Consider the following 144,179-nt stretch of genomic DNA (forward strand, 5'->3'; position numbering starts at 1 on the left):
TGAATGAGCAGGAGCATTACCTGAAAAATTCAACCACTCTTATATTTAAATTAAATATTTCATGACATCATCATAATTCCTTTGTCTACTTTTATAATGGGAACTGTCCATGTAAACATCAAGGTTGTATTTGCTCCGTCCCACCAGCGGAAGCACTACAGTTTCATTCTGAACAAGTGAATGTGTTACAGCATTAGAAACTGCAAGGCAGCTCCCATTATTAGGGTGGAGAAATGAATAATGGAAATAAATATACATTTAAATAAATAAAAGATAGCTTAAACAAAAGGTAATACTTTAAGAAATGGGGACTGAAATAGATCTCAGTACTCTGATATTATTTTCCCTCCGCTGAATCCTTCTCTCTGGAAAATTACTCAGCTCATACTCCATGTTTGCATCCAATGGTTGGCTAATACTCAGTAAATGTACTTGGTCACTTAGAACTTTTAGGAAGTTAAGAAAGATATTTTTCTCAATTTTACAAAATTGCAAATGGTTTAGTATTACACTAATTCCCAAGAGCTACTCCTACATGGTGACTTGAGCAGAAAGCATAGGGAGCTCTCCTGTTTCCCTAAATCCCTCATACACAGGTTTATGTGCACACAGTGCCTTGCCCACTGACCGCCCTCCCACCTAGACCATTTACATACATGTACACACACACCATCACAAATGCACACACAATCCCTAGGACGCTCTCACATAATTACGTATAATCTCTCTGTCTCTCCCTCTCTCACATACACACTCACACACTCAGACACATATAATCCCTCTCTCTCTCTCTCTCTCCCTCTCTCTCTCTCTCACACACACACACACAATATTTAATCTCAGCACCTTTTCCAACTCCAATTTAACTCTAGTATATATTTCAAGCTGCTATGGCCCAGGAGAAGCTGCAATGAGTGTTAAAATATTTCTTTGCAGTTAATCGTCTGGTGGTGAGCTTTTTTCCTGATTGACAGTTCCTGACTGTACAGTCACCCTATTCCCTGTGGCAATGGTTCCTGATTGGACACCAGTCAACTCTCCTTTTTTGGGTTAATATTTTTCTCTGGTATAATTTAGTCCCTATTGTTGTATCCAGTACTTTGTGGATCCGTGCGATTCTAGCCTTTTTTTAAATGTTTTGAATGGCATTGACTGGACGTTGGGGAAAAGGAAACAGAGAAAAACATTAGCTCTATTGCAAAGAACCTATATTGAAACAATAAGGTTTAAATCACTGACTAGTTATGGAAATGCAGCTGCTTGGATATTACTTGGTTTTACTGAACATGAAGCAAGTCACGGCAAGTTATCCAGTTTGGTGGTAAGTGGGAAAAGTTTCTCAAAGCTTTGTTTTAAACAAACTTGCTTTTACTTTGACACGCACCTCGTACTAAATGTTTCGATGTAGATTTTCTGCAAGAAATGATAATGTAAAAGAAAACAGAGCTTGGTCTTTAACCCTCAGCATCCTCCAGTTGTTTTGGTTACAGGATACGGTATCAGGTGTTTGTGCTGCTCGCCTCACCTTTCAGCGCGCTGGAGAGGGGAGCGGGGGAAGTAGTAGAAGCTGACACCTCGGTGTTTGCAGCAACATTTTCTTGTGTGTATGCCTATATATGTAGATTTGTTTATGTGTACAGTGGTGTTTATATGTGAGTGAGCGTTCATTTGTGCGCATGCAAATGAATTTCTGCTTCTGTGCGCATCTGCATTTCTATGTATGTGTGGCTGCATTTGTATGTGTATGCTTATGCGCATGTTTGTACGTGAGCTTATGTCTACAGCTATGTTAACTTATGCCTGCATGTATAAGTTTGTATATATGTTGTTTATGATTATATATTTTCCACTGGTGTGTATGTGCGCGCATATATTTGTTCGTGTAACTGTGGCTGTGTGTGTGTGTGTGAATGTCTGCGTGTGCCTCTGTGTTTGTGAAGATGTATGCATGTGTCTGCTTATGCTGGTTTATCAGGTGTTGGAAATATTTGCTTGGAGCAAAATAAGCAGGTAAGTTGAGCTCTGACGCCCAGGTGAGCTGAGAGAAAAAAAAGGAAGAGAATTGTTAGAACAGCAACTCTTTATGACACCAATACCTTGAATTATATTGTAACGCCGGGGTGGCTTTCTCCGGATATCAATAGATGCTTAAATAAATCGATTGTACGTCGTTGTAAATACAGTAGGTCATGATTTAAAGCGAGAAGCTGATTCCAGAACCAACGAAGAATATCGCTCCTGTTATAAAGTGTACATTTTGCGATGGAGACTTTGCTAAACTGATCTTGAAAACTGTTTAGACGGGGTCGCGGGAATGAGCGGGTGTAAGAGCCGGGTTTATCTACTGCGGCATACAGGTGTCTGCATTTAAAGCGTTTTACATTGTTCTCGATGTGTGTGTGTGTGTATTTCCTTGTTTGATTCTACTGGTTTTCCCAAAAGCGAGAGGTGTCATTCAGCACCATAACTCCTTTCTCTCTGTGTCTGAGATGAGTCCGTCCCGTTTCCCCAAAATCCAGTTTGAAAACGGGGTGTAAAAGCCGGTTTGTGAACTGAAACGCGTTGCCACGGGCCAGCTTCTCCATCCACCTCCTGTCCCCTCTACTCGTCTTCCTCTGCTACGTGCACCTTTAGCCCACTCTCCCCTGCGTCTCTGCCCTTCTATTCTGCCGTTACTTCTCACTCTGCTTTTATTTATCTATTTATTTGAATGTCATTTTCTCTACCGATTACTCGCTCTGTGCGTTCGTGTAATGTTTTCCGGGATCTAATTCGACTCCTCCCTTTACAGTTTTCCAGCCGCCCAGTCTGTTTCAATTGCCAGTTTTACAAATCCCATCCCGATTTAGGGTGATGAATGTTCAATCCCTGGGATTCTCTAGATATCTGCTGTTTCTCGCTGTTCACCATTTAGAAAGCGATGAGCTAACAGCTGTGCACAGTGAAATCAACTTGTCGCAGTTTCCCCCATTTGTTTAAGCCAGTAATATCCCTGCGTGATTTAAAGCTTCTATATGTATTGCACACAACACCGCCTTTTCATTGTGTCATCAGTGCGAATGTGAAGCTGGAGCTAAGCTTCACTGGGCAGAGAAATGAGCTAGAATCCCTGTAGGAGGGGGAAAGAAAGACAGCGAGAGAATTGAGGAAAGAGGAAGGCCCAGAATGAGATCTGAAGAGCCACAGAGATAAAGGGGGGAGAGGGACTTAGACCCTGACCAGAGATAAGACCCCAGACAGAGAGAGGAGACACACAGAAGACACTGGAAGGGAATGAGAAATGAAGAGTGGAGAACAAACCTTTTGCTCCAGATTCCAGTATTTGCAATCTCTTGTGTCTCTAGAAATTAAGAAATGTGTGTGTCCCATATAAGTGCCAGACATCTTCTGACAGAGAAGCAGGCGGTCAACGTTTCAGGTCCTGACCCGAAACGTTGACCACCTGCTTTTCTCCATGGATGCTGCCTGGCCTGCTGAGTTCCTCCAGCATCATCGTGTTTTTCGCCTTGATTCCAGAATCTGCAGTCCTTTGTTTCTCTACTATCTTCTGACAGAGACAGATTAAAATACAGATACAACTTGCAAGTTTACCTAAAATGAGATAAGATAAGATAAGATACCTTTAAAGTTGCATCTAATAACCTGCCAAAATTCTATTTTATCCATTTCATCTAATATCTTGAAACCTTCAAAATTCTAGTGAATATGACACTGGGGTGTATAATCTATCTAACTTAACTTTAGGAATCCAGTTGTCATTCTGATAAGCGTATTTTACAATCGCTCCATTGCCAATATTTCTGGTCCCATAAGTGCCCCCAGTACTAGTCAGTGTTTTGAGTAGCTGTAGCTTAATTTTCACCACCTTATATTCCAATCATTAAGATACAAGGCCTGCCATACTATTAAATTTTTAAAAATAATTTCCTGTGTCTATCTATAAAACTTCAATGAGCTATGCACAGCATATGGGAAACCCTGTGTTTCTTTAGATATCTGCTGTTTCTCGCTTCTCGTTATTTAGAAAGTATACAAAAGTGGATGACCTCGCATCCGAACACAGTGAAATTAACTTCCTGCTGTTTTCCCATTTTTCCTATTTGCTTAAGTAAGTAATATCTCTTTGTGTATTTAATTCTCACATCTACAGAACATGCAATGCTGTCTTTTTTGTTCCTTGAATATGTGGTGTTTCACTTAAATAATTTATGGATATACAACTAAGGAGTTGTGGCCTCAGCGCAAATGCCTGTGGGTTTCTACAAGCCACATCCTGCCAACTTGAGTACCTGTCCACACTCTGTGGAGGAGCAGTGAATCATTAATGGACACTTGTGGAATTCTATGTTTAACTGTAGTTGTGTAAACTCCAGAAGTTGCTGTCAAACTTCCTCCAATACATAATAAGCTTATTGTTGATCTCACCAACTAGAGTACAATATTCAGTTTTGATCATCAGGAAAGGTGTGAAGATCCTAGATAGGGTGTGGAAAGGATTTACTAGCATTCTTTCAGTGATAAGGGATTTCAACAATAGTTTAGATTGAAGATGCTACAGTTGTTTTTCTTTGAGTAAGGAACTTTGACAGGAGTTTTGATAGAGGTGAACAAAACCATGAGACCAAGAGCCACATCTTACAGTCAGGGGCTAACTATATAAGGGGGATTTGTGAGGGGAAACTTTTTTACTCAGAACTGTAGTTTATTGCTCGTAAGATGATAGAAACAAAATCAATCATGGCCTTCAAAGGAGAAGTAGGCAAGCCCTTGAAAGAGAATAATTTTCAAACCAATGTGGAAAAATTGAGGAATTGGACAGATGGATTGCTTGACCAACAGGAGCTACACACTCAGGTTGAATGGCCTCCTTCTGTGTTGTAACCACTTTATGATTCCATGATAAATTCCAGACCTTTGTGATTGTTGTTAGATAAACATTCACACATCAGTAGGTGGTCAACCAAATTTGGCTCATTAATCATCATCATATTTAATATGTCCTGCCCCTTATGACTACAGGACATACTGATATAGAAAACTAACCTGAGTACACTTACCTTTCTAATATGAACTACTATGCTCCTCTCAATGTATATATAAGTTAAAATCCCATATTAAGATCACTCTGCCTTTGCTACAGGTTAGTTTAATCTCTGCATTTATATGTTATACCAAATCACAGGAGCTACCACACCCTACTGCAATCTTAAATTAATTTCTGTTTCTTAATTCTACCCATAAAGTCTCCACGACCTAGTTAAGTTGTACTATCTTGTTGATTTCATTTTTAATCAGTAAGGGTACTCTTTTACCATTTTCCCCATCTTATCTGTAAAACTTATAACCTAATATGCTTAGTTTCTAGCCCTGAATGTTTTGCTGTCACATCTCAGTAACTTATTATATCATTCTCTAAAAGTTGACTTTTCACCTTAAGTTAGTTCCATTTATTCCCTTTGTTCTGTGTTTTATTTATACCAGTCACATACTTTTTCATTTTAATGCTCCTGGATTAATTATTTTATTTATTTGAATTTTCCCATTAACAGCCTAGTGGGCCATGCATGTATATTTCTAACCTCAGACAGAGGTAGACATACATGCACAACCCCCCAGAGATACAAGTACGATGCCACAGGTGTATAGAATCCTTAAGTAAGACCACAAGGGTATGAAATCACTTTTGGCATCAAAATTGAGGAAGGTATCCTAACTTTCAATGTAGACTCACCAGACTACATTGTAAAAGATTGTATTTTATTCTCTTGGTTGAGGGATGATTTAACCTAGGTGCTTAAAATAATACTAACATTCACTGTGGTGAACATAAAGAAGTTATTTCCTCTATTGAGGGAATCCAGAACAAGAGGATATAATTTTTAAATTAGAAGCATATCATTAATGTCTGATCAGCAAACAATACATACACATATTTGAGTGGAAGTCTAGAACATGCTACCCTGAAAATTTATGGATACAGGGATAATTGGACTCTACAAGAGTGTGATCAATGGATGTTTATTAGGTATCAAAGGATATGGAATAAGGCAAATAAATATATCTGAAGCACAACCAATCAGGGGTTAAAGGAATATTGGCGTGGTCTCAAGAGGCTGAAGGGCCAAGTCTGTGTTACAGATATCAATGAAAATTGTAATGTGCATTAGTGTACATATTAGCTGATGTCTTACTGCGCTGCTCACTGTAAGCAAGAGGATGCACTCGCTATAATGCAGACAAGTGCCATTGATCATTTGTCTCCCAACATAACTATATCATGTAAGTGATGATGAAAAGAAATATATGTTCTCAGCCACTTATACCCTGATACCATTTCTCAAGAGTTAACAGGGCACACAATAAATAATCATGGGATACCTAGGAAGTGAATTAAGAAGCGGCAGATATTCTGGCCTTGGCTTTCTGTCTCTGCAAAGTTACTCTTCAATTATTTTTGAAACTTAACAATGAATTTTGGCCATGACAGGAAATTGTGACTGAGGGAAGGAATGTTTAAGGCCAATGGCATAATAGTACTTGTTGACATCCTTTAGCATGGCCTTTGAAAATTTTGAGTCATCATGTTTGGCATGGACCGAAAATGCTGGAAACACGCAGCAGGTCAGGCAGCATCTGTGGAAAGAAAATGTTAAGAAAGAGTTAACATTTCAGGTGAAACATTATTTGAGCAGTAATCTGGAAGCCAACACTGTGGCTGTACTAAAACTCTTGGAGTGCTAATTGGTCCCATAGCCTTTGTGGTATCCAGTACTTTCAGCTATTTCTTGATTTCACGTGGAATGATTTATATTGGCTGGTCCAATTTCTGTGAAGGTGGAGATTTCAAAAGGAGGCTGAGATAGATAATCCACTTAATATATCGTCCAGCTACCTGCAGATAGTTGCAAATACCCCAGCCTTGTATTTTGCATTCATTAATTACTTTCCATCCTCTTGAAAGAGAAATCAACTGCTCCTGTTGACATTTTAATTGCCCACCACCATTCGTTGCTGGATATGGCATGATCCAGTGAACAAAGATTCAATTCAATGGTTCTGATATTGTTTGGCTCTCTTTATTGCATGTTGCTTCTATTGTTTCACACACATGTATCTCTGTATGGTAACCTCACCAGGTTGTTATCCCATTTCTAAGTACACCTGATGTTGTTCCCAGTGTGTATTCTTCACTCCAAATCTACCTGATATCAAGGAAACACCAATTGAATGGTTAATATTTCCTAAAATGGAATATATGACTATAACACAGTCCAATGTAAGTTAACCTTATATCTCACAGTGTACATGGGACTTTTGCAGCTAGAGGAACAGGCTTAAGTGAACAATCAAAAATAATTGACATCAGCACAAGAAAAAACTATTTTTTAGAAAGAAAGAGAAGTAATTATGATGCTCTACTGTTTAAAACTGACATCTAAATACTTTTCCTCAGCATTCAGCTCAAGCTATGGTTACTTACTTCTGTTTCCATTAATTTCTTACACAAATAGTTGAGATACCACTTGAAATGAGATGAAGTTCCAGGCACAATAGTATAGCGGTTAGCATATCACTATTACAGTGCCAGCGACCCCGGTTCAATTCCAGCCACTGTCTGTTAGGAGTTTGTATGTTCTCCCCATGTCTGCGTGGGTTTCTTCTGAGTGCTCTGGTTTCCTCCCACATTCCAAAGAGATACAGGTTAGGAAGTTATGGGCATGCTATGTTGGCACTGGAAACATGTGACACTTGCAGGCTGCCCCCAGAACACTCTATGCAAAAGATGCATTTCACTGTGTGTTCCGATGTACATGTGACTAATAAAGATATCCTATCTTATCAGCAAGGGTCAGAGAAAACACCACAGTGCTGAGTGCATTACTTCCTAAATCAGCAGCTGTTCATTCCAATCAAAAGCATTGCAAGTCAAGCCTGCCAAGTTCCTTGATTAATCGATCAGTCAGGGTCAGCAACAATAGAGCTTGTCTTCAGCTAGGCCTTGGTCTTGGGTGTAACAAATTCAAATTCAACTGACCCATTTGTGACTGCAAATTTTCAACTGTTCTTAAGCATCCTTTTATTTTCTCCAAGTTCCTTGAAATAGCTGTCACTTCACAGATTTGTGCCCATCTTTACTACAAGATCATGCTTAAACCTTATGAAACAAGGTTAAGCCCCGTTGCACACTTTAAGAACCAAAATCAAATTCATAAACTATAACTTTTACAATTGTAATTGCACTGCAAAAGTATTTAACTGGCTTTACTGTGCTTTGAAATGTCCTTCAGACGCAAAAACTGTTGCATAAAGATTTACTTTTATACACTATCCCTCCTTATCCTTCTCGCCTGCCTGCAGCCTTTGACAACAACGTCATCTCCAGCGCTCATTTCTGTTATCCAACTAAGTGGGAATCCCCAACTGGTTCTATTCCAATTATTCCAGGCAAAGCTAAAGGAATAAAAATGGAAAATACCAGGAACACTCAGCAGGTCAGCAGCATTCTTGGAGAGAGAAACACACTTTATTTTTCAGGTCAATGACCTTTCATCATTTCGAGCATTTTTTTGATGCTTATACTTCAAATTTCCAACATCTGTAGATTACTTTTTGTTTTTTAGAAAATGAACATAACACCTGAAGTGGCTTTTGCCTTCATACCTTGCTGGCACTGAAGTCACACATGGATTGATCCTGTTGATCCTCTACCCAAATCAATTTATATACTGCTCCAAAAAAGAAAAAAAAGGCTTGCATTTATGTAGCATCTTTCATAATCCCAGGACATCCTAAAGTACTTTGCTGCCAATGAAGCAATTGCTGCTGTGTTTGCAATGTCATAATAGTCATTTTGCCTTGAGGTAGTTTTCTCAGTGAGCAATATTATATCTATTGTACAATCTACTTTATTCATCTTGATTGCAGGATGAATATTGATCAGAATTTAAGTAATTCCTCTGCTCTTCATTGAAATAACACCACTAAATCTGCTGCATCCAACTGAAAGAGCAGCCAGGATCTTGATTGGATAACTTATGCAGAAAGGGGCACCTTCGAGGCTGTACTGGATTGTCCAGGTTTTGTACTCAAATCCAGCTTCAATATGTTCACTGAATGAAAATGCATCATCACCATTTCTCTCCATGTTGCTTGGCTGCTTGCCTGCCATTCAGTAGCAGAGATGCAGAAAGTTACTCTATTTAAACACTGCGTAGAACATAACCAATGTCTTCAGTCTCAGATACAAACATTGTTCCTTAGCTACCATTTCCTTTCCCTTCTTTGGTGCCTGTCTCAGACTGAATCAGGCTCTTAATACCTTTAGCATTCTGTTTGCCCCTGACCTGAGATTCCAACCTCATAGCACTCTGCCATATAGGTGCCCACCTATATCTCCATTGGGGTAAAGGCTGTTGAGGTGCCCAAGCTTGCCAGTTACACACTATTGGAAACACACTGTTTCAAATGGTTTCTCCCTACAGGCAATAGGCTTCCAGTGGATTGACAATGCCCTATCCAGTGCAGGACCTTTCTGACCACTCCTTTCTGGTCCACTCCTGGAATTCACTGTCATCCCACCAGAGCTGGATGAGAAGTCTGTGGTGATGCTGGCTTGGAAATGCTGCAGATTGGGAGGGTTGATGGGAGACTAGAGTTCAGAAAGACTGGGCAAGCTATATCAGGGCGATCAATTAAGATTCCACACTGTGTACCATGTGAGTATCATGACAGTTCCTTATGCTACTGTGCAGTCACAGACCAAACCATGTTAGTACACCTAACTGAATCACTAATCTATCTTTCTCTGCACCTACAATTACACATGCGCTGCCTAGATCAGTGGTAATGGGAGCCATTCACAGATGTAAGGGTCAGGAGATTCTACTGAGCTACTGAGCTTTGCATAGAGCAAATCCCTTTGCATAACTTCTGATGTAAAAGTTCATTAAATGCCAGCAGTTATGGGAGTAACCTGAATCATGAAATCTGAAACCTGAAACCATCATTTCTGCTTTTACCACCTTGGCTATTTAGAACATAGAACATAGAACACTACAGCACAGTACAGGCCCTTTGGCCCACAATGTTGTGCCGACATTTTATCCTGCTCTAAGATCTATCTAACCCTTCCCTCCCACATAGCCCCCTATTTTTCTATCAGTCGTGTGTCTGTCTAAGAGTCTCTTAAGTATCCCTAATGTATCTGCCCACAACCTCTGCTGGCAGTGCGTTCCACGCACCCACCACTCTCTGTGTAAAAAAACTTACCCCTGACATCCTATCAGTCGTGTGTCTGTCTAAGAGTCTCTTAAGTATCCCTAATGTATCTGCCCACAACCTCTGCTGGCAGTGCGTTCCACGCACCCACCACTCTCTGTGTAAAAAAACTTACCCCTGACATCCTTCCTCTAACCACCTTAAAATTTTGTCCCATCGTGTTAGCCATTGTCGCCCTGGGAAAACGTGCTCTCCCAGTGCTCTCCCGGCTGGCCTTCCAACTCACACCCACCGTAGGTCTGAGCCAATCCAAAACCCAACTCACACCATTTCATTCATCTATACTTACATTATAAATATAACAATTCAATCTAAATATGAAAACTCTCTCACTATTTTTATAACTTCCTCCTGTTCTTCATCTCTTCCAAGAACTTACATTCCTGCAATATGGCTTCTTGTATTCTTCCATAGAGTCAGAGCCAGACAACCCCATCAGCCAACAGCTGCAGGGCAACCATCAAGCACCCACCTTCACTAATCCTGTACTAATTCCATGTATTTCTCTTCATAACTCCCCCCAGATTCTCCACTTTTGGGGCAATTTACAATGGCCAATTAGCTGAGCAACTGGCACATTTCCAACTTTAGTCTAGTGTTGAGGACTGTGCCATCAGCTGTTTAGCCCCTTAAATTTTTGAAAATCTTCCACCTTTCTTCACCTGTTTGTGATAATCCATAGAAACTAGATCATGGACAAAGCTTTTGGCCCTGAACTCATGCCTCCCAGTGTTTTTATCTGATTATCCTCTTGTGAAACACCAAGGGTCATCTTCCTATGATAAAGATGCTATATAAAATCAAGAGTTTTTCTCAGAGTAGGTGATGTGTTCGTCTCAAGTGGGGCTTGATTCCACTTCCTTCTAACTCAAGAGATGTCTTTAATGATCCAAACTCAATTTCCAACCTGCAGAGAAACTGATCCAATATGTCTAGCTTTGTTAAACAAAGTGCATTGCAATAGAACATGAGGTACGTGTCTGGTAACATAGTCTTTTGTCCTGCTTTTAATCCTTGGAGAACAGATATTCTGTTTTCAGATTGAGAACATTTATTGTAAAATTCCAAAAAATGTAGAAGGTGGAAGAAATCAATACATAAATATTAAGGAAACTGATTGCTGTTAAGATAATGATACAAATCGAGGCTGCAGAAGAAAAGTCGATTATATACACACAAATAATCAATCATCTTTTATTCTACTCTAAAGGGAATGGTCAGGGTTCACAGTGTGGTACAATATTAAAGCTGAGAAGATTGATAAAGGGAAATTAAGTTGCTAGGTAGATTTGTGCCTGGGTATCTAATTTTATAATGTAGATCAGTCAGGGAAATAAGCAATTCCATAGTAGTGGTCCTTACGTAGGATGATCCTGAGAAAGAATAAACTGGGACTGAAAATTCTCTGGTAAGCTGTAATATATGATACAAAAGCGTATGTGTTTTGAAATTTGCTACTGAAATTTTGTTCTTTGGAAGTCACCGGATGCAAATTTCAGAAATGCTCAACGTGCATTATCCTATGAAAGAGGATGACTTTAGAGTCTTTTACCTTGAATTTTTTTTTAATCTTAGTATTTTTATATGGACCCCCTTTTCAGTACTTTGTTTGAGGTGACAAAGTTAAAATGAAAACGTTACGGTAATTTTAATTAATTATAGATATTTGCAGTGTATGCATCTCCATTGATGGCTGCATTTCTAACTGTTTAGCCCAGAAGTTCTAGATACCTAGAAAACTTGGAAAATCATAAGGATTTCATAATGTAGGAAATTATTTTCTATTTATGCATTTTTCAACTGTATGTATTGCTGGCATTGTTGGCATTTGTTACCCATCCCTGGTCAGTCTTGAGAAGATGGTGAAGGTATTCCCACAATGCTATGGGGTAGGGAGATCCAGCAACATTGAAATATATATTTCAAGGTCAGGATGGTGTAAAACTTGGTAGAGACCATGGGTTTGGGAACTGATTTTGGAGTAAAATAATTACAACATTTTTTAGGTAGTACACACTGCAGCCATGACTCCCTGGTGGTGGAAGGAGTGAATGTTTAGGGTGATGAATGATGTGAAATCAAAGAGGCTGCTTTGGCCTGGATGTTGTTGAGTATTGTTGAAGCTACACTTGTCCCTGTAAGTGGAGAGTTTCAGAAGCACATAAGTAAAAGTTAGAATAGGCCACTTGTGCTCTCATGCATACTCTAACATCCAACAAATGTTAGAACATAGAACTTTACAGCACAGTACAGGCCTAAATGTTGTGCTGACATTTTATCCTGCTCTAAGATCTATCTAACCCCTCCCTCCTACATAGCCTTGCATTTCTCTATCATTCATGTGTCTAAGAGTCTCTTAAATGTCCTGAATGTATCTGCCCCCACAACCTCTGCCGGCAGTGCATTCTACACACCCACCATTCTCTGTGTAAAAAACTCACCCCTGACATCCCCGTTATATCTTCCTCCAATCACCTTAAAATTATGTCCCCTCGTGTTAGCCATTGTCACCCTGGGAAAAAGTCTCTGACTGTCCACTTGATCTATGCCTCTTATCATCTTGTACACCTCTATCAAATCACCTCTCATTCTCCTTCTCTCCAAAGAGAAAAGCCCAAGCTCACTCAACCTATCCTCATAAGACATGCTCTCCAAGCCAGGCAGCATCCTGGTATATCTCCTCTGTACCCTCTCTAAAGCTAGAATATGACAAATCATTCATCCCAGCACCACTTTCCTGCACTTACCCTATATTCCTTGATTTCCTTAGTATCTAAAAACTTATCAATTTCTGTAGGTAGTGGAAAGGTTTTGGGATGTTGGTAGATGAGACACTCAGTGCAGGACAGCTAACCTCTGACTTGCTCTTGTAGTGGAAGTATTCATGCAGTGAGCATAATTAAGTTTCTGGTCAGTGATGAACTTCAGGATGTCAATGATGAGGGACTCATTGATGGTAATGTCATTGAATATCAAGAGCAGGATTTGGACTTACTATGATTCAGAAAGAGACCATTTGCTCTATCCATTTCAGATTAACTACAGGGCCGCAGGTGTGGAGTCATGGGTGAGATTGACAGATTTCATCCCCCAAGGGACAGTTAGTGAATCACATGCGTTTTCATGATAATCTGATAGTTTTATGTAATTTTTGTCTTCAGTCAACATTATGAAGTAAATTAAGCCACTAAGAGGGGTTTTGAACTCATCTCTCTGGATTGATAGATCAGGGCTCTGGTTTAGTTGTCTAATAACTTAATTACTACACTTTCATTGTACCTAATGGAGCAGCTAATTTTCCCAGAGAAGGCCCACCTATAGCATTGAAATAATGATTGATAATCTATTCTTTATAGCATTGATTCAGGGATACTTCAGGAAAAGCTTGCTTCCTGATAGAAAGGTACCATGGGATCTGGTTTTGGTTTAACATCTCCTCTGAAAGATGGCACATCTTAGCGTTGGTATGCATTTGGCGTCAATGCTGGAGTGAAAATTGTGCCCACGCCTTTGGTTACAGAGACCACTGAGGCCACATTATTAAACAATTTAGCTAAGGAGATTCCAAAGAATATTTCTTAAAACTTGCGGCATAAAGTTGATACTTGCTGAAAGCAAAAAAAAGGAGATGGTGAATTAGTCACCTACTTCACATGAACATGATTTTCTTTTCTAGCAGTGTCACATAAAGTAGACTGCCAATTCACAATCATTTATTTATACACTCTTCTTTTCTCAGTATATCTTATAGTCTTCAGTTGCTGGATAAATGAACACTTACCATATGAAGCATGCAGGTTAGCACCAGCTCCCCCAGGCCAAGTGTGGCAAGTTTTTTCAAGCTCTTCATTTATTGACATTGGCTACAGAGTTCCCTCTGCTTTAAACAGCAGTTTCAACTTGGACAACCTCAGAAGACAGTCTGCCACCGTAGTGATCAGCGTAGGGGTTGGTGGTACTGGGATGTAGGTGGCAAGTCAGGGAATAGTCGAGGGGGATACCCTCCCATGATAGTTTAAAAAACACATGCAATTATTGATGTGCTTGCACACTTTTGCTACATAATGCTAAGGATAAGCATATGCATCCACATGCCAGTACATTTAAATGTGTGTTGCATCTCAAGTGGCAACATCACTGCCAGCCAGCCTAAGATTTCTCACAGTAACAATGCCATTTGCCGTATTTTTTCAATGAGGAATTAGGAACTGGACCAACATTACCCAAACCCACCTCACAGAGGATCTTAACAAGCAAACTGGTTTCTTCTATTAATGAGTTGGATGTGGTCCCAGGTTCCCAAGGTGAAAGAAAAACAGAACAATGCTGGAAGGACTCAGCAGGTCTGGCAGCTTCAGTGGAAAGAGAAACAAAGCTAAGGTTTTAGGTCATCAAAACTGGAAAAGTGAGAAAACAAGCTTGTTTTAAATTGTAAATGGGTGATGGAGCAATGGATAGGACAAAGGGATATCTTTGATAAACTGAGGCCAGAGTTACTAGGATAACACACTGTTACAACATAATCAAAGACCCCTCCCACCCCAGACATTCTCTCTTCTCCTCCCTCCTATCAGACAGAAGATTCAAAAGCCTGAAAACATGTGCCACCAGGCTCAAGGACAGCTTCTTTCCTGATGTAATAAGACTATTGAACAGACCTCTTATACGATAAGATGGACTCTTGACCTCACAATCTACCTTGTCATAGCCTTACACTTTATTGTCTGCCTGCACTGCACTTTCTCTGTAACTGTAACATTATGTTCTGCATTCTGTTATTGCTTTTCCCTTGTACTACCTCAATGTACTTATGTGATGAAATGATCTGTATCGATGGCATGCAAAACAAAGATTTTCACTGTTCCTTGGTACATGTGACAATAATAAACCAATTTACCAATTTAATAAAAGCAGAAAAAGAGGTGCTGGGGGAACTCGGTGGGTCAGGCAGCATTTGTCGAGGGAAATGCACAGTTAACATTTTGGGTCGAGACCCTTCATATGGACTGCTCCCACTGCCTGACCTGCTGAGTTCCTCCAGCAGCCCATTTTTTTGCTCCAGATACCAGCATCTGCCATCTCTTGTGTCTATGCTGTTAACAAAGCTAGATTAATGAGAGAAGTTGTAGAGATAGAAAACAAACTAAGGCATATGCAAAAGCTGTGAAACGCAGGTCAGAGTTGTTCTAGAGGACTAAGACAAAGGAGGGTGTTGGAAATGCCCAGCAGGCAGTATCTCTGGAGAAAGAAAAACCGAGCTAATATTACAAACTGATAAACTTACAGCAAATAATGATCTAACTGGTCATTTCTGGTACAGAGAAAGGGACATCCCTGAAATTATTAAAATGGGTATTGAATCCCAAAGTCTGCCACATGATCAGACAGAAATGAGTTGCTGTTCCTCAAACTTACATCAGCCCCATTGGAACCATGCAGGAGGCCACAGAAAGATAAATCAGAGTGAAGGCAGGATGGACAATTAAAGTGATTGATAAATGGAAGTTTGGGATCGCCACTTCCGACTGAATGAAGGTGCTCCACAAAAGGATCACCCAATTTGCATTTGGTTTCTTCAATGCAGAGATCATATCATGAGAACTGAATACAGTACACTGGATTGGAAAAAGTACAACTGAGTTGGAGTTGCAGTTTCACCTGGAAGAACTTTTTGGGTCACTGGATGTTGGGAAGGGATAAGGATAAGGAGCAGGTGTTGCATCTGTTATGGTTGCATGGGAAAGTGTCAAAGAAGGGGAATGTTTGGTTGAGATGCAAGAGTGGGCCAGAGAGTCATGGGAGAAGGGAGGACAAGATGGTGCTGTGGTGGTATATCTTTAAAGGTGGCAGAAATTGCAAAGGATGGTCTCTTGAATGTGGAGGCTAATGGGGAGGAAAATGAGGACCAGGAGAACTATCCTTGCTCTGACCAGAAGGAGAGAGGTTGAGAATGGAGGTGTGGGAAGTAGTTCAGATGTGGTCAATGGCTCTGTCAACTATGTTAGAGGGGAAGTATGGTTGAGGAGAAAGGAAGACATCTCAGAGGCACCCTTGTTGGAAGAGTAGATACAATAGACACACTGGAGCTGGGAGACTGGAATTATGCTCCTTACAGGACTATGGTCAAGATAACTGTGGGAGTCCATGAGCTTGTAATGCATATATATGGCTAACTTATGTGAAAGGACTATTCTGACTTCCTCTATTTTCCAGTCTGTCTGCCTGCCACTTTTATATTCACCATATCTTCAGTATAAACCATCTAAGTATTTTGATTAGATTTTAGCTCTAGCACCTGGTTAACCATTCTTCTGAAAATCTTTAGTGGCAGTTAATTAATGGAGTATGCTGGAGTGTTGATGTGACCTGTATTTGCCCAGTTGAGTCATTGTATTGAGTTTACATTCCAGCAAGCTAAGTGTGTGAGTGTTAAAGAGAATTAAGCAATTATTTCATCAGATATCCAGCCTAAATAAACAAGATACAGTTAAGCCTCAGGTACTGTCTTTCAGTGTGAAAAGAGAATTTTAAAAAGTCTGTATCCATCTCACATTAGAGATTAATCACACATTTACGGTATGTGTTCAGCATTATAGACATCCCTTTATTCATTATAGATGATGGAGGTATTTGAGGACAAAGCCAAGGATTTTATATTTGCTGGGTGACAGCAAAGGTGTGTCAAAAGAAGCTAACATCCTCCTCATGTTTTCATTGCATTGATTCAATTAAGTGGCTTACAAGGACAGTTCACGGTCCCATCAATGGGTAGCAAGCACTGAAGGAAAAGACATGAGAATGTTAGCACTCTCCACCACCACTGTGGCTGCGTCAGGCTAACGATTTGAAGGGCAAGAGATATAAATACTATTAAGTAATGGGCCTTCTGACTCTCAACCCAGTGAATTTATATAAATGTGTGAAGGACAGCTTAATTAGGATTAAGCATAGTATGCAGCATCAAATGGAAATGTCTGTGAAACATTAAAATACTGAATTTAGGACATTTCAAGGTGTTTTCCATCTAATTACTTATTGTTCAGATATAATTATTCTTGTGATATGGAGACATATGTCAGCCATTATGCAAGATTCCGCAAACAGCAAAGGGATAAGTGGCAGATTAGGTTTTCTTGTGTCATGTTAGTTGCATAATAAACACTGGGTAGAGCATAAATTCTTCCTCTTCCAAAAATTATGCCATGGGATCCTTAAATTCATTGAAGTGACCTCAGTGCAATGATTCATTCAGAAGACGGCAATCGTGGCATTGCAAGCTTCCCTCAGCAATGCATAGAAGCAATAGTCTAGATTATGTTGTCAAATCCTCTGATATAATTATATTTGAAAATGTCCAATAAAGTTGATTAAACACACCCCGTAAACCTCATTGGACTTACTTCAGTTTGGCTATCTAGCTTTATATGAAATGCAACAGAAACCTATTTATATGTGACGTGGAGGTTCTAACACATTCTCAAAGTTTTAGGATCACAGGGACAAAAGGCCAACAGCATTCAGATCATGGTGTGTAATGTGAGTATTGAAGTTCTATCAATTAACCATAATGGTTCTCCTGATCTCCTGCTGGAACTTCAATAGAACATTAGTGAAAAGGCTAAACAGATTACCATTTTTAGTATACTTCCAAGGTTTTTGCCAAATTAGAGTCATAGAGTTATACAACATGGAAGCATGCCCTTTGGCCCAACTCCTCCCTGCCAACCAGGGGCCTACCTGAGCGCGTCTTATTTGCCTGCATTTGGCCTACATCCCTCTAAACCTTTCCTATCAATGAACCTATCTAAATGACTGAAACATTCTAATTGTACCCACATTTACCACTTCCTCTGGCGGCTCATTCCACATACCCACCACTCTCCATGTGAAAAGGTTGTCTCTCAGGTCCCCTTTAAGTTGTTCCCCTCTCACCTTAAGTCGATGTACTTTAGCTTTAGACTCCCCTACCCTGGGAAAAAGACTGTAACCATTCAACTTATGTATGCCCTCATTGTTTTATATACTTTTATATAAGATTACTCCTCGGTCTCCCTCGCTCCAGGGGGAAAAAATAACAGCCTATCAAGTCTTTCCTTATAGCTCAAGCCCTCCACTCCTGGTAACATCCATGTGAATCTTTTCTGCACCCTTTCTAGCTTAATGACATCCTTCCTATAGCTCAGCAATCAGAACATCGAGCTATAGACTCCATAGTTTATAGCTCGACTTGTAACAGTGCGGTCTCACCAACGCCTTGTATAGTTGTAACATGACATCCCAACTCTTGTACTCAATGTCCTGACCAATGAAGGCAAGTGGGCCAAACGCCTTCTTCATCACCCCGTCCACCCATGTTGCCATTCTGGGAAGATTGGGAGAATCTCCATGAATTTTCAGGCAGGTACGAAATAATGGTCTTCGATGAATTTGAAAATAGGGATGCAATGAAAATTGTGAAAACTTATCAATGGGAATTGAACAAGGAATGTAATGTAGAAGGCCCATCGATGGTGAATGAATTTGTTTTATACTGCTTAGAAGGGATGTATCCCAATGGGGATTAAACATAGTGTGTGAAGTTGATGGATAATGCCTATTAATCATTGAGGCAGGTTTTAGTCAAGAATCTCCCAACTCAGTGGCAGGGGTGTTACCAAATTAACCTTTAAAATGCCAAATAAACACTTTAACTCCAGCTGAATTTTACTGATCATGTTCAATACTTACAAAGTGAAATAGTTAATATGGGTGGGACAAAGAAACGCAAGCCAAAAGGTGATTCTTCAATCCATAAACCCATGGAATATAGTATAAGGTAATTCGTGGGATTAATTTTTTATGCGCTATAAATGATCCACTCAGTCTTTGAAGATTAATGCTGCAAGTCATTGGACTCCAGCCAAACCACAATCAGGCCTTTTTGACTGTGAAATGCTTAAGCACCCTTGCAAAATGAAAGTGTCCATCAGTCAATTTACTTCAAAATTACTTGAGGTTCCATTGTTCAGATGATGACAATAGTCTGTAGCTGAGTCATGCAAACCAAGAAAGTTTCAATCTAACCCCAGGAATTTGTTGAAATGAATTTTAATAGACCCCAACAGCTGTGAACAAAAATTAACTTGCACTTCTCTAAAATGTGTGTTGAAGCAAAACATCCCATAGTGCTTTATATGACTGACACTGGATCAACACAGGAGATAAGAGAAGATATCTTTATTAGTGACATGTACATCAAAACACACATTGAAATGCATCTTTTGCATGGAGTGTTCTGGGGGCAGCCCGCAAGTGTCGCCACGCTTCTGACGCCAACAGAGCATGCCCACAACTTCCTAACCTGTACGTCTTTTGGAATGTGGGAGGAAACCGGAGCACCCAGAGGAAACCCACGCAGACATGAGGAGAACATACAAACTCCTTACAGACAGTGGCCGGAATTGAGCCCAGGTCGCTGGCGCTGTAAAGCATTATGCTAACCGCTACACTATTAAGACATTTAACAAAATCTTGGTCGGAGAGATAGATTTAAGGAGCCACTTAAAGGAGGAGAGATAGGTGGAGAGTTTATAGAGGAATTCTTGGTCGGTTAAAGACAGCAATGGTGATGTGAAGGAGGTGGGAGATGAACACATAATTGATAGACAAATCCATTATGTTACTGGGTCCTTGATGGTAGGCACTCAGTTAGAATATCAACTGTATTCTGCTTACTACAAGATTAACATGCAGACAAACTCATTCACTGTAAATTAATGATTTAGAAAACAGTGGTGCTAGGTCTTGCAGGGAACAGAGACGCACAGAGTTGGAAATTCCTCTGTCAAGGTAAGAAATTGCTTTAATGTGAGGAAGCATGACATTTTTATTGATTTGCACTTTTTAAGGAAGAACGAACCTAAATGGTTCGCCAGTATGTCCAACTGTGTTAAGTAAACCATTTTTTGTTCTGAATCTGAGCTCATCTTAGCAAATTGCCATGACTTGCCTTCAAAAATACCAGAGAAGGGAGCAAGTGCATTAGTTGTGAATATCTAATTAAATCACATGAGATTACTAGTAATTTCCCCATTTGTTATGCTTTTGTTTGAATATACATTTGACTGTAAAGACACACTTCTAAAGCTAAGACATTCACATCATTCATGGGACTGGCAGCCTTGGAGACGGTGCACAGGAGATTTATCAGAATAAGACAGTAGCTAAGACTCTTTAGTGAAGTGACAGGAAAAAACTAGGATTGTTCCCCTTAGAATAGAGTGAAAAGTTAACAGTAGAATAAATAGGGGTGTTAAACATTTTTGAAAGGGCATGTGAGAAATAAAGATAAGCTAATTCCACTCATGACTAGGTGTTAACCAAATGATATAAATTAAAGATTATTGAGATGGAACAAGAAGGGTGGTGTGGAGAATTATTCTGCAGGAAGTTGCTATGATTGAGATAGCATAGCCTAAAAATGGGAAGAAGATTTGGTGGTAATTTTCAAATTGATTTTGGACACAAACTTGAAAAGAAAAACCCGCACAGCTTCAAGTAAGTTGAGGAAATTGGATAAAAGATAGTCCAAGTGAAAGAACAGGCACCAGTGGGCAAGGGTTAAGAGGTTTCTAAGGGATCTGAGGATGTATTTACTTTCACCCAGAGGCTGGTTGGAACCTGGAACACTCTACCTGATTTACAACATTTAAGAAGTACCTGGATGAGCACTTGAATATCCAAGGTATAGAAATCTACGGACCAAATGCTGATGAGTGAGATTAGTGTAGATGGTCGACGTGGATGTGGTGGACTGAAGAGACTGTTTCTGTGCTGTTTGACTCTATGATTCGATGATCCTATGACCAAGGGCCAAATGGCTTTCCAGACGTTACTTGAATTTACTTTGTATTACTATAAGAATATCCCAGATAAAATCGAAACTGGGTACTTTTTATTACATTACTTATTTTTTTATATATACATTGTGTTAATGTTGTTGGTGCCCTGCTAGCATTTGCAATTGGAATAAAAACATAGTAGGTATGGTATTCACATGGTATTCACCGACAAAGCTATGACTGTGATTTCCTGACAGTAGCTTGTGAAGTTGGATTCCATTGCTAAGGCCTGCCCTAGATCACAAGTCACGCAAAATGCCACCTCGCTACATTACAACAATAGAAACAATGGAATAACACTCTCTATTTGTAATATATAATTGTTTGTACTGAAGTTGAATCAAGTGAGCAACGTAAAGTCTCGTGTTAGGCATGGAGCCTAGACTGAGTGCAGGACAAGTTATCTGATAATTTGATGTAAGGAAAAGAACAAGTAGAGAAGTGTAGAACAAAAGAAAAATTCGGCCAAAACCAAAAACAAGCCACCCACACTCACTTCTGATCTGCATGCTAAGCACAAATTCTGCTATTGTCAGCTACTCCCAAACCAGCTCAAAGTACAATAGTTAGGCCTTGTGTAATTTTTTTACTGTCACTGAGGGGAGGCAAGAGGTGAGACCAGACAAACTCCACGCTTGAAAAGACAGAACACAATCTTTGATGGCCTCCTGGCATTATACAACTAGCAATCTGTCAACAATCTTAAATAATTCTGAATGTACTTTTAATCAAACAATTAAAAGTTAGTATTTTAAACAATAAATGAAGCATGTAAAGACATTTAAAATACTTCTAAATAATTGAAAATACAATACTAAACAAATAATTCAAAAAATGTAAATTATCTGATTATTGGCTTGCTCCTTCATAATTATTCCTCTCCATTAAAGAAGAACGGAGCTGTGGATGCAGGTTTATCAAGCAGATTGCCAATGCTTTGCTGGGGAGCTGTCACAGCCTCATATTTTGTCACTGGGCTAATGAAGAGGCCAATATTGGAGCACAGTTGTGAAATTACAAGAGAGCAGCTGGCGATAAGTTCAAAACTTTGTGTTTGTGTGGAAATCTATTTTGTGGCGGGACCAGCCCCATAAGATTTTGACCAAAGTTGTTAATGTTTAAAATAACTGTAATCAACAATAGTCAGCCAGAATACAGCTGCAAATGGATGTTCAGAACAACAAAATGAAATTGAGGGAGGTTAATATGTGGTCTCAGAAACCATGCATTTGTTCTTTTGGGAGGCGGGGTGAAGAGCCATTTGGAAATCTTAGTGCAGAGAAAGTAAGCATTTATACATTTGAAATCAAAAACTAAATGATGAGGCTTGGACGTTGTTGAAGTAAGCAAATATTTTGATACAAAACCTAGAGGATGTTGAATGTTACAATAACACTAATGGGCAAAGAATGCAATCCTGGAATTACCTATAATAATTCTACAATTTCAAGCTATATATTGTAATATCTTTCAACCAATGACAAAGTCATATTCATGGCACATCAAAGGACTTTCACATACTACAGATGCATTGGTTTTGAATTAATAATATGCTGTTGGTACATTTTAATATTCCTGCATAGTTGTTGTAATTTAGGATTGATCTGTTGACAATCTGTTTTGTCGTATATTGGTGCTTCATTTCTTTCGTGTTACTGGTATATCTTAATATTTATGTATTGCTGATGTATTTTAATATCTGTATGTGACAGAAATATTTTTTATTACTGATGTGTGAATATTTATGTGCTGCTGCTATACCTGTTGGTGTTTTTTTTTAATATTGTTCCTTCCTAGTTCATGTAATTATCCACGTGTCTCTGACATATGTAGATATTCTCATTCCTAATATACTGTAGTGCACTAGTTCCATATAAATCAGGTCTAGGCTTCAAAAATATGGTTGTCTCACCACCACTGGGACAACCCCAGGTAACAGAACAGTACAAAGATATAATTTATAATATGTTGTATATAAATCTGTTGGCAATATATTGAACAATTAATCTTTTTTTTGGGGTATTTCAGTATTGTTGTGTAGCTAATATATCTCAGAATTAATGTGTTATAAGTTTCAGGTCTTCAAGTTTGGTTTAGTTTTATGTTCTGTGTAGTTTGGCGTTGGTCACTTCTATAAGCAGTTGGTATATCTCATGTTGGAGAGTGCCACCATGTCTAAATATACCATATTGCATACAATAATGGAATCCAAAAGCGTAGCATTAGGTAATTCACCAAAATCCTTTTCAAAAGAAATTCCGTCATCTTTCTCTTAACCTTAAGGAAAACATTTTCTGCAAGTTCAAAATAAATGAGGAACATACTGCATTAATGGACTGGGGATCCAATTGTTGACAAAGGTGATATCGTGCTGATATTAACAATCAGAAATGACTTTTCACAAACTGGCTTGTTTGGTTTTAGTATATATTAGACCATAAGACCATAAGACATAGGAGCAGAATTAGGCCATTCAGCCTATTGAGTCTGGTCCGCCATTCGATCACGGCTGATTTATTTTTCCCTCTCAACTCCATTCTTCTGCCTTCTCCCCGTAACCTTTGATGCCCTTACTAATCAAGAACCTATCAACCTCCTCTTTAAGTATACCAAATGACTTGGCCTCCACAGCCGTCTGTGGCAATTAATTCCACAAATTCACCGCCCTCTGGCTAAAGGAATTCCTCCTCATCTCTGTTCTAAAGGGATGCCCTTCTATTCAGAGGCTGTGCCATCTGGTCTGAGACTCTTCCACTACTGAAAACTTCCTCTCCACGTTCACTCTATCCAGGCCTTTTGATATTCAGTAGGTTTCAATGAGATCCCCCCCTCATCCTTCTAAACTCCAGCGAGAACAGGCCCAGAGCCATCAAACGCTCCTCATATGTTAACCCTTTCATTCCTGGGGTCATTCTTGTAAACCTCCTCTGGACTCTCTTCAATGCCAGCACATCCTTCCTTAGATATGGGGCCCAAAACTGCTCACGATACTTCAAATATGGTCTGACCAATGCCTTATAAAGCCTCAGCATTACATCCTTACCTTTATATTCTAGTCCACTTGAAATGAATGCTAACATTGCATTTTCCTTCCTTACTGCTGACTCAACCTGCAAGCTAACCTTTAGGGAATCCTGCACTAGAACTCCCAATTCCCCTTGCACCTCCGATTTCTGAATTCACTCCCCAGTTAGAAAATAGTCTACACCTTTATTCCTTCTACCAAAATGCATGATTGTACACTTCCTTATGCTGTATTCCATCGGCATATTCTCAATGCCTGCAATCTGCTGTCCTTCAACCTGTGTGAATTCAATAAAGTCACGACATTTAAACAGGGTGCGCCCCCAAATCCTTTTTTGAAGATGAAATGTATCATCAATTCTAACACTTTGTAGAACAGAGATAATTTTGATATTTACTTTTTGTACAATAATAGAGAAAATTGCCTATTCCTCTCATAGAATCATACAAATCAAAGAAAATGTACAAGACAGACAAGACAGAGTCATTCAAGTGAGAATGTACAAGGCATAGTTAGTAAGTTTGTAGATGATACTAAAATAAGTGGTGTCATAGACGATGAAGGTGGTTATCAGGAATCACAGAGGGATCTTGATCAGCTGAATAAGTGAACCGAGGAATAGCAAATGGAGTTTAATTCAGATAAGTGCGAGGTGTCGCATTTTAGGAAGACAAATCAGGGTAGGATTTTCACAGTGAATGGTAGGGCCCTGGGGAGTGTTGTAGAACAGAGGGGCCTAGGAGTACAAGTACATGGTTCCCCGAAAATGGAGTCACAGGTAGACAAGGTGGTGAAGAAGGTTTTTGGCACGCTGGCCTTTATCAGTCAGGGAATTGACTATAGACGTCGGGATGTTGTGTTGCAGTTGTAAAAGACATTGGTGCGTCTGCATTTGGAATATTGTGTTCAAGTTTTGTCACCCTGCTATAGGAAAGGTTCCATGAAGCTGGAAAGAACGTAGAGGAGATTTACAAGGCTGTTGCCGGGACTCCAGGTGTTGAGTTATAGAGAGGGGTTAAGCAGATTGGGACTTTATTCATTGGAGTGTAGAAGAATGAGAAGTTATATTATGGAGCTGTATAAAATCATGAGAGGCATAGATCGGGTGAATGCACACAGTCTTTTTCCCGGACTTGGGGAATAAAGAAAAAAATGGCATAGGTTTAAGGTGAGATGGGAGAGATTTAATAGGAAACGGAGGGGCAACTTTTTCACACAGAGGGTGGCCTGTGTATGGAACGAGCTGCCTAGGGAAGTGGTTGATGCAGGTAAATTAACAACATTTGAAAGGCACTTGGACAGGTACATGAATAGGAAAGGCTTAGTGGGATATGGGCCAAACATGGGCAAATGGGACTAGTTTAGATAGGAATCTTGGTCAGCATAGATGAGTTGGGCTGAAGAGTCTGTTTCTGTGCTTATAACTCTGTAACTCTATGACTCCATAAAACGGAGGGAAGCTGTTTAGCCCATTATCTCTGTGCTGATCAAAAAAGGATTATCCAGCCTAATCCCACCCATCAGCACCTGATCAGTTGCCCTGCAAGTTACAGCTCTTTAAGCACACATCCAATTCCAACATAAATGTGGTAACTGTTTCTGCACCTGTCACCCTTTCAGGCAGACAGTTCCTGAGCCCCACTATCTGCGGGGTGAAAATTTATTTCCTTATATATTTTCTAATCTTTCAACCAATTACTTTAAACCTATGCCCCCTCTGCTGAGGTAAATACTGTAGTTCTTCACATTTACTCAACTTTCACCCTTCATAATTTTATACATCTCAATTCTTTTCTCAGCCTTCCTTGTTCTAAATCTTTCCTGCAACTTTCTAGCCTTGTCACTATCTTAATAAATCTCCTCGGCATTCTTCATGGTAAAATTACATCCTTCTTATATTGTATTGACCAGAATTCTACATGGTCTAATTAGTGTCAGAGGCAGTTCTATCATAACCTCGTTGTCCTTGTATTCCTTGCAAGGTGTCTGTTTAACCACCTTACCAACATGCCCAGCAACTTTTAAGGATTTGTGCACATCAAGGTCCCTGTATTCCTATGTACCTCTAAATAATCTCCCATTTAATGCATACTCCCTTGCTTTGTTTGTCCTCCCCATATGCATTACCTTGCACTTCTCTGGATTAAATTCTATTTACCACTTTTCTAAACAAATAACCACATTATTTAAGTCTCAATCATTAACATATATTTATAAAAAGCAAGGAATTGAGTACTAAGCTCTGTGGAACCCCACTGGTAACATCCTTCTAGCCACAACGACTCTTATCAATAATTATCCTTTCCTTCCTGCCACTGAGCTAAATTTGGATTGAGTTTTCCACTCTCCCTTGGATTCTATGGGTGTTTATATTTTGGCCAGACTACCATGTAGGACTATATCAAAAGCTCTGCTAAACTACATTTAATTTGTGTTAATATGAACATATAAGGTTTAATTCTTGCATGAGTTTGCTGTTGTGGAAAAATCTGATGAAAGTTATTAATGTTTTTATAGTTAGCATATAGTCTTATAAGTCTGAGGCACTTCCTTAAGATCATGGATGACTTGCTTCCACTCTGGTTCTGTGGGTTCTGGGATGACTGAGGAAGCCAGTATGGCAACTACACATTCTTCTACAGATAGGTCTGGAGGTAGCTGATGAGGAAGGTATGTGGATACTTTGTGAGCTTGTGAACTCCTTCTGCACATTACTCAGGGCTTTCATTTGCTCCTAATGCATGGCCTCAAGGTTCTCAATATTATCCCAAATGCTCTTTCTCCACTTTTAGTAGTCATGGGCCTGAGGTTCCCACACTTTGAGAAAGATTTGAATACATCCTTGAATCTTTTCCTGTATCTACCTGGCAATCTTTTCCCATGACAGAGCTTGGAATAAGGTGGCTGTTTCAGGAGTCTGGTTGCATGTGACATAACCCACTGAGTATTACCAACTGAGTGCAACTGGGACCTTAATACTGGGGATGTATATTAAGCATATAATGGATGGAGAAGGCACAAGGCATAAGGTAACAGAATGATACAGAACTTCAAGGAGCAGAGAACCCTAACTTACTGAAACTGTATGGAGATATAGGGATTCTCAAGGAAGTTCAAGATAAGGATGATGTTGAGCACATTTTAGCACCCTGGATCATGGGACTTCTGAGCATGTGAGAAGGGAAATGGACTTCACGAATAGAAGTGTGGAACTATTGAGCCATTCTACAGTCAAAAGAATGGTTTAACCTTGCAATCATGACAACAGTATGTTGCATCATTGGTGCTAGAAAAGGAATTACTGGGCAAATCAAAAGCTCTTGGGAGGAGAACATGGGTGAACAAAAGTTATCGTATATGTTTGAACCAATCCTGTAGAAAAAAATGTTTGCGATCTTGCAAAGGAAATCTGAAGAGTTCTGCAACAGATTGAAATAGAAGTTCTTAAGGGCAGATATCCTAGACTACATCTGGGGAAATTGGGGAAAGAACTGTAGTGTTGGTGTAGCTTTCTTAGAGCATTTGAATAATTTACCTAAAGGTTTGTCATGAAAGTCATCTTAGCCTTTATGAAGTAGGTAATTAGAATCTGAAGGCAATTTAAACTAATGAAGAGGGAGGAGAATTAAAATTATTACTGAGTATAAGTGTATACAATTGTTTCAGATCAAAATAATGAGATCAATAGTCATAAAAAAAGATTTGCAATACAACGGAAAGTAAAAATGTCTGGCAGAGAAACCAAATCAGAACTTGCTGGCTTACACACGAGAGTATGAAAGGAGGATGGAGAATTGCAGATACATTAGTCAGAATTTTAAAAAGTTGTTTAGATTCAGGAATTATGCCTTTGGATTTTAAATTTGTATTAGATGATATAAAAGAGGAAAAGAAAACAAGTAAATGTAGTCCTGCCAGCTCAGCATCAGCAATGGAAAAAATAGTGGAATCTGTCATTAGAAACAATTTGGCTGCATAAATACACAAGTATGATCTGATCACAGGCATTGGTATGGATTTATGATGAATTGGCTATTCCTAACTAGCTTAGTTGAAGTTTTTTGTGAAAGTCTCATGTGGAAACTTGTTTATGTGGGCAAACAGAGAGTATTTGATAAGATTCTGCACAAGAGATTATTAGCACAGATTTGAAAATTAACTTTCATGGGTTGACAAATGATTGGAAAAGAGGGAAAAAAGCAAACTTCTCTCACTGACAGGTGATACTCCCACAGATTTATACTTGATGCCTCAACCTGAGCAGCACAGTGGTGTAGCAAGTAGAACCGTTGTCTCGTAGTGCAAGAGATTTAGGTTCAATCCTGTCTTCAAGTGCTGTCTACATGGAGTTTGCATATTCTCCTTGCGATCCTGTGGGTTTCCTCCGAGTGCACCAGTTTCCTCCCATATCCCAAAGGTGTGCAGGTCAGTGAGTTGATTAGCCATTCTAAAGTACCTCGAGTGTGTAGGTGAATGGTAGAATCTGGAAGGAGTTGATAAGAATGTAGGGAGAATAAATGTAGGATTAATGTAGGATTAGTGTAAATGAGTGGATAATGATCTGTGCGGACTCGGTGGGCTGAAGGTCTTGTTTCTGTGCTGTATCTCTCTGGTACTTTATGACTCCATGACTTTTTACCATATGTACTGATGACTTGGTTTAAATACCCAGTATTACTATTACAGAAGAACATACAATAGATGAACAACACACACAAAAAATGCTGGAGGAACTCAGGAGGTTAGGCAGCATCTATGGAGGGAAATGGACAGTCAATGTTTTGGGCTGAGACTCTTCATCAGGACTGGAAAGAAAGAGAGCAGAAACCAGAATAAAAAGGCGGGGGGGGGGGGGGGGGAAGGGGTGAAGCCCAAGCTGGTGGGTGATAGGTGAATACAGGTGAGGGGGGAAGATAGCTAGTGCAGGGATGGGGGGAAATGTGGAAATGATGTGAGAAGCTGGGAGGTGACAGGTGGAAGAGGCAAAGTGCTGAAGAAGATGGAATCTGATAGGACCATGGAATAAAGGGATATGGGTGGGGAACCAGAGAGAGGAAGGTGCAGGTGATGGGCAGATTGTGAGGGCAAGGGAAGGGAAAAGAAGGGATGATGGGGCAAGAGGGATAAGGGAAAATAAAGGGGTGGGAACAGAGGGGAGTGGTTATCAGAAGTTAGAGAAATCAATGTTGATGTTGTCAGGTTGGAGACTACCGTGACAGAATATGAGGTGTTGTTCCTCTAATCTGCGTCTAGCCTCAACTTGACAGTAGAGGAGGCCATAGACAGACATGTCAGTGTGGGAGTGTGGAGTGGAATTAAAATGGCTGGCCACTGGGAGATCCTGGCTGTTGCAGTGGATGGAGCGAAGGTGCTCGATCTGCATCGGGTCTCACCAATGTAGAGGAGGCCGCACCGGGACCACCAGATGCAATAAATGGATTCTCAGGTGAGGGACTGCCTCACCTGAAAGGATTGTTTATGGCCTTGAATGACGGTGAGGGAGGAGGTGTAGAGGCAAGTACAATAGACGAACTAGGTGAATAGGCAAAACTATGGTAAATGGAGTTCATTATTGGGAAATAAGACCGTGTTTACTTTTGATGCAGGAAAAGATTTAGGAATATTATCTCAACAGTGAGAGAGTAGAATCTGTAGACAAACTGAGAAAGTAAAACTTCATTACTTCTGGAGTACTGGATTCTGATCTGAACACTTTTGCTGAGGAGAATGAAGATTCACTTGAGAGTTTTAATAAGTAAATTATTAGAAAGACTTCATTATATCTGTTTGTATTTCCTTAGGTGCAGAATATGGTGGGGGAATGGTGATAGTGAATTAACCAAGTAGTTTTTAAAATAATAAGTATTTACTTATATCATACATACGGAAAATACTGAAAAAACTCAGCAGGTCAGCAGCATCTGTGATAAGAGGAACAGCCAACATTTGGGTCTGCAGTATCACACACCTGAAACATTGACTTTTTCTCTTTCCACAGATGCTTCCTGACCTGCTGTTTTTCCAGCATTTTCAATTTTTATTTCAGATTATCAGCATCTGCAGTTTTTTTTGATTTTTCAAGAAATTTACTTGTTCACATATAACTGTAGCCCATTTGATTGAGAAAATCCAGAAAATGAAAACATTATCAAATTCAGAAAATGAGAACATTGTTTTATGATCAAAGCTAAGTCATTCAAAACTGAAATCAGGAACTACTCTTCCATACAAGATGTAGAGGAATGGTGTCCAAAAGACATTGGATGTTGGAAAAGTAGAACTTTTCAAGATTGAGGTTGCTAGATTTTTGTTACCTATAGATATTGAGGAATTTGGGTCAATTGGTGAAAAATGCAATTGAATTCAAATCAGCTATAACTTACTTAAATAATGAAATGGGTTCAAAGGCCAAGTAATCTCCTTCAGTTGCTATGTTGCCCTTGTACAGTGGAGAGATCAATATAATGGGGCAAATCTCTTAACCAGAAATCACTGGTCACTGATGCAGGGGCCATTATTTCTAACCTGGCATGGTCCCGACCAGGTCTTCAGCTTGTTTCAGGTCAGCCTCTTATCCTTCATCCAGTTACCTTTTGCCGAGTTGTTCATGTCTGCCATACGTTTGACCTTGGTGCAGGTTCAGTGGGCAGACTTCTCAGCCTGAGAGCTGGGTAGCCCATGGAAGTGCATGCTGGCCCATGAAGGGTTTGCCAGTCGACACAAGTACAGACAGCAGGCCAAGAGAAAGGACAGTAGATCCTTCCACTGGCAAAGGTCCACACCAGTGCTGGAAACCAGGTCTTCTGCAGTGACGCAGGTACATCTCTGCATTAGCATTGGGGTGGGAATGAAAGATCCAGGACAGTAGTTGAACCAAACACATAGCAGGGATAGGAGTTGATTATTCACAGTTACAATATTTTGAGGAAATAAGCAGAATAAAGTTTGTTTAGCAGAAGCAGAATAAAGCAGAATAAAGGACTTTGTTGGACAACTACAATATTATTATGTCCTAGGGAGTTATGTTAGGATGGAATCCATGTCATTAAAGTTAAGAAATGCGAATGTAAATCCTTGTTGTACATTACAGGCCACGAAACAGTGGAAATGAGATAGAAGGAGACAGTTCAGAGAGATACGCAAGGACAACAGGGCAATAATATTGGGTAACTTTAACAATCCCAAGATGCACTGGAATAAAGGTAAAACATGGGGTCAGTTTGAGCAATGTTCTTATAATGCACCCAGCACTACTTTGTGGAATATTCTCCTTGAGAAATACTATTTCATTCGGTTCTGGAAAATTAAAGGGAACAAATTACAAGGAATAGAGGTGGAAAACAGTCAACCACATGTAAGTTAAGTTAAATTTAAGAACAGTAACAAACAGGTTCTGGCCCAAATTAATAGGCTGAAAGGTTAGCAGAGGTCTTCTTAATTGCATGTCTTCAAGTATGAGATAGTTCAACAAAGTCTAAAGATAAATGGCAAAATGACAACTATACCAAAAATAATCAGAAGGGCATGTGATAAAATGTCAACAGTGCTAAAACTAGTTATGAAGACTATGAAATAAGTAATAGTTGGTGAAAATGAATATGTATAATTAAAGAGACGTTGAAAAGAAGACAGGTCAGTTCAGGGATGTAGGAGGGAGTCCAATTGTGGAGGATGTATATACAGCAGGGATATTAAGTAAATATTTTGCTCCTGATATTGTAAATGATAGTAGAAATGTTACTATTGTTATGCCAGGAAAACACAGTGATTAACGTTGGAGATAACTGTGGACAAGTCATTGGTGCCAATGGTTACCTGAATTAGCTTGGCACTGATGGCAATGACCATGTGCAATTGTCATAAACTTTGGCCACAATCTTTCAGTTTTGTATAAATGTGTATATTATGTAATTAAGATTAGAGAGCAACTCATATAACACAAGCTAGAATAGAATAAACTGGGGAACTCTGGTTAATCTCATTAAAAGCTGCAGATGCTGGAAATCTGAAAAACAATTAGAAATTGCTGGAAACAGTCAGCAGGTCAAGGAGTAGAGGTGAGAGGCAAAATGGGTTCTGGTGTCCTGGTGGTATATTCCATTAATGATATGCTACTGGTATGCTCTAGAATCAATATTTTGCATGTTTTGGTGTGGTTATGTTGTTGGTGTATATTACCATTGATAAGTTGCCAGCAGCTGCCAATATTGATATGTGACTGGCATGTCTTGAAGTTAGTAAAAGTAAATTGGCAGGTAACATTGAATTGTTGAGTGTTGTTAACAGTATAGAAGATTTCTGTTTGTCTAGAGCACTAGAGTGCACCTTATCAAACTTACGGAGGTCATGAAAATTCTTGAAGCATTGCTTCATATTTAGTGATTCTCACTCCAGTTTGACTCTGCCCTAGCCCTGTCAGACTCTCCGAAGGGATAGAACTTTGGTTAGATCATACTTCAAGAGCTATGCACAATTCTGGTATCCATATTATATATAAAAAGTAGACGCAGTGAAAAAAGTGCATAGTAGACATACTAGGTGGACAGTTTATACTGAGCAGGAAAGATTGAAGAGACCAGGATTTTTTTCTGAGAGAAGACTAGGGGGAGAACTTATAAAGCTCCAAGATTATGAAAGGTGCTTGTGACCACAATCCAGTGTCATAGTTATGAATGGATCCAAGAAAGAATTCTGGAGAAATTTCACAGACTGGTTAGAATGTGAAACGTCACCAGATGGAGAGGCTCAGGCCAAGAGCATAATTGTGTTTGAGGGAAGATAGATTGTCACACAAAAAAAAAATGATTTAGCAATGGGGTTGGATGAAAAAGGCTGAAGGGATGCAAATACCTTTTATACCAAATGTTCTGTTTCTGTGTTATAATTGCCATATAATACCTTGTACATTTCAGTACTGACATATTTCCCTTGCATGTTTGTATTGGTTTTGCTTAGCATTGATATGATTCTGGTATATTTTGGGAATAATATGCTACTGAAATGAAATTAAATATTGCTGGTATTTTGGAGTAGTACAGACACATAATTGTGCATTGCTGCTGTATACTAATGTTGATATTATATTGGAATTGCTTTTACATGTTGATATTTACTGGTGTTGGAAGTATATTCCTGTATTTTGGTGATATTTGTTGGTATTGATAAGGTCTTGATATATGCAAACACAAGAGACACAGTCCTGACATATGTTGTTTTGGTAGCATAGTAGTATACTTCTGGTAAACGTCAATGTTGATACGTTATTTGATTTTAGTACCAATACATTCCTGCGTGTTTTAATATGGATATGCTTATTGTATACCTTAGTGTAAGCATGTTGCTGGTATGTTTCATTTTAATATGTGTTGATGTAAACAGTGATGCATGATTGGCTTCAAAATTGATTGCCAGTATATGTTAGTATGGATGGATTGTTTATGTGTCTTTATATTGTGAGTAGATTTCAGGTTTGGTGTGTTTTAATATTAGTAAGTAGCTGATATATAATAGTAATGGTCTGTTAACTTGCACCCCTATTATTGATGAATTATCATAAGGGAGCCTTGTGAGTGTATCTTGAGCCTGGTAAATAGTCATTTTTTTTATCTTTATAGTTATCAATATTGCAAAGAAAATAAAGTATTTTGATTTTCCCTTCTAATTTTTTTCAAAATATTTTGAGTTACGTTTCTGCATATGTCTCTGTTCTTTGTACCTTCTCCACCTCATTTAAACACAGGAATTAGCAAAGTGTGGTTAAGTACAAGTTTTATTCACTTCCAAGGTTATTTTCTATGAATAAGTATAATTGTAGAAAGAACAGAATATAACTCTCAAAAGAAAATAGGATATATAATGAGACATGATGAAAATGGCAGGGATTATAACAGAAGACAAAGGGTTCGGAATAATTGCATAGTTCCTTCAAAGAACCTGTGCAGGTAAAATGGACCAAATGGTTTCTGTCTATGTTGTGTGATACATTTGAAATAGCATCCTAGAAACTCAATCACATAGTGATGCATTTTCAGCATTATTCAAATGAAAATTGACTTTAACAAAGTGAAATGAGAAATAACCATTTACAGGTCATTACTCCAGAAGTGTCTTCCAGTACTCACTGGACAGGATTCCTTCTAAGTCATCATCTGCTGCATAATGCATGACCTAGACAACAGGAGACCCAAGCCTTGCCTGAGCCCCTAAAGCAGCAGAAGGAGGAGGAGGAAGGGCAGCAAGATCAACCTCCAGCACAGCAGAAGACACAGGATGGAAATCATAGAGGATTGCATCAATGGTCAGTCTTCTCAAGACTTTCAAGGAAAATCTAATTGCTACAGATTCGCATGAACAACTCACTCCATGGCTTCCACACCTAGTGTCACAAACCAGCAACAAAAGAAACACACTGAGCATGATTCAGTGTTAAAAACTATTTTATTAATCACTACTTATGATAATATGTAAAATAAAAGTAAAAATGTTAGTATGTTAGAATTCAAGAATGTTAAACCTCGAACGTTAACCCCAAAACTAAACTCTTCGTGTGTGTGTGTGACAAAGTCCAAAACTCCCAGTTCCTGAATGGTTCTTAAAGTTCAGTTCCGCAAGCCATAAGGTGAAACATGAGCAAGGGCTTCTTCAACAACCACCGTTGTCTGAAGATAAGATGTAGATGTAGAAAAACATAGAGAGAGTACATACGAAATCCAAATGTTCCAGGATGGAACCCAAACGACACTTCAGTGTTTACTCGGTAGTGACTTCCTCACCCCGAAAAGCATCCGAACCGTGGTCGTCCACACACAAATACCTGTTTCCTTCTACAGGTCAGCAACAAAGTGAACTCCACCGGATTACTTCCAACTTCCATACATGGATTTCAGTGGCAAACACAGTTATTGTTTCTCATCCATCGATAGAGAAAACAAGCAGGCTGGTGTCTCTCTCCCTTCTCTCTCTCTCTTTCTTCCTCTTCTGACTTCTTCAACAACGTCATTACGTCCTTTATCTTCTATTGACGTAAGCACGCCCCACACACACATACACACACACTCTCTATCTTAAAGGGACTTTCACTGAGTCCATAACACCTCCCACCTAAAAAAAAATTTTTCCAAGAAAATTTTAACCGCGCATAGAGTTAGTAATGTTAATAATTATCATGCTACACAACTACAGACTATCAGATTAGTACAGATACATGTTTCCCATTTAACATCGGGAAAGACAATCAGCAATCACATTATCTTTGCCTTTAATGTGAGTTATCATGAGATCAAACTCTTGCAAAATTAAACTCCAGTTTAACAGCCTTCTGTTCTTGTTTTTGACTCGGCTCAGAAACACCAATGGGTTATGATCTGTATACACAGTCAATGGTTTCTGAGCGGTGCAAACATATACACTGAAATGTTGCAAGGCTAAAACAAGCAACAGTAATTCTTTCTCTATGGTGGAATAATTCTTTTGATGCTCATTAAATTTCTTTGAAAAGTAAGCTACAGGATGGTCAATATCATCAAGGTCACCCTTCTGCAACAACACAGCTCCTGCAGCTTCATCACTGGCATCTACTGCTAATGAAAATGGCTTTTCAAAGTCAGGTGTTCTGAGCACAGGATGGTAGCATAAAATGGCTTTCAGCTTCTCAAATGCTTCTTGACAAGAATCTGTCCAAACAAACTTTACTCCCTTCTTCTGAAGATTAGTTAGGGGAAGAGCAATATCAGCAAAATTTTTACAAAATTTTCGATAATATCCAACCATTCCCAAAAATCTTCTAACAGTCCTCGTACCTGTGGGAATAGGGAACTCAGATATTGCTTGAACTTTTGCCTGAACAGGAGCTTGCTTGCCTTGACCTACAACATAACCAAGATACGTCACAGTGGCATGGCCAAATTCACTTTTAGCCAAGTTAACTGTAAGGTTAGCCTTGGAAAGTCTTTCAAACAACATTTCTAACGCAGAGATGTGATCTTCCCAAGTATCATTCCCAGTCACTAAGTCGTCAATGTAGGCATCTGTATGTTTTAACCCATGAATCACTGAATTAATCATTCTTTGAAATGTTGCCGGAGCATTTTTCATTCCAAATGGCAAAACATTGTATTCATACAATCCAGAAGGGGTTACAAAGGCTGAAATCTCCCTTCCTCTATCTGTTAATGGAACACACCAGTACCCTTTTAATAGGTCAATCTTTGTAAGAAATTTTTCCTTTCCCACTCTGTCTATGCAATCATCCACCCTAGGAATAGGGTAAGCATCTGATTTTGTTACAGCATTCACTTTCCTGTAATCTGTGCAAAATCTAACAGTTCCATCAGGTTTAGGTACAATAACACAGGGCGAACTCCAATTTGAACTAGAATGTCTAATAATATCATTTTCCAACATGTATTTTATTTCCTGATCAACAAGTTTACTTTTTTCCACATTCATTCGATATGGGTGTTGTTTGATTGGTTTTGCATCCCCAACATCAACATCATGGGTAATTATCGATGTTCTGTTTGGAACATCTGGGAACAGATTTTTAAATTTTAAAATTAATTCTCTCATCTGTTGTTTTTGTGAAACTTGTAAATGGTCCAACTTCGTTTCAAGGTTCTCCATGATATTTTGGTTTTTCAGTTTCGATGGAACAATATTTGGTCTAAATTGGCCTTCCTCAACATCAACATCAGGCATTCTAGAAACAACCTTTTCACCATCCACCAAGGCCACAACTGAATCCCTCTCATAATAAGGTTTTAGCATGTTTACATGACAGAGTTGTGTTTTCTTGCGTCTATCTGGTGTTTTGATTATATATGTTAGATCAGTCACTCGAGATTCAATAACATAGGGTCCAGAAAAACGAGATTGCAAGGGATTATTTTGGCTAGGGAAAAATACCAACACCTTTTGCCCCACTGCGAATGTCCTAGGCCGAGCACGTCTATCAAAATATGTCTTCATTCTTATCTGGCTTGTTTTCAGATTCTCTCTCGCTAGCTGGCAGACTCTCTCCAACCGAGTTTTAAATTTTTTGGACATGGGGAGGTCTCCATTTCCTCATTAACACTCCATTTTTGACATATTATCCAGTTGGCACTTTCTCAATCTCCTCACATGAGAGAGCTTTTTCTTTCAATTCTGTCAACTCAGGGTCCTTTGTCTGTTCCACCATAAAATCCTTCCTCGACAAAGACAAATCTTTAAATTCAGGCTCACTGTAAGGATGTTGATCCTCCAGTGAAGACAGAAAAGTCTCAGATAAGGCATCAAAATTTTCTTCCTGTTTAGGACTGTCACAAGGAACCACATCAGACTGCACCGGACTGTCTGTCTTGGCTAATTCTTTAGCTCTAGCTCGAGTCACCGCACATGATGGGTAAACATCTGAATCATCCTCAGACTCATCAATCCTTGGTTTGGTTGTTAACCGTACCACAGGATCACTTTCTCCATTTGCAAGGTCATTTCCCAATAACAAAGAAACTCCTTCCACTGGCAAACTAGGTCTTATCCCTATCTCGACTGGTCCTTCTACGAACTTTGACTTTAAAATCACCCTGTGAAAAGGGACAGACATGGTCTCACCTGTAACGCCTCGTACTAGATTTACCTCACCAGTGTCACTTTCTTCACCAAAATTTAAAACACTGTCCAGCAAGAGAGATTGACTAGCCCCAGTATCTCTAAGAATTTTCACTGGCACCTGGGGTGACTCATCATTCAGTGAAACAAAACCCTCTGATACATACGAACGGAATTCTTTTCTCACCTCCTCCAACTTTTCCGCTTTTCCCTCTTGCAAGGACTGGTCTTTAACAGCATCTCCTAAACCTTTTTGATTTTTAATTGCCTGAAAGCAAGCATTGGGCCCAGCTTCCTTCTTTTTCTTCAAAAGGGCACAATTAGATATCACGTGGCCAGGTTTCCTACAGTAATAACAAGTACGCTCAACAGGTTTCTCCAGCCCTGGCTTCTTTTCATCTTTTCCTTTTTGATTACCTCCCAATTTAATCTCTGGTTTACCTGGATTGTCTTTGTAACTCCTTTGAAAGGTTTTAGGTTGTCCCCATTTGGATTTATGGGTTAAAGTATAATCATCTGCCAACCTAGCAGTTTCTTGTAAAGTTTCCACTGCCTTTTCATTTAAATATGTTGTTAATTCAGCTGGAACACATCTTTTAAAGTCTTCCACTAGTATCAATTCTGTCAATTTATCGTAATCCCCATCTACATTTTTAGCCAGGCACCATCGTTCAAAACATATTCTCTTTCCATTGGCAAATTCCATATAAGTCTGATCTGCAGATTTCCTCAAGTCTCTGAATTTTTGTCTATAAGCCTCAGGGACCAATTCATAGGCCTTCAATATAGCTTGTTTTACCTTGGTATAATCAGCTGCATCCTCAACAGACAAAGCAGAATAAGCTTTTTGAGCTTTACCTTTAATCACACTCTGTACCATAAGAGCCCATCCTTTCCTTGGCCAGTTTGAACTCACAGCAACCTTTTCAAAATGTTGGAAATACTGATCAACCTGATCTTCTTCAAAAGGAGGGACTAATCGAACCTCCCTGCTGGCTGAAAAACCATCATCAGAATCAGATTCCGAACTCCTACGCTTCATTTGTAACTCATGCTGCCTCTTTTTCTCCTCGTTATCCAGCTCCATCTGCTTCATTGCTAGATCAGCCTCTATCTTCATCTGAGTTAGCTTTTGTTCGGCCTCTATCTTCATCTGGGTTTGCTCTCGTTCAGCCTCTATCTTTGCCAGCTGCACCTGTGCCTCAGAAATTGCTATTTCACTGCCAGGAAACTGTTTTAACACTTCCTTCTCAAACACCTTCTTTTCCACATAATGGCCAGCTATCAGTCTCTGAATATCTGCCTTTCTCATAGACTGCTTTACTTCTGTAAGGTTTAGCCTTGTAGCAATCTTTATCAAATCATCCTTTTTCGCCACCTCCAATCCCTTTTGGGTTGGTGACTCCAAAAATGCCTTAATATCCATTGCTGCTGGTTTCCACACACACAAGCCAATTAAAAAGAATTTATCAGACCTCCCTCAAAAATCTTTGGATTGAATCCCGAACAAATCTCGTCAATCTGGGGAACGATCCCAGACGACACTCGTTAACCTTGGGAACTATCCCGGACGAGCCCCCAATTTTGTCACAAACCAGCAACAAAAGAAACACACTGAGCATGATTCAGTGTTAAAAACTATTTTATTAATCACTACTTATGATAATATGTAAAATAAAAGTAAAAATGTTAGTATGTTAGAATTCAAGAATGTTAAACCTCGAACGTTAACCCCAAAACTAAACTCTTCGTGTGTGTGTGTGACAAAGTCCAAAACTCCCAGTTCCTGAATGGTTCTTAAAGTTCAGTTCCGCAAGCCATAAGGTGAAACATGAGCAAGGGCTTCTTCAACAACCACCGTTGTCTGAAGATAAGATGTAGATGTAGAAAAACATAGAGAGAGTACATACGAAATCCAAATGTTCCAGGATGGAACCCAAACGACACTTCAGTGTTTACTCGGTAGTGACTTCCTCACCCCGAAAAGCATCCGAACCGTGGTCGTCCACACACAAATACCTGTTTCCTTCTACAGGTCAGCAACAAAGTGAACTCCACCGGATTACTTCCAACTTCCATACATGGATTTCAGTGGCAAACACAGTTATTGTTTCTCATCCATCGATAGAGAAAACAAGCAGGCTGGTGTCTCTCTCCCTTCTCTCTCTCTCTTTCTTCCTCTTCTGACTTCTTCAACAACGTCATTACGTCCTTTATCTTCTATTGACGTAAGCACGCCCCACACACACATACACACACACTCTCTATCTTAAAGGGACTTTCACTGAGTCCATAACACTAGTAATACACATCGAGTAGTGTGGACCAAAGGCACTTCACATGCAGCAACAGACACATTATCATTTGTTAAGCAACCATGGCAAAAGATCAAAGTTGCATGGCCACTCTTTCCTTCAACTTCTGTAGGTTTCACATGCAGAAGATGTTAAAAGACAGCAGAAAAGTGATGAGGAAGAACACACGTGGCTAGAAATGATCAGTCTGGAGCATCTACTCATGGTTGTACTATCACTGTTGATGGAAAGAGAACCTCAGAAGTGTGGGTGCATGCAGAGCTTTCTGGTATTCAAAAGTGTTCAATGCTTCAAAGGTTTGGTCTGTGAATGTTAAATCACATTGATAACTAGACCACATCAGCCTTCACCAATTGATGCCCAGTGATAATAGATAAACAAGAGGCATTATTTCATTGCAACCATTTGGTAACATTTAAGATTCCAATCAAATGTTTCATTAAAGAGCCTGAGAGTCACCATCCTTGATAGATGAGTCTGTGCCTGCAATTTCCATAAAAATACAATTGCCGATCAGGCAGAATTGGGTGGATTAAGGCAGCTCTAAGCATAGTGGTCAACAGTTATTTAACTGCACAATACTTGCAGTGATCACTGTTAATGCAGCATCTGATGGAAGAATAAGGTGATGAGCAGAACATTTTGTACTTCTAAACTGGAATTTGCGTTACTCATACCAACTTTGAGCCTGATGCAGAACTACTAAAATAGCTATCAAACAAAATACAAAGGGAATCTTACCTCTTTTCATCAATGTTCCTTAAAAACGCAACTACTTCTGCAGGTGAACTCATTAATATAGATGTAACAAAGTCTCTCTACTTAATCACACATCAAAGGCTGGAGGAGGAGACAATGTTAGAAGGAAAGCCATAACGCAGGACCATCTGGCTCAGGAATGAGCATTCTTCTAACTATTGTTGCAAATGAATGGGAAATGCAGTTGGCCAAGGAGACTGCTTGATTGTGCCTTGCCTTAATGCAGCATTTAACTGTTTACAAACCAAGCAGTATCTTTGATTGACCACTGCCATGCAGAATGCACGGTGTACATTGACATTGCCTCAGTTTTTGCTGCCCATGAAATGATTGGGAATTTCTGACTTTAGCATAATTAATCAAGAATGCTTCAGGACCAGGGTAATGATCAATCTCCATACATTTCTTGAGAATGGTATGAGGAGTGGGGGTGTATATGGATGATTATGAGTCTATCTTTGAGCTTGGGTGTGGGTGAGATTGAAGGCGTTTACTGGCATTTCTCTGGGAATGGGGGTACGTAATGTGTTGTCTGAGTCAGCTGAGTGTTGCCGGAGCACATGCAAGGTGCATTTTAAAGTATTTAAGCTCTCAGCTTGCCATGTTTTGTCAGTACATAGTACATCTTGTGTTTTCGGGAGTGTAACCTGTTGCATTAATTCTGCCATCACCTCCTGCCAGCTACTTCTCATTGTAGCATAGGAAAGTGTTCTTGCTTCTCTACGTCATGTGGATCTCATCCACTGGGCACTCATAATCCTGGTCAGAAAATTCCCTTTCTTGTATCTTTTCTTGCCATTGCGTAAGTCACACCAAATGCAGGAACACTGTGACTTTATGGAGATCACCCTGAATCATTTTCTGCAAAGCGGAATTAACCTCAATCATTCTTATTCAGGACTTGTACTCTTATACAGACACATTTCTTTGTGAATGGGCCTGTCCTGTTACACTGGGATCACAATCTAAAAACAGAATAAAATGCACCAGCTGAAATGGCACAGGTGAACTATAAACACCGTATCCTTTAATGGAACAAATGAATTTTTCAGCAAATTTGCCATGACCTATGTAAACAAATCTTCATCTAATGTGATGTCACATTAAATTTTAAGCATAAATAACTGCTAAGAGATAAAATTATCACAGATACAGAGAGAAAGATTTGGCTTTGGCCCTAAAACCACACTCACATGAAAGTCTCAGCTGCCAGTTCTGTTCACCAATGCAGATTCAGAGTTAAATGTGCATTAATTAGCAGCCAATATATGTTTAGAGTTAACAAGCAACATTCTCCCTTTTAATGTTATGACAGACTTCACATATTACTTCATAAATCTTTATTTATTCCTCTCAGAAACCTTTCAGTCTCATGCATGTTAATTTTTAGGTATTTATGTGTTTAGGACAACCTGTTTGTAGGATTCACAAACAAGATGCGGAAAGAACTTAGGCAGCATCCGTGGAGTGAAATGGACAGTCAATGTTTTGGGTTGGAGGCCCCTCATCTGAGTCCAGATGAAGGATCTTGACCAAAATGTTGACTGTCCTTTTCCTTCCACAGATGCTGCCTAACCTGCTGACTTCCTCCAGCATCTTGTGTGTTGCTCCAGATTCCAGCATCTGCAGGCTCTCGTGTCTGTTGTTTGAAGCATTTGCGAAATCTGAATGGCTTTATTATTTTGTTCATTCTTTCAGCTACCCTCGAAACTTCTTTTTCTCTCTCAGTTATATTCAGGTCACTAAAGGTGTACCATGACAACAGCAATGACCAAGTCCTCAAACATGTGATGAGGACTTACATGGTTGACTCATGTCAGCCACAACGTCATAACTCACCATAAAAGCTCTACATGAATATCGAAAAGCAGAAAATGCGAAAAAAAATGCAAATGCCAGAAATCTGAAATAAAAGCAAAGAATCCTGGAAGTACTCATCATCTGTGAAAAGAGAAACAGATTTAATGTTTCAGGTCAATGACATTCCATTAGAAATAGGAAAATTGTAAATCAAACATCTTTCAAGTTGCAGAGAAGGAGAAAGAGTGAAGAGAACAAAGGGAATATCTATGATAGGGTGGAGACCAAGAATGACCAACTAACATAATGGCAATGGTACCACTTGAGGGCTAGTTGTGAAGGCTTATTAATTGCAGATGATCTATATGGAGGAGATGTATACAGAAGAAAAAAATTGCTGGAACAGTAAGATATAAAACATCGCAGGTGCTGGAAATCTGAAATGAAACAGTAAAGGCCAGAACTTGCAGATCACACAGATTCCGTGGAGAACAAAAAAACAGATACAAACTGGAAGGGTTGTTATTTGAAATTGTTGAATTCCAAGCTAAGCTTGAGAGCTGTACCATGCTTGGTAAGAAGATAAGATGCTGTACCTTAAGCTTGTGTTGGGCTTTAATATTATAATGGAGGAGGCCAAAGACAAAGAGGTCAAAGTGAGAATGAGATAGAGGATCCAAGTAACAGGTAACTGAAAGCTCAAGGTCAGGCTTGCAAACCGAATAGAAGTGTTTTGCAAAGTGTCCATCCAGTCTGTGTTTGGTTTCTCCAAGAGAGTAAATATGTTTCTCTATTATATTACAATGTCAGCTAATTGTTCCTTATTTTAATATTGACATGTTGCTGGGGCAATTTAATCTAGATCTCTCTCTCTCTGGTACCTTTCATTTTTGTTGTCCTTTTCAAAATTTGAGTATTGATAATTTACTTTCAAACTGGTGTATTTTTGGTAAATTTTAATGTTGGTGCACTGCTGGTATAATTTGGCTTTGGCTTGTTGCTTTGGTTCAATGTTCATACAAAAATTATGTATTTTCTTTGAATGTAATTTTTTTATGTTTGTTCTTTCATTTCAATATTGGTCTATTTATTAGCATATGTAATTTTAATCTTTTAACATTACCTGAAATAGAAGATTATAGAAAAAAGTCTAATCAGACCAATGCATGTGATTCCCTGTTGAACTAATCCAATTCTATTCATAATACCCTACTCTGCATTGCTCCATATCTTCTCTGTGTCTAATTTTCCCATAAAAGGTGTAATAATTTCTGCACAACTATTCCCTGCAACACATTATATTGACAACAACTTTCTGCATCCAGGTATTTTTCCTAAATTCTTCTCCTCACCCTCCTAGTTACAATTATAATTTGGTAATTTTTATTACTGACATACTATCACATAAGATAGTTTGTTCTTGTTTACCCAATCAGAAACTTCACCATAATATCCAGCACGAGTGTAAGAGGTAAAACTAATGTGCATGCAAGCACTTTTAGTGAAATGCACCCATCTAACTATCCTACTGCTCCCCAAATCCTCTCAATTATAGATGACAGTGATTAGTTAAATTGGTTCAGACTATATGATGGAATCTAGTAAAGAATATGGATCTTGGCAACATCCAAACCACAGTGCTGAAGACCTTCACTACAGAACCAGTCAAAAAAATTAATCAAGCTCTTCTGATGCACTATAATATCAAAAACTAAATGGCATCATGGAAGATTCCCAGGTTATGTTTTATAGATAAAAAATAAGATTATATAACCAATTGCTTTCAATTGGGGTCCTTCCAATTATTAGCAATGATGGATGGAGTCACAAATGGTGTCATAAAGTGGCCAATGTAACTTTTATGTCAAGGCTAATCAACTTAACATCAATTTTGGGTCAATTCCATCAACTTCGTAGTAATTAATTTAGGAAAGTATGATTCTACTTCAACAGCCAGTTTAGGTTTATAAAGCCAAGTTATGTCAAGCAAATTCAACAGGGTAATCAAATGACAAATGATTTACTAAAGGTCATTCAATATCTGTTATATATAGATTTTCAGTAAGATTTCATTAAAACATTAGATGGGAGAATTAGTTAAGATAAATAACATTAAAAGAGTGAAAAGTTGAATGAGAAAAACAGAGAAAGATTACAAATTTTCAGCCTTTTGCACAATGAGTTGTTATCACTTGGAATTAATTGCCTGAAAGGGTAGTGGATCAATATCCATTAATAAGTTTAAAAGGAAAATTGGATCGATATTTGAAAGTAAAGTTTGTGTCGGATAATGTGGAGAGATTGGGAAAATGGAACTCATTGGATGGCTGTTTCAACAAATTGGCATAGGTACAGAGGATGAACTCACCTCTTTCGGTGCTGATCCTTTTTACTGACTGGAGGAATGTAAATAATGCTGCTTCATTATCAGGTCAAATATTCCTCCTAATATATATCTGGACTAGGATATAAGAAATGATTTCAACATTTGAAATGACACAAATGGTTAGATATGAAGAAGATTGCAACCAGTCCCATGTTTATTAGTAGGGTTGACTGGAGCCTTGTAAGATTTAATGCAGGAAAATGGAACGTGGTGAAGTTGGGAGGAAGAATAACGAGGGAGGAAGAATAGGAAGAGACTTAAATGTTCAGATGAACTGATCTTAAAAATATTAACAAGGTTATAAGTAACACTATATCGGATTATGAATCTTATTAACAGTTGAAAAGCACAACAGAAATTAAAGAGACAGACTAGATTAACTTGCCCCAGTGATCATTTTGTGCTTTTGTTAGTGTTGTCCCTACAAGTGTACATGTCATTTTGGAAAGGATGGCAAAGCCATGGAAATGTTGCAGATGTTGTGATTTAACACACCAAAATGTTGCTGTACATTTATCTATTGGTCTATTTAAATATTTCTGCTAATGCTTACATAGTTTAATATTTAGATGTTGCTAGTAAACAGTACTGATAAATTATAGTGATAAAAATTTACTGGTAAATTTGAATATGGGTAGCTCTGCTATAATGCGATAGTTACATGCCTAAGAACCCTTGCGTTACAAGAAGTTGCATTTTAGCAGATTAAGCTGTAGTTGCATTCGAAGCATATGTTTAAACAGGTTTTCCCAATCACAATTGTACTAGAACCAATGTGACGCAAGTAATGCAAATCGTGTTCCCTAATTGTGTTATAAACAATTTGTGTTATGGAAACATAGCAGAACTACCTGTATTAGTACATTGCTGGCATTTTCTTGTGTAGATAGGTTGCTGGTATATTATTATGTATACAGCTTGCGAGTTAGCATTGATATATTGGTATAATTTAGTGTCTTCTTGCTGCTGGCATTTTTAAATATTGGTATCTTTCTAGTCCATTTTAATTCTGATATCCTGTATATTACTGTGGTATGCTAGAATCCCCTGGATAACAATGTTCAGGGAGGGTAAGATAAGACAAAAGCATACATCAGATACCAACAGGTTAATGCACCAGAAAGCCTGGAGAAGTATAGAGTCGTACAGCAGAAGTATTTTGCTGGAAAAAGTGCTCTATTAAGTTAAAGCAAGAGTTATCATTTTATATTTGTTCTTGGAATTTGAGTAAAGCAAGAAAGATTAGGTTTATTGCCTGTGCAGCTGATCTGAAGTTGTATGCTTCCTCCTTGAAGCTTAACCATTTCAGTAATTGGACTGGGTAGGGTGGGGTAGTCCATGAGTCCAAACTGCCCATGTACTATTGGCCATTATCTCAAAAGATGTGGATAACCAATGGGAGGAAATGATGCTTCATTTATATCGAATGTGGGTTTGGTTAGGAGTGCTTAACCTCAAGATGGTCCTTTTCACATTGGAAGGATTGTGATCTGGATTCAAATGAGCCTAAAGGAATAAATTATCAGGACATGTTGCGTAAATCATGCTTGTATTCACCTGTTGTATCAGAACTAGCTAAAAAGAAAGACTGAACTAGCTGGTGGTGTTCTCTACAAAAAGCAAGCTTGAGGAATGGTCTATTGTTTAAAATTATGAAGACGTATTTCTTTGGTGATGCAAGTGTTTTTTGATGGGAAAATTATGTTTCACAAGCCGTGCACATCTGTGGTCCAAGCCATGACAGACAAGAAATAGTAAATGTGGGATTGTGCTCTGCATACATTTGCTGCCAAGCTTACTTTAAAAACAATGGCTGTCCCACTTCATAAGTAATCATTCCTGTGAAGCTGGAACATCTGGAGACATGAGAGCCACGATGTAAGCAAAAAGTTGTTTCCATTTAATGGCCCAGGTTTTCTGGTCAGCAGCAAATCAATGCATTCATAGTTGGTCTCAAAGAAAACTGTTCACAAAAATATGGAATCTCTGTGGCCATACTTCCAATGCCAATGGGGTGTCAGTTCAAAGGAACCCAGCCAAGCAGCAGCTCTGATGTCACGGAGATCACTGAGCAGTAAATCAAGCAAAAAAAACCTCACAGACAACAAGCCAAGATGGAGCACAATTTTAATTGACATTTTAAATGTTTTTCAGAGTGCTAAATGGAGATTGAAAGAAACAAAGTTGTCAAGCTGAAAGCTGTAAAATCATAAAACTTCTTATTTTAAAATCTAATGTTTGGAAATATGTATCTGAGTGAATTACATTACACATACATAATTATAGTTTTATTAGGGCTGGAAAGTTTGCTAAGCAGTAATTATGGCTTTGTATGCTGTTAAAATCTCACCAGCATCATACAACAAAGCATAACATTTTCAGGGATCTTAGAACAAGACTAGTTTGTAAATATCTCCATTCACAACAAATCAATTATTTCCCTTGATTATGTTGAAGAAGGCTGCAAACAGCAAAGCCTGCAAAGGAATAATTCACTAACACAACTTTGTAATCTCTATGTTTGCACAGAAATCCTGGTTGCAGTCAGTTTGTCATTATATCTAACAAACATATTGAGTGTTTGCTTATCAAAAAGTCACCTTTTGCATGTTACTGGTATTTTTTTTGTTGACATATTGTAATTTTGTGGCCAGTATGTTTACTTGTCTTCTTATATAATTCCTCAGGATCAAGGATGAATTACTTCTACTCCATTTTTTTGGGGGGAGAGGGGGTTTGAGGTGACTGATGAGGCTATTGTGGGATCACCAGCCTCTTTCATAGGTGAGGCAGAAGGTGACAGGTGGGTGGGTAATTTGTGAGCCACTTATTCAGAACTTCTGTATGCTTCCAATGTACGGACTTGGGGTTGTCAATACCATCCTGTATACTGCTTTGGGTGATCATCAGACACTCCCAGGAGTCAATGGGGATAGAACATTTTTTTAAAGGAGCCTTTAAGCACATTGTTGAATCTTTTCCTCTTCCTGTGACAGTGCTTGGAACAGAGCTTGGTGCTGATTTATTTCTTGTATCTTTGATCCCAAAGACTTCATTCAATTCATATGCCATACATTGTTGTCAGAACCATTCTTACTGCAAAACTATTTCCCAGTCTGAAGTGAAAAGTCTGAAGAGATTCTGACTACAGTTCAGATCTTTGTCTAGAGTAATGGATTTGACTGGCAGCTATTTATAAAACTCTGGGGAAGAGGGCAGAGTCTGATTAGAGACATGGTCCTGCAGCTTTACAATAGCAAGACACAAGCAATGTTAGTCAGAGCAGTGAATGTGATATTCAGCCAATTAGTGCTGACTACCCAGGAATGTATGCAGTGGATGAACTGTAAATGTATTTTTATGTAAAGACTCATGTTAGGAGTAAGGATACATTACATATTTGGTTATATAAAAGAAAGAATATAAAGGAATAAATATAAAGGAATATAAAGCAAAAGAATATAAAGGAATGAATACTCATTGTGTTAATTTATAAACTGATTTATCATAGGTAAAGACTGAAACATGATCTTATATGTAAAGTCTATATCCAAGCCTGAAACTTGATTTGGTAAGACGTTTTCCATCCCTTTTATTCAGTTGTAAGGCAATTTACATGATGGCATGCAATCCTTCTAGTTAATGAACTGCTCTGTTTCTCTAGTGTGACCCAGTTGCACCATTGTTTGAAGGCACATCATGCAGAAGAAAAAGTCTACATTGGAATGGTGGTAATTCCAAATCAACTCACATTTATGTTGTTGTAATCAGCTGCTGTTCATACATTTTAATGGCAAGTTTTAATAGTAACTTCAATGCTGGGGCATTAGAGTGCTGGGGCACTGGTGCTGGGGTGGCATGGTAGTGTAACAATTAGTGTAACGCTATTCCAGCGCCAGCGACTCGGGTTCAATTCCTGCTGCTGTCTGTAAGGAGTTCATCTCCCAGTGTCTGCGTGGGTTTCCTCCCGGTGCTGCGGTCTCCTCCCACATTCCAAAGGCATACAGGTTAGGAGCTGTGGGCATGCTATGTTGGTGCCGGAAGAGTGGCGACAATTGCGGGCTGCCCCCAGCATATCCTCAGTAATGCAAAAAAGATGCCTTTCACTGTGTGTTTTGATGTACATGTGACTAATAAATAAATATCTTAATATTAAGAAATTCCCATTTGTTTCCTTTAATATTTTTAATATCAGATATTATTTAGTGTTGAGCTGTTGTTTATGTGCCATAATATTGACAGGTTGCAAATATGTTTTAATGTTATATTGGTTTATTTTTAGTATTGGTTTCTCAGTTTATTGGTGTAGCTGGTTTATTTATGTTATATGACTGGTTGACACATTTTTTGTCATTAAATTTACTATCAAATATGGTTCACTAGAATATTAAATTCTCATTAGCTACTAAAGGTGGAATAAATGTGGAAAAATGCAGATTGTGAGTGGGGCTTCCTGCAAACTACTCCATCTCGAAGCAATGAAAGCCAATGGGTTCAATACTGGAAGTATGCAGAAGAGCACCTGAATCACCAAGCCTTAGAAAGCCGCAGACCAAGTGCTGGTAAATGGGATTAGTGTAGATGGGTAGCAGATGATTAGCATGGACATGATGGGCCAAAGGGCCTGTTTCTGTGCTCTATGATTTTATGACTCTATGACCAGCTCAGAGCCTGGGAGAGAGTGTGGAAGTATTGCTTAGAAGTACAGGACACCCAAAGTTCAGATTTTCTGAAAGCCCTACAGTGTTTAATTATAAGGCATCATTCCAATTTCTTTTTCATAGATATCCTATCTACCACTTTATTTGGCAGATGGATTGGGTTTGGCATATTGGGTAAGGTGTCCTGCAGTAATAGATGCAAGGGCTTTGAGCCTGATGGGACCAGGGGATGTCAATGGTGATTTGGGAGAAGTTCAATAACAGGACAGTGGTAAGGGAATAGGAGAGAGCAAACAATTATAGTGGGGGTTGGGGTAGCTTGCTGGGACTGGAGGAAGTTCTCCTACACCTCCTGACCCACAGATGGTTTAGTAAAAGCACTTGCCTTAGGGATTCAATTTCTCTCTCACACCCCTACCCACCTGCCATGTTCCCTGAGCCCACCGCAGACATCTCTTTTCTTCCCCTTCCCATCGGGCAGAAGATACAAAAGCCTGAGAGCATGTGCCACTGGACTCAAGGACAGCTTCCATCCCACTGTTATAACACTGTTGAACAGTTTCCTACTATAATAAGCTGCACTCTTGGCCTCACAACCTATCTCATTCCGGCCTTGCACCTTATTGTCTGCCTGCACTGCACTTCCTCTGGAACTGTAAACGCTTTATTCTGCATTCCGTTATTGTTTTCCCTTGTGCTACCTCAATGTGCTGATGTGGTGAAATGATCTGTATGGATGGATTGCAAAACAAAGTTTTTCACTGTACCTCGGCACATGTGACAATAATAATAAATCAAACTAAACGAATGAACCAAATGGAACCCAACCACCTCGGGTAAAATAATAGAACTTGTATTACACTTGTGTATGTTTTTAGAATGAAAGTGCTACATAAGAGCGGTTTGTACACATTGGAATATTGTTCCAGGCATTTCCACACATGACTTACCTTGGCACGGCTGATATTTGGCCAGCATCAGCTGCATGCCTAATGACATCACAGGTTGTGCAGTGTATGTTTCCTGCACTGCTGGAGCTCTGTGTGCAACTTACAGCCTTCGCTGTTCACTCACCAAAGAGCGAGGAGCACAACTTATGGTGATCAATGATGAGACGCTGATTAAAGGGTTGGCTCTGTCTCATCGATGTACTGCACACAACATCTGCCAACCTCACTTTTCAATGTACCCTTCACTGACGGCAGCCTCCTTGTTCAAATCAATTCTAAACTGCTCGCTGTGATCACCAGAATTGTGATCATCCGACATCTTCTGGTGGCTATGGTTTCACTCAGCCAGATGATTGGGTGTTCAGCCCAAAGGAGGATGCAATGTCCTTCCTCACCCACTTTCCCTTCACCTCTACAATAGCCTGTTTTGCTGCATACTGTGGCTGCCAGGGTGAAAGTTCTTTAGACATTCCAGTGGCAAGTCCGGCAAGGACATGGCATCTGTGAAAAAGGAGCCATACAGATTCCACTTTAAGGCATCAATTTTTGCACTTCTTTTCACAGGGTGTTGACCAATTTAACATATTTTTCAGGAGATCCAAGTGAGCATTAATGCAATGTGCAACATACATTTTGCACACTGAAAGAGTGTAAAGCTCAATTTCTATCTGTTTCAGATTTTTGCCTTTTAGTGTTCAGTCCAATCCAAACCCACTCATTTTGGGGTTAAAATTCCCCTTTATTATTTATTTTTAAGAGCCAGCTGGATTACTGGGAACCATTTTTCACCTCCCTGTCTGGAAATAACCTGACGAATCAGACCAACGTGCATTTTTGGTGTCCACCAGATTTGTATTCTGCTGAATTGACACCATTTAACACAATTTAAAAAAAAAGATTTTTGATTTTATGGGTGCCTTTCACATCCCTCTCAGAATGCCCAAAAGGTTTTACTAAGAGGATTCTTGTGAAATGTAATCACTTGTTGGCGACAAAGTAGTTAACTTGGACATAGCTCATAATATCAGGATGGATCAATTCATTTGGGTTCAGTAGGTAGGTTCCAGAGACCCACTTTGTTAGATGAAAGGAGAAAACCAGAGCAAGTATGGAAGACTTGGCAGTTTTCTAAATTATCACCCCAAAATGTTAATCAGTTTATCTTCCAGGAGAGTGCAGGATTAATTTCTGAATTTGCACAATTCAACTCATAAGACAGAAGGCACATTTAGGTCATTTTATCAGTGATAGATTTTGTACAATAAGGCAGAGAAATTGGATCCCATCAGACACTTGTCAAAATGGCAGCTGATGTCTTCAGTTGCATTCAGTGGTGTGCTGAAAATTCCACTGGGTACTTCTGGTCTCATTTCATCTGTGTACTTTCATTACATCATTCTGTGTTTTTCCACAAACAAATGGAAATCGATAACCATTGGTCCCTCCTGGAACAACCATGTTTCACTAACATTAAGCGGCAGGGTCTTCCACATAAGGAAAATCCCATTGTATCCAGCCCACCCTCACACAAAATGGCCCCACCCACCCCTATATCCCACAGCACCCGCAGGTCCTGGTTGGTTACCATCCCAGCCCAAACTCCTAATCGCCCAATTCCCAATCAGGTTCTCTGCCCGGACCTTGAACACAACGACAGTCCTTCAAGGTCCCACCTACATCCTGAGATGCTGAACCCCCCATACCTGATTCCTGATCCATCCATTCTTCCGCAAACCACCCCCACCCCCCCCCCAAGCCGTTACAGTCCTTGGGTGCTGAAGCCCCTGTCACCTGAGTCAGTGCTGCACCAGCCCACCATACCCCAGGCCTTCGTGACCCTAACCCACCTATCCAGCCATTGCCTTCACCACCTGCCTTAATGTCAAGGCTCCTTGGCCCCATATGAGCCTAGAATCACCGACACTCCCTGACAGTCATTGCAGGCTGGAGACCTAGAACTCTGAAAAAGATCAGTCAGCTTCCTGGTGAGGATGAAGGAGAATCAGATAAAGGCATTAAAAATTCCCTCTGCAGGTTGGGATCCAATTTTCTGCGTCACACTGAAGACTGATGGTTTTTGGCATTTCTCAATATTACAGCAATGGTTCGCAACCTAAACGATGATAACCTCATCTCATTAATCTGGTTACTTGCCACTATAACAACATTCTCCAATACCTAGGGCTAAATATAAATTCTTGATTATCAGAGCCACAGGATTAATGAATGAAAGAAAACTGTGATGCTGAACCTCAGAATATCTAGAGCATTACCAAGAAAACTATGGCCAGCCGCAGAGCTGACAACGTTGTTGTACTTTTTTAAGAAAGCTAGCCTGCCTTGCATGCTCCCATAAAATGGGTATATATATATTTTTTTTAAAGTTTGCAATTACTTAACACCTTTTCAGCTGCTTGTGACACCCAAAGTACACTCAGCTTTTATGCAGCATTTTACCAATAACTGCAAAAACAAGTTAAACCACATAAATACACAGTGTAAACATTAGTATAGTGATTATATTACCTCCAAAATAGTGTCAATTCCACAATTAACCACAATGGAATCAAAATGATCCATGTGTTATGGGTGTATAATACAATGCAGATATACAGCAGACTCAAAATTTGTAGCCACAGTATATATTTTTCATTGTTTGTGTCTAGCGCACTTTAATGTCTTGCTAATGTTTACTAAAATTGGTTCAATCGTGGTGCTTTGAAGCGCCGTTGCTTTATAAGTGTATCTGAATATCAGCCAGTTGTAATGCACTGATGCCACCTGCAAAATCCATGGATCCCTCATGAGGGAACAGACTTTCACAGCCACCGTGAAGCCAGTTTCATCATGACTTGGGTGGCCTGCCTGATTGGATTCCAGCCCACACAGTGAACATTTAATGTAGGTATTTACCCAGATCTCTTTCAGGCTTCCCAATAAACTTATGGATCATTACTCAATTCCCTTCCCACACCAAACCCACCTCATGTAACCACTGAGGTTCCCCCTACTCCATACCATCATTCATACCTCTCAACCCTGACAATTAATCCTATGCCCATCTCCCAACCTTCACCTATTGGTCAACCCTGACTAATCCATAATCCTGGCAGCCACATGTGTCCAAATCTAACACTTCTTTCCCCTTTCTCCCACAACCTCCCAAGACAGGATCCAGTCCAGGATTTCACTCCTTCCCATTGAAGGAAGGATCTTTGAGTGTGCGAGCTCTATTTAATGACACAAGATGCTCCTTTGCTTCTCGTATAACTGAACTTCCTAGCAATTGGCACTCAAAAATATCTGATAGCCTCTGCAAAGAGATGATTTAATGCAGTGATTTATTTATATATGGCTCTGCCATTGGCCTATTTTAATATTTAAATCATGTCAGAGTGATTTAATACAGATGTTGCTTGTCTGCCAGGAAAATTTTAATTTCTTGCCCTTGCAATAAACATTCCATTAGCTCTCAATTACTTATTGTACCTGCATGCTAATTTATTGTGTTTCATGCACAAGGACTCCAAGATCTCTTTGTGCCACAATATTTTGTTGCCGCACTCTTTAAATAATCAACTTTTTCATTCTCCCTTCCAAAGGTGATAACCACACTTTTTCTCACAATATACTCCATCTGCTAACTTCTTTTCCACTCACTTAACCTAACAATATCCCTTTGCCAGCTCTTTGTGTCCTCCTCACAATCTGCTAATCCACCTAGTTTTGTATCATCAGCAAATCTGGCTACAGTACACTCGGATCCTTCATCCAATTTATCAATATAGATTACAAATAATTGAGCTCCCAACACTAATCCCTGTGGCATCCCATTAGTTACTGATTACCATTAGTCCAAAAATGACCCATTTATGCTGTTTTCTGTTTGTTAGCCACTCCCCTATCCATGTCAATGTAATAATCCCAACCCTGTGCACACTTAGCTTCTGCAGTAAGTTTAGGAATATTTTTCTTAGCTTGAATATTAGCAATCCACAGTTTATTAAATCATGGCATGCCATTATCCCAGACACAAATGAGTACTGAGAATCCAGAGCAGCAGCTGAGTATGTGTAATGTGGGCTGGAAGTGTGTAACCTGACCCTTTATGAAAACCTTCACCTACTTCAGAACTAGATCAAATAACTCAGCAATATAATATGCAACCAAAAAGGCATAAGACTGCCTGTATATGTAGATGTGTGAGGTGTCAGAGACTTCCAATTTTGCAAAATGGATGAACATTGGGGTAAAGATGTTGCACCATATTGAGGTGTACAAGGATAGATAGTGAAACAAGTTGGATGGAGAGTGAAGCTCCCTCTACGTTCTTCTTTAGGGAGCAACAGCAATTGTAACGTGGGTTAGTTACAAGGTGAACCTCCCTTTATTATACATTAATTTTAACTTCCAGTTGAAATGAAGTGGAATCGGTGACCCATGTTTGTGCACCAGATTATTCTAACTCCTTGTGTTTTGTAGCATGACCCATCAATATGAAGAAATGGGTTGAGGGGAAATGGAAGCGAAGTATAAGGCAGGGTAAGGAAGGTAGCTTAGTTGAATTGAAAGGGAAGGGAAAAATGTCAGTCTTCTGAAGATGAGGTCAAACAGGCAAGAACTGAATCTTACTCCATTTATGCACCACTGTTGCATAATTTGGCGATGTTTCAACCTCAGATTTAAAATTATTTGGCCAAGTATCACTTTCAAAATATAGTTACAATCTTTTCTTGTAGAAGCATTGAACTTCTTAAAGGCCTGGCTTTAATTTTTAGAGCAAGCCTAGATGGGGTTCCCCAAGCAGTAGAAGTAGCTTCTGTCCATCTATTCCATTTTAATGGACCAGATCACACAACTGAAGTTAAGATTGATCTTTTATAAAGGAACTTTCTAACTTGTAACTGACTTGTAGTGCATGTAAACTTGTAATGTATAAATATGACATACATACACGTGGAGTGTAGTTAAAGATTTATATAAACACGTATGTGTTGCATCAGTTCTTGGTGTCACTCCTGTGATTCTCAATGTTAACTGAACTACACCCAGGTGGAACAAGTAATGTATAACATGCACTTGCATTACAAACTAGCATTGAGGATGCAAAGAATGGACATCATGTGATGCAAAGAAAATGCTGACTTTGTATCAAGCAAGGACTCTTATCTCTGAGCCGACAGCACTTGATGGCCAAAGCAGCAGTTTGAGGCACCGTCAAAGTTCATAAGCACAGCTGTGACTAACTGTCAAGCTACTCAAGGGAGAGAATATCAGTCATACTCTATAGGAGGGGGATAAACAGCTGGCTTGCACAAATTGATGCTATACTGGATCGCAAGAAAGCTACTGAATGAAATGTGTTCCAAAACATACTGCATAGTAGCAAGCCTAAAGCAAATGATATCTTTCTTACTGAGATGTTACAGAAGTTACAGGATTATCTTAGTCCTAAACCATCAGAAATTATGGAGAGCTATGAATTTGGAATGAAGAATCAGAAGTCAGGTGGGACAGTATATTGATGAAAAACACTATGATGCTAGAGGAACTCAGCAGGCCAGGCAGCATCCGTGGAGAAAAGCAGGCAGTCAACATTTCAGGTCAGGACCCTTCTTCCTATACACAATAGTCATTGTAGAATATTGTGTATAGGATTGGTCTCCTTACTTGCAATAGGAGAAGTGCAGCAAAGTTTCACCAGATTGATTTCTGGAATGGCAGGTTTGTCATATGAGGAGAGACTAAGCAAAAGAGGTGATCTCATTGAAACATACGAAATGCTTATGGGGTTTGATTGGGTAGTTATCAGAGCAGATTGTTCCCTGGTTGGGGTGCCTGGAACCAAGGGTAATAGTCTCAAAATAAATGGTTGGCCAACCAGGACAGAGGTGGTGAGAAATTTCTTCATGCAAAACGGGAATTCATTCCGCAAATGGCTGTGAAGGCTCAGTCACTGAATATATTCAAGGCAGAGATCAATAGGGTTTTGGATATTTAAAGAATCAAGGGATATGAGGTTAGTGCAGGAAGATGACACTGAGGTAGAAGGTAAACCATGATCTTATTGAATGGTGGAGCATGCACACATGGTGTAATGGCTTCCTCCTGCTTCTTTATCTTGTGTTCTTTCTTGGACTTTGTGACTTAATTAATGAATAAGTTCAATAAAAGTAATTAAACACACACTCTCACATTGATCTTGCAAAATTACAATGTTGATAGAGATGACATTGATGAGTACTAAAGAATTTCCTCCAATCTATTCAATATGATGACAGTTTAAAGTCATAGAGCGACAACAAAGGCTAGAATTTCAAAGTAAAATCCAATGTAGTTGGGTGAAACTTGCACAAATTGCTGTTATAGGTGTAATACAAACCATAACATGTACATTAAATCAAAACAGCAAAATGCCTTAACTGTCAAAAAAATAGCCCATATCCTCAGCATGCAAGTATAAAGCTGAGGTAGTAAATCAAAACAATTCTAGTAGCATGAATTCTTCACAGAGAGAAGATCTCACAGCAAAAAACTAAAGAGGGGATTTGTTGAGGCCAGAGAGAATAATGGAGAATTGGGCTTCTCCAGCAGTTGTTGCACCAACACAAATGTCAGGAAGCAGAGTCTGGTTAATTGGTCAGTCCATCCATGTGAACATCGTCTCAAGATTGCCAAGGTGACAATATGAGAATTCAGTGAAAGAATGACCTTCGCATTGATAATTGTAGATAATGTTCTACTTACAGCAATGAAGAAAGCCAAAAAGGCACAAAAACAATATCTTTCTAAAAGAAATCCATGAATAAACTTAAGAGATATTACTAAGTCAAATGTCCAGGCACAGTAATAAGGCCATACCATATAGAACGTGATGAGTTGTTGATTGAACAAGGTTGTGTTAAATTGGGAATGGGGACAGGGCTTTTGTACCAAGTGTATTGAAAGCACACATTTTAGAAGAGCTCAAGAAACAAGGGACTGCAGATGCTGGAATCTAGATGAAAAAAAAAGATGCTGGAGGAACTCAGCAGGCCAGACAGCATCTGTGGAGAAAAGCAGATGGTCAACATTTTGGGTCAGGACCCTTCTTTCAGTCCTGAAGAAGGGTCCTGACCTGAAACTTTGACCATCTGTTTTTCTCCACTTTTAGAAGAGTGTCATGCTGAACATTCTGAAATTTTGAGCATGAAGGCAATTGATTATTGTAATGAGGGGACTGATGAAACCCGTGGAATCATAGAAAATGGATTTAGGTGAATTATATTGAGTTTTGTCCCACAACAGAACATATTATTGAAGAATTGAGATCTGTTTTCTCATGCAGTGGAATACTGTCAGAACTAGTCTCAGATCAACTTCATTCAAGATTTTAACCTGCTTGAAATGCTACAGTAAGATTGTCAAAGAATGACTGAAGAACATGTATTACAAGAGTCGTCAAGTTTGACAATGGGACATTGATTGGTAAAATTCTTTCTAACTACATATGATGCCACATTTCATGGCGGGTTGTCCTCTAACACACTGAAGGCTAAGAACGCAATTGGGATTTGTTTTATCGGATCTTGAGGGGGGAGTGAAAGACAAGCAGTTGAAATACAAATAAAATTATAACTCAAGTTGTTGAGAGAAACAATGAAAATAACATGATGGAGTTTGTGTGTTAACAACACATGTCAAATCTGACATTTAGAAATGGATTTTGGAGTGATGGTGAAAGTGTGCAGTACAAAGGGACATTTGCAAACAATGTAGATAAAGCCATTGGTGTGCACATAAATTATAAATAAAAAAAGTATATTGAAGAGTTACTTCATTATTAGTAGATTCCAGAAACTGATCCAGTGGAGACTGGAGAAAATGACACAAGATTGTACTGAACCAAGTCAAGAAGTTACACCTTCCACAAGTCAAGTGGTAGATACAATACCAATAATGCAAGTTCCTTTGAGAAGATCAAAGAGACTCAGTCAACTATCAATAAGTTAAATCTGTAAATAATGTGAATGTGTAAATCGCTCTTCCTTTTCAAAAAGGGAGAAGTAGTATGATGCACATTAAATGTACTAATCACATGTGAAAGGAGGAAGGAAAAAGAATATAATGTAGTATTTTTTGTGCCAGAATGGGACAGTGATGTGATGCCAATGATCATCTTGATTGTCTTATCCATACTAGAAACTTCAGTTGTGCTCACGACCCAAGACGTGGGTGTAACAGATCAGGAGATGAAAATGTTGTCCCGTATTCCTTTCCCAGGGCAAGGCTTGGAAAGTCACTGGCTTTCTGGACAGCCAGGCATGTGCTGTGACCAGCACTAGGAGGGATCAGGGGTGGATTGACTGGCACAGTTTGAGAATTGGAGTTAGCGAATCAAGAATAGCCAACCAACATCACAGTGCTGAGGGGTGGCAGGCATGGATGTTGATTTAGATATTGGACTGGCCACAGATTCACGGATCAGGAGATCAGGAGAGGAGGTGGTGGTATCAGTTCAGGATGGATGTTTAGGGTTGCAGCAGATGAAGAAACATGGATGAAGTTAAGTAATTAATTTGCTTGTAGGTATTACAGTCCAGTTTTGTGCAAGTTAAACATGGGTCCAGGAATGCCCAATAAAAGTCCCTCCAAGACAATGTGACCTAATTCCCAAGCAACACTCCAAAAGCAGCATTGCATGGGGAATGAGATCATCATGTGTGGGCCTGATGCAGAAATCACATCAGGATCACAGGGTGACTCATATCAGGAAGTCCGCAGCCAAGTTTTCTGATTGACATAAAATGATCATTACCATGTTTCACTTTAAAAAGTGGATTTTTGTTTGCATAACACTGAAAGAAGCAGCATTATGCAACTGAATTTCTAGGCATGTGTATCTGTATCGTTTTTTTTCAACTCAAAACCAGAAATGTTGTGCACATCCATCTTGCTTATTCTCATGTTGCCAATTTATTTGAAGCTGTCAGTGGCCTTTTGCCAGTTTTCGAGATTGGCAGGTAATGATATTGAATAACAAGTAATTGGAATGTTAAATCAAGGATAACAGAGTTTCCCGTGCATTATTTACTGAAAAAAATGTTGCGGGGTTGGTCAACTGGCACCTATAGTGTACTTTCAATAATATGCACATAAAGATTAATTTCTTAACATTTGTGCAAAAGAGATGAGTCATTGTTTGGAAAAAGAATAGGAACTGCTTCTGATTTCATTCACATTTCTCTGAAGCAATTGAAAGGACTTCATCGATGATGAATTATATTGAATTAAAATGAGTGTTTTGCAGGCAATGTGGCAGCAATTTGCAATGCAGCAAGCTTCCAAAAAGTAAGTTAGATATATGCCTGGTTCTTCTGTGATCTTGGTGGTCAAGGCTAAAGAATTGCCAATGTTAATAGCAGCAGGAGAGGCAAACCTGTATGGCAATGGGAAGAGAAAGGCGGGAGGGAAAATGATTGGCAGTGGGAGGGAATAGAGGAAAAGCAAAGAACGAAGAATGTGGTGGATAAAGTGCAGAGTTATTGGGATCATTGGCAATGGGGATGGACTGGAGAAAATGATTGCCATTGCATTATCTCTGACAACTTTCAAAGCAAACTGATGGGCTTTCACATTTATTAGCAATTAATAATGGCTTCAAAACAAGCTCAGTGATCTATCTCAGGTTATGATCTGTGTGACTGAAACCTTACCTGTCTAAGGCAATAGCCTTTTAATAAACAATATAAGGTCCTGGAAGATGGACTGCCATTGTGTGTCAAAATTGAGTGCAGTGCACTGGCGTATTTGACCAATTCCACAGACAACAGGATGAAAAAAGTGGTAACCATCTCCACCTTTGTGGTTGTACTTCCTCAACCACACTGGCCCACACAATTACCCTTTGCCTGTCTAGCACCCTGCAGTTGGCAGTCCAATGTTAATGAGGCTGGTGTTTCAAAACTGCATGCCCCCTCTTCATCAAGGGTGTAGACAACCCACAGTCATCCATCGCTTCCCACGAGTCATTGCTCAGGGATTGAAATTGATCAAATGATACCAGAGCAAAATACTTCAGATATAGAAATCTGAAATAAAAACAGGAAACCAACAGATCAGAAAACAAGTGTGGAGAGAGAGAGATAGGGTTAATATTTCAGATCCAAGACTTAGTTTGTTTCATTTTTGGACTTTTGATGAAAGGTCATTGGCCTGAGAATGTTGATCTCAGTCAACCCTTTTGCATCTGGGTTTTGTGTCTTACTTAAAAGGATGTCACTGTTATTGTTTTACCATGTACTAGCTCAATGCATTGTGCAATGAATTGATCTATATGAACGGTATGCAAGACAAGTTTTTCACTGTACCTCGGTACAAGTGACAATAATACACCAATACTTAATTGGTCCCAAAGTAAGGCTTGAGTCCAGATCTTTGAGTCATAGTTGACTCTCCGCAAAGTCCAAGGACAGAATCTCCATCTAAATGGCAATCCTTGACTTCAAGTCAAGTGTTGCAAATTCAGGGTCAATGAATCAGATCGCCTGTACATTGGCATCAGAAAGCAATCTTGTAGAGAAGCTGGGAATTATCATAAATATTCCAGTTTCATATCATGTGACTGAAGTTTGGAAACCCCAGCCAATCAGAGATGAACAATAAATGTTGCCTTCCAATACCATCCACATTCCAAAAAAATAAAAAAACCTAGTAGGCCATTCAGTCAAGGAGAGCCATCATAGCCAATTAGTGTAACTAATTTTAACCTCTAGCAACACTGTATTCAAAAATATATTTCCAAGCAGGGGCACAGTGGATGATAATTATTGCTTTCTGCTAATCTCTACACCAGTTTTGCAAAAGAGACCAGTGGCAGAATCTGGGACATTCCTCGTTTTGAGAGAACACAGACGACAGCCAGACCGCACACCAACTTTAGAAGATTGAAGTTGAGGAGAAAAAGAGTTAAATGGCTGTTCGTGGCAGATCGTTTTTGTTGAGTTCTTAAGTTCTTGGAATCAATCCAAAATATATTGAATTAGATCTGAACAAAGGATTGGAGCAGAATGAGATACTCACATGGTAACAATAGGCAGTATTCAGTTCAGGTGGCTAGGCAAAGATGATACAGCTGTCAGTGTCACAGGTAAAGAATAGAGGTAAGTACAGTAATGCTAAAGAATCCTACTTAAGCATCAAAGAGTAAGGGTGTGTAAGGCAATATGTCAAGTGCAATGTGATTTGGAGAGATTGAGAGAAGTAATATGGGAGAGTTCCATACAGAATGAGAGCTTGTTCTGTTTTCTACACTGAGGAGCTTCACACACCAAGGGTATTACAGGATCATAAAAATGGTACTACCTTGTCCCAATCTTCATCTCTTAGCTGCTAGTCTTGCAGATACTTCTGATATATACACAAGTACTTTTCGACAGAGATGAAGATTTCCACCTCTGCCTCACTTTCTGGAAAGGAGTTCCTGAACTGATAATTTCTTAATGAATGAATTTCTCCTGTCTCCTTTCTAATCCTTCTCTAACTCATTAAATTCTATTGCCACTTAAAATATTTGAATGGAGATAGCATGAACTGAAGGGAAATGAAGTAGATAACCCATTTAAAAAAAAATGACAGTGCTAGTGAATTTCCGTGATTTATTGGTGATTATGTTTTACTTTATATACGAAATGGAAATGGTTCAGAGCAGCTTAGCTTCACCAAGCAACTAAATGGCCAGATCTTATGACCAAAAGAAACAATTGATATAGCAAAATGATACGAAAAATGTTGACATACCTGTTTCTAATGGTAGAAATTGACAGAAAATGTGAACAAAAATTAGTAGAACATAAATAAAGTTCACAGGCAGGACACAGTGCATAATCCCTTACCAGTTACACAAAAGTAATCAAGAAATCTCATTCCCACACACCCTGTGAAGACAGAAATTCCAGGACCAGGGTGGAACATCTGCCTGTACCATTAACCTCATCATAACCTCTGTCTCATGTTTTCTGCCATCTTCAGTTTCCTGGGAAAGTGATTAAAAAAAGGTCTTTGTAAAAAAAAAGGTAAATTAGGGAAAAATATACATAACATTTCTCTCTTTCCCATTTAAATTATTGCTATCAATTCTGGACACTTCATTACAAGAAGGATGTGGAGGCTTTGGAGAGGGTGCAGAGGAGGTTTACCAGGATGTTGCCTGGTTTGGAGGACATGTCCTAAGAGGAGAGGTTAGAAAAGCTGGGGCTGTTTTCTCACGAGTGGCAGAGGCTGAGGGGAGATTTGAAAGAAGTTTATAAAATTATGTGGGGCATAGGTAAAGAGCCGGTATCTTTTTCCCAGGATTGAAATGTCTAGTACTGGAGGGCATGTATTTAAGGTGAGAGGGGTAGAGTACAAAGGAGATGTGTGAGGCAATATGTTTACAGAGAGTGGTGGGAGCCTGGAATGCACTGCAGATAACATAGGGGCATTTAAGAGACTCTTAGATAGGCACATGAATATGTACAGAGGGAAGGATATGGTTTATGTGTGGGGAAGAAGGATTGGATTAATTAGGAGTCATTGGTTTAATTAGCTTGGCACAACATTGTGGGCCGAAGGGCCTGTCCTGTGCTGTACTGTTCTATTTTCTATTTAACTAAAGAAACAGTACAGGTGACCAAAAGCAATCTAGGAATTAGTGAAATTGAAAAGCTGTGTGAAAGTGGAGGGGTGATATCTCACTGCTTCTGCTCTGTGTGTTAGCGAGTCAAAGACTCGGCCATGGCTCATCTGATAGCACTCTGCTCTCTGACCAAGAAGGTTGTGTGTTCAAATCATACTCAATAGATGTAAGCAAAATCTGGGCTGACACACCAGTGCAATGTTGCCAATATTAAACACAGTGTTCTTGCTAATGCTGATCCCTCAATCATCATTAAGCTGTTTTAAATATTATTTAGTCATCACTTTTCTGTTTGCAGAAGCATGCTTTCTGGGTTTCCCATATACAATTGTGATTACACTTCTCTAGCATTGGGACATTCTGAGGTCATGAAATGTGCTATATAAATGCAAGCATTTTTTACTGTTGACCAGCCATGTTTTTGTTTTTGAATCACAGTACTGATGCAGATTTTATGTAGGTGAATGTCACCCATGCTCATACTGATAAATATTACTCATCACAGGTGCAAGTTTGTCAAAACAAAACATTCATAAACAAAAGAAATCCTGAGAAAGTTCTTTGCTCTCTTCCTGCGAACTCTGATTTAAAGACTCTTCTTTCTTTTCCTGGGTAGGTCTTTGGCGGTTGGTCACCAGTACTCAACACTGGGAACTCAGCCCATATTGTGTGGAAGTATTCCCGGCCTTGTACCAAAGCAGCTCAGATTTTGTCGGAACTACTTGGAAATTATGCCCAGTGTGGCACAAGGAGTTAAAATCGGGATTCAGGAATGTCAGCATCAGTTTCGAGGAAGGAGGTGGAACTGCACAACTGTTGAGGATAATTTGGCAATCTTTGGACCCGTGTTGGATAAAGGTAATTCACTTATCAAATCAGGAAAGGGTATCTTCAACCTATCACAAGGGACCACTGCAAAACCATATTACTGACTAATCTTTTATCAAGAATTAAAAAATAACTTATTTCCTGCCTGTGCACCTGACATTAGGAGCCTCACCCAATGGGAAAGCAGATTGAAATTTAAGAGCTCTCTGCAAAGGATTTTCCAAAATCTGGATCCAAAGAATTGAGATGCCCCCTTGAGATTACCAAATTGGAAAATTACCTCTGTGATTACAAGCTGTATCTGTCTCTGAAATTTTTTCAACAACACTTTCTCATAAAACACTATAAGAAATAGGATTTAGGTATGCAGTTAGTCTGACTAGTGTGATGTGAAGCCAACTGTTGCCCATTAATCTATTTTTGGCTTCAATACTTTAACATAATTATTAATGATTTAAAGGAAGGGGAAAAAAAAGTTTAGTATCCAAAGATGTAATAAGACACAATTAGAAGCAGTAATAAGAGTGCAAATAGGAGCAGAACACTACAAATGGAGTAAATAGAAAATGCAGATTAAGTGAGCTAGAAAAAGTATTTGTCAAATAATGTCCAATGAGAGTAAGAGTGATGCCATTTATTTTTTATCCAAGAGAGAAAAATGCTTTCTAAATAACAAGAAACTAGATGAGATTTGGGAGTCCAAGCAAATAAATCATTTGACATTTGCAGGCAAGTTCAAAAAAGGGTTAATGAATGTTGGCATTTATCCCAAGGTGTACAAAAAAGGAGGAAGATTCAGTTGTACAGAGCCTTGGACAGATCCTGGGCAGCTGCACTCAATTTTGGGCACCAAAGGAAAGATATATTGTCGTTGGTGTAGATGCAGTGCAGGTGTCTAGAATAATTGGGCCTTAAATTACAAGGATTACATAAATTGCTTAAACCTGCCCCTGCAAGAGAGCAAAGAAAAGAGAAAACAGCCATTTAATTCTGCTTTGGTGGGATTACATAAATGGGCAAACCTTGAATGGAGGCATATGTAGCAAAATGATGTAGAAATAAAAGGTGTATGCATTCTATTGACATACAGCAAAGATGTTGAAAGAGGTATCAGAATTACTAGCATCATACCCGGCAGTAAAGAACAAAGAAGATTATAATACCAAATCAAATGGATTCAGTACTGATGAGGTCAAATTGACAATGCATTGCAGAGGGGTTTCTTACATGTTAAAGCAAAGCATAGAGGAGGACAATAAGGCCAATCCAGTTAGCAAGTTAGGACTTTATGGTGCTGAGTGGTGTTCAACAAGTGGACCTTGAAGGGGATAGAGAAAATAATTGGGGAATGTTGTTTTCAGATAGCTGCCTGGGTTTGGGCTCAGGGTCAGGAAGGACAAGTTTAAGACTGAAATGGCAAGAATTTCATAATTGGATGGAAGGTTACCATCAACAGTGGCCATTGGGTCTAGTTATGAATCAGGTATTGTAATTGGAAATTCAGCCAGGTTGTAGTAGTGGAAGGATGATAAATCTAACCAATCTTTTTGAGTCTGCTAAGTGCCACTGAAGATAGCATTTGATCACTGAGTAGCGGATGAAACTAGGACTGAATAAGTAAGAGGGCTGTTTTGGATTTAATCTGGCCTGGTGAGAAAGGAGAGCAGAATTTAAGCCATTTTGCTCAATTCACTGAATGCTGAGGTCCAAAGCTGCCCAGTTTTTTTGAGAGGTCTCATTAACAGGTTTATTATAATTCCATGAAAGTACCAAAGAAGAAGAGCTTTTGATCAATGTTTGATTTTCTACAGTAATATGCACAATTCACTTTGATAAACTAATTGTGTTTATATTGGAATCTGCCGACTTCGAGCTCACTTTTTATGGATTCCTTACTGGACATTCTTGAACATTGTTTTGCTGTTGCCACTGGATTTGACTTAAGAAGAGGTACAGTTTGACAAAATTTAATTGTAAAGTAGCAGCTGTTGTTGCACCACATGGTGTGCTTATTTAACACTGACAGTACCCAGCATAGGAGGTGTACAACACTGAAGAAGGCTGCTCTGTCCATCATATCTTGGCTGATTGGGAAAAAAATCCATCTAACCAGATCCCACCCTTCATTGCATGTTTTGTAGCCTTATTTGTTGCAACACCTTAATGCCATTTTAAACAGAATGATTGAGGGGAATCTTCTCATTCTATCAGCAGTGAGTCCAAGAACTCTGTATAAAGAAACAATTTCTTTAATGATTCTTCTATCATTACTGTAAGTCTATTCCCTTGAGCCAGTGATCTCTCAGCACCGCTAAATAGTACCTTCTGTATCAGGACATTTATACTTTTATAGACACGGAATAAATCTCCTCTGTACAGCATAAAACCCAGGCTATCCAATCTTATCCTCAGAGCTAATTTTTTTCAAATCTATTCATTTCATCACAAATTCCCTCTGAATTCTCTCCACTGCTAAAACATCCTTCCTTTACTGCAATGATCTAAAGTTTGCATTATATTATACAGTTTGTTCTATACTTCAATTATTAGAGGGAAGTATTATATATAACATTTGCAACCTATGGCAGCTGTGAATGTATACTTCAACAAGCAACACACAAAAAGCTGGAAAAACTCAGCAGGTCAAGCAGAATCTATGGAGGGAAATGGACAGTCGACTTTTCGGGTTGAGACCCTTCAGCAGGCCTGATGAGACTCTTGCAACTTAAAGCTTTCCTCTGCACTGTTAACCACATAGACAATTTCTGTATCATTTTTGTTTTCATTTACTTGTCATGTAAGGGGCTGAACATTTAGGAGTTCTATTCTTGAGTCACTTTCTTCAATGCAATTCAGAAACTAATTTACCTTCAACAAGCTGTTTCCAGTTCACTTTTGTTAAATCAGTTCCCAGTCACATAAAATTGCCTTTCCATTGATTTAGAACCTACATTATGTAACTGTGCAAAGTCTGAACTCCTATCACTACCACATGTTTTTGTTCTATCTGCGACTCCACTTCAAGAAATAACACGATAACTAGAAATGTTCACCTGCCATTTTTGTCCTTCCTAGCCATCTTTATGCAATAGCTTAGAGTTCTGACTTCCACGTGTCTGTCTGCTCTGCACACCTACCTTATTCACCAGCATTTAAGTGTATAGTACTAAACACTGGCAAATCTCTATGCTGTCCAGTTTCCAGCCTTAGTGTTCTGTGCCTTGACAATTTGCTCTGCCTTTCCATTTTCAGCTTTATTTCTCTCCCTTTGGAATCAATATCTGTGCTATTTTGAAATGATATGATTCTGTCTAACACTGGTGCGACCCTGAATTTTAGACCTTGGCTTTCTGTGTTTCAGCAACCAGGGAATCCGCTTTTGTTCACGCCATCGCTTCCGCGGGGGTCGCCTTCGCCATCACTCGCTCCTGTGCTGAGGGCACCGCAAACATCTGCGGCTGTGACACCCGCCACAAGGGCCAGCCGGGGGAAGGCTGGAAGTGGGGAGGCTGCAGCGAAGATGTCGAGTTTGGGAGCATGGTGTCCCGAGAGTTCGCCGACGCCCGGGAGAACAGACCAGACGCGCGCTCTGCTATGAATCGGCACAACAACGAAGCCGGACGCATGGTCAGTGTTCCCCGTGGTGAGAGTACAGGGCAGGGAAGTGGAAATCCCAGGATCAGGACCTGTTGCAGAATTAAAAAGATAAAGATAAATGAATCAGGAAAACCAAATAGTGCTATCTTTGAAGAAAGGACTATTTCAAATGTCCCCCAGTGGTTCAGAACATGCGGTGAATTAGCTGGTTAGTGGAAGCACAGTTAATGGGCCTTTGTGGGCGACACTGGATAATCCCATGTTTTTTCCCCCCAAGGCCATTGAAAGTCAAATGTTACGTGGTATTGCAGAACAAGATCTATACAATTGGGAAGTTAAGATTCCCCAGCTGTGGCACATTAATGAACCAAATGCATTTATTGGTATTGATAATTGGTTTATTATTGTTACATGTACCAAGGTATAGAGAAAAGCTTTCGGTTTGTGTGCCATCCAGACAGATCACATCATACGTAATTACACTGAGGTAGTAAAAAGAAAACAGGATGCAGAATATTGGTGTTGCAGTTACAGAGAAAGTGCAGTGCAGGTAGACAACTAAAGTGCAAGGTCCATGACTATATAGACTGGGAGATCGAGTTCAAATGTTCGACTTTTAGTGTATGAGAGGTCCATTCAAGAGTCTGATAACAGTGGGATGGAAGCTGTCCTAGAGTCTGGTGGTTCCTGCTCTCAGGTTTTTGTATTTTCTGCCTGATGGGAGAAGAGAGAGGTAAGAATGACTGGGGTGGGAGGGTCCCTTCATTATTTTGGCTGCCTTCCCGAGACAGCAGGAAGTGTAGACAGAATGAATGGAGGGGAGGTTGGTAATATATGATAATGTATGGTAATATTATATGGTAATATTGCCTGTTGCTATCACCCGCATTACTACATTTAATAAGTTTCAACAGGTGATTTATTCCCTCTCCCCTACCTCCAACTTCCTGGGAATTCTCATTCCCCTTTCAGGGAGTGTTGGCTGGGGATTCTATCCAAGCATGAAATACAACATCTTCTAAGCTGCTAAGAATCAGGTGAAGTGTTGTGGTTGTTTACATTTGATTGAATGTAAGCAATTGAGGTATTGTTTTTTTTTCAGGCCATTTTGGACCACATGCACCTGAAGTGTAAATGCCACGGACTGTCTGGTAGTTGTGAGGTGAAGACTTGTTGGTGGTCACAGCCTGACTTCCGTGTGATTGGAGATTATTTAAAAGACAAATATGACAGTGCCTCCGAGATGATCGTGGAGAAACACCGAGAATCCAGAGGCTGGGTCGAGACCCTTAGCCCCAAGTATGCCTTATTCAAAGCTCCAACAGAGAGAGATCTGGTCTACTATGACATGTCACCAAACTTCTGTAACCCCAACCCCGAGACTGGCTCGTTTGGTACGCGGCACCGAAAGTGCAACATCACATCACACGGAATCGACGGGTGCGAGTTATTGTGCTGTGGCCGTGGATATGACACAAGGACTGAGAGACGCAGGGAGAAGTGTCACTGCATCTTCCACTGGTGCTGTCATGTGAGCTGCCAAGAGTGCACACGTGTCTATAATGTTCATACCTGTAAATAGAGTGAGGAAGAGGCTTTCCAAGAAATTGGTGATGGTCTTGAACTGAAGTATCTTGCTATGTTGGAAGATCAAGATCTTAAGTCAGGGCTCAGCTACAAGTCTAAGCTTTGATCTTGTTTTGGAGACAATGCCTTTTAAATACTAATAAGGGAAAGAACTAATATTGGCCAAATCTTCACACAGTTTAAACTTGGAATCTGATTGCAAAAGGAGAACGAAACAAGATTGTAATTTGCATAGCATTGGAACACCCTCAAGGGATGTCTGTCTAAACACAAATAAAGCGTGCCTTATGAACAAAATGGATCACAAGCTCCACCATTCAGCATTTAAATCAAGGAAATGTAATTAGTTTTAGCTCATAACCTAAAAGGGAATCCCAGAAGGAGACAGGTCTTTATTATAAACATACTGCAGGTATGGACTTAGAACACAATGGCAAGCCCCAAATGAGCAAGTGCAGTAGTGTATGAAAATCAAACAATTGCAGATGCTGGAAACCAGAAATAAAAACAGAAAATGTTGGAAACACTCAGCAGGGCAGGCAACACTTGTGGAAAGAGAAACAAAGTTAATAATACAAGTCAAAGACTCTTTGTCTGGTGTTTATTCTAATGAAAAGTCTTCTTCCTAAAACATTAACTCTCTTTTTCCATAAATACCGCCTGTCCTCCTGAGTGTTTCCAGCATTTTCTGTTTTTATTTAAATGCAGTAGTGTAGCTAATGTGGAGCTATTAAGGTCCCTGTGAGTAAATTTCAACGCAGTAGATTATCTAAATATCAGTTATTTTAGAGCTATTAATTGATTTAGTCACTTTTCCTCACATGACTGGTCATTTTGGGATGGCTATATTTTTCAAGAGTGGATTATTCACCGTGGCTGAATAGAAAGATCTATTGAGGTTGCCCATTATCTCAAGTATTCCTTCATTCAATAAGATGTTTGGTTGCAGGTTATCTAAGTCTATTTCGTTAGTTTTCAATGAAAGCACTACAAATATGTTTTACCATCAGTGTGATGCCCAACTTCCAGGTGATACAAAAACTCTCATTTTAGGTTTGGGATAAAAGAAGCCTCGCTTATTTTTGATACTTTAGCAATGTTGTTTAAATCTTGGAAAATAATACAGTGCTCTCATTTTTACTCAAGAATCCAAAATGCTGACCAAGGCTAGTATGTAGATGTTTGACTTCATTTAGTAAGCAGCTAAACTGGTCAAAATGGGCAGCCTTTTACAGCGACAAAAATATGGATTGAAATGATGATCTGTGAATCACATTAGAGTGTATCATATCTACAAGGACTAGTGAACACTAGAAGACCATGTGCAGTTTTTGTACTATTTTTCACTTTGGTTCCACAAAGCTAATTTTAGACCTTGGAACATTTTGAGTAGACTTCTGCTCACAGAAGCCTGAATTCATTATAAACATCTGTAGCATAAGCTCACAGAAGCCAACGGACCAATTTTTTTCCTTCCGAGGATGTTGCAGCAATGCCTCCAGAGGATTCAAATAAAGAGGTTAATGGAGGGCTCGGTTAATGGCTGATGTCAATGAAGCCTTGACAATTGCTGTGATGAATCTGGTGAATACGACTCAATTATGCATCTGTAGTTGAGTGAATAGATGTGTAGCATGGTTGGAATGTAGTCTGATTACACAGACTGCTTTGTCCTGAGTGACACTGAGTTTCTTGAATATTGTTCCAGCTTTGTCTATCCACATTCTTGACTTGTGCCTTATTGGTAATGAAGAAAATATTGGAGTTTCCAGAGCTGAACTACTTATCTCAGAATACCTAGCTTCTACATTTATAATCTGACATCTTCATGTCCACTTACTCCAACAGCAAGTTTACATCTCCAGATTTTTCTAAAAGAGCATTCAAATTCTCATAACTATCATGATGCATTTTGAATCAATGTTCTAGAAATTATTAATCTAGACTTTTGTTGCAATAAGATGTTAATGTCAAATCATATCAAAGATCTGTGTTTTCTCCTCTTCATACCATTGCCATATTGAGTCAGATTTCCTTCTTGAAGGAGACTGTGAAGCAGACAGAAAAATCTGAAAATCAGACCAAAGGGTTACAGACCTAAAGCAACGATCACCTGATTGTGCATTCATTTGCCGAACGTGTAACAGGTGTGATTCTCCCACCTAATTTCCTCCAGTGATCCACCTCTTTGATGTCTCATGACTGAGGAATGGAAGGGTAAATGTGCCAACATATTCTAGCTATTTATAAAGTGCAAGAATTTATCAGATGAAGAAAGACACTGAAGCCTAAAACCCTTTCTTATTGATCAGTCATCTCATTCTCTCCATCAACCCCATTCTCTCCTGAAAACATAAAAAATAGGAGCAGGAGTAAGCCATACCAGCACTCAGGTCTGGTATACTCCAACATTAATGAGGTAATCACGAATCTTGTAGCTGCACACTCTTGTCCTACCTCCTTATTCCTTGAATGTACACTTACTGCCAAACTTAAGATTTTACTGATGTAACATTGTTACTGGTAACTCTATTTCATTTTATTCATTTAAAATCCAATGCTTAAATTTTATTGACAGCTTCCATTTGTACTATGTATTTAATAATGTTGCAAAACACTTCACCAAGCCATTATCAAATAAAAATGTATACCAATCATATAAGTGCAGATAACAGAAAATTTGGTCAAATGGAAATATTTTGAGAAGCATCTTAAAAGAAGAAAGAGAAGTAGAGAAGTAATTTAATGTATGTGTGTTTTCTTATTAAAACTGCAGATAGTGCCAAGAATATAATGAATCATTACGAAACATGCAGAACTGCTAAAACATCTGCATCTCATTTATTCCACCCTGTCCAATTACACTATAACTGCATATACATCACAGATAAAGTTCACATATTTACATACACCACACTGTTTTCCCCTTTTGAAAAGAGTGTGATTCACATATTCAGATTATTTACAAATTTAGCCTATTCACAGCTCTTCTGAGCCTTATTGAAATTATTAAAGAGGTATGCTGATTCATAGCTCCAGGGTCCCCTGGTTCAATCCTGGCTTTGAGTATGGTTTGTGTGAAGTTTGCCCATTCTCCGCCTGACTACATTAGTGTTGTCAGGGAGCTCCAGTGATCTCCCATGATCCAGTGGTGTGCTGGTAGGTTAATTGGCTGCTGTAAATTACCCATTAGTGTAGGTAAGTGGCAAAAGTGGAGGTAATAGACATATGAGAGAAAATAACTTGTTGAGGCACAGGGAAATATGGAGAAGGGGAATGGAACTGATATGACTGCTTCCCTAGGAACAGGCATGGACACAATGGCCTGAACAGCCGCCTTCTTTGTCGTTAATGAGTAAATATGAGTAAAGTATTGGATTACACTATTTACAAGGAGCACTTTGACGAATAATTCTGAGGTGGCCCTCTGAGAAAGCTAATATTTGTTCTTTTATCACACTCTTTCCCCGTAACCTTTTTGTACTTTGTTACTATAGATTTACTAAAGTTACTATAGATTTCTCCACTAACTACTTTACCCTACCCCAAACAGTCAAACTAGAGAATGTGGCCGAGTGTTGAAAGGGGGTAAATTCAAAGCCAATCTGCAGAGGTACTTTCCTGAGCAGATGGAACATGATTATTTGAGAGATATGAGAAGCAGATACAATTGATTCATTAAAATTAAATTCATTTCTCTCAAAACAAAATATTTTGATATTGCATTGTAAGGGTGGCATGTTTTTAAGGGACAGATAATTTTAATTCTCTGAGTTATCCACCACTGGGGCTTACCTTCTCCTATTTGACAGTCTCCCGAAGATTGATTGATTGCCACTATTAGTTGTATTATCACTGTATGAGGCAGGTACTGGGATGGGAGATGGTGAACTTGATGGTATTTTTCCACCTGGCATTTCTTACATTCTCTTGAGCTCGCTTTCCCCACTCTGGTCACCATCACAATCTTTAAAAATGGTACAGACCCAATAATCAGAAATCTCTCATGATTCTTTTGATGATTGTCGTGGAAGGGTGTGAGAGAGACAGAGACAGAGAGATGGAGAGGGAAAGACAGTGAGAGAGAGAAAGGGAAAATAAAATGTTATGGAGTTAAAGCCAAACTTCTCTGTGATACTGGAACAAGTTCATGGAGCCACACCTGTTCTTTTTATTTGGAAATTACACAAGTCTGCAATTAAGGGAAGTATGACTGAACAGCATGGAAATTTTCAAGTATTGATTTGGAAAGAATAAGTCGTGTTTGATTTTTTTGAAGAAGACTGTAATGATCAATGGAGGATTGCATACAGATATTACTTTTGTAGCCAGAACGTGTGATAGTCTCTCAAAAGTGATTGCCAACTAAAGTTAATCCTCATGAAAGCAAAAACAGGAGTCAAAGTCTGGGTATATGGGCAGGTATTTGATTTGGCAGAAAGCAGCTAGTGATGTTCAGCAAGGATCTGCACATCCATTCTGTATGTTCATAAGTTACTTAGATGAATGAACAGAAAGCCACATATCCAAGTTTGCTGATGTGTATTGTAAGAAGTGTAGGTGGGAGTAATAAATTACAAACAAATGTTAGAACGTAAAGCAAATAGGTACAATATGGTAAATGCATTTCAATACATTTTGGGCACAAAGGCAATGGAAAAGAGTACTTCCTAAATGCTGAAATAGTGGAGATCTAAAAGAATGTAGGGTCCATGTAAATGGATCATTGAAATTTTATATTCAGGTACAAACCTTAAACAAAAAGGCTAATAACCTTTGTATCTCAAGGACCAGAATACAGGGATGGCGTGTTGCGTCACAACTAGACAAAGCCTTAGTTAGACCTCACTTGGAGTACTGTTTTGGGCACCATAGTTTAGGAAGGACATGTTGGCCTTGGACGGATTGACCTCGATTTAAAAGAATTATATCAAGATTGTAGAATTAAATTGTGAGGAAAAAATTCTCAAAGTAGGATTGTATTCTGCAGTCTTTATAGAGTGTTTTAAAAGTGATTTGATCAAAGCAGGATTATTAGGTAGAGAGAGCTATTTCTATTTCAGTTGTTGGGAAGTCTAGCACTAGGCAATGTGGTCCAAAAATTAGACTTTGGCCTTTTGAGAGTAAAGTTAGAAAGTTTTGCATGGTCAAGGGATAGAAGAAGATTGTAATTATCTGTAGTGACTGATTAAACTTTTTTTTTAACCAAAGATATTAGAACACCAAAGGAATATGAATTCAGGCTACAGATCAGCCACTGAATTGCTAAACAAGCTCAAGTGGTTAAATGTAATACTCCTGTTCCTATGTCTCTATGATAAGCTTATCAGCTCTATTCATAGTCAGTTGGCTACATTAAAAGTCCACCTACAATTTTGATTCAATGGCCCTTTTGTCCTTCAGAGGTGTCCCATCACTTAGATATGTGATACTTTGTGGTATTTAGTAGTTAAATGATACTTATTCAATATTATCAGTTACACCCCTCTCTTTCTATATAATCTCTTCCATGTTCCTTCAAATATGACTTCTTGTCTGTCCTCCACTTCCTTTATCGCAAAGCTGATGGCAGTGCCTTTGCTGTCTATACAGCAAACTCTGAAATTTCCTCTGCAAACCACAGTGCCTCTCCAGCTCTCTTCTGCTTTAGGACCCTCCTTCAAAATTACTCCTTTGATCAAGCCTTTCTTGTTCTAATCCTTCCTTTTTTGACCTAGGATCCATGTGTGTCTACGGTGAAGCACTGGAGGATGTTTTCTACATTAATGCGCTATATAAATGCAAGTTGTTGTTGAATGGCAATGGTGGTGAGGTATGAGTACATCCAACATCTGTGTAGTCACAGCCCAATAAAAGGCATCATTGCCTTTGAAGAATATGAGAGGTTCTGAAGCAACCTATCATCAGAACTTTAATTCCCAATTTTTGTACAATGTACTTTTGAATTTTGTATTCCTAAAAAAATCATTTTTTAATAATTTATTTCAGAAATGTATATATTAGTAATTAAGGATATATATTTTGATGGGTTTTCTGTCTGTTTTTGCTTTGTGACTGTAGACAACTGATAATATTTTCCACTGATGATTTTGGACATATCATCTGTGCTGCAGTGCTCAATTTTAACACATCAATAAATAATTAAATAACATTGACTTGTCAAATGACCTTTCTTGTTAAGTTTTAAGAAGATCTTGTCTTTATATGCTTCACTGTGGATTGATTTGAATATGAGTGCCCAAAAGGTCCATGAAGAACGTTTGAAATCATTTTCACCTCTGAATCAGAAGGTAGTGGATTCAGAACCCACTCCAGGAATGTGAGGACTTTATCTGGTCCTTTTTTGCAAGGATACTGAGAGGTACAGTGTTCTGGAAGACTTGTTAGATTATGACCTCATTTGTTCCACAATGTAAAATTAAATGACCTCATTATACTTTTCATAGAAGAATAGTGGACTACTCCAGGTGTTCAGGGATAGTTGCCAGAGCCAACACCCAACCAGATAATCTAGTCATTTAATTCATTGCAGTTATGAGATCTTACTGTGTCTAAACTAGTTTTCTATATATCCTTTAGTACAATTGTGACCATAATTAAAAAATACTTTGCAGACTGTGAAGTGTTTGGAACATCCTAACTTTAAGAAAGGCACAACAATAAAATTAGGTGTTTTTTAGAACATAGAACATAGAACACTACAGCACAGTACAGGCCCTTCGGCCCACAATGTTGTGCCGACATTTTATCCTGCTCTAAGATCTATCTAACCCTTCCCTCCCACATAGTCCCCTATTTTTCTATCATTCATGTGTCTGTCTAAGAATCTGTTAAATGTCCCTAACTTACCTGCCCCACAACCTCTACCAGCAGTACATTCCACGCACCCACCACTCTCTGTGTAAAAACTTACCCCTGACATCCCCCTTATTCCTTTCTCCAATCACCTTAAAATTATGTCCCCTCGTGTTAGCCATTGTCACACGGGGAAAAAGTCTCTGACTGTTCACTCGATCTATCCCTCTTATCATCTTACACCTCTATCAAGTCACCTCTCATCCTCCTTCTCTCCAAAGAGTAAAGCCCGAGCTCACTCAACCTATCCTCATAAGACATGCTCTCCATTCTAGACAACATCCTGGTAAATCTCTTCTGCACTTTTGTCACATGAGTAGAAGCAGGATAAAATTCCATTTACTCACCCGACAATTTTTCATCTTCAAGGATGGCATTTGGTTACACCATCATGACATTGTCCTCTACCTCACACTGAAGCCTTTTTGTTCCTCCTTCCCCAACTATCAAGATCACTTCAGATTGTCTCTACCTCACACTGAAGCCTTTTTGTTCCTCCTTCCCCAACTATCAAGATCACTTGAGATTGTATTCAACATGCTCCAAGATGACACATAAAGAGTTTTTTCTTCTTAGTGATTCTTCAGAGAGGCCTGAGAGGATTATAATGTCATGAGCACCTTCTTTAAATATTGCCATGAGATGCTTTACATCCTCAAGAAAAGGCCTCCGTTTAACATCTCATCTGAACACCAGCACTAAGTAATAAGATTAAGTATCTGGTGTGTGTTTTGAACTGCTTCTGTTCTTTCTCAATTAAAGCAATGAGTGCTAGAGATAAGGAAACTTCAAAATTTAGTCAGTACCTTTCCTGAGTTACCAACCTCAGCCAAGGCAATAAAAAAGAAACAGACTTACATTGTGCCTTTCACATCCATTTCTGGACATTAAGAATGTTTTACAAGCAATGAAGCACCTTTGAAATGTGGAAAGACAAACAGAATCAACAATTCAGGTCAAAGACTATTTCTCAAGTCTGGGAGAAAAGAGAAGCAAGTTAGTTTTAAGTTGCAGAAAAGGTGGGGGAGGCATGGTTAGGACAAAGGGAGTGTCTCCAAAAGGGTGAAGGCAGGGTTGCTATGCAGAAAAGGTAGCACACTGGTGAGTCATAGAGTCATAGAGTCATAGAGTCATACAGCACAGAAATAGGATCTTCAGCCCAACTCATCCATGCTGACCAGGATGCCCATCTAAACTAATCCCATTTACCCATGCTTGGCCGATATCCTTCTAAACCTTCCCTATCCATGTACCTGTCCAAATGTCAGGTTTAAATGTTGTTATTTATGCAGGTAGCGACCAGCATCTTCCTGTTGCCAGTCACTTTAACTCCCCCTCCCACACTATCACAGATATGTCAGTCCTCGGCCTCCTCCACTGCCAGGAGAATTCCAAGCACAAACTGAAGGATCAGCACCTCATTGTCCATCCTGGAACCTTGCAGCCGAATGGCATGAATATTGAATTCTCCCACTTTAGGTAAACACCACCCCCCTTCCCCACAAACCACCACCCCCCCCCCCCCCCCACCACCTTGCTTCTTCTCTTTTTCCCTTTCCTAGCCTCCATTTTTTCCCTTTCTTCTTACCTTGTACACATCCCCCGGTCGATCCGTTCTCCCCTCTTCCCCCGCACCTGCCTATCACTGTGTCTTACCTGCACCTACCTATCACCACCCTGTGCCCACCCCACCTCCCCTCTTTTGTCCACCTATCACTGCTCTGCTTTTCCCTCCAATAGATTGGGCTCCCCCTTTTCCTATCTTCAGTCCTGAAGAAGAGTCCTGACCCAAAACGTTGACTGCCTGCTTTTCTCCACAGACTCTGCCTGGCCTGCTGAGTTCCTCCAGCATCATCGTGTTTTTCATCTAGATTCCAGCATCTGCAGTCCTTTGTTTCTCTTATTATTGTGCCTGCCTCAACCACTTCTTCTGACAGCTCATTCCATATACGCATGACCCTGTACACTACCTGTGACACCACTTTGGTGAGAGAAACCTTGAACATCTAAGCAGTTTTGTAGCGAAATATGGAGGCCATCCAGATGATTGTGTTAAATGGAGGCAGCTAAAGAGAGAAAATATGGAAATAAAGCTATGAGATAAAGGCAGTCAGAGAGTGAGAAAACAGACAAACACAAAAAGGGACAAATTACAGGGCTGTAGGACATGTGCAGCAAGTCAGGTTGTGCTAATGGAGAGAGGAAATGTCTTACATTCCCTCAGATAGTAGAAATAAATGTTCTTCATATGTGTATATTTTCTTAATAAAGATTAACTACCTTCATTGAACATGGAAGGGCACATAATAATGAAAAACACTCACACATTGCCTACCACCTTACTATTTTATCAACAAGCATACATAAAGTTTAAAGTTCACATCTTATAACCATGAGATCACGTGTCCAAAATAGTAGTTATTGCTCATTTTATTTACCAATCAACAGTGCAATTGCCATATTAGGATTCCCAATTACTCACATGTGGGTAATGTGACTGATAATGCTGATATTATTCATCTGCTTTAGTATAAATTATTGCTAGCAATCATGGACAGCCATGGTGACCGTAATTCTTATGATTGATAGTAATGATAGTATTCACCACTGTTACTATTAACTAAAAATAGTTATTAATTGCTAACCCTAGTTTATGATGTTCATTGTAGCACTTACAAGATTGCCTGTACATTCAAAATTGCACACACTAATGTTACCTTTCCAATTAAATTAATATATTGAGAAGGTAATTTATAAATTAGAGAACAACCCAGTACTCTCACTGATTCTTTGAACAAGACTGTGATCATCAATTTTATTTTTTCTTTACGTGGCTTAGTTTCAACATTTTGGCTGATAATGCTCGCGTTACTGTCCACATTATTGGGGTCTAAAAAGTAAGAAGTTGTGGTTGTTGATTGCTTCTGCGCACTGTGCTACATTTGCCGGCTGTCTATCTTGTATCCATATGAAAAGAAATGAAAGCTTCTACAGAACAGTGACAAGGATTCTTTGGAAAGGATTCACATTTACTCATGTTTTTCCTGGAACCTTGCTATCAGCAGATGAAAGAACAATGAGCAAAGTACCTCAAGCCATTGTCCTGTATCTGTAACTCTCATCAAAAGCATTTTTCTCTCAAATTTGAAACACTGAGACGCAATTACAAAGCACCTCTCTTTCTTGCACAACTTGCCAAACCCTGTTGGAACTCTAATGACTTCGAAGAAGGCTCCACTTTACATTAGGTGTCAAAGTCCCCACCTCCCTTTCTTTCCATCCCTCTTATGTATTGACATGTAACTAAATGCATCTATTTGTCATTGGTCTCAGCCAGTGATTACAAAGAACAGTCTAGTAATTAGTCACAGCTGGACAGACCGCCTCCATGCTTTGAAGTAAACTTGAGGTCTTTTCATCTTGCGTCATTTCAAAAGTCCAAGCTGAAATATGAAGGATCATTAGGGAATTCATGTGTAAATATAACCAATTATGCTTCAGGCCAGTGCAGTGGACTGCCATCTACACTGTGCAAAGATCTCTGTGTTATAAATTTTAGTGAAAAAGCCTCTCTTCCCACACGATGGAAGATTACACACAGGTTCACTGGAACAATTCCAAATGAATGTGTTTTGCTTCCCCTGGTCAGCCTCCCCTCCTTAAACATGAGTTGATCCAAAACTCCACCGCCAAATCCCATTCACTCATCACGCCAATATATATTGGCTCCCAATGAAGGTCACCAATGCTGCACATTTAAAATTCTCTTCCTTGGATTAAAACTCATCATTGATCCATTCCTCCTGGAAGATAATTGGGCCACGTTAAAATAGTGCAAGAGGCCACAGAACAATAAGTCAGAGTGGAACGCACAATTATCGTGATAGGCAATGGGAAATTCAGGATCGGCACTGCAGACTGAACACATGCCCTGCAAAGTGTTCACCCAGTCTGCGTTTGCTTTCTTCTTCTGCACTGTTCTTATGAGGCACATCAGTCACCTCAGAGACTACAGAACCGGAGTGGTAGCAGATCATCCTCAAACCCAAGGAGCTGCCTAAGAAGAAGAAGGAGAGGGATTTACAAGCCTGCCTGAATGGGAATTTGAAACTGGACAATGGAATGAGATAATTGAGGAAAAAAAACCTGAAGGGTTATCATCCAGACGGATCCTAACAGGTATCATTAGCAGAACATTCAGCTACCTAGGTAGATACAGTAATTACTACACAAAAGGAAGGCTTTGAATTCCTGCTGCCTTTCTCACCCTGTGCTTACAAGCTGAGAGTCTGGCTCCTTTCAGCCCCAGGAGGCTGCCATGGTTATCATCTGAGCTGTCCCTTGTTCGTTTTACAGCCTAATTACTACCCATACTCCTGCCTTCATTGAACTGTCTTTCACATTTCTGAGTTGTTTATTGCTTTGTTTTCATCAGAGGTTAAGTTAAAATTGCAAAACTTAGAATTTGTCTGAAGGGTGGTTGGGGGAGGGGTTGGGGTGACATGGGGATTAGCTTTGATTAGTTTAAACCAGAGGAGTATTTTGCCATTATGATATGGAAGAGCTTGAGAAATGTTTTTATCAAATCAAAAAAGAATCAGGTCACCAGCAATCTTTTAAGTACAAAAAGAGTTTACTCCTGGTTGACAACCAGCACTACAGCTCCTGATGCAGCCCATGCACTATGAACTTCAGCCCCCTTCCCTTCAATTAGCTTGTAAACTGTCTTGCTCTTTGGTCCATGACTGCATTTAATATAATCTTTGGCCACATTCTTCGCTTGTTCCTTCCTTGATATTTAGGCCATGAATCTTCTGTGCATTCTGGAACCTTGACCCATATCTGCACTAATGGGTATATCTCTTGGCTGTACTGGAGAGCTGAGCCCAGACATTGTAGGATGCCTGTGATCATGTAAGATGGCCCAGCAACAAACAGGCTACAAAAATGAACAAAAATACGCTGTCTGACACTGAGGCCTGGTCCAAGAGTTCAGCAGGGATGAGAAGACCAGTACTGTTAAGCAACTTAAGGGGTCTGGGTATTGGTTTGGAAAGTGGCCTAGGGACTGGATTGGTGATCGTGTCAGCAGTTATGATTGAGGCTGAGTGGTGGGTAGGGCTGATGATGTGATCTGTATGCTAGGCTGTTGTTCCAGCTTGGTGCAGTCGGTACTATTTTCAAAGTCCACTGCAGTTGTTAGCCGAGGTTTGTACCAACAGCTCCTCCTAAACCTGTGACCTCCACAGTAAGGGCAGCAGGTGCACAGAAACACCAGCCTCCACAGATCTCCTACCAAGGCATGCACCACTTCAGCAATGGAACCATTTTATAGACCTGGATCACCCTACCTAACATCACAGTAGGGGTACCTTCACTGGACCGACCGCAGCAGTTCAAGGAGGTGGCTCATCGCCACCGTCTTAAGCCATTAGAGATGGGAAATAAGTTCTTGCCTTGTCGTCAATGCCCACATCCAACAAGTTAACGAATAATTTTTAAAGGAATGTTGTTCCTTCGTCCCTTTTGATTTTCTAATTTCCTGTGGTGGAAACTGTGACTCTCCTCTGCTCTAAAAACCATTGCCCTTCCTTAATGACAGCCCTCAGCCTTCATGCCTTGGAGAGCTCAACCTGCACGAGAGATCTCCACCTTCTGTTGCAGTACAGCCTGGCTCTTTCTTCACAACAGTAACTCAGCCCCTCCCTAGAGACTGAAGTCACTTCTGCAGTAGAGATCGCAGTCACTCCTGAACTAGAATCTGCTATTACTCCTGCACTAAAAACCTGAGCTCCCTCTGCAATCTCAGTCATTCCTGCAGGAGAGACTATAGTCACTCCTGAACTTAAGACCTCTGTCCCTCCAGGAGCAGAAACCGCAGCCACTCCCAGATCAGTGACCCCAGTTTGTCCTGCACTAGGGACCCTTGTCCCTCCTGCGCTGGAGACCTCAGTCACTCTTGCATTAGAGACCATAGACCTTCCTGTATTGGAGACTGCAGTCCTCCTGCAGTAGAGACCAAAGGTCCTTCTAGACTAATCTGCCCTGTACTGACCCCAGTCCCTCCTACACTTGAAACCTCAGCCCCTCCTTTACTAGAGACTGAACCGCTCCTATACTAGAGACTTCAGCCTCTTATGCATCGGGAATCTCAGCCCTTCTGCACTAGGGACCTCCATTACTTCTGCACTAGAGACCTCAGGCCACTCTTATACCAGAAACTGCAGGCACTATTGCATGCAGATCAGCTCTCTCTGGTACAAGAGACCTCCCCCAAACCCCACCCTCCTACACAAGAGACCTCAGCCCTCCACTACATGAGAAACCTTCGTTGTCTCCAAATTAGAGACCATTGTCCTCCCTGCATGGTAGATCTTAGCCCTCCAGCACAAGCAGCCCTCAGTCCTCCCCTCCATGATCTTAGTTGATCTAAGCCCTCTTCTGCACAAGAGACCCTTAGCCCTCCTCTGCACGACACCTCATTTTTCTCTGAAATAGAGGCCATTGCCCTGCCTGCACTGTAGACCTCAGCTGTTCCTGCAGCAGCATCTTTAACGTTCACTGCAACAAGAACCTTGGCCCTTGCTGCAATGGGCAATCACAGCTCTTTTCACACTGGAGACTTCAGCGGGCACTATAGTACTCCCCCTTCCCCTACACTTAATAACTTCTCCAGCCAATGGGCTCACTTAACTTTTGAGCTTCCTTGTAGAGGCCAGACAGCAGCTCTCGGACAGCTCCCTCAGACCTAACCTTAAACCATGACCCCACCAACATACACCAGGCCACTGTCTCCCATACCATCACAGATCTCATCACATCAGGACACCTCCCCTCCACAGCTTCTGACCTAATAGTTCCCCAACGCTGCATTGCCTGCTTCTACCTCCTGCCCTGGTAGGCCCATTGTTTCTGCCTGTTCTTACCCTGCTGAACTTACCACTTCATACTTCAACTCTATCTTGTCGCCCGCTAATCCAGTCCCTTCCCACCTACATTCAGCATTTCTCACATGCTCTCCACCATTTTAACAACTTCCAATTCACTGGCCCTTACCGCTTCGTATTCACCATGGATAACCAGTCCCTGAACACCTCCATTCCCCATTAGGAAGGCCAAAGCATTCTCTGTTTCTTTCTAGAACATAGATCCAACTGTCTCCTCTCTACTAATACTCTCCTCCACCTGGTCAAACTTGTTCTTACGCTGAACAATTTCTCTTTTTATTCCTCTCACTTTCAACAAATCAAAGAAGTTGCCATGGGCTATTCATTGGCTATGTAGAGCAGTCCTTGTTCCAAACCTACTCTGGCACCACTCCCCAACGGCACTGGTGCTGCCTCCTGCACTTGTGTGGAACTTGGCTACTAACTTCCACCCCGTCCTCTAATTTACTTGGACTGCTCCTGACATCCCTTCACCCTTTCTGGATCTCTTCATCTCCATCTTAGGAGACAAACTATCCACTGACATTTACTATAAACCCACTGACTCCCACAGCTACCTGGACTACCTCCTTCCACCCTGTTTCTTGTAAGGGTGCCATCTCTTTCTCTCAACCCTTTCATCTCCGCTGCATCTGTTCTCAAGATGAGACTTTCCATTCCAGGACATCTGAAATGTCCTCCTTTCTCTCTCCTGCCGTTGATGGAGCCCTCCCCTGCATCTCCTCCATGTTCTGCAATTCTGCCTTCACCCCACTTCACCCAGACAGAACAGAAATAGAATACCCTTCACCTCACCAGCCACCCCATCTGGCACATCATTCGACATCATTTCCACCAGCTACAACAGGGTCCTGCCACCAATCATATCTTCCCCTCCCCACCCCTTTCTGCTTTCCCCGGGGTCTATTCTCTCCATGACTCCATGGTTCACTCATCCCTCCCCACCCATTCTTCACCCTCTCCAGACACTTTCCCCTGCAACCATAGGAGCTGCCACAGCTGCCCCTACACCTCCTCCCTCACCACAAACCATGGACCTAAACAGCCCTTCCAGGTGAGGCAGAGATTCACGTGCACCTCCTCCAACCTCATTTACTGTATTCTGTGGTCTCGGTGTGGCCTCCTTTATATCAGTGTGGCCAAACGCAGCTGTACAACCTCCTTGTTGAGCACCTGTGCTCTAACCGCAATGGCCATCCTGAGCTCCCAGTTGCATGCCATTTCAACTCCCCTCCCCATTCCCACACCGACCTGTCAGGCCTCAGCCTTCTTCACCGCCAGGGTGAGGCCAAGCACAAACTAGAGGAACAACACCTCATGTTCCACCTGGGTAGTCTACAACCCAATGTTACAAGCATTGAATTCTCCAACTTCAAGTATCGCACAACCCCTCTGTTCCTTTCTCTCTCCTGATCCACCCAGGTCTTCTCGCACACACCTTCCTTTCCATATCCCCCAGCCCCCTGTTTCCCAGTTTCTTTCTTCTTGCCCATCTGATTCCATCTTCCTGTCACCCACACATTCCACCCACTCTGTCCCCCATACCCTCCCCCTCCTGTTCTCACCTGTCTAGCATCCTTCCCTTCTCTGGTTCCACTCCTCACTTTCCCTTCTTATCGGAGTCCATAATCTCCAGCCCTTTGTTGTCTCCACTTATCACCTCCCAGCCTCTTATCATCTCCACCCCTTCCTCCCCCACCTGGCTCCATCTCCCCTATCAGCACCTCCTCACCCGGATCCATCCATTGTTTGCCAGCTCCAGCCTCACCCCTCCCCCTCATCTCTTTATACTTGCTACCTCTCTGTTACACTCTCAGTCCTGATGCAAGGTCTTAACCTGAGATGTCAACTATCCCTTTGTCTCCACAGATGCTGCCTGACCCGATGAGTTCCTTCAGCAGCTTGTTCCTGATGCAGGCAAGACATCAAGGTATTCCATCACAATCCTGAAGTCACATTGATAATGGAAAGGCTCAAATGAATCAGGAGAGGTGTCAACCAATTTCTGACCTGCTCCTGTAGCAACACTTTGCACAAGTCTGATCCCATTGGTTTCTGCTCAATTGATGATAGCCCCCCTGACCACCACACCATCTCACTACCCCCCCACTTCCCAGGAGCCAGGTGAGAATTGGTTGTAGATGCAGTGATGATAATGCTGTTGAAATGTTAAGGTAAATTGGTGGCTGAGGTTTTCATCTCTTTTCTTGAATCTGATTACCATCTGAGGCCTGTTTGAAACATCCCCACCAATTATTAGCCCATGTCTGCATGTTGACCAGGTCTTCCTGGATGCTGGCACGGGCTACTGCATTATCTGAGGAATTGCAATAACATTGAACTTTGTGCAATATCAGTGAACACCACTTCTGATCTTGTGATAGCGGGGAAGTTAGTGGTGAGGCACTGACTTGGCCCTAGGATACTAGGGTTGGTTGACTTCTGGTCACCACAACCATATTCCCTTGTGCTGGGTATGACACCAGCTAGTGGACAGCTTTCTGTTGAATACAGTTTTGGGAGACTCCTTTGACACCACATTCAATTATTGCTTTAAAAGAAGTGCGGTCTCTTTCGAGTCACTTTTAGATTTCAGCAGTTTGTGTCTATTTTGACTACCACTGTAAAGCATTCTGGAGCTGAGTTTTTGATAAGGTTCAAAGCCATGTCCTCATTAGTGCCAAGTCAGTTACTCAGAGGTTTAAAACAGAGAGTGCTGGAAACACTCAGCAGGTCAGGCAGCATCTGTGGTGATGGAATTAAAGTTTCAGGTCACTGACCTTTCATTGGAACTCAAAGAATGCTTATTTGACCAAAATTAACAAATGAAATCATACCATGAAGTGAGCCTGTAGCTCCGCAAGAGGAGAGAGGAAGATTAAAAACAAACCAGGCTTGTTGGGAGTTGGCAGCTGTAGATCACAGGGCTGGTTCTGCTCAGTATGACTGGCAGTTGGCTTGATCTGTATTTTGCCCCAAGGTAGACAGGTGTGATGCGGCAGGATTCCTCTGGCTTTACTGACAAAGCAGCTGTACCAGCAAGTTTCTTTCAAAGTGAAAAGTAATTGGAAAAGTGCACGCAGCAGCTAAATGCAAATAATTTACTGCCATCTGGCACTGTATGGCACATGAGTGTCTCAGTCATAGATTCTGTAAATCTGCAATACTGTAGAAAAAAAAGAGGATGCTTTATTCCTTTCTATGATTGTGTGTGTGTGTGTGTGTGTGTGTGTGTGTGTGTGTGTGTGTGTGTGTGTGTGTGTGTGTGTGTGTGAGGGTTCATGTACTGCCACAGTTTATAAAATGTAAATAGGAATAATTCATTACTGTCTCATTCTCTAAGGCTAACACTTGTCATTTTACAATAAATAAAAGGAAATGATCCCCTCCAAGTGTGTACAAACTGCATATCAGCTTCAGTCCATGTAGAGAGCACAGGGTAAAAAGGATCTGATACTCTGTCCTAATAGTAACGCGAATCTCATTTGTATATCAATATCAGTCTCTGTACACATGCAAAGGATGAAGATATTGATTGCCTGGTACTTGGTGGTCTGAGTGAGTCAGTGCCTCTGTCCCTTTCACATAGGCACATTCTTTCTCCTGCTCCCTCTCCCTCTCTTTTCCTGTTCTGTTGTTTTATGAAGATATTTGAAGAGTGAAGTGAGTCAGCCATGCCTTCCTTTACCAGATTCATCCCTGCCTGCCTCTGTTGTAATGCTTTTAGGAAAGTCATGTGTAAATTTTGTGGATCTTTGTTTTAATTTCCTGGCAGTTTGGGAATGGCTGTATTTCCTATTACTTTGTGTCAGAAGGATCCATGGACTTGACTGAACAGCAGAAAGAGTGCAAGTTCTGGTGTTCTCACTGTGGGTTCCAGCCATGGCTCAATGACAGCAATCTTAACACTGAGATAACTGATTGTGAATTTAAGCCCGCTCCAAAAATATGAACATATGATCCAGATTAGTGCTCTGCTCTGACACTGAGCTTTTGGAGGTTCTGTCATTCAGATGAGATTTTAAACAGAGGTTGTGAAGGATTGGATACCCCTTTCCAAAGAAGGACAGTGGAGGTCTCCTTTGGTTTTCCTGCTAAAATTACTCATCAACCAGAACATGAAGTTAATTATTTTCTTATTAATTGCATGTTAGAAATTGCTGTGTTCAATTTGCAACATTGACTTCGCCTCAAAAGCACTTTAATTCTGTAAAGCACTTTGCAATGCCGTGTAATCACAAAAGATATAGATTCAGGTCCTATTGAATCTTAGCCAGAATGGAGGGGTGGATGAGTGGGTGGGGGCTGTTGTGATGAATGTGCATATTACGGCTAATTTAACAAGTGCCAAGCTGCTAGCTGGGAACTGTTCACACCACCCATAGAGATTAGGGAACCAGCAGGCCACTACATGTGAATTTCAGTTTTACACATTTTAATGGATGGCAAATCCTATCCAGTGGATGTGAAATCACGCAATGCCAATACCAGCAGCCAGGGTCTCGTCTGACAGCTTGCAAGACGTCCCATTCTTGGAATAACTTGCAATGGTGAAGATGTTTATAAGTGGAAACTGATGGTATTGTTGTTGCTCTCAATTATTTCCCAGCTTTTTCTCATAATCTAAGGCAAATAATCTCCAACAGATGTCCCATTTATTTGTGTACTAACCTAACACTATGCTTTGATTCAGCAATTGGGCATTAACTGTGGTGGAGGAGTGATTAATTGTTTGACGCTTGCATGCTCTGAACTTTTAGATCCTAAAATTGCTTCCAATCACAATACTTGTTGGCAGTGGGCCCTCCAAAGGAACCTTCAGGCTATCATACATTTCTGAAGGTAGCTTCAGTACCTTCTGGTGCTCCAAACCAGCACCTTTGATGTGATTGGTTTTCTAAACTGTGTGTTTACTGTCAGTGCAACATGAGTCCATTAAATTTGATGAAAGACAAATAGTGCTGATGAATGGTGTGGTTTCAGTGAGACTGTATTCTTCAATAAAAACAGAAAATGCAGGAAATACTCAACAGGTCAGGCCACTTCTGTGGGAAGAGAAACAGAGCTAACATTTCATGTCAAAGACCCTTCATCAAACTCTTCAACTTCGACCTGAAATGTTAACTCTGTTTCTCCTTCCACAGATACAGCCTGATCTGCTGAGTATTTCCAGTATTTTCTGTTTTTATATTAAATCAGTATCTGCAGTTTTTTGGTGTTCATTATCGAGGCTACATTCTTTGTCTGATTTCTGGGGCACAAACAACAAATCGTACAACCTGGCTTGTTGGTCAAGAAGATGTTTTAGGTACATATAACCAACACTTCACAGAATGTGGATCAGATCCCACCATGAATGTAAATTTAAGTTTTAAAAGTCTTGATCTCGAATCTGTGGAGAGCTGTTTTAATATCCCAACTAGTTTGCTTATGAACCCTAAGAAAGCTGTGCCTAATCCTGGTAGGACACATACAGTCAATGGCAGGGAACTTATAAGCGTTCATGTACAGAGGGATCTCGGGGTGCAAGTTCATGGCTCCCTGAAAATGGCGATACAGGTGGATAGTGTAGTGAAGAAGGCATATAGATTGCTTGCCTTATATTCAATAAGGGAAGGTTCATCATGTTGCTGCTGTACAAGAGTTCGGCCACTCTTGGAATTTTGTGTGCAGTTCTGGTCACCACACTATAGAAAGGATGTGGTAACACTAGAGAGAATGCAGAAGAGATTCAGCAGGTTGTTGTCTGGAATCAAAGGCTTCGTTTGCAAGGAGAGATTGGGTAGGCCGGGATTGTTCTCACTGGATTGAAGGAGGTTGAAGCATGACCTTACAGAATTTTGAGGGGCATAGATAGGGTAAATGATCACAGTGTTTTTCCAAGGATGGGGCAAAACTAGAGGACACAGGTTTAAGGTGAGAGGGGAAATATTCAAAAGAGATCTGAGGGGCAGGTTTTTCACACAGAGGGCGGTGGTTATATGGAACAAGCTGCCAGAGGAGATGGTAGGGGCAGATACAATCATAGCATTGAAAAATCATGTTGACAGGTACATGGATAGGAAAAGAAAAGAGGGATAAGAGCCAAATGCAGGAAAATGGGATTAGTGTAGATAGGCATCCTGGTCAGCATGATAAGTCAGGCGGAAGGACCTATTTCTATGCTGTGCGATTCTATGATGATGCACTTAGCCCATCTGGATCAAGTCTCTCATCAAAGCAACTTACTCCTGTGGCACTTTGTTGTTGCCCTAGCAACCCATGGAGTTTCGAAGCCAAAAACCAACCAGAAAGAGAACAGGGGATAGGAAATTAGGAAAAGCTTGTTGCCAGTGAGGGTCAAGAATGAACACCTGGCTTGACACTAGTCCCACAGATTAGGCAAGAGATGATTGAGGAGTGGGTTACATTGTCAAAAACGTGAAATGTTTGCCTAAACCCACACCAGTTTTAATGGCTATGGATATTGACTGGTGTGGTTGCCCATTCTGGAGAACCAAATATTTCATCAACATATTTAATGAAAGCCCCTATAATGCAATTTTCTAATCAGTACCTCCTGCATTAGATTCCCAGGATACAGAAAATTCAATAATGAGATTAAGCAGCACTCCTTTGGCCTTGCTTAAATGTAAGGAGGCCAAATTGAATTAATGTTTAGTGCCCAGAGATGGTTTTTTGTGTTTGTGCTGAGAATGCTTTGATGTATGCAATTGTTAGAGAAAATTGTTTGTTCAGCTTGGAGGTGTTCCCACAGAAAGCTGCACTACGGGGAACTACAAGAGCACTTCATCACAGAATGTGCAGGAATATGGTTACTTTTCAGGTCGATGAGTTTTCATGTGATGAAGTGTCACTGGCCTGAAATGTTAACTCAGTTTCTTTCTCTACAGATGCTGCGTATTTTCTGTTTACATTTTCTGCCTACTTTTCAGGACAGAATCAAAGGCAAATAAAATTTAAGTTTCAGATGCCAAGCTTCCTTTATCTGTCAGGAAGGCAGTGCTTTGAAAGGCTGAACTTTTCACATCACATGCTCCCAGTGACCTGCAGTTTTCTTGAGAAACTTTGCTTTCTTCTTGGCTTGATGGCCATGCATTGGCAATCGCTTTGAAAATCATTGTCAGCAATTTATTTGCCTTTGGTTCCTCCCTGAGTACGACTGGAGACATTTTGAGGATTGACCAATTGGCTGTACAAAATTCTGAAAGTCATATTAAGAACACATCATTTGCCAAGGATGAGAAACATGTAAACTTCCCTAGTGATGACAACATACAAGAAGAGGGGATAATCAGATTTATTTATGTGCCTGCATTCTCGTAGGTGCAGCAGTTCTCATCTGATGGTCAGTGCAATGAAGGGGGATGTGGAGGAGACAGAGGTCAGGGTGCCCTATTCTAGAGCAGCTGATCACATTGGTGCTCAAGTACCAGAAGTAACCCTACTGGTTCAGTTCGGCATTCACAATGAATGATAGCACCCATCAAACACCCTAACTCCATTTCCACAGGAATTTTGTGATGGACTTTCCTCATCGCATGTGGCCTAGTTGGTCCCAATCAATTCATGTCCACACATTCAACCCCAAGGAAATAAAGATCTGAGTTGGCAGTCACCATATAAAAATAACAGTGATAAATTTTAATGATAAATCTCATGTATTTTAATAAATGAAACATATTCATGCTTTTGGTGAATGGCAAAGGTTTGCATGATGTTATTATGCCTGTGGCTTTACTGGACGTAATGACAGATTGCTCTGCTCATTCCCCTGCCTTCTGCGGTGCCTGCAGCTCATGATGTCTGGGTGCTGAAGCCCTAGAGGGTACTGCCAAAGACTGTCCTACCTGACCTTGTGGAGGGGTAGACTAGAGCAGCATGAAATATGGAAATATGTTGGGTACTTAAAAACAGAACAAGCTGGTAATTAGGTAGCTGGTCAGGCAGCTTCTGTGGAGAAAGAAACACAAAAGTCAATGATCTTTCTTCAGATAGGGGCCTTGTACAAAACCTTTAGTTTACATTCAAGAGGTGATTTTCCTTTTGATAGCCTGTGCTGTGACTTCATGAAACAGACTCACAGTCGTTGTAGCACCCAAAGATATCGCGTTCAATGGAACTATTATCAGATAATCCACTCAGCAAAATTCTTTTGCAGGCAGTGAGGGTGAAAGTTTGCTAAACATACATTTGCTTCCATTTGAAGGATTCTATTAAGTCTACATCCACTACCCTTTCAAGCAGTACAATCTTGATCAGTAATAGTCATGTAAAAAAATCCTCCTCATTTTCCTGCTGGTTCTTTGCTAATTATATGTCCTCTAGCTAATGATCCACCTGCCAGTGGAAACAATTTCTCCTTGTTTATGCTATCAAAACCCCTCATACTCTGAATTTGGCTGTGTTATAGCAGACGTGGGCATGCTATCACATGTCTGAAGCCTTCCGTTCCCTAATATCGACATCCCAAAAATAAGGGTAAATTAATATATTCCCTCAACGACGTGAGTTGTTCAGTGGCTTCCTGCTATTGGTAACAGCCACTCCTCAAAGAATGCCTGACCTTTTCAGTTTTCAAGAGTTTTTGAATTATTGCCTTCCATTACACACACTTTATTAATGCCATATTTTAATGATTATCCTGTCAACAGCCATTCTTGACAGAAGAATCTTGGTCGTCTCACTCTTGAGCGTTGCTATCTTTAGGAGTATTGAAGGCAAGATCTGATTCATCCATCAACAATCCAGTTTTGCTGGATTAAGTTTTAATGAGATGCCAATAGCAAAGTTAGTATTCAATTAAAATAGGTATTTGACATTTTCTGAAGTGATGCAAGGATATGAAATGCAAATTAAATACATATAGTGAATGACAAACCCTGCGAGATACACTAAAATCTATATTGCTAGAGCTGTAAGTTAGTTATTTGGAGGGAAAGGTGAAAGGCATTATTTGAAGATTCTAGACTGTGTGTGTTCTTCTAAGAGATGAGAGCTTTGCATACACCAGACTCAAGATCATAAGTGGATAATTGGACAGTTTGAAATGCTACGCAGATCAGTCGATTGTCACTGAGGCACTCAGCCCCTGGGGGATAGCAAAACTTAACCAAACAGATCAAAGCCTATTTGATCACATAGCACCAGCTGCAGCTCTTACTTGAGTACGTTAACTATACATTCACCAAACATATATACACACATACACATGCACACACACAATCATGCATGCATACTCACACATAAACATAAGTGTACCTACCTGCAAACATCAGGATATGCTCATCTACATCCACATCTGTACACAGACAAAGCATCTGGGTGGCCACACACATTCACATGCGCATGCATGTACCTGGTGCACCTGGTATGTACAGAATTAAATTAGCAGTCACATGTGGAGTGAGGCACAGACACCTGCGTGGATCTATATGTGAACATACATGACTGTAAGTGCCTTCATTACATTTCATTCATTAAACTTGTGACTACACATCGAAAGTACTTCATTGGTTGTAAAATGCATTGGACATCCTGATTTGTGGAAAGCATAACAGAAACCTGAGCCATTTCATTTGGGTTTACGTAAATCTCCATGAAAAGAGTGTGGCAGAAAATCCTAAGGGAAATCCAAAATCAAACCTTGACCATAAAGTTAACCGAATTCTTAACCTTTAATCTAATCCTTAGATTTAGGGGTTACAATGAAAAAGAAAATACTGATTCACCATAAACTGTTTCTACTAGTAAATACAACTTTCGTCACCTGTCCATGCTTTTTACTTCAGCATTAACCCCAACTACAATTCTGGATCTGACACTAAATCTACTCCAAGTACTGAACTTTATTCTGTTTAACCCAAATCCTCCTCATTAATTGTTCAGACTCCCTCAATGAATCAGAAAGTTTATCCATTGAGTGGCTAAAAGATAAAAGATAATCCAGCTTCAGAGCAGTCTACAATACCTCAGATAAGTAGATACCTTGTGGTCTTCCTGAACTGGAATATCAGTTTACTCAGCCAATTAATACCTGGGAGCAAATATTTGTGTTTTGGGCTCTGGGTACTATTAAGTGATGTATTTGAAATTAGATTTGCACGTGATTCACTAGTCTGCATCTAAATCCAACACTTGGAACTGAAAAGGCAGTGCTTTCACTTCCTGTATCACTTAAGTCTTTAAAAGATCAATTATTTACCAAAAAGGCTACTTGAAGCATTCAAGACTTAAATCATTAAGAATTTTGTTAGTTAAAGCTATCAAGAATGATGGTGGGTAGGTGTTAAAGTGGATTTGATATGCATATTCATCATGATTTAATTGAATGGTGAGGTTGGTTTAGATTGACCCAGAAGTTCATGTGCTCATTTTCTAGCCCAGACTGGGTAATAAATTGATGCATTCAAATATTCTATTTTTTATTACATATAACAATCTTGATCCAATTTTCACCCAGGGTATCATTATTACTCTAAATAAAGACCACAACAATGAAAAGGTACAAAGAGAAACCAACCCATGGTCACACAACACCACATAACCAGGACTAGCTGTGTGTCACTGAACAAGGCTGCAATCCACCCTCAACAGCTAGAGGATGCTAGGATGGATGTCCAGCACCAACCATCAATGACTCACATCACCAACAATGGGTCAACAAACAGTCCCAGATTAACCTCAAATTAGGTTAGTTGGAGGGAAGGATGGCCAACTTAGGTTTCCTTCCACTTCCAACATGTATGCGCGTGTGAGGGTGTGCGTGCGCGCATATGTGTGTGTGTGTGTGTGTGTGTGTGTGTGTGTGTGTGTGTGTGTGTGAGTGGGCATCACTTCCAAGTGTAAATGGGCTGAATATGGAGGCAATATGCAATCTGCACAAATGAGATGATCCCACAGTTAAGCTTGTAAAATTCATCAGTCATGAGGAACAACCAAAATGTTAATGAGGGGCCGACTACTGACAAAAAGTGCAGCCAGTTATTGGCCTCCCAAATGGAATCTTCAGTGGCTCCGGGAGCAGGCAGCTCAGCCTGTAGCTCCTGCCCTTCCCTTCATGTGAAGAAGCCTTGAAAAGCAGAACTGCTCCTGATCCCCACTGTCACAGTGATAACCCCCCCCACCCTACACACATGCAGTGATCACCCCCCACACACACCCAGTGATCACCCCCACACACCCAGTGATCACCCCACACACATCCAGTGATCCCCCCCACACGCACCCAACGATCACCCCCACACACGCCCAGTGATCACCCTCACCCACACACACCCAGTGATCACCCCTGCCCACACACAAACGCAGTCTCAGTGACCCTCACTTCCCCTCCAATCTTTGCTCATTCCAACACCCACTGGAACTTATCTGAAGACAGTAACCAAGGGGAACTGGTCTGAAATGGCCCCTCCCCATATTATCCTGCTGTTCTTCTTACTTCTCTAGTTCTTTTTTATTTTGTCCCATTAAGTTTTTTACAGAGACAATAGCTTGGTGGAATGAATGGCCTTCTTTGTTTCTTCCTGAAAATAAGATAAATATATGTTTATTAGCAATGCAAGATTGTACCCAGGGTCCTTGGGGAGATGGAACTCAGATTCAACTCAATCTAAATATCTGTTCCCCTCCCTTCCTGCTTTGATGATGGTACTTCCGAGATTAAGACCAAGATCACCAAGTTAGTCAGGATTTCTAAACAGAGAACAGGCCCAATGCCACAGTGAAAGTTCATCACTCTCTTGGCTAATGATTCTGTGAAAGACCATTTATCTATTTGGGAATAAAATCCTGCAATTAGTCCAGCAATTTTAAGAAATTATTTACAATAGCCTTGTCCAATTGTGAATGTCCCAATATATGTAATAATCACTGGACTTCAGCTCTAAACTGGCTTGTCATGGTTTGCCTAAAATGACCTGATTATTCTTCACACCATGTATCTCACAAAAGTTAGAATAAAACTTCGCTGGCATGGTATTGCTCTAACAATACACTAGAAGCTCAACACCATCCAAGGCAAAGAAGAGCACTTTATAAAAATACCCTTTTCATTGATTTAAAGATTGGGCCAGAAATTGCTGTACTACCTTTTAATGACATTAAAGCAGTAATAAGGGTCACCCGAACCTTACTTGTGAAATTCATATGAAGAACAGAACCTTTAATTGCGAAGTTCAAAGAATAGCAATGTCGGGTTTCCCTATATAACACCACACTGAAATTGATACAAAAATTTCTGCAGATGCTGGAATCTGGAGCATACACAAAAAGCGCTGGAGGAACTCAGCAAGTCAGGCAGCATCCATGGAGGGAAATAAACAGTCGACGTTTCAGGCCAAGACCCTTCATCAGGACTGGAAAGGAAGAGGACAGAAGTCAGAATAAGAAGGTGGGGGGAGGCAGAGGAGCACGCACAGGCAGGGGAGAGGTGAGTTCAGGTGATAGGTGAGTCCAGGTGAGAGGGGGATGGTAAGTAGGTGGGGGAGGGGGAGAAGATGTAATAAGCTGAGAGGTGATAGGTAGAAGAGGCAAAGGGCTGAAGAAGAAGGAATCCAGTAGGAGAGGGCAGTGGACCATGGAATAAAGGATGGGGGAGGGGAGGAGAGGAGATGGGCAGGTCATCAGGGTGGGGGAAGGGAGCCACGGAAATAGGGGAAGACAAAGGACTGGGGGGAAGGAAAGGAAGAAATGGAGTTACCAGAAGTTAGAAAAATCAGTGTTGAGGCTAACAGGTTGGAGACTTCCAAGGCAGAATATGAGGTGTTGTTCTTCCAACCTGCATACTTTTACTGTGATATTCTCTATTCATTGTGTTGTAATTTCTCACAACTGCCAGCATCTAGCAAAGCAGATAGAATCTCCAATACCAGCTTTTAAAGGGACTTACCACACTGCAAGCAACACACTTCCAACTACTCGGGAGTGTTCCAACTGAAAGAATGGATGTTGCAAAGATCGTCGTCGTCGTGGCTATCCCTCAAGACCAAGGATGATGGTCTTTGTTCCGTTGATCTATTTATGGCCTCTCAAGTGGCTTATGAGTCCAACCTTGGCTCTGAAAGTTCTTCCGCATTCAGGACAGGTAGTTCCAGATGGCAGATCGGGCTTTGGTTGTTGCTGCCTCTCTTTCCATTTTCTTCTCTTTTCCTCTAATTCTGCACATCTGTTGGCTTTGAAAGTTGCTGTTCCTTCTTGGATGATGGTTTGCCAGAGTTTCCTGTCCCTGGCATTGGTTTCCCAATTGTTGATGTTGATGTTACATTTCTTCATGTTGGCTTTCAAGACATCTTTGAATCTCTTCTGTTGTCCGCCTCTTTCATGTTTGCCTACTTTAAACTGGGAGTAGAAGATTTGCTTTGGCAGACATTCGTCTTTCATCCGAACAATATGACCGCAAAGATATGATGAAGTTGGGAGCGTCCTCCCAGATGATCATAGGGACCTGAGCAGACTGAAAAAGAACAATAACTATAGAAGACATGTCATTTGTGTCAGTGGGCGTTGGAGAATGTCCAGGGCTGCAGCCAGACCTTTCTGGCAACAATGACCTCTGTGAATACCTGTAGTTTGGAGAAGCATGTGGTGCAGGAAAGTGCCCCTACCCACTTTGCTTGCTCCCGTGGGCTGTATAAAAATCAGATTAAGTCTTCTCCTTGAGGATGAGGCTATGATTTCTCTAAAGCAGCAGCCAACAGCAAGCCGTGAGATGTAGAGATTAGGAAGAAGCCTGGAATAAGCCTGAGGCCAGGAAATTGTAAGTGACCATGACTGTGACCTTGAAGGGCAGAACATCCCAGGTATATGTTTGAGGCTGTATTTGAGAGTGTAGGAAGATCTCAGTGAGGGTAGAGTCTAGTCTGAGTGTTGAACCTTTTAAGTATCATGGTTCCAGGGAAAACAGGTTAATAAAACCTGATTGTCCGTGAGTATATTTTTCAGACTGGTGAGGTTGAAAGTCTCATTGGGGACAAATCCCGCATGTTGCAGTATTGTGACATGGTGTTTAATGTTGGAGAAAGGGTGCTGAAGCTTATGAATAGCCTTCTGAAAAGTCAGTGATCACATTTCCTCAGATGTGGTAAATTACTCAGGAATATGTGCAAAATTGCTCTACCTTGGTTAAGCCAATTTTCAACCGCACAGAACCACTTCTTTCTGGGTTATGTGAATGAATTTCTAGGCCACCAATCATCTTCACCACCAGAGTGCCATGACTGCCCTGACAACACTGTTTGGGTTACAACCAGTTCTCAGGAATGGAATCCTGTTGTAACCTGGGGAGGGCCTGTATGTGGGAACGAAGAACAAACAGAAAATGCTGAAAATACTCAGCAGATTAGTTACCATCAGTAGAGATAGAAACTGGGTGAACATTTCATGTGGATGATCTTTCAGTTCTCAACAATTAATATCTTTCTATCTTTTTTTCTCAATACATGCTGCTGCCCTGCTGAGCATTTTCTGCTTCTGTTTCAGATTTCCAGTATAGGCAGCATTTTGCTTTTGGATGTAGGTATGAGGGTGCATTAACTAAGGTGGATTGGGAAATTATATTTACAGGTTTGTCAGAATTTAAACAATAGCATCTAATGAAATAAATATCCAAAGCTCACCGTGTGGTTAAGGATGGTATTAAATTAAAGGAGAAGGCTCAAAATGTTACCAAAAAAGCAGTGTTTTCATGTAAGACCTTGACCTGAAACACCAAATAAGAAAATTCTACCTTATTTCACAATGACTGAAACCATGTCTTCAATGGAGACTTGATGGAATTGATGTAAAGAAACTATTACCTCTGAGTGGGAGATTTCAGGACAAGAGGGGATAATATCAATGTTTGAGCAAAGCTTTTTAGGAATCATTTTCTTTTAATCATACAAAGGTGAGTGGAAATCTGAAACTCTCTCCATCAGAAGGTTGTGAATGTTCAGTCAATTATACCTTTCAAGATTGAAAGATTGTAGCCGAGATCCAAAAGTAGAATACTGTTTTATTTCAGATTTTAGTTTTGTAAGAGTATCATGGAGTGTAAGAGAGATAGGTAAATGGAGCTGAGGTACAAGTTAGCCATGATCTAACTGAACAGCCTGCTCCTGTTTCACTTTTTCTATGTCCAATGATCCCAGCCACATCCAGTCACACTCATTGCTGGACACTGATCATTGGACTATGTTGACAAGTTGAGTTTCAAATTGAGCTGAGCTTCAAATTGTTTTAATGTAACTTCCTAGAAGTCTAGTAAAAAGAACTTGTCAGGGCTAGAATACAAACTGAATATGATAGGGATACACATCAGGTCAGGGAGTGAGTATCTGCAATTCCTGAATGGTGCTAAATTAGTTAATCACGGGTTAAGGAAACAAAGCTCATGCACATCTGTCCCTGTTTGTAGAATCATGGTTTGGTGGACAAGTTACCAGACAAGTAATCAAAATGCGTGAACTAATGAATACAGGAATACAAATTCAATTTCCACCATGGCAGCTGTGGAATTTAAATTCAGTTATCTAAATAATCTGGAATAGTTAAAAAAATAGTTTCAGTAAAGGCAATCATGAATCTATGGGATTGTCATTAAAAACTTTATCCAGTCCATCAATATCCTTCAGGAAAGATAATCTGCTGTTATCACCCAGTCTGTACATAACTCTAGGCTCACAGGAATGTGGCTGATTCTTAAACAAATGCCTAACAAGTCATTTAACACCAATGTATTATATCCAGCGTTGCCACACCACCACCTACTCAAGGATACATTGGAATAGGCAATAAATGCTGGCCTTGCCAGTGATGTCCAAATGACAAAAAATGAATGCATTTTTAAAAAGTATAGAAAGAGACCATTCAACCATTAAGTCCATGCCAGCTCCTATTACTGCAATCCCATTTGTCTCATTCTTCTACTTCTTCCCCAAGAGAACTTTGCTTCAAGTGCATATTCAATTTTCTCTTTGAAGTCCTGATTGATTCTATTTCAGGCAGTAAGCTCCAGATCAGTTACCTTCTGCATAAAAAAAACCCTCACATTTCCCTAGTATCTTTTGCCCCCACCCCTGAACCATCTGGGAACAGTTTCTTCCCATTTTCCCTATCTACACCATGGAAATCAATCATTACCTGGTGGACCTCCCTCAAACAGTACCACCCTGCCCGCAACCATTTTCCCACCCTCACACCCTTCTCTGTCCAAAGGAGAATAGCCTCAGCCTCTTCATTTTAACCTTGTGATTAAAATCCCTTATCCCTGGAATTTTTCTCATAGATCTTTTCTGCATTCTCTCTCAGAAATTCACATCCTTCCTAAAGTGAGGTAATTTAAATTGGAAGCAATATTCCTGTTCCATTAGGGGCCTTGGCGATTGGACATGGAGTGATTGGTGGAGGACTGGTGGAGGTTGTTCTGGAGTTGGGCTGCTGGTACCATAATGAAGGAGTAGAGTGGATGGGTGTAGGACAGAGGTTCAATGCTGTGCTGTGAAAATAAAATGCTGGAGGTGAGGTGAAATATTGCAGCAAGGAAGATTGCATAGAAGGTGATACTTTGCTTGACCCTAGTCTGCACTAGGATTGGGTCTGAGGTGAATCTGTTGATAAACAACATGCCCAGCAATATTCCTTAACAGGAGAAAGTGGATTAAATTTTAAATGGATTAAATTAAATTTTCCAGCAATATTCATGAAAATGATGTCATTTGCTCTGTGCCTGATGCTGAAATAATGTCATAGGTCCAAGCACGACTCACATGGAAAAGTGCCAGATTGAATTTCAAGAGCAGCACAAAATAACCTGATAATGTTCATAACATGTGTCACTCTGACCAGTGTTTATTTTCAATAACATAGAGTTGAACTAAACAACACCATGCAATCTAAGTTATAAATCCTAGAGTATTCAAAAATACAAGCTTATACCTTGCCTAATTACCTACTCATCTCCATACCACCTCTTTGCTTGATTTGGGATCCTTTAGGTTTCTCTCTTAAACATATCCCTTGACCTAATTGGTTTTATGATATGGATCTAATGTTAATCTTTTGATTCTGGGCTTGCTCCACCCAACTGGCCTCTCCTTGAATTTCAGATATGCCTTTATCCCTGGCACATGATTTAGTTCACATTCTTTCTTCTCTCTCAGCTACTCTCCTTTTTTGTAGCTATCTGGAAATTTTTTTCTGTTGGGGAGCTATAATGTTTTGACAAACAGGTTCCACATTTCCATAGTGACAACAGTGACACTTGCATTCCATTTCAGTAAGTGAGCTGGTGTGTACTTCTGAGTTTACATTCACCTGTAAGCCTCTCCCAGTCTTAACTTCAGTTACCTCTGCAGACAAGGTCGTTCTTCCTCTCCGAGTCTCTCTCTTCTTCCCTTACAGCCTACCAGATAGAAATTAACAAAGGAAAATTAACACTTAGCAATATATTGCAACTTGTGCTAAACTGTGTCAAGCCCTGAAAAAGACAGAAACCTTATCTCCTGAACTAATATTGGCAAACTCGCCTGCATAAAAGCCATTTTGTGAAGGTTAGATCATGCTAGTAATTATTTCCGGGTTGATTAGCAATCATCCTACATGCACCTAATGACATCACTGAGCACCGGCATCCATTTCCACGACGGAAAATGGATTTTAAAGATGCAACCTTTGACCTGTGGTTTGCAATCACTAAAACAAGGAGCAAATGCTTCAAATTCAGATTCAGATTAAGATTCAGATTAGTTTATTGTTATATACACCAGTGTGCATTGAAATTCCTGACTCGTGTGAAGCTCATAGGGTAAACAGTATATGTGGTAATAATAAATATAACTATAAATACAGTGATGAGTGCAAAACAACAGAATGGTGCAAAGATCTGCCACAGCATGATGCCATGGCAGATCAGCAGATCAGCAAAGTGATGTTAATTAAAGGATCTTTACCATTCTATTGGCATACATCTATACCTGCCAGCCTCAGATTTTATTGCTCGGCATTGCTGGGTTCCTATTACTTTTGTCACCCTTTCTGCATCATGCACAGCAGGGACACATGCTACATTCTCTGCATTCTATGCTCCAGTCACTTAGAACTAATCCTAACATTCATAATCTGCTCCTGAATTGCCACATTAAGTCACTTGGTCTCGCCCTATCCAAGATGTTCCCTTTGTTCAACTTATTCCTTCTACGCCTGAAAGCTAACTTCTTTCCTCTGTTTCCCAGTTCTGGTATAGGGTCTTTGACCCGAAATGTTAGCTGTTTCTCTTTCCACAAATGCTGCCTGACCTGCTGAGGGTTTCCAGTATTTTCCATTTTAATTTCAGAATTCCAGCATCTGCATTTTTACTTGATTTTCATTTACTAATGCATTGTCTGCCAGACTGATGAACCTGTGTCTCACAGTGACAGTGGGCCACATGTTGTATGGGAATTGAGTAAGCGTAGACAGTCAAGGTAGGGTGGATGTGTGGCCAGGCTCCTAGAAGCTTGGAGGCATATTAGTATCAGGGATTTAAATGAATGGGAGACCAAGAGCGGATCTTTCTACAGATTCTGCTCCTGATTTTGCCAAAGTTTGACTAGAAATCTCAGTTTATCCTATACTGGTACATTAAGCAGGTGATAAGGCACTAATGCTCAATAAAGTGACTTGCATGAAATTTGGAAAATTAGATAAAAACATATTTAAAAAATCATTAGCATGTTTTTTACCCTGATGCAAGCACTGAAATTTTACCCATGTAAGTTCCCAACAGTAGCTGCCTGCAGAGAATGCCCACTGCACAACTGGAGCTTACAAAGAACAGAAAGGCTGTCAAAGCCTTCTCTCCAAAAAAAAATCTCTATGTCAATTATGGAGCAGCTACAGAAAAGACAGTGATGGAGGTGGGGGAAAACTTTGGAGGAAGACAGGTGTCTCCAATGCCACCAACACCCTGTCTACAGGATTTTTGAACATGCTTGACAAAATAGCACATGAAAAACTGATCAACAAAACTGAGGTCCATGGAATATAAGGCTCAGGTGCGGCATGGGTAACATGTTAGCTTGTGAACAAGAGACTGAATTGAGGTAAAAGTTTATTTTTTCAGTCCAAAGAAAGGATAGCCAGTGGTGTTCTTCAGGGTCAGTACTTGGACCATGACTTAGGCAGGGTAAAATTGCAATATTTTCAGATGACACCAAGCCTGATGAGGTAAACAGTGAGTGGGATGGTAAAAGATTGCAAGAGGATCAGGATAGGCTAGTAGAATGAGGAGATGTGGATGATGACATTCCATACATAGAAGCATAAAGTATAATATTTTGGCATAAAGAATTAGAAGAGGCAACATAGACAAAATGGCACAGTTCTAAAAGATCTGCAGGAATAAAGGGACCTGGATATATACGTGCATATGTCATTCGATGTGGTATATTGAGAGGATCGTTAGTAAAGCAGATGGGATCCTGGCTATAAATGGACGCATTGAATATAAAAGCATTAAAGTTATATGAAGTCTTAGTGTCGCAACTGGAGTACTGCATCCATTTCTAGTCATCACACTGTGAAGATCCTCGGGAGGGCAGAAAAGATTTCCAAAAATAATTCCAAAAATTTTGGGTATATAGTTAGACTGGAGAACTGGTGATGTTCTTGAGGCAACAAATACTGGAAGGATGTTTGTTAGAAGTGTACAAGGTCATGACATACTTAGACAGGATAAATGGAAAGGAAACATGGATTAAATTGGTGGGCAAAAAATTCTGGAGGACTTTTGTGCAGAAAGTTTTTATAATCTGGAACTTGCAATCTGTAAAGAATGAAAAGGTAGGGAATTGGATAAGTATTTGAGGAAAAATAATATGCCATGCTGCAGAAAAAGAGCAGGGGAACTGGTTGGATTGTTCTGTAAAGAACAGTATGGTCTTGATGGGATGATCGGCCTCCTTTTGTGTTGTAACAGAGACTTTGATTCTGTGAAGCTGCTGTACTGTCAAAAAGTCCCAACAGATTTACAGATGTACTGTAAGAAGAAAGCCTTCTGTTCTTATCCAGCTGGCCAATGTTTGAGTGAGTCCCAAAGTAACAGGACTTGTTCTTGATTATTATCTGAAATACTCCAGCAAGACACATGGTTGTATCAACACCACTCTCCATTAATTTTATATCTGACAGCATTTTGAGAGCACATTCACAATATGGATTGAAGGGATTGACAGGAGTTGCATTGCCATGTATTCAATGCAACTTGCAAAAAATCTACTTTGAATCCTCACAGGAGTAAAAATAATGTGGACAAACAAGCCAAGAATTATAAAGACATCAGGTCCAAAACATCCACCATGTGTAATTAGATCAGTCAATCAGGATAGCTAATTGGCCATAACAGAAAATTTCTAAAGTGGTCCCATAATTAGTTGTAAGGTGCTAATCCCATAACACACATTACTAAGCAATTTTTTAAACTCAAAAGTAGAGGATGCTGACAGCAGTTTGTGGAATAATTCTACCCTTTGTACTCAGCCTCAAATAATCCCGTGTCTAGTACAGAATGGAATTATAACATAGTACAACATGCTCCATACAATCCATCAAACACTCTCGGGACAGATGCATACATAAGTTACATACATAGTCAGGGATTTCTATGGGACAAGGATGAGTGTGGTGGAAGCAAAGGGGAAAGACATGCAAGACCACACCAAACATGCCCCTTAAAAGTTGTCAGGTTTGCATTCCTGCACACACTGATGTAGAGTAGAGCTCCCTCTGCACTGCCCATTAAATACTTCCAGAGCGATGACAGTCTATGTTAGGAACATTCATCTGCAGTCCCATCAAACATTCTTCAGCTAGATTCAATATAGATTGCACACCTATAGAGTAAAACCTCCTCCACACTGTCCCATTAGATGTTTCAAGATCGGATCCCACACAGGTAACATATAGATTGAAACTCCTTTGATATCATTTCAACAAATGCCTCTGGGATAGATGTTGTATTGGTTATATGCAAGGTTAAAACAATGTCCCTTCAAATGCTTTGGGGCAGCTCAAGTTAAATTTAGAGTAAACTCTGCACAGCCCCACTTAACACTTCCAAGGCAACTACAACACAGATTAGATACAGAGTAAAGTTCCCTCTGAACTGTCCAACCATTGGCACTTGCAGTAAACCTGACCTTGTTGGGAAACTGGAGGAATGCTCCCTAACAATTGAACAAATTATAGGTAAGGAAAAGGTCTGTGGGACAATGAAGCAGGACTGAAACAGTTAATGTGTCCCAGTTGCCAGTCTTTTTGGCCAAGTTTCATCTACTCAGGCAAACCTCGAGTTCAATTTTTTGGCTTCTTCCACCAGTTTCACCCTAGCGTTTTTTTCGACTGTAAGATGATACTAAAACTTTCAAAACTCCTTTATTTGAAGCTATTTCTCATTTACACTGGAATCACTCAATACCTATCATGCCTGACAGCTAATCACAAACAATCTTGTTACATGATATTTTCATTGTGTTGGATGACACATTGAGTTCCCAGTTAAAGAGGCAGTGTGGGTTATTCAGGATTGGCTGTTATGAGGCACAGAGCGCGAATGCATTCCTTTATTAAGAAGAGTTCCAACTGATGTTAAATGCAGTTTGAAATACCAATGGCTGAACTGGTAGCTCCTTGGTCTCTGTCAGTTCAGCACCCTCTCCAAAGGGCTGGTTTTTGAATGAGAATTCTGTATACGTCCACAGAAATAAGCCACGTGGTTAACTTTGTTGTTTTAAATACTACAAACATATACTATTGAACATTGGGAAAGCAAAGCTCATATGACTGCTCTGGCATATTGGAAAAAGTGGATTTTTTGGTCAACTTTTCTCTCTCAAACAATACCAGCAAAAAAAAATGATTAATTTGGGGGGGGGGGGGATGGGGGGAGGGAGTGGGGCGCCAAGAGTAGGTGGGGTCTTTTTTTATAAAGAAAAGAAAAAGAAAATTTTTTTTAAAATTGATTAATTGGTCCTATTGTTGTTTCAGGGACTTTGCAAGAGACATGCTGTTTTGGTCTATTATAATAAACATTGTGGTGAAGACCAGATCTTGCCCCAACTATGTTACAAGAGTAAAACAATCACAATGAATTCCAATGACTAATATCTTCTATCTCATGCAGGCCTCCAAGACATCCAATTCAATATTGGACTGGCTAAAAGCAGAGAAACTGTAGATGGTGGAAATCTGAACTAGAAAGAGAAAGTGCCGGAAATACTGAGCAGTTCAGTCAGCAACTGTAGAGACAAAAACAGTTAAAGTTTCAGGTTGATGACCTTCAGGTTGAGAGCAGTATTGATGATAGGTCGTCATCTTGAAATATTAACTCTGTTTCTCTCTCTACAGGTGCTGTCTGACCTGCTGAGTACTTCCAATATTGTCTGTTTTTCAATATTGGGTTACATCATATTTCAGGCATCTGGATGGTTGTCTTTAAAAGATATTAAGCTCTTTGTGTATGCTGGTGAGGGCACTAACCCCCTCCTTTAAGATCCTCCAAGATAGCCTTGTGCAGAGTCTTACAGAAAAGATTCTCTGAAGTCCTATCAATATTCTCTAATGTAAACTACTATATCCTGTTTAAATCTAAAGTGATCACCTCCACCATCCCCACCCCCACCCTGCAATCTCCACACAGTGCCAATGTTTATCATGGCCCATTGAATCTCTATCCAAAAAAAACCCCACACCCACGTCACTGATTTTCTGCCTGATAACTCTGATCATCTCCCTGAGCTCCTGATCATCCTGATCCTCTTCCCTAACTCCTCAGGTGACCAGATTATATTCCCAGGCCTCCCAATTATTTACCCATCATAATCCAATGTTTTCCTTGGCATTTCCACCAATCTTCATCCACCTTCCAGTCTCCCATAATGATCTATTCCCCACCACAATTTTCACCCCTCCTGTCCTCCCCACCCCAACTTTGCCAGAGTGGAAGATTCTGGGGAAAAAGCCCAGTTCATGGTTTAAGCAGGAATATGAGTGGCAGCTCAGGATTTGCAGGTCCACATTATTGGGCATAGCAGAATGTGATCTCGTTCAAGATTGGTGCAGGTTTTGAACACAACAGTATTTCAGATCTTCTAGGATAAAGTCAGTAACACAAGCATGTTTGGGAAAGGAGTAATGAGTGAGGAAACTTGATTAACTTAGATACAGTCAGCGACATGGGTTTAAGGGAGTAGACTTGCTCCAGATTGAATGATTACACAACCCAGGTGTTCTGGGATGTAGTCAACCCAAGAAATGCTGCATTCATTTGCCATCCCATTTGCCTTGTCTTTGGAACTTGGAATATTTGATATGGCTGCACGGAAGTATCTTTACTTTGGATCTAAACCTTGATGTTCTTGGCTGAGATGTGTTTGACACTGCTATTAGTAAAGAAGCTGAAATGTACCATCATCGATGTTCCTTAATTTAGGTTAAACAAAATGCAGCAACAGAGAAGATTACATTAACTTCAATGGTTTATACTTCTTGTACATTCTCCCCGTGACTGCGTGGGTTTCCTCCAGGTGGTCCGGTTTCCTCCCACATTCTTAAGACGCACAGGTTAGGAAGTTGAGGGCATGCTGTGTTGGCGCTGGAAGCGTGGCGACACTTGCGGGCTGCCCCCAGAACACTCTACTATTTGTTCTGATGTATATGTGACTAATAAAGAAATCTTATCTTAATACAATTAATTAACATATTTGAAAGTTAAAAAATGCTGAATATTGTTGAATGAAAGCATCTTAAAAACATAAAAATCATTAAAAGACAATTAATATTCGGTGCATTTTAAATAATTTTAGCTTGTAGGTGACCTGGTGAGATCTGTGCACCTTTTGTTATAACCACAGGGCCACAGAGAAAGAAGTAGTTCTTTGTTCAGATCAAATACAGTACAGGGGAGTCTGTTTGCCCTATCATTCCTGTGATAGTTCTTTAAAAGAGCTTTACATTTAGTCCCTCCCTAACCCATCTTTCCCCATAACCTTACAGAATTTTCCTTTTGATTTCAGTTTCCAATTCCCTTTTTAAAGTTATTCCTGAATGTGCTTCCATCACCCTTCAGGGTAGTGTATTCCCAAACCACAACAAATTGCTGTGTTGTGAAATGTTTCTCTTCATCTATCCTTGGGTTGTTTGTCAATTATCTTAAATCTGTGTGCTTTTGGTACTGACCTCCTCCATTACCAGCCTCCCACCCTACTGCTGTTTATTATATAAAAATCATTTGTTCTGCAGCCCAAGTCTAATGAAAAGTTAATTGTGAGGGATTAAAACTCAAAACAAAATTCTGATTGTCATAATCTAGAATCCCAGGCCACTTGCATACAAGTAAACAGTGCCTTATCAGATGAGATTTTTTTCTCTCGAGAGAAGTGACATTTTTTTGTGACGACTTTCCCACAGGCTCTTCACTGAAGCACTCCCTTCTGAGCTGCGTGCAAATTGTAGTTTTGGAGAAGGAACAAAAAAATAATCATGTGACTTTAATTACTTCTGGTGCTCCATCGAGACTTTACCACCTTTTATGTTTAAGCCTGCACCAACAGTGCCCAAGAATGCAAACTATCAAAGGGACTGTGACATATCAGTCAGTCCATGGAGACTATTAAGCTCTAAGAAGTCTGAAAGATAACTGTCCTTTCATTGAACTACACAGAAGATGAGGAGATGCAAATCCAATTGGGAAGCCCACTTGCACCACAAGGCAACCAAACCCAGACACATTGCTTCCATTTGGTTTCCTCTTATCATCTACCAAAGTGGTGACCTTGGTAGCGAGGCAGCCACCTGTGAAAGACAAAACAGAGGAGAGAGCAAGCTTAGGTTTTATTAACCTGTGCCTGATAATGGGAAGAAATATTGGAGGCTTGTTATCAGAACTACAATGCTGAGAATGGATAGGAGTTGAAGCTTGAGAAAACTTAAAAATGTTAAGAGAAAGGTTGATTTCAATATGGTGAGATGAGGTAAAGAGCCAAACCAGAAATTTGAAAGAAACAACAGAAAGTTACTGGAAACACACTTGTCTAAAAACGATCACATAATACTGTTTATTTCAATGCTATGTCTTCAAAATTGAACTCTCCCTGGAGTGAGCCACAATAACGATCACTTCTAGATTGTTTTGTGTCACACCAAGAAATTTCATTGAACAATGTGAGACATTGCCAGGGAAACTGGTGCACCTTGTTACAGAAGTGACCATTGTTGGTGTCTCCCAAGAGAACCAGGATTTAATGTCACTGTATTACACTGGACCCTATTCGGGTAAACACCATTCCTTACCTTATACCCTTTCAGCACCCTCCAATGCAGCCAAATATCTCATCCAGGTCTCCTTGATTGCACCTGGCTCAGACCCCCATCACCTGACTCAGTGACTGCTCCTAAACCCGCCCCCCCCAACCTAAGTTAGTATGTGGGTAGAGATCTGTTATAGTACCCCTAACTGTTTCAGTTCCACCAGTCATTGTGGAGGTTGCTGGCCTTCTCAATTTCTTCCCCTAGTTACCAAATTTCTCAGCTTACTTACCCACCTTCTCACCTCATCCTTGTTTTATACCTACAAACCTCATCATATCCATTAAATCCACCTAATTATTTTCTTACTATTGCTTCCATCGTCCTCCAAAACCTCACTTCATCCTTCAAACCCACCTTCTCACCACACCCTACCATCAAACCCATCAATTGAAAAGATAGTCTAGAAGTATTCAGTTACATTAGAAGCCCAAGTTCTTCAGCAGGAATTGAACACATTCTTCTGATTCAGAAGCAAGGATACTACACCTAACTTCTGTAATATAAGAATCTTTTTAAGAATAGTTAAGTCAAATTAATTTCCTTTAGCCTATTTTCTCAATACTTCCTTATTGAAGGAAGACAATAGCCATGAACATAATGAAAGAATGAGGCAAAGTTATATTTAGGACTGAATTTTTGGTAAATATTCTTCAATGTCACTTAGTTAAGGTGATGAGGGATTGATTAACATAGATTGGAAGTACAAGGCTATGCTACTAGGCTACATTGGGTTAGATACTGTAATTCTAGGATGCTGTAATAATATTATGGCCCTTCTGTCTGGCAGAGGGAGGAGAAGCTCATTACATAGTGAAAAATGCTGGAAATGAACAGATTGACCGGGAGCAGGACCTCATTTAGCTATGATGATTCCAGAAACTAAATAGTCAGATGGTGCTCTTGCCTTGAAATTAAAGACCCTTTCCATTTCCAAGCATGTGCTTAACAGCAGTGTAGCAGAATTGCAGAGGGGAAAAGGAAGCCATAGAAGGGCCGTGACATTGGCTAATGTCAAATTTAATGCTGGTTTTGGTGAGTCCTACTCCAGGACTTTCACTCACCTTATCAATTGCTCATATAACTATTCTACCAGCCAGGACTATAAAGCCAAGCTATCATTCCAAAGTTTATTTAAAAGTTGAGTTTTATTTCTGGAAAGTGCATCAATATTAAGTTGCTATGTCTTAACATAGATCTTTTATTGAACTTTTGGTGAATAGTATAGCTAAAGGACTTGAAGGAAACAAAGAAAATATATTTATTTGGGAGTATCCATATTGGGCTTTGTGAATTACTTGAGGAAAGAGCTTCAATTAAAGGGATGACTCCAGACATGATTGAGAGACCTGCATTTCAGTATAATGGTTAATCCAGAGGCCTGGACTAAAGAGCCAGCAATTCAAATCCCCACAATGGCAGTTTGAGAATTTTAATGTGTTTTAAATAATCAGTAAATTAAAATATATATATTAATATATGTAACCATAAAATTGTTGATTATTGAAAAAAACAATGAGTTTAATAATTTCACTTCAAGAAAGAAATAGTCTAGTTTATGTGGAATTCCAGTTTGACTCTTCACAGTCCTCTGTAGTGGACTTGCTAGTCACTCAGTCATATCTAGACTAAGTTTCAAATTACATACTTGCCAACAGCACTTACATTAGAAGAATGAATTAAAAATATGTTGTGGATATTGGCTTTCCTCCACAAGTATACCTTTGGAACCCTGTTTTCTCTGCATATACCTCCTGATTGTTCATTCATCAATTTATTGTAGAAAAACTGGCTGTGCAGCTTATATATTTCAAAGTAATTCATTGACTATAAAGGGTTTTAAATGTAAAAGGTATTATACTAATACAAGAAATTTTCAGTTGTATTTTCAAAGCCTGGAAAGAGATAGTCACATGTTTGACTTCCAAAACCCCTTAACAAGTTAATCCTGGAATGAGAAAAGGAATGATAACTGGAAGGAGAACATGGAAGAGACCAGGAAACTATCTCCTGGTGAAGGATACTCCTAGAAAGACTCTCATCTTCAGCTTCCTCACATACAGCTTTGGCTAATGAAGACAATAGATGACAGTTTATTATTTGCAAGTTTTCAGCGGCATTTAATGACATCCCACTTCATTTGGGAGCATGCAGTATGCTCTGCAATGTGCCTGAAAGACTCTATTGTATTGCTGTCCAATTATTTTAAACTAGACACTCTCTGAAATAGCTCCTCTCTCAGCTCAATTGAATTATTAGTGTATGAGGTCCTTGACCCCTATCATCTTGTCTTCTATGAGATAAGATATTGGACTTACTTTATTAAATGCCAAGTCAATTTTTTACCAAAGTGCACTAAAGGTATTTAGAGGTGAGTAAGATTCCCATTAAAGTTAAATTAAAGGCCTTCATAAAATTGATGAGAAACTTTCGGTAAAATATTGGTTAGTATGTTCAGCTACAAAATGCTTATTGTATCTGATAAAGAGAGGGGACCCCTATTGTATGAAAGAGCACCTGTATTAGGACACACTTCTTGTCTCTGCCAATCCTCTTGTCAGCACCACATAAATGCCTGGAGATGGAGGTCACCTGCATTTAGTGGCCCATCTGTTCATCACCACCAGACATTCAACAGTGTCAGCATTCACAACATCTTCACTTTCACAGCAAAATTCATCTCAATACAGATCATTAGTGTTCTTTCTTCACTGCAAATCAACATCATCAATCCTTCCACACTAAGGTCTGTCTGACCCATTATCTCTCAGTCGCATCTGTTGTAGAGGGTGTAACAGACACAGTGGACTATGATTATAAATTTAGCCCCACTCCCAAAACCAACCTCACTCCACCCCACCCCATCTACCCAACCTAGAAGCTAAGCAGGCCAGCATTTAATATTGTCAAGCTCACATACCCACACAGTTGTCACCAGAGGCTGACCTAAGCAGGTAGAAAGGGCAGCCACCTGCAGCAAGCAGAGTTCTTTCTAACATGTCCATTTCCATCCTTATAATGTAATCAAAGATAAATTGCAATTTCTACCAGCCAGTTTGAATAGGCAGCAGCAGTGAGTTCCCTCGGCACAAGCATTATGTCAGATTACTCATGACTGTGTGGCCAGATTCTGCTCTAACTCCATCTACAAGTTTGCAGATGATAGCACCGTTGTAGGCCATATCTCAAACAGTGATAAGTCAGAGTACAGGACGGAGATAGAGAGCTTAGTGGAATGGTGTCATGACAACAACCTTGCCCTCGATGTCAACAAAACAAAAGAGCTGGTCATTGACTTCAGGAAAGGGGGCGGTGTACATGCACCTGTCTACATCAATGGTGCTGAGGTTGAGAGGGTTGAGAGCTTCAAGTTCCTGGGAGTGAACATCACCAACAGCCTGTCCTGGTCAAATCACATAGAAGCCATGGCCAAGAAAGCTCACCAGTGCCTCTACTTCCTCAAGAGGCTAAAGAAATTTGGTTTGTCCCCTTTGACTCTCACCAACTTTTACAGATGCACCATAGAAAGCATCCTATCTGAATGTATCACGGCTTGGTACGGCAACTGCTCTACCCAGAACCGCAAGAAACTGCAGAGAGTTGTGGACACAGCCCAGCACATCACAGATACCAGCCTCCCCTCCCTGGACTCTGTCTTTACCTCTCACTCTCTTGGAAAGAACCCACCCACCCAGGACATTCTCTCTTCTCTCCTCTTCCATCAGATAGAAGATACAGGAGCCTGAAGGCACGTACCACTATACTTAAGGACAGCTTCTACTCCACTGTGATAAGACTATTGAATAGTTCCCTTATACAATGAGACGGACTATGACCTCACGATCTACCTTGTTGTGACCTCGCACCTTATTGCACTGCATTTTCTCTGTAGCTGTGACACTCCATACCGTTATTGTTTTTACCTGTACTACATCAATGCACTCTGTACAGACACAATGTAACTGCACTGTGTAATGAATTGACCTGTACGATGGGTTTGTAAGACAAGCTTTTCACTGTACCTCAGTACAAGTGATAATAATAAGCCAATACCAATACATTAGAAACAGCTCCTCACTACTCTTGAGGGCAAATGGCAAATGAGAAGAAGATGGTACTGAGGTCTCAGCAATGACCAACACACATGAGTGATGAGTAAAGAGTCATCCAACTAATCATCCCAGGGAATCCTTCTACACAAACCATGGAAGACAGAATCAAGCAAATCAACACCTCTATACATACAGCCAAGTTAAAGATTATAAATAGTTGATGAATCACCCCTCTTGTAGTCCCTTAGTGCTTTATTTTCATGTGTCTGCCTCTCATACTAAGCTGTGTTTCCCATGTGGAGTAACCCCAGTGGAGAGGAGGACATTGCAGGTGGCTGTGAAGGGTGCCTGTGGGCAAGTCTGTGTTCGAACTGCACCACCTCTTCACGAGTGGCAATTGCCTCACCTTTAACTGGTTCACAAATGACTTCCATCCATTCTCAGGGTTGAAGTGATGATGTTTGCTGATGATTGTTCAAACTTTCATTCACAACTGTTTAGAAGATGAACCAGGCCACACATTTACCTACAGCAAGACCGAGCCAACAATCAGGTATAGGGTAAACATTGGTAAATGACATTCACACCACACACGTCCCAGGCAATGTCCATCTGAACAAGAGGAAATCTAACCACATGTCCCTGGCACTCAATAATATTAGCCTTGCTGAGTCCCCTATCATCAACAACCTGAGGGAAGGGTCACCATTGAATGAAAATGTAACTGGACCCAGCCATATAAAACCGTGGCTACAAGAGCAATTCAGAAATTGGGTATCCTGTAGCAAATTACTAACTTCCTAATGGTCAGAAGGCTTTCCATCATTTATAGGGCACGGGTTTGCCTGGATGAGTGCAAGTCCAAAAATTGTCATGAAGTTCATCAACATCCAAGACTTCATTTGATCAGCACCTCATTCACCACCTCTCTCTGCACAATTGCACTGTGGCTGCAATGTGTAATATCTCCAAAAGGCATTGCAGTTACTCATTGTGGATACACTACCATAAACTCCACACTAAAAATACAAGGGCAGCAGGTGCAGGGTCATAACCGTCCTGACTTGGAAGTACGTTGCCATTCCTTCATCGTCGCTGGGTTTCCCAAGCCAATAGTGCTGTGAAAGATGAAAAACACGATGATGCTGGAGGAACTCAGCAGGCCAGGCAGCATCCGTGGAGAAAAGCAGGCAGTCGACGTTTCGGGTCAGGACCCTTCTTCAGGACTGAAGATAGGAAAGTGGAAAGCCCAATATATAGGAGGGAAAAGCCGAGCAGTGATAGGTGGACAAAAGAGGGGAGGCGGGGTGGGCACAAGGTGGTGATAGGCAGATGCAGGTAAGAGGTAGCGATAGGCAGGTGCGGGGGAGGGGGGAGAGCAAATCCACCGGGGGTGGGTCAAAGGTAAGGAGAGAGGAAAAAAAGGTAGTAAAAAAGAGGGTAAGAAAGGGAAGAAGAGAGGAAGCATGGTGGGGGGGGGGGGTTACTTAAAGTGAGAGAATTCAATTTTCATGCCATTAGGGTGCAAGGTTCCAAGATCGAAAATAAGGTGCTGTTCCTCCAGTTTGCACTTGGAATTCTCCTGGCAGTGGAGGCGGCTGAGGACTGTCATATCAGTGATAGTGTGGGAGAGGGAGTTGAAGTGACTGGCAACAGGGAGATGCAGATCGCGGTTACAGAGAGCGCAGGTGTTCTACGAAACGGTCACCTAATCTGCGTTTGATCTCACCAATGTAGAGGAGGCCACACTTGGAGCACCGAATGCAGTAGACGATATTAAGGGAGGTGCAGGTGAATGTCTGTCTCACCTGAAAGGACTGTTTGGATCCCTGGATGGAGGTGATGGAGGTGGTGTTGGGGCAGGCATTGCACCTGTGGCGATTGCAGTGGAAAGTTCCCGGGGTGGGACCAGGATGGGTGGGGGGGGGAGGGGGAGTCGGGGGAGGAGAGGCCAGTCCCTGTAAAAGGCAGAAAGGGGTGGGGAGGGGAAGACATGTTTGGTCGTGGGGTCCCGTTGGAGATGGCAGAAGTGGCGGAGAATGATGTGTTGGATATGTAGGCTGGTGGGATGAAATGTGAGGACAAAGGGGGACTCTATCCCCATTGGGTCTGGGAGGGGTGGGAGTGAGAGCAGAAGTGCAGGAAATGGCAGAGAATGGGTGTGAGCTCTCTCAACCACAGTTGGGGGGAAGCCCTGGTTAGATAAGGATTTGGGTATCTCGGATGTCCTGGAGTGGAAGCCTCATCACGGGAGCAGATGCAGTGGAGGCGGAGAAATCAAAAAAAGGGATAGGATCCTTGCAAGAGACAGGGTGGGAGGAGCTGTAATCGAGGTAGCTGTGGGCGTCAGTGGGTTTGTAGAAAATGTCAGTGGATAAGGAATCTCCTGAGATGGAGACGGAAAGATTGAGGAAAGAGAGAGAGGTGTCAGAGTACCATGTACTGTGAAAGAACCTTCACCAGAAGAACTTCAGTAGTTCTTCAGTGGTTCAGGAAGATGGCTTACCACAACCTTCTCAAGGGTCATTAGGAATAATTAGCAACCATAAAATAAGTTTTTTTCTCTCCCTCTTTTCTTTTTCTCCTTTCTCCCATTTCCATTATATTATCCAACAATGAGTCCTGGTTCTGTTTTACCTATTGATAAAACCAAGAAAGACCAAAAGAAATGTGGGCTGGAAAAGTACAAAAGAGTTTGCTAAGAGTAGTCCTAAACATTGAGTTTCTACAGTTCTCATTGCATTGAATTAATTCCACGGCCCTTATTCAGCTTGAGGCACTTTCTGTTTACCTGTTCTACAACCAGGGAGGTACAGTCGGTTTCATTTAGTATTTCCATATGTCAAAATCATGATGCAATCCCTTTCACAAGACAGAACGAAATGGCAGACATGCCAAGTTTCATTCGCTAATGAAAAGAAATGTCTCACTTTAATTTTTTTAAATTTTTTTAAATTTTATTTACAGCGTGGTAACAGGCCCTTCTGGCCCAACGAGTCAGCGGTGCCAATTTTAAACCCCCAAATTAACCTACCCGTACGTCTTTAGAATGTGGGAGGAAACCGGAGCACCTGGAGGAAACCCATGCAGACACGGGAGAATGAACAAACTCCTTACAGACAGCGACAGGAATCGAACCCTGATCGCTGGCGCTGTAATAGTGTTGCGCTACCCGCAACGCTATTGACAAATGTGTTGTGCCACTGGTAAAAATAAACATCTGAAGCACATATTCAACTGGATTTATGACCTTTGTCATTCCTGTGCATGAGTAAGATCTCACAAACAACAATGGGAGAGCAAAGGTAATTTGTTTCCAGTGATATTGATTGAGGGATAATTATTGACCAGAGCAGGAGAAAATTCCCCATTAAACTTTGAAATTCTGGCGTACTTGACAGTTATGCAAACAAGTCATGTGGTCTAAGGATGTAATGACATCATCATGAGGTAAGCATCACCCAGCAAGGGGACTGGAGTGTGGTGGTAGAGTTACTGAACTAGCAGCTGGAGTTTCAGATCAATCATCCAGGGACATTGAATCCTACCGTAGCATTTAAATTCAAGAGATTAAATTAACCTGGGATTCTTAAAAAGGTGGTCTTTGTTAAAACAACCATGAAACTACCAGACTGCTGTAAAAACCTATTTGATTTACTAATGTTCTTCTTACTGGTCTGGCCTGTATGTGACTCACAACCCATTAATACGATTGACTTTTACCTCACTCCTCAGTTCTAGGGGAAGTGGTGATAAAAAATAAATACTGTTATTGCCAGTGATAGCTTCATGCTGTGAACAAATAAATGAGTTCTTTGCCATTTGAATTAGAATAAACACCCTTGTTGGAGATCTTCCATGCTAAAACTGTTATTACAAGTTGAACTTACTCCAGCTGCATCAAGGTCCACCTGCAGATACGTTATAATTGGCAAAGAGGATCGGAAATCTAATAAAAAGGTCAGTGTTGTATCTTTAAGTAAAGCATTCTTACCTTGTGAGTTCTGTGCAAACTGCGAAAATGGGCCCTGAATGTTTAATCTCCCAAGCACAGACTCAGTGTACCAGGAGGAAGTCCAGGCAGCTGTGAGGCAGCAGTAATCATTTTTATAGATGCGCAAACTGATCATTAACATAAAATTAAGCCAAGGAAGACAAGTACAATCTTACGACTGCAAATAGTGAAACAAGTTGAGAGTGAAAATGCAAACACATTAGAGGCTTGATTACTGCTACAATGTTTTGGTGGGGAAAGAGGGAAAATGGCACCTGAAACATAAACAGGCTTCATAGACAGCCAGGGATATTATTATTAAGAGTAAGGGCCTAGAAATGAACTGGTCAGTCAGAAATTAAGCAGGTATTAAGATGCAGGAAAGTGGGTAGAGGAGGACAGAATGAAAGGCAAGGTCTGTGAGAGAATTGAAGGGAGGAAGTGTGAAGTGACAAAACCATTGATAAGATAAGGTATCTTTATCAGTCTCATGTACATCAAAACACACAGTGAAATACTTCTTTTGTGTAGAGTGTTCTGGGGGCAGCCCGCAAGTGTTACCATGCTTCCGGTGCCAACATAGCATGCCCACAACTTCCTAACCCATACGTCTTTAGAATGTGGGAGGAAATCGGAGCACCTGGAGGAAACTCATGCAGACACTGGGGAGAACGTACAAACTCCTTACAGACAGTGGCTGGAATTGAACCCAGGTCACTGGTGCTGTAATAGCATTACGCAAACCGGTATACTACCCTGCCTGCCCAATACGGGCCTAATGCAGGCTGATGGGATCAGCGTAGACAGGCATCATGGTCAGCACAGACAAGGTGGGCCGAAGGGCCTGCCTCCGCGCTGTATAACTCTATGACTCTATGAAGCACCCACAGAGCAGTCCAGACATCAGCACTGACGTGGTGTCCCAAGGGTTAGAATCACAGAGTCACACAGCACAGAAACAGGCCCTTCGGCCCAACCGGTCCACGCCGACCAAGGTACCCATCCAAGCCAGACCCATTTGCTTGCATTTGGCCCGTGTCCCTCTAAACCTTGATAGTGGAGAATAGTCACTGGGGAATAATCATTTCAGCCTGCACTGGGAATTGATTTCTTCCTATCTTGGCTCTACTTTTCCAATTAATCCTGTGGAATTCTGACGCTCTGCCACTTTAACATTTCCCAGTATTCTGGCCCCAGCTACCGTATTTTCAGTATGGATATCCAGCGGATATTTTCAAGTGATTTTTTTAATTAATGATAAATGTTTGATAGTGGTTCCTTTTATTTTTTTTTCAGGTGCTTTTGAGTATCTGAGACATTCACAAATATTCAAATTCTTTGAATGTTCTGACAGCCAATAAGCCTGGACACTTTGCTACCAAAGCATTTTGGTGAGCAGACCTTGATATTTATGCTCTGTGATGCCTCGTCAATCAGCACAACAACAACATCAAGATGCAGCTGAAAGGTCTGCTGCAGGTAAGTGCACATTGAGAGGGCACTGGAGCACTGAGGGCTGGTGGTTCATAACTCCCAGGAAATTCCATCCCATATCTCTGACAATAGCTCAAAGGTTGAAAAAATGTGAAAATGCACTTTTAATCATTCACTTTCAAAGGAAAGAAGGTTGACTGACAACTACTAAGAATTGTCATATTGTTGAAAGAGTGCTTACATTGTTAACCACTTGGGTAATCTTCTGTGGCATTTCATGAACAATTAATGTGTAAATGCAAGAAATGTAAAAGTTACAAGGAACTTAAACATACGTTGCCAAGTTATTAATGCCTGTTATTTGCAATAAAAGATGTATCTTTTTCTGACTATAAGTTCACATATAATTTGCGTATTAATGGCACATGTCCTTGACATAACATAGAAATTTCTGGAGTGGTCGGTGATAAGGGACACTTACAGTAGTTCAATAGTATAATGGTTATGTTACTAAACCAAAGAGATGAACTATTGGTCCAGTGACTGAGTTCATATCCCATCACAAAAGCAGGGAATAGAAATTGAAATAATTAAATAAAATCCAGAATTTAAAAATTTGCAACAGTAATGGTGATCACGAAGCTATCCAAACCTCCAAAGTCTTACAGGTTGCATGTATTTCCAATGATAATTTAAATCTTTTGCAGTCTTATGGCCTTAAGTTTGAAAATCTAACAGAAAACGATATTTCAGGGTGATAATAAACCATGGAATTAGTGTCTGTATGTGTGCACCTTACGGAGAAGTTGTGATGCAGGAGAGCATATGATGAGAGGGAATGCATGTCTAAGGTAGGGATGGAGGAGCAGCAAGGAATGGGGCCTGTAATAGTGGGGCAATCTGCAGGAGTAAATTGTCAATAATGACACCCAATGTGCAGTACCATGCCATAAAACCATATCACTCGTCAGGATCAGTATTCAGCTAAAGAGGTTCCAGCAATACATTAGGAGGAACTCTCACCCCCTATCCTCAGTATCAGTACACTGTTGAAAGATCCCCTCCAGCATTCCACAAGGAAGAACCCCACTCCCCACCCTGGAAGGCCAGTACACTGTTGAAAGAATCCTGCCCACCTAGTAGGGCCACTAGACTGTGGATGAACTTCCCACAGGAAAGGGGGAAAGGAGATGAAGAGAGAGGAGAGAAGATGGTAGATGAAAGGGAGAGTCAGACAGAGAGAGAAACAAGATGGGTAGGGGAGAGGGAAGGAATATTGGGGGGGAGTGTATGGCTAAGAGGAGGGAAGGATGAAGAGGGAAGGAGAGAAGAGCAATGTGGGAGAGTGTGAGGGGGTGACAGAGAGGGGAATGGGTGTGATTGAGGGAGACCAAAGGGACTAAGAGTGGTGAAAAATCGAGAGCAGACGTGGGTGGGAAAGAGTGAGGATGGGGATTTATAATTAATCAATAGTTTTTGCCATAATTTGCATTATTGTTAAATTTCATAATTTGCTTTAAGTTGTGACCATAGTTACTTAGGAATTCAAAATCAAAAAACTCCAATAATGGAAATCCAAAATAATAACAGACGTTGCTGGGAACACTTAGTAGGTCAGAACGCATTTGTGAAGAGAGAAAAAAATATTTCAGGCCATCCTGGGAAAGTGAGAAAACAAGTTAGATTAAAGTTGCAGAGAGGCTGGGGGATGCACAGATGATGGTTGACTTTCTGGATATCTCTGTTATATGTCAATTTGGAGGGAACTACCATTGGACAATAAATATTGATTTAGCCAACAATGACCATTTCCTGTGAACAAATATTAAAAAAAGAGTGACGGTGTAGCGGCTGCTACCGCAATGTGAAAAAACAAGACACTAGTCAAAGGGTTTCAGAACAAGAACTGGTTTATTTTCCCGCCTTGTGCGGGCCTCTTAAGAGAGCCTGTTCCCGCCCACTCAAAATGGCAATGACGTATAAGCTGCGTCATCAAATCTTTCCCACGCGCGGGTTCTCCCTGTCGCTCAGGGAAGAAGAAGGCCCACCGCCACCTTGGGTCTCGCCGCTCCGGCGACGTGCGACCCGACCGCCGAGCCAGTTCGCTTGCTCGGACAGTGAGTCGCTAAAACAGACAATATTTAAAATCAGGATGGTGTGTGACTTGGAAGGAATTGACTGGCTTATTGAACATTGCCTTGTCTAAGAACAAATGTGACATGAAGAGCATTGAAATAGTTAACAGAGAATGAAGAGGTGGGGAGGGGAAGCTCTGTTAATCTCAAGGAAGAAGAGCTATAGCTATAGACTGGGTTCTTGTGAGCCTCCTCTGCACATCACCTTTTTCAATCAGATTTTGTCTTAGGCCTTGATTTCCAAACTTAATTGTGGTATTATGTTACGCGAACTGTGTTGGTGTAATACACCAGTTTGATGCTTTTGTCTGTGAAGCATGCAGAAGGAATGTATAAGCAATATATGACAGAACTCCAGGGATGGTTCAGGTGGGTGGCAGCTCTTCCAACAGAAAGCAGTCTGCAGGAGGGGAGGTCAGGGGAGATGAGGTGTCAGTAGAGACAAGTGAACCCGACAGCTCTTATCGTGTAATCTAGTATGACCCAGAGTATAAACAGGCCTTTAAATAGCCACATCCCTGTGGTTTGTTCAAATCTGCTCAGTTATTCTCAGTTCACTTAAGTTCTTGTTTACCTCAAGTATATAAGATCTTAGAGTAACTCCATGGAGAGGCTTGGTGTTCATCTTGAATCCCAGTTCAACATTCCTCTTTGTTGTTTGTTAACTCCCTCTATTCGTCTCCTTTGCTTCTATGTCTACATACATCTCCCTCCCTCTCTCTCTCTCTTTGTGTGCATGCCCATCGCACTACATTTTCTTCCTTACTGTCCATCCCCCTCACCCTCACTATATTTCATTCTCTCTCCTGCATGTATATGGGTGTATGTGAGTACCTCTCTCAGCCTTCATACTGCCTATCTTTATGTCTCTCTGTCTTGCTGTTTGTGACTTTCTCATTTTCGTGTGTGTGTGTGTGTGTGTGCGTGTGTGTGTGTGCGTGTGTGTGTGTGCGTGTGTGTGTGCGTGTGTGTGTGCGTGTGTGCGTGAGTGCGTGTGCCTATATGTATGCATTTGTCTTTCCCTCTTTCTGTACCAATGTATTTCTCTCTGACTTGCTGTCTATGTGTGAACTCTCATTGTCCATCCCTCAATGTGTCTCCTTTTCTCACCACCTGCCCGCAGCTGTGCTCCTTCCCTCACTGATTACATGTTTGCATCTCTTCCATTCTCTGTCTTTTTGCCTTTTATGCATCCAAGAACTATGTAAGCTAAATTCCCATCAACTTTTGCCAAAATTACAGCAACCTAATGGGAAAGGTCCCAAGGAAATTCCAAATGCTGGCATTCCAACTTCGGAGTAATCTGCCAGGACATTACAGACTTTCAAAAGAATTGGAGAAACATCTGATGACAACAGAATAAAGGTTATGGGGTCAGTTGAAAGTAGAGAAAAACAGCCATTCCTGAGGACGTGGTACTTTTACCAATAGCCTGCAATGGGTTGGGATGACTTGGGCAGTAATAATTCATTTTGCAAAAATCAATGTAATATTAATCCAGATCTGTTTCAAAGTGGTTCCAATAAGTTAGTTGCAATTTTTATTTTCTATGTGTAGCTTGCCCAAATCTCAAGTGGAATGAGTTTGGACGCTTATATGCACTGATGGGACCACAGCACAACAGATTATGGAATCACATAGGAAAGAAGGTCATTTAGACCATTTGGCTCTAATGCTTTCCACGTAGCAAGGAAACAAGCTCTCTGGCCACCTTGTCCATCCTGACCATCTGGCTTCCTGCCACCGCTGGCACTCCAGCCCCTATCATAAGGAGGACCAGAAAACTTATATGGATCACAGATTAGAAGGTTGGAAGTGCTACCCATTCAGAGGGAATCTTATCTACCTGTCCTGTTGTCTATACAGTTAAATAAATTCATCAATTCTGTGCTTTATTCCAATGATATAATGTCCTCTGGTTAAAAACTTACCATACAATTCAAATAGTTTTTCTCAATTTACCCCAAACCTCATTTCAACAAAATGCCTCCTAATTCTGAGTACTTCCACCAAATCTTCTGTAGGCCTTCTGCAACCCAGTGAAAAGAGCTCTAGTTTCTAGTTGCTCTACAAAATTAAAAGCTCCCATCATTGTTGGCACAGTAACTCTCTTCTTGCACTCTACCCATGGCACTGACATATTTCTTAAAGTAGGGTATTCAAACTGGAGACAATGCTCCAACTGTGGCCTACAGAAGGCAGAGGTTTGAGGGATTGCAGTATGTTTAAAGTAATGGTCTAAAAATTTTAAAAATCATAATAAATGATAGTGACCTTCCTATAACCTCCAAAGAATAACTTGGACACATAATCTGATTACACAAATGTCACCACTGAATTTAAACGACTGCTAGATTCATTGTTGACAATATCCTACTCCGCATCTATGTATAGTAACTGGACACATTCAAAGATGCAGTATCACGCTGAAATAGACTTTGATTTATCCACTCTGGGGATGTGGGTGGCCCTGACATTATTGGTCATTTTCAGAGCTGAGTGGTTTGCAAGGCCAGTTCAGAGCCCAATTCAGAGTTAGGCACACCTGGATGAGACTGGAGTCATATTAGAAGACAGACAGTGTAAGGAAGGCACATATTCTTCCATAAACCAATATCAGTGAAGAGTTGGATTTTTACATCAAACCAATAGCTTCATCATTTCTTTTACTTTACTATCTTTTATTTTGAAAATATTGAAAACCTGAATTCTAAGTCTCAAATAGTTTAGGTTCAATCTAGTTTAGGGATGCAGGAATATACTCACTGCACTACCGTGCTCATTTTAATTGTGATCAACAAGTCAGCAATGACTTGCCAAAAGCTGTTTTGTTCCAGGTAAATTTGTATAACAGGTTAAACAGGCGTGAAAGTAAATCAATAAGCTTTTTCCATTGCTTTCTTTCTGATTTTCTCCTGAAGAGACTGAACCATTCTGGAGACCCTCAGTTGGATTCCTAGTCTTTAGCCCAGATCACCTTTGTCATTTTTAGCCTAACCATGGTTTAAGAGCTGTTTAAGTGAGGGATGTTGAAGCCAGAGCATCAATTTCCTTGCATTTGTCTATCCATGATACATGCAAAAGCAACTCATATCAGTTTACTGCACTCAGCAATTAATTTGCTTCTTCTCAGTGTAACCAAACTGCTTGTGTTACCACTCCACACTTTCTGAAAGACCAAGCAGCTGGAGTGGTCTTCCCAATGAATCATTACAAATTTGCAGATTTTTTTTAAATATCCACTTATTGGATGTGGACATCATTAATAAGGCCAGCATTTAAATGTCTACATTAGCATTTCTCCAGTGTGTATTATATATAGAAGGTCACCATGACTTTTTTAGCATGATCACCCATCTCACAAAAGGTTAAGGGCAACAGGTGTTGGGAGCATATTCATCTCCATTTTCCTCTCAGTTACTGACCATTCTAAGTTGGGCATAAACCAACACTAATCTTGGGTTCAAATCAAACCTGCGTTGTGGCAGCATCTTCAGCACATGGTTTGCAGGATATCAAGAAGTCAAACCACTGTTAGTTTCTCAAGGATAGCTTATGGTGTGCTAGTGATATTCAGATCTTGAATTTAAAAAGTTCTCTTGTCTCCTGCCAAGTAGACTGCCAATAGTTAATTAGAAACTACATTGTCTCCGCATGGTAGGTTTTCTACAGGTGTTAAACCTTTCCTTGGAATGCATTTGGGTGTGCAGTCATACATCTTCCAATGTGCTAGATAATAATCAAAGAAACCATTTGGTACTGTGATCTTCAAACCTTTATTTCAAAACATTTGCAAGCACACTGTAACTACTTGTTTTTTTTCAGCAACCCTAGAAGAACTACGATCCAAGATTACTCAGAAAGAAGAAACATATCCATTAAAGTATTTAAAATTACCCAACTATCTAACAATAAGCAGGTTTCTTTCCAATTAACTTTGAAGTTAGCATATGAATGAATGCTTGCAGTTTGTTTCTTCAACCTCAATACAAATTGATTACTTTGAACATTATAATGTACCCAAAGCCTGCTGGTCCAGCAAATTTTGATCAAGTTTGTACACATACCCTCTTGATAAAGAACTGGTCCTTATAGCAATCTAGGCTTAGGGTCTTTATCATTCATGCAGGAATCTCCATTTTAGCAAAACATTAGCATCATTACAGTGTTTGACATTTCCACTTTCAACCAATTTTTCTGATCATGATGAAGTAGTAGTGCTGCAGCATAAGTCAATGGTTTTTGGAGAGGAGTAGTGAACTTTGAAGATGGTGAAAAATACTTAGACGAACCTAAAAGGACAAGGAATAAAAAAGGAAGCATTCATCAGATATTCTACATAATGAAAAAAGCAATTCTTTTTGATATGAATATTCTTGTTATGATTGTTTTGATGAAGTGAGACAGAACATTACAAACGAATGCTTCGCCTTTTTAAAAAAATAATCAAAGCAGTACATCAAGGAGTCCGACTTGCTTCAGGATCACCTACTACATTCATTGATTTTATAAATTAAGAAGACGGAAGCTGCTCTGACAAAGTTCAACACTATAACTGAAGACCATACCTTCAGGGAAACTTCAGATTGTTTTTGATGCAGAGTGCTGACATCAGCTTGATTTTTTTTGTGCCTGACAGCCATTTTTGATGTGTCTAATATCTTACTGCTCTGTCGCATATTATCAACCACAAATTAGCAGCTGTTTCCATCTGTTCCCAATGTCTGACTAAGAAATTGGCACCTAATCATTGAGAGCAACTCAGAATAGAGGCTGTGTCAAAATCTGGGACTTTTTAAATGTTTGTTGTGGCTCATTTGGCAGCACTCTTGCCTGAGTCTGAACATTGGGAGCAAGTTCTCCTCCAGTACCTTGAACCACAAGAGTGTATGTTGAACTTTAAGTACAAGAAGTCCCCGAATTACAAACACCCGACTTACGAACGCCCGTGCTTACAAACCGACCTTTGTGGTCGGTTCGTAAGCAGGCCCAGCCTCCAATCCTACCACGGCGGCGGTACACCTTCTTTGGCCCAACCCCGGGCCAAGTGCTTATGTGCAGCTGGGGCCATTTGCGGCTGCGATCCCCTGCCCAAGTGCGCATGCGCGGCTGCAGTCTCCAGCCCAAGTGCGCATGTGCGGACACTGTTCCGAGTTACATACAAAATTGGGTTACGAACAGTCTCAAAAACGGAACTCGTTCGTAAACCGGGGACTTCCTGTACAATAATGAAAGAGCACTTTATTATGTGGGTGTTATCTTTTGTTAAATCTCAGTCCTACCTACCCTTTCAGGTAGGTGTAAAAGGTCAACAAATAATCTGCTGGAGGAATTCAGCAGGTTGAGCAGCATCTGTGGGAGGAAAGGAATTGTCGACATTTCAGGTCGGAGCTTTGCATCAAGACTGGTTTTGACTCAAAACATTGACAATTCCTTTCCTCCCACAGATGCTGTTCAACCCGTTGAGTTCCTCCAGTAGATTATTTCTTGCTCCCAATTCCAGCATCTCCATTCTTTTGTATCTCCTGTTGTAAAAGGTCCCATGGACTATTTTAAGAATGACGACTCGTTGCAAGCTGCTCTCTGCAGACCTACTCAATACTTTCACTATAATTGTTTTACACTTTTAAATTTACCCTCTACTACCTTAATGCTTTCTGTACTACGTCAATGCACTGTGTAATGAATTGATCTGTACAAACAGCATGCAAGACAAACTTTTCACTGTACCTCGGTACAAGTGATAATAATAAACCAATACCAATACCAAAGAATGGTGAGTTGTCCCTGGTGTCATGGCCAAAATTTATCTCTTTGTGAACAACACCAGAAATAAGTGATCTGGTTGTCATCACAGTGCTGCTTTGGGGATCTGCTGTGTGGACATTGATGTTTGTGTTCCCTACATCATCAAAGTGACTATATTTCAAAAATAATTCAATGTTTTAAGATGCTTTTCTTTTAATTCCTTATTAAATATTACTCATAAAACAATAATAATAAAAATAAATGAATATCAACAGTTTGTGGTGGTGGTTTAGCATCACCATCAGACATGAAGAGTGAGAATACATACATCGTCTCTAAATGCTGAATGCAATTATTAGAGCTGAATATTTGTCTGAATTGCTGCCTGTTTTGGAAGAGACATTAAGTGTTAGAGCCATGAGTAATGAATTGTTGAAAAAAGCTGTACATGATTTATCTCCAATAGAATTGCCACTAAGTCCTTTAAATCCTAAGTGCTGGTTATAGCTGAAAGAGGTAGACGTTTCACATTAAGGTGTCCGTTGTGTTTCCTGACGCTGAAGATTGGTCTTACTCTGCCAATACAACATTTTCCATTGTGCTTTACATGTTCAGTTTGGAATTTTGCTGCCATGTTGTCTCATCACTGCTTTTTATCGGAGGTATCTGTTGTTATTTTTTTGAAGAAAGGATGATGTCAACAATGGGAAAGGTCAAATTAGAGGCTCTTAAAATGTGGCAACAATGGAGATGTCTATGTACCTATACACAATCACCAGGCTGTACAGACTGAGACAACCATACATATGCTTTTCTGCCCACAAATGCCTTCCTCACACTACTGGTGAAGTATGTTAACTGCTGAATGAAGACCTCACTTACAGTCCTCTTCCACCGGGAGAACAATGTTGCTTGTGTCATCAAGGTCAACACTTTCCCGAACTAGTTTGCAACTGAGTCATGATCAGCATGATATAGATCAGCTAGAGAGTTGGGCAGAACAATGGCACGTGGAACTTAATCCTGACAAATGTGAGGTGATAAATTTTGGGAAGGCAAACAAGGGTAGGATATACAGAGTAAATGGTTGGGCCCTAGGACAGAGGGATCTTGGGGTATGTCTGGAATGCATTGCCTTAAGAGGTGACAGAGGCATATATTCTCATGATATTTAAGAAGATCTGGACAAGTACTTGAATTGCCAAGGCATAAAGGCTACAGACCTAGTATGGGTAAATGGCATTATTGTAGATACATACAACAGGCCGCATGGACAAGGTGGACCAAAGGTGCTTGAACTGAGCCATGTGACTCTGTGGGTGCTCACGGGCAGCATCTGCTAAGCTTTGCCTCATTAAACAAACTCAGCACTGCAGTGAGAGGATGACTGATGAGTTATTCACTGATGAGGACAATTTAAAGGCTCTCCAATGGATGTAGACAAACAAAGAAACACTGTGATTACCACAGATAATAAACTGTTCTTAAAAACCAGGGGTGAAATGGGATGACTGAAAATAAGATCAGCACAACTGATGCTACACAAGTTGCAAAAATCTAGGGCTTATACATTTGTCTGTGCAACTCCCAAAAATAGGCATTGCATAGTTGAAAATTACATTAAGATGGTGTTAACCACTTCTGTATATGTTTCTGAGTGAGTTAACACCAATCACTAATACGATATGGATCTCCATGTGCGAGAATTTTGTGTACCTTCGAGCTATTTTTCTGTTATGCAATTTGGCCAAACAATGCCATCAGGAATGCAGCACCCACAGGTTGTTTCTGGCAATATTTTCAACCTCATTGGTCTGAACCAGGTCTTAACAACACTAATAACTCAAATTGAACAATACTTAACAGGACAATGCATCACTCCCGCTGTCATAGTTGAATTGCTATGTATCTCTCTGCAGGTCCGTGTAGATTCATCTAAACAGAGATTTCAGTCATCACACCCTAGGTGGTTTTAGAAGGTTCCCTGTCAACATGAAGTGGCTAAAAATGTCAGAAGTAATCCTGGAATGAGTTCTGTTATTCTGTTCAACAGATCAGAAATGACCAAAGATCTGGAGAAATTGTACCTGAATTGAATATCAAGATAAACAATTGATACATTTATCAATTGAGCAAAGATACAATCCAGTCATGTATTGGACAGGTGGCAGGTGACAGTATTCTACTTCAATGGTTAATCTTTTGGGTAAAGAGAGTATTTCCCCAATCTCAGCAAGATGTTCATTTTCCTGAGATGTTCTCCATCAACCTGGACTGACTGAAGCAAATTGTCTGTTTTAAGTACAACTTATAGTGGTTGTGTTTAAGTCAAATACCATGTGGTGGTCCTTGATGCTAGATGGCTCATTTACATGACATGCAGGCCCTACAGATCCTTATCATAGGCTTTAGCAGGATGACATCTCACCGTTTTCACCCTTGTTTTATTTTTAGTTATAACTTCTATCTTTCCCTCTGCTTTTCAGGACAAGTTTTTTTTTACTTGTCGAATCATACATGCAGAATGAGAAAGACAAACAAAAAACTTCAATATCCACAAATTATAGCACTACGCAGAATACCTTAACTTCACATATTCTGGAACCCAGTGTATTCTAGTAGTTTGGGAACTACAAATGACCTCAATGCGCTAGAATAAGGAAAAGAATGAGAACAGATCAGTCTCCAACTATTGGTGTTCTGTTACACCACAACCCCCAACACTTCCCCCACTGGAAAACACCTGTGCATGGATGTTGTGAGAGAACAAGAATAGACAAGTGCCAAATTGGCACCTTTAAAAAGAGCTGAATTGTTGCAACATGGGCTTGAGGATTAGACATTCTTTTTGATAGTTTTCTTTAATAAGGGGAGGCCAAGCAAAGGAAATTTTTGATCTATAAAGTAACAACACAAAGAATTGGTGAGAAATATTTCAATGAAGGTAAAGTCATAGATTGTCATACAAACTAAAACAACCTCAAATTGACTTTTCCTTGCTCTTGTCTTTTTTATGGGATGCCTTCTAAAGTCAAATAGTTTGCCAGCATCACAAATAAGGTTTATGTGGGACTAATGGCCATTTGTAGTAGGCCACAAGATTATAGCAGGATTAAGACCCCATTAGGACTTCTATCCTTGAGTGGATATGTTGTTGGAGACTGTGATCTGTATTCTAGGATATTGCTTCAGGAATTCCTTTGGGCGATGTCTCACACTCAAGCATTGTCAACTGCTTCACTACTGGCTTTTTTTCCCTCACAATGTCAGAAATGGAGTATTCAATAAAGATTGCAGGTTCCATTTGCAACTCCTCAGAAAATGAACCAGTCTTTCCCAGCATGCTTCAAGACCTGGACAATATGCAGCCATGAGCTGATTAGAGATAAGTAACATTTACCCAAAATAAGTTCCATGTGATATCCATCTCCATAAATAGTTCAGCCATAACCCCTAACATTCAATGATATTATAATCACCAGATTTCCCCATCATCAACTTCCTGGGTTTCACCACAGCTTAGAGACATAATGGAACCAGTCATATAAATATTGCTACTACACAACCAGATCACAGGTTGAGTGTTCTAAAGTGAATGACTCTCCTTTTCATTGCCCAAAGACTTTCAACATCTACACAGTTCAAGTTGTGATGATGTTCTACCCATTCTAGAGTTCTAAACTTAAACCAAGACCTTAAGTCTTATCAGTTATAGATGTCTATCAATATCCTCACCTTAGGGAGATTGTACTGTATCAACCTATAGTTCAAAGACTAATTTATTTAACTACCTTAGTCTCTTTTCTGAAGGGGTTTAGCTGTCAATTGTCACTTTTGAGCAGTGAGTTCCCCATCCCGACCAAGGAAGAGATACTTCCAGCTAACGAAGCAGATTAAACACAGTTATTTTATTTTAAATGGAGCACATTAATTTTGAGGAGTCGATTCCAACAGAGATTATAATTCTACAAAGGATTTCCAAACACAATTGCAGTTCTTACAAACTAGAAAAACATACCAATGAGTTGCAGATGAACAAGTCATCTGTCTCAGAAAGAAGGCTCTGGAAAGAGATTCTTCTCGGGTTGAGGCCAAGGAGTGGATACTATGTCTTTATCTCTGTAACTTCTCACCACTCTTACTACCTTCCAATATTTATACTATTTTTACCAGTCAGCTAGTAACAAGCTCATCTGCATGTGGAGTTTCATAACTGCATTGATCAGTTCAAGTGGATGGATTATCTTCATTAGGTTAACATGGACAATGTTGTTTCTCCTGATTAGGTTACAGTCTTAGTTAGGTCAACATGGACAGTGTTGTTCTCTTGACCAATTCAAGAGGATGGGCAAAGAGTACTAGTTAGAAACTCAAATTATTTAACAATAAGCATCTTAAACCTTGGACAGTTTCTTCTGCTATGCTAAAAAGCTGAGGTTAGCTATAGGTCTCCTGGGCCTGGATAGTGAATATCTATCACAAAGTCACAAGTGTGATGTTAACACCCTCCATTTCCCTGGATCAATAGAGCTCCAACAATGTTCAAAAAGACAGGCAGCACCCAGGATAAAGCAAGACCTTGACCAGAACCCCATCCATCACTTTAAACATTCATTCCTTCCATCATCAGTATAGCATGACTGTATATACCGTCTGCAAGAAATGTAAAGTTTTTCCTTTACTTTCATAAGGTCAAAATACTGCAACTCCTTACCTCACAGTGCTGTGGGTCAACACAAGTATGAGATTTGTTCAAGGAGACAGAGCACTACAATCTTCTGAAGGGCAGCTGGAGATCGGAAATAAATGCCTTGTCAGTGATGCGTTCTTCCCGCAAAAGAATTCAAAATAAGTATATTAGGGGCCTAAATTTTCAGATTTTCCGATGGACTCTGGCTGGTAATTTGCCAATTACTTCCCAGTTAAACAGTCAACTATTGCATGTAGGTCTTTAACAGGAGTGCCACAGGGGAATGTGTCCAGCATCTGTTTGGCAGAGAGCAAGGTGTTTACTTTGCCACTCCTGCTGGCAGCATGTCTCTAAAACAAACAGAATTGTGCATATTTGTGTTAAGCAGTCATGAGCCATGAATCATTCTGGAGAGTGTTAGTTATGTACACAGTCAAATGGAGTCTATTTTCTCCAGATAGATTCCTGGAAAAGCATGGAAGTCACCAGGTGAGAGTTACTAACAGAACATTACACAATATGCTTAGAAAATTATAACTGACTCACCTGAGGCTTAATTTTGGTTAATAATGCAAAAGTATCATACCCATTTGAAAATTTATAGCAAAGCTAGTGCTATAGAATTTTCTGAGTCTTTCATGCTATGTTTTGACCACCTTGGAACATCGTACGTCTGAGACAAGAAGTGGACTTAGTCTTTCTCCATTCTTCACCTGGGGTAGATTTCCAGTCTAATAATAACCATCTAATACCTCATCACAGGAAAAGGGACCCTTACCTTTTTCTTGTCCTTTGTCCACAGGCCCCCATTTTGCTTGTATTGCTTTTTTTTATTTTAAAATAACTTTATTAAAATATCATCAAAACTTAAAACAGCTGGACCTGTGGGTTGACAAGTCTCCAGGTCCTGACGGAACTTTGTCTGAAGTCTTAAAGGTAGTGGCTAAGGTGATAGCTGATGCATTGTTTTAAATTTTCAAAAAGATCCTCAGATTTGGGAAGGTTCAATTAGATTGGAAAATAGCAAATTTAACTCCTTTATTCATGAAGGGAAAGAGACAGAAAGCAAATTTCGTTAACATCTGCCATATAGAAAAATTTAATTGTTATTTTTAAATATGTTTTAGCAGAACACTGAACAATTCAAGGTCATCACTCAAAGTCAACATAGTTTTGTGAAATGGAAATCATGTTTGATTTATTAGTAGTCTTTGAAGAAGCGAGAAGAGATGTTGATAAAGGAAAACCAGTGGAAGTGCGATACTTAGATTTCCAGAAGGCACTTGATAAGGTGCCACTCCGAAGGTTATTGTAGAAAATACAAACTCATAGTATGGGAGGTAACACATTGGTTTGGTTAGAAGACAGGTTGGCTGATAGGAAATAACGAGGAGATATAAGTAAGTTTTTTGGTTGGAATGTGTAACAAGTGGTGTGCCACAAGGATTAGAGTTGAAGCCTCAACTTTTACAGATTATTTTCAGAACTTGAATGAAAACACTAAAGGTTTGCTTGCTAAATTTTCTGATGATACAAATACAGGTAAAAAAGCAATCAGTGAAGAGGACATGAGGATACTAAAAATGGGATATAGATAGGTAGGAGAATGGAAAATGTGTGGTAAAATGTGAAATTGTCAAATTTTGGACAATAAAAATAAAAAGAAGCATATTATTCAAAGGGGAAGAAATTGCAGAGCTGTGAGATGCAGAGGGATCTCAATGTCCCAAAACATAAGTCACATAAGACTAGTAGCAGGTACAGCAAGTAATTAGGTAAGCTAATAATTTTAGAGTCTAGAGTTATACAGGCTCTTCAGCCCAATTCATCCAAACTGACCAAGTTACCTACCTGAGCTAGTCCCATTTGCCTTAATTTGTCCCATGTCCCTCTACACCTTTCTTATCCATGAACCTGTCCAAACGCCTTTTAAACATTGTAATTGTACCCACATTTACCACTTCTTCTGGAGGCTTGTTCCATACACCCACCACCCTCTGTGGGAAAAATTTGCCCCTCAGGTCCACTTTAAATCTTCCCACTCTCACCTTAAACCTATGCCCTTTAGTTTTCAATTCTCCTACCCTAGGAAAAAGACTGACTATCCATCTTGTAGGAGCAAACAATAAAGGCAACACGGAGTTGGTCTCCATACAACAAGTGATTTATCGAACCTGGTGCACACGAGGGGACCAAACAAAGCTGATCTACTCAAATCCGATTTTGGGACAGCCTTATACACCTCTCTGCATGTGTAATTACACAGAAAACTTAATTAACTAAGTTTTGATTGTTACATTTCTCTGATTACATCATTTCACAGACTTAATTACAGTAAAACTTAGGTTTTCATTACAGAATAAAATACTTAATTATCCGTAAGTCTAACTTGGTTAACAGCAAACCTAAATTTTGGCCACAACCACAGTGGCGTGCTGTAACATAATCATCAAGCCTCTGTACTTTGGTGCAGTTACAGCTGCATCCCATCTCTCTATTGTTGAAACTTATCAGTGGTTACCTGTTACCACATCAGCCAAGCTACATCCTATTTCACTAGTTATTAACTCTCTCTGTTCCTAACCCTACAATAGCCCCTTATCCATGCCCCTCATGATTTTATAAGGACACTCCTCAACTTTCTTCACTCCAGGGAAAACAGTCTCAGTCTATCCAGTCTGTCCTTATAACTCAAGCCCTTCAATCCAGGCAACATCCTCGTGAATCTTTTCTGCATCCTCTCTAGCTTAATCACATCCTTTCTTTTGTATGGTGACCAGAATTGCACATGATATTTCAGGTGCAGTCTCACCAAAGTCTTGTAACATAACATTGCAACTCTTGTACTTATTGCCTCAGTCAATGAAGTCAAGCATGCTGTATGTCTTTCCCACCACCCTGCCTATTGTGCTGCCACTTTCAGGGAACTATGTACATGTGCCCCAAAGTCTCTCTGTTCTACAGCACTCTCCAGGGCCCTGTCTTTCACTGTGTATGTCCTGCCCTGGTTTAACTTCCCAAAATGCATTGCTTCATACTTGCCATTCCTTTGCCTACTTTCCCAGTATCACTTATCTTTTATTGTGAGGGAAACAGAATACTAAAGGAACAATGTTGTGCTTCAGTTGTATTAGTTTATTTGTCTCCTGAATCTTACCAGGTAAGTGTTCCACAGGCACCACCAACCCCAAGGATCTCAAGTTACTACCATCAGGAGTACATCCACTGGGAACATTATGTTCCTTTTGTTCACACATTTTCCAGCATTGATCATTGATTGGAACCAGAAGTGGAATCTCCTCCCTGCACCATCCTTCCTCCCACTGACTTCTGCAAACAATCATCCCAGATGCTGAGAGGAAGTCCAGTGACTTTAGCATTAGACAGCTGAGATGATACATTGTCTAGTCAGAAAAGACCAGCCATCAGATCCTGGAATTACTTTCCTTCATTGGTTCTTTACTGACTAGACAATGCATCCACAAACAGTCTCAGCAGTAAGGTCCGCACTTCATCCTGTCCTTTCAACACATACAATATCACATGGTAGGAGTCAGCAGCGCTGAATCTGAAGTGAGAGAGCTACGAACATAGCTAACATTTCGTGCTGTGCAGCAGGGATGGAAGGATTGAATTATGAGGAGTGATAATGTCAATTGGGCATGTTTTCATTGAGGAAAGAGTCTCCACTCCCTCGTTGCCAAACACTCATTCCTCAGCCCACAGTCCCTCCTAGTCACCAACTTCATTCCTTGCCAACCTCATTGGTAATGTTACTGGACCAGTAACTAGAGGCCTAGACTATTGATCTGAAAACTTGAGTCCAAATCCCACTGTAGAAGCTGTGGAATTTATAATCACACAATTAAATAGAAAGCTGGAATTTTAATAAAAGCTGGTGTCAATAGTGGTGTCAACAAAATTTCCAGATTGTTGTAAAATCTCACCTGTCTCGTAAATGTCTATCACGGAAGGGAACCTGCCAACCATCTGCCCTGTATGTGATTCCAGAACCACAGCCACGTAATTGACTCTGCCTCTGAAATAGGTTCATAAGCTACTCAATTCAAGAGCAATTAAGGCTGGGCAACAAATACTGCCCTAGACTTCCTGTGAATGAATAAATAATAGGGAAAAAATGCATCTTCTCAATGCTAGCCTTGATCATTAGCTGTTGCAGCTTTCCAGCAGCTGGAACCATGTGTAGCACTGTGGTGCAGCAGTCAGTGCTGTTGCCTCACAGCTCGGGGGACCTGGGTTTGAACCTGACTTTGGCTGCTGTCTGTGCAGTTTGCATGTTCTATCCCCGATCATACAGCTCTCCTGCAGGTGCTCTGTCCCACATCCCAAAGACATGCTGGTAGGTTAATTGACTGCTGTAAGTTACCCCTGAGTGTAGATTAATGGCAAAAAGAATGAAAGGGGATTTGAAGAGCATGTGTGAGAAAGAATAAGTTGCAGAACTATAAGGAAATAAGGAAGTGGGAATAGGACTAATGGGACTGCCCCTTGTGAGCTGGCAATGACCCCCTTCTGTGCTGTTATAAGTATTTAAGAAATGTCTCCAATGTTCCCAGGTTGTAGACTCCTCTGGTTGGTGTTCTCTCCTGGACACCACTGAAAAGGCTGGAAATCTGGTAAAGTGGTCAATCTATAGAATAGGCAGCCTGGAAAAATGATGGAGATTGGCTTCCGATTTTAGTTGAGGGGCATTAGTCAGGACACACAGATATTGGGTCTTGAACTTACAGCTTTGAAAGAGACTTAATTACAGCTAATATCATTTATAAAGAAATCTCATAGGCCTGGGCTATCGGAGTCTATCTGTTGTTTTGTTTTGATGTCTGTCATCTGTTCCCGATCTGAATTCCCTTGTGATGATGTCTAGGACAAGGCGCTTCCTTTCCACTTAATTTAACTGCACAAATATTTGGGAGTGTCTTTGTTTTTCTTGTTAATGCCTTTGATGGGGTTTTGGTAGTTGTTATGAATTATACATGTTTGTCATGTCCTTGAGGTGGTTGAAGGAGTCTTGCCTACAAGACATGTTAAAGTGGGAAAGGTTCATAGAGCAGAACAATCTTAGGTTCAGCTAAGTTCATTGACCTCAGCCCTGCCATCACAGGAGGAGTGATACTCAGCAACCCCACCTCCCCCCCACCCCCCCACCCCAGGCAATCATCCAGTTCTTTCAGGTAGAAAATGAACATGTTTCCATAGTTTTCCTTGCATTTCTGCTTGGGATGATGGGTGAAAAAAAGCATACTCTCATTCCATTGTGAAAAAAATAGAAAAGTGGAATATTTTTTAACTGGTGAGAGACTGAAAGATCTTGGTGTCCAGAGGGATCTGGGTGTCCTTGTACACAAATTGCTGAAAGTTAACATGCAGGTACAGCAAGCTATTATGAAAATAAGTGGGATGTTAGCCTTCATTGCAAGACCATTTGAGTACAAGAGTAAAGGCAGAGTCACAGAGCATGGAAACAGGCCTGTCAGCTCACTGTTTCCATACTGACCATCAAGCACACTTCTACACTAATCCCATATTTACATCCCTATCAACTCTCCCCTGCCCCAATTCTTCTCAATGCCAAGGGGCTGTCTAGACTGAAGAAGAAATATTGCACTGGAGGAAAGATGTACTCAAAACTTTCTGATTCAGAGGCAAGAGGGCATGATCAAATTACTATTAGATATTAGACCCATGCAGTTATTTTTGTTAAACAAAAACAAGTCTCAGAAATACTCAGCAGGTCATGCATCGTTCTATGAAGGCAGTTAAAACAGAGCCAATGTTTCAGGTCAATGACCCTTCATCAGAACTGGAGAATTGAGAAAACAAGTATGTTCCAATTTATAGAGAGTCATAGAGTTAAACAGCATGGAAGCAGGCCCTTCAACCCAACTCATCCATGCCGACCATGGTGTCTTCCTGAGCTAGTCCCAGTTGCCTGCATTTGGCTCATATCCCTCTAAACCTATGGAGGATGAGGGGTGGTGAGAAAAAAGGCAATGTTGTCCAGGTGATACAATATGGCTGGAGCACCCTAGTTACGAGATGAATGAGGCAATTAAAGAGAATGAAAAACAAAAGTACACAGTGGAAATATAAGAGGCAGAACACAGTGGTTGCTGGAAATCTGAAACAAAAGAGAATGCTGGAAATACCCAGCAGATCTGGCAGTATCTGTGCAAAATGTAAGATGATGTTACAGGTAGGTGACCTTACCTCAGAATTACTCAGATCTGACACAACAAGGAAAGCTGGTCTTCTGAGATATTTGAGTGCAATGTGGTTGCCAAGGGCTGCACTGTGCCTATACTGAACATGAGGTGTTGTTCCTCAAGCTTATATTTTGCCTTTTAGGAAGAGAGCAGGATGCCTTAGACAGGAAGGTCAGAGTGGGAGTAAGAAGGAAATTTAAACTAACGAGTGACTGGAACCTCAAACTCACCCTTACAGATTGAACAGAGGCGCTCAGAGGTCACCAAGTTTGCAGTTTGGAGTCTCCAATGTAGAGGAAACCACATTATGAGCACCAGATGTATAATACTTGACTAGGAGAAATGTAAGTGAACCATTGCTTCACCTGGAAGGATTGTTGGGTCCATGGATGATAAAAAGGAACAAGGTTTTGCATATCCTATGGTGATGTGCTGTGAGAAGGGGAGTAGTTAATGGAAATGGAAGAGCATATCAAGATATCATAAATGGATCCGTCCCTTTGGAATGTTGAAAGGGGAGAGGAAGTTATATCCTGTGTTAGAATCTCATTGAAGATGGTGGAAATCATGCAGGATAATCCATTGAACGTGAAGGCTGGTGGGATGGAAGATGACAGCCAGGGGAGGGTGCATCTGCATTCCGGGATTAAGCTCCTACTTCCATCTGCACAAGAAGGAATAGATTCTGGAGCTAAGACTTTCGAAAGCAGCAATAGCAGAAATCTTATATCTTGTGCAGAAGATAACTGATCTGACACTTAATTACTTTGAGTGCAGGAGAATGTCATAAATTGCAAAAGCTGCAGGGAGGTTCTCAACTCTTTACTGACTATATTGCTCGACCATCTACAAGACAGTTTTATGAGGGATGTTCTGTTCAACATCAGACAGTTAAGAATGTTCTTTACTTGCTTTTAAAAGTGCAGCTGCAAAGACACTGAAGAACCTTTACTTCATTCAGCTTACTGCATTTTTACCACCATGAACCACACTGAACTTGTACTGCTGTCCATCACTGAAGCAATGCCTGCACTGTCTACATGCACCAGATGTATGAAAATATCCAGCACATCACAAGGAAGAGTCTCAACCTGTACCACCTGGAAAGACAAGGCTCACTGTCACTTGGTACTTTAACAGCTGTCAGGTGGTCACCAAGTCATACAACATTCTCACTAGGAGACATATTTTCATTTTCCTGTGTACTTGCTCACTCACTGTGTCAAAGCTGCCCCAGAACATCAATATCAGCATTCCCTCAGCTTACAGGTGCATCAGCTCAGGAAGGACATTCTTCATCACTCTCAGTGGCAACTGGAGATGAGTAATAAACCTAAACATCGAGTGGTTAGCAGAATCTGCAACTAAGAATAAATAAAAAGAGAGAGTCATCATAATTTCCATGTTGCCATCGACTACCAATGATTATCTTCAAGACTCCTTCAATATTAATCCTGAAAGGAATAGTCAAGCAAATAAGTGCACAAAACTTTTTATGCATCCCGTTAAACCAATCCACGTAAATTTTAATTAGTCATCATTGTGAATTTTCTTAGAGCCTGTCTTTCATGTGTCCTTGTTCATCCAGTTTCTATGTGAGGCTCCTCCAGTGGCCACTGGCTGATGGACAATAGTGGGAGCACAGATACAGTGGCAGTAGGGAGAAAACATTTTTTTTTCGCTGAAACATAATTTATTTGTAAAATTTACAGTTATACAATGGGGACATGGTATGATCTTCCTTCATTGTTCCAAGCATATCCTTATATTCGCTAACAATATTTACAATATATCAATCTGTCTTTAATGTTTAATCCTCAAACATTCCATCTGTGAAATACTTGATGGGCTGTTTCACAGGGTCCTGCTCCTCAGTGTCCAATGGTGGGAGGTCCCTGTACTGTGGTCTTTCCCTAAAGAGCCTTTTCTGTGGCTGCACCAAGCTTCATGCATCCCTCAGCATGTACTCCTGCACATTGGAAGTACTAGTTGGCAGCATTTGATTGCAGACAAGCATTGCAAGAAATCTCAGGCAGGCCAAAGTGCATCTTTTACCAACAATGGTCAATGTTTGTCCCAGGATATGTCTCTTGCAAAAGCCCGTGGAGTGGAGTGTCCTGTGTTATACAGCTGTTTGGAATATACCTTGACAAAGACCACTGTCTCCTTTTCCAGACCTTCTTGGCCAATAGCTAAATTACACTAGAGTGGAAGAAATGTAAGTGAACCACTGCTTCACCTAGAAGGATTGTTGGATCCATGGATGATAAGAAGAGACAAGGTAAAAGACAGGTTTTGCATATCCAGTGGTTGCATGGTGAGCTGTTGTGAAAAAAGGAGTGGTTAATGGAGGTGGAAGGACAAACCAAGGTATCACAAATGGAGCAGTCCCTTCTTATGTTGGAAACTCATTGAAGGTGCTAGAAATCACAGAGGATAATCCATTGAATGTGAAGGCTGGTGGGGTGGAAGGTGACGGCCAGGGGAGGGTGTATCTGTCCAAAAGATGAACAACTGTCTCATCCATCACAGCACCCTCAGGTACAGCGTGTGCTGGGATTGAGACTCTGGCTATGCACGAAGGATCTGACAAGAATGCCCTTTTCACCACCAGCCAGGCAAGGTCCTGGTGCTCGTCTGAAAGTAATGGTGATCAGGCGTTCTGCTAAGTGACCTTCACAGTTTGCTTGGGGTCCAGCCAACAGGATTCTCCATCTCCTTCTCCTTCCCCTCCAGGGCATTGAGGATCTTCCATGCAGATCGCTGTCTGAGTGACTTGTGATTAAAGGTATTTCCCTGACCTCATTTATGGGAATACAAATATTGTCAACCTGAAAGACATCAGGCAGCTGTTAATAGTGGAAGATTCACAACTGCAACCTTATTGAATGTCAAAGAAAGATGTTTACACTGTCTCTTGAAGAAGATGGGCACACGTGGTGCCAGTATTACTGGTGAATTACTCTTTTTCAAGAAATAGGAAGCATAGAATGAAAGGGATTGGCAAAAAAAACAAGTGAACATGATTAATATATTTTTTACGCAATAATTGGTTAGGGTCTGGAATCCTCTGGAGCAGCAGAGGCTGTTCAACAGGGAGCTGGATTGAGCATCTTAGAATTTCCAGAGCTGTGGGGAAGAGGTAAAGGTGAGGAATTATCTGGAGTGCTCTAACATAGAACGGATATGGATTGATGGACTGAATGGCTTCCTTCCCTATTGCGACCATTCTGCAGTAATGTGATTATTTCACTATTGTTGAACATTTTCTGGGCCTTGCCACACGTGAGCATGGATTCTAATATTATCTGAGGAGTGTTATGCAGAACCACATAATCATCACTAACATCCTCAATGACCTGTTGATGAATGGAAGGTCACCTACGGACCAGCTGAACAATAATAGATGGACCAAGGGCACTTTCCTAAAGAATTCCTGTAGAAAGCTCCTGAGATCAAGATGACTAGCTTCCAATAAATATATTAATCATCCTTCGTACTGGACAGAAGTCCGATGGATTATCTTCACTTTTACGAGGGTTTCTTGATGCTGTCTACACGTCAAGAGCAATGATGCTCATCTTAGTGGAATTCAGCTATTTTGTACATATTTTGGACCAAGGCTGTGATGAGGACTGGAGCTCAATGTTCCTGGTGACACCCAACCTGAACAGGTTGGTAAGTGCCACTTAATTGCACTACTGACAAACTCTTCCAGCATTTTTGCTTAGTTCCCCCAGATTCATTGTCTCCTAACAATGAATCCCCAAACTTAGAGACACACTCAAGAGCCCCTGACCTCAGTGAACTCAGGCACAAGTATGCATAAATTAGTGTCATTCAATGCAGTATTCCCAGATAATTAACCAAAGGCTCATTGACCCTACTTCAACTACGTTCTAGAATATACAAAATGAGCAGGTTGATTTCCTACTATTGAGAACTACATGGAGACCAATAATACAGTCTGGAAATTGGGCTAATTGTGTAATCTATCAGTAGCACTTAGATGAACACTTATATAATGCCTTTAATGTAGAGAAACATCCCAAGTTTCGAAGGCAAACAAGGCGATTTTGGGATAAGCAAAAGTTTGGTCAATTTTATTTTAAATCAGCATCTAAAAGAACAGCTTAAGTTCCAAAAATGAAGAATAGCCATATGCACAACATTAGTACAATGAAAACTGTATCTCAGCATGAGACAGCATCTTCATGAGAAAGGCAAGCAAGGAAATTACTCATAGTTAAAGCTTTCATCAGAAAGACAGGTCATATTGTCATGACTGAAACATTCCTGTTGACTGCTAATCGCTGGCTAAGGTATTGGACAACTTCTGTCCATCTGATGACTTAAATAAGCTTGCTATAAAGAAGCCAAATGACCGTAGTTTAGTTATAAATTTTCACATATGTATATGACTGGCCGTAAAGGGAAACATTATCATTATTTTGAATAAAATTATATTATTTCTGATTAATTTTATTAATTATTTATCTTAAAATAGAGCACCTTTGGCAGATGGATTTGAACACTAAGAAAGAAGCAGCATGTTAGACAGATCTCGTTAGATCTAACAGCACAACTGGCAATCTACCAGAAGCCAGAATTGGTTTATTCCACTTAGAATGGTGCTCGGCAACTGAATAGTTAAAGAGAACCACAACTGTTCACCTTTATATCTCAAATATTAAATTGCAAAACACTTTATCATGAACATGAATGAAGGAAAATACCAAATGGGAGATTCTTAAAATGAAAAAGTAGAAAAGGTGGATTTGGAAGAGTTCTTCATAATGCAGAACATAAGCAAAAATATTTTCTTTTATATTGTGTATCATCATATCCTCAGTACATTGTAAACAAAATTCACATTTAATTAATTACTTTCTGAACTAGAGACACCATTATAGTTTGGTGAAAAGAACAGCCTGTTTGCAAAAGGATCTACAGGTTGCACATGTCAGAAGTCTGAAGGAATACTTGTCACTTGGCTGCGTAAGTGTAGCTCATACAACATTCAAGAAACTGAACACCATTCAGGATAAAGCAATCCAATTAATTTGATTCGTCCCTCCGCCAGCAAGGCATTGTCACTGGAGTATGTACTATCTACAACGTACACTTCATTAACTCACCAAAGCTTCTTTGACAACCTCCAAATCTTCCATCCAGAAGGACAAAGGCAGCAAGGCATACAGCTCCAATTCATATACCATTCTGACTTGAAAATTTATTACTATATTTTCATTCTTTCAAAATTCTGGGATTCCTTACTGAACAGCATTGCAGTTAAAAACAATAAGTGAAAATCTCAAATACCAAGGGCCAGAATGTACAAAATGCTGCTAGTTCCATGCCAGCAATTGCTCTTGTAAGTGCCAGCAATTTTGAGAATACAGCACAAGTATTTAGGTTCTGAACTTGCTGGCTGAGTTCTGCAGACCATTCCCTGGTTAAACTCTACTGTTGAACTCTGCATTTTGTCCAGCAATGGAACATGAACTTGGTGAGTTCCCCAGTACTATTGTTGGCAAAGCTGCTCACAGAACCTGTTCCAGTTTAGACCTAGTATAGAATTCACAAGTGCATTCATTTGAATAGGGAGGAATGGTTTTGAGGATATTAAAAAGATCAGTTTGTTTTAATTAGTAGTTTGCTTTAATGTTTTAATTTAAAGTGTTTTAAGTGATTTAATCTGTTTTTAATTAAAAATGCATAATTGTAGGAACTTGGTGTTTTGGATCCAGCTTTTTCTCTAGGTAAGTTTCCATCACCAGATCTACAAAAGGTAAATTTGAAGCTTTTGTATATCTCAGAGGCAAATGTAGGTATCAAGCTCTGCCCTGCATTAACAAAACAATGGTTTAAAAATTGCATGTATTTAAGCATCATAAAATCCAAGACAAAAATATTAAAATAAAATGCTGCAATCTTTGCACAAATTCAGTTAGGTTGAGACCTCCTTGAAACCATCATTACAAGAACTGCTGAGATTTAAAAAGTTGTTCCAAGTACCATTTCAAGGGCCATTGGGGATAGGCATTAAATGCTGAGCTTACTAGTAATGCAAATATCCCTTGAGACAATGAGAAAAGTAAAAATGTTAAAAAATAGATCATCTTCTCTAGTAAATATTGCTAGTGGTAGAAATAATGGCAGACACCAGAAAGAACTTCCTTAAATAGTGCTTTGGGATCACCTCATCCATCAAAAGGTCAGCTAAGAGTTCATTTAAAATTCCATGTGTGGCGACTCACCATCTAGTCGGGCGAACCGGCTCGGCAGTCGGGTCGCGCAGCGTCGGAGCGACGAGGCCCAAGATGGCGGCGGGCCTCGTCTTTCCGAGCGACGGGGAGAACCCGCGCGCGGGAAAGTCCTGATGATGTAGGACTTACGTCATTGCCGGTTTTTTTGGGCGGGAGTTTTTCTCCCTTAAAGGGCCCGCACAAGGCGGGAAAATAAACCAGTTCTGTTTGGCAATCCTCCGAGTAGAGTCTTGTTTTATTCTGCGGTAGCAACCGCTACAATAGAATGAAATTAAGTACAAAACAAGAGAACTCTGAGGCCTCAGGAATTCTGAATAATAGAAAGGAATGGACTGAGGTATGTACACAAGGAAATATATACTATAAAGGTTAACAGAAGAGTCAATCCACAGAAATTTTGTTCAGTGAGAATAAATTGGGAATACATTAGTCACTGGAAATCCATAGAGCGAGGATGAATGGGAAAGAAATTGTTATTGGAATTCTATATGATGAAAATAAATGGGAGAGATGTTGATCATGGAATTCTCTTCAGTGAAAGTGAATGGGAAAGACACAAGGCAAGCAGCAGGTGTAGTTGGGTGAAACACATTGGTCATAGCTCAAAATCAGAAGCCAAGTAAAAGCTGTCTGGTTAATGCTAAGCTTATTCGATTTAGATCAAAGTGAGAAATGCAAATCATTGTGGCAAAAACAAGGTAACATGAAATTTTAAGGATGTCCCATACTACATTGACTCCACAGGAATAAAACTCTGGAATGTTCGCACTTCCTGACCTCCATTTGTTCCACAAGGAATGACTGATCGGAAGCAGTGTTCCACTCATCTTTCTGCTCATCTCAATCTGACACTTGCTACCAATTTCAGGACCTTAATTTGCATATGTAATATTCCCTCAATGTCAAAAAGTCTCTCCTTTTAGCAACTGTACTCTACTAGGGATGATCAGACACAGGAGATGTTACTCAACAGTCATTATTTTATCCTTCGTTATTGTGCCTGAAAAAAAACACTGATAAAACAAATGATGAATTTTCCCCTCTTTGCATTTTACACATGTTCCATAAAGATGCCAGCTCCTAGCTAGACATCATTTGGCTTAAGTCTGCAGGTGTGTTATGCACCTTGTCAGGTAGTTGCTATGCAGTTGTGCATGTGGCAACTCGCCTTTATGTGCAAAATCTCAAGCTTTCTGCAGACAC

General features: G+C 40.2%; 1 protein-coding gene and 1 long non-coding RNA gene across 3 annotated transcripts; both read left to right on the forward strand.

Annotated features, from left to right (window-relative positions):
* The first annotated feature begins 962 nt into the window (after nt 1-962).
* On the forward strand, nt 963-75,459 carry wnt3a (wingless-type MMTV integration site family, member 3A). 2 transcript variants are annotated; one of them, XM_052023303.1, is made up of 5 exons: nt 1,262-1,321; nt 48,542-48,601; nt 63,913-64,154; nt 67,486-67,751; nt 68,824-75,459. In XM_052023303.1, exons 3-5 carry the CDS (start codon nt 64,028-64,030, stop codon nt 69,301-69,303), a joined length of 873 nt encoding a protein of 290 aa, XP_051879263.1. In that variant the 5' UTR covers nt 1,262-1,321; nt 48,542-48,601; nt 63,913-64,027; the 3' UTR covers nt 69,304-75,459. The 2 variants fall into 2 exon arrangements, with proteins under 2 accessions (XP_051879261.1, XP_051879263.1); XM_052023301.1 differs by lacking the exon at nt 48,542-48,601 and having other exon boundaries at nt 963-1,321.
* A 40,528-nt stretch (nt 75,460-115,987) lies between these two features.
* LOC127574535 (uncharacterized) lies at nt 115,988-124,009 on the forward strand. Its single transcript, XR_007956917.1, has 3 exons — nt 115,988-116,439; nt 117,770-117,952; nt 123,868-124,009. It is a non-coding gene; the product is annotated as an uncharacterized LOC127574535 (long non-coding RNA).
* Nucleotides 124,010-144,179: the final 20,170 nt, after the last annotated feature.

Source organism: Pristis pectinata, chromosome 9 (assembly GCF_009764475.1).
Source record: "Pristis pectinata isolate sPriPec2 chromosome 9, sPriPec2.1.pri, whole genome shotgun sequence".
Classification (NCBI taxonomy): domain Eukaryota; kingdom Metazoa; phylum Chordata; class Chondrichthyes; order Rhinopristiformes; family Pristidae; genus Pristis; species Pristis pectinata.

What these genes read in the sequence shown, in the direction of transcription:
- wnt3a (XM_052023301.1), top strand. Translation starts at nt 1,245, where the DNA reads ATGGAAATGCAGCTGCTTGGATATTACTTGGTTTTACTGAACATGAAG. An exon ending in GCAAGTTATCCAGTTTGGTG is followed by an intron (nt 1,322 to 63,912) that starts GTAAGTGGGAAA and finishes TTTCCTGGGTAG; the next exon opens with GTCTTTGGCGGTTGGTCACC. An exon ending in TGGACCCGTGTTGGATAAAG is followed by an intron (nt 64,155 to 67,485) that starts GTAATTCACTTA and finishes TCTGTGTTTCAG; the next exon opens with CAACCAGGGAATCCGCTTTT.